This window comes from Amphibalanus amphitrite, unplaced genomic scaffold (genome assembly GCF_019059575.1).
Source record: "Amphibalanus amphitrite isolate SeventyFive unplaced genomic scaffold, NRLGWU_Aamphi_draft 000795F_arrow, whole genome shotgun sequence".
NCBI lineage: Eukaryota > Metazoa > Arthropoda > Thecostraca > Balanomorpha > Balanidae > Amphibalanus > Amphibalanus amphitrite.
In genome coordinates, this window is record NW_024882289.1 from 106,984 (window position 1) to 220,883 (window position 113,900).

A 113,900-nucleotide genomic window follows, 5' to 3' on the forward strand; every position below is an offset into this window, starting at 1 on the left:
CGAACACTATGTATAAACGTTCTATAGCCTTTTGTATAAACGGATCAGCTACAGCTGCCGTCAAACTCGTAATTGATGCGAGTGCATCTCGTTCACCTACGTTGCAATAACGTAGCATCTCGCTATTCGGTGTCACTTGTTTGAGGTCATTTGCTTTGTCAAACATCTGGTGCGTAAATCATTCACGACGGATACGCTTACTTGAGCCGTGGTGGAATGTTGGTCCTCAAACCTGCCACCAGCCGTGCACAGCTCGCCCTACTACCACCGAGCCAACACTCCAACTCGCACCGCACGAGCAGAGTACATTTCGATTACCATAATGCTGCATGACGCAACAACCTCAGGTTCTTTCGCCGCAACTTCCCTTGCGTCGGATAAACCCGATAAATCGTTCGCAGTGTAGTTGACTAATGACTAAAGCATCAGAGCAGTGGTCTTCGAGCCCTCCCATCGGCCGTGCACATCTCGGAACCCCTCCCATCGGTCGTGCAGATCTGAGCCGCCTGCCGCCGGCGCCTCCAGAGCCGAGCGGGCCCCCATGCGCATGCCCCGGACGCGAGTGACGACACCGTGACGTCACCCGCCCGGGCTGTGCGTAGCGTGTAGCACTATTGGGAATAGTGCTACACGCCACCCCGTGTAGCAGCCCGGCCACCCCGTTTCTGGCTAAATTATTCACAATAAAATGCTCAACTGTTTGTCCTTTCAGCGTGGCAGCTAAGGTAACGCCAGTAAAAAAGTTAAGGCTAACAAAAATTGCATATTGTTAAAGTTATAGAGCAGAAATGATATTTCAAGGGTTTTTAGCTAAAAAGTGAGATATGTTGCACTGTTAATGTTATACCATACAGTACTAATATTTATACGAATGTTATGTAAGGACCGTTTAAGTGTTTGTAGTGAGGGGTGACGAGGCAGGCTGGCTTAACCCTAGAACGCCTAGGGGGGGGTTGTATCAACCCCCCCCCCCTGAGGTTTTTTCGAAGTGCACGCTAAACGGCTTGTCGTAGCGGGCTGAAATTTTCAATACCCTCTGGGGCAACCTTTGCGCATCTTTTGCCGAAAAAAATTGATCGGGTCATGTCAGGTCACGGAGTTATGACGTCATAAGAGGTACAGCCTCCGGCCGGATTTTCACAAACTGAGTGCCAACGCCCGAGGTTTCCTGCCGGTGGTACGGACATCGGTTGATGGATCGTGATGAAACTTCCCATGCATGTTGGGGCAAGTATTGGCTATCATATGGTATAAGAAATTTGACCGGGTCAGGTCAGGTCACGGAGCTATGACGTCACAAGAGGAACAGCGTCCGGTACTATTTTTGAAAAGCGCCCGAACCACTATTTTGCTAATTCTTGTCACCTCAATGGGAATATGCAGCAATATTAGCTTCTATAGGGAGCAAATGGACCTCCCAAATCCAAAAATACAATCAGATTTCAAAAATTTAAATTTTGATTTTTGGAATTTCTGCCGCCGACTGTGACCTTGCCGACTTCCGGCGCTCCCAACGCGCCATTTTTAGAGCTAGGGAAACGAAATACATACCAAACGATAGAGAATTGATTAAGGAACACGATAGTGAAGGTTTCAAGTCGATATCTCCCACCGTTTTGCCGCAATCGCCGTTGAAAGTTGAAAAAAGTCTATTTTTCCGAAAATTTGACCTTTGACCGGTCAAAAGTAGGTCAAATGTTGACCTAGGACCAAAAAACATACCACCAATCGCGAGATCTCGTTGAGAGCAATCCGTTGGTATTTTCCGCTAAGCTCTACGACCTTTCGTTTCGAAACGCCAGGGGGGGGTCGTAACAACCCCCCCCCCCCCCTGGTCGTTCGTGTTATGAGAAATGGCCTGGTCGTGCGAGGGTTAAGTATGACATTTTTTTCGAACATCGCAGTTCTAAAATAAAAATTAGCACATTGGGGTAACCCCGGGCGAGTGGCCAAGCTTACCCCCAACCGAGAGCAATGCCACTAAACCACTGTTTTCCATGAGATAATAGGTACTGAGCAGGTTTGGTTTACACCTAGATCAAAGATAAATTTCGAAAATAAACATGTTATCATAGACAAAGCCAGTCATGTCACTTAAGGTCAACTAGGGTCAAACTACGTTTTTGCAGATAACGCGACAGACAATGAAGTTAGAGCTTCAAAAATGGTGTCGTTGTGTTCTTCTTCATCAGCCGAGTCGAATGATATGCAATATGATGCATAAAGGCAAAAAGAAAAATAAATTTTAAGGAATTTTGAAATACACATTTTTTGTCAATTTTGCATCACGATTTTCATCGACCTGTACTGTATATGTGGTAGACGCTAGCTAAAATACCAGTAGTGACATAAACTCTAAGATGTCCAGAGCTAATCAGTACCTTAGTATTTCACTTTCCGTTAATATTTTGAAGACACATAATGGTTTCATCAACTCGTTGTAAAGCGCTGGGTAGGTGGCCGGCGTTACCCCTATGCCGGGCTTACCCCAGAAAAATCAACACTTTTTTAAAACTCGATTTTCTCAACCTTATACTTATTAGAGAGATAAAATATATGAAAAATTGACCTCTCCTCGACATTTAAAATTATTTGAATAGCCAAATCTGCCAAATATTGCTGTATTGATATTTCGACCAACAGGTCTTCTTCAGAATAAGACAGTGATACACAAGTGTACGAGAATACAATAATTGATGCAGCAGACTTATTCCCGCGGTTTTCAAATTCAAAAATTAGCGCGGTTTATCTCGCGCTCATAAAACAGTGGTACAACCAGTGGTACAAGAAGTTGTTAACAAGGCTGTACCACTGTTTTATGAGCGCGAGATAAACCGCGCTAATTTTTGAATTTGAAAACCGCGGGAATAAGTCTGCTGCATCAATTATTGTATTCTCGTACACTTGTGTACACTGTCTTATTCTGAAGAAGACCTGTTGGTCGAAATATCAATAGGTACAGTAATATTTGGCTATTCAAATAATTTCAAATGTCGAGGAGAGGTCAATTTTTCATATATTTTCTCTCTCTAATATTCATAATGTTCCTCGCAAGAGCGCTCCAAAGAAAACCTTATACTTATTCCACGAAACCGAATTTTTGGGAAAACACGGCCAATGAACTTAGCTAGCTAATAGGATATCAACATTTTATACAGCACGTATGGTATGTAATAAAAATGAAAAAGAGCTTACTATGCCGGGCTTCCCCCGGCTTCCCCTAATTGATTCGAGTCGTTACCGGCCACCAAAAGCACACAGTCCCCAAGCTCGATAGCTAAGGGATATCTTATAAAAGTATGATGCTTGTATATCATTAGAAGCGAGCGCAGTCGTACTTTTAGCCAGAAAATAAATGTTCGGGTAATTCTGGGACACCCTGTAGGAACCGATGTGGTTCGCAATAAAATATATGCGTTCGTAATAAATTGCTAAGATAAGGTCAATGTTCAGGTCATTCGAGGGCATCCATTGTCCATTTGGCTCGATTATTCTAAAAAAATATTTGATTTCAACGTTTTAACTTTACCTTGCACGAACAGAGGAGCAGAAGCGCATACAAATAAGTGATGGCTCCCTTATAGCCATAACGGGAGTACGATTCTTAGATAAACGGAAATAAGTCGTTAAATTTGAACTCCGACGAACAGTAAAGCATCCATGAGAGGCTGGAATCGTTTACGAATGACTGCCTAAAAAAAGGTGTAGCGGGTCCAAAACTACGGTTTCATTCTTTACATGCTTATTACTGTCTGGTGGGGCAATGTGAGGGGGTTGTAAACTAATGCAAATGCATGGGTTGGATGGTCTATTTTTTACTTATTTAGTGTTAAAAAGTTCATCAGGTTTCAGGATTTGTGGGCACAAACTATAGGTACACGCTATAAACAAGGTCATGTAAAGCGACTTGAGTATGTCAACAGTGACACATGTAGGTACGGCCAGCACTTTGCGGTCCAGCACCGGGATCCCGGCCGCAGCCGGGAGGGCGGGGTGCAGGAGCGCCAGACCGTCTGGGAGGTGGCGCGCACCCCTCCTATTCACAGCGCAGGCCCGGCTCGCCTAACGGTCACCGCTGCCACTATACCGTTCACATACTCCCCCTGTCATGAGACAGCAGGGATGGGAAGCTGATTGATGAGGATACCCTTGAGGTGGGTCCGAGATTTGCTCCGCTGCCCGGTACGCTCTTACAATGGGCACATCCGATGGTCGGCTCAGTGGCGGGGCCCGTCCCTTGCGCTGCCCCGGCCCACCGGGGGACCTCCTGTGGCGACACTCAGTCATCCATGAATTGAGCAACTGGTGCAGCCCAAGATGAAAGCTACTAAAAATCAGCTATAAACCTATTTTAACCACATCGCACCGAATGTCACAAAATGTGTTCCAGATAACCGTTCTAAATATGGGTATTATCTTGTCATCTACACACTTCTTTGGGATAAACTAACTACCTGTGTTTACTTGTTGATAGGGTGGGTGTCAAGGTCACATGAAGCTGCAGAGACGATGGATTTTAAGGTGACTCCGACTCAGGCTCAGACTCCGACTACGGCAAAAATTATCCGGCTTCAAAAATCGCCTCCAACTCCGACTCCGGACATTGCCCAGCAAGTCCATATAATGAAATAAAATTTATTGTCGGATATCTTTTTATCTTGCCTGAAGTGAACTTTTGCGCGTTCCAAGGCCAATGTTGCAAATAAGTGTCTACTTTTTAAATAGCATGCATAAATAAAAACAGGTTTTGACGCAGCAGCCTTCTTCAGTTTTTTTTTTCAATGAAAACGCTGGTCCAAAACGGGGGTATGTCCTTAGCTTCAACAATATCAGATTTTGAAAGGTCAACAAGCAAAATATCATGAAGCAATTAGGTGTCGGGCATGACTTTGAGCAATGCAGTGTTAACTTCGGAGTCGGTAAGATTTTAGCGACTCCAACTCCGACTCAGGGCAAAACTTCCGACTCCGACCGACTCCGACTCCGACTCCGACTCCGCAGCCCTGGGACTCAGGTCAAAGTTATTTTCCTTAGATGACCTCGTTTGGCGTTTCAAAACGTCTCAGTGTAGTTTTTATGAGCTGATTACAAATTAAGCACAGATATAAACATTCCGGAACTATAAGTGCATAAACATTCCGGAACATCGCTGTCAGTTATGTTACAAAACTGACAGCGATGGTTTATAGTTTATACCTAATGGATAGCCGTCGGGACGCCGGTTGACCTGACCTGACCTCGTTTGATCTACTCAAATGGATGAACACATCATCTTTGATCGTAATAATTCTTAAGTTCGAAATCAGGACTCCAGAAACATAAAGCATCACTTTTAGAAGTTCTACAAGATCTCGATTTTCCCGATATTTGGTCATTGACCTGACCTTCGGCTTCCAGGTCACACTAATGACCTATGTACAGGGTGAGGCAGAAAGATTTACCTGTTTGTTTTCAGTCCATGACTGGAAAATGTATGAACGGATTTTATTAAAATTTTGCATGCGGCCTCCAAACTGACTTGTGCATTAACATTGATATCGTTTTTGCATTTTGTCATAATTTTTGATGAGCTATGGCGAAGAATATAATTAACCCTCGCCCTGGCAGGGCGCCCGAGCTTTTTTTGCGATGCAAACCGAACTATTAGTCGGATCGTGCTTAAATTTTAAATGGCCTCTGGGGCATTCTTCGCGCAACTTTTGGTAAAAAAAAGAATCGGGTCATATCAGGCCACCGAGCTGCGACGTCATAATAGTTACAACCTCCGACCGTTTTTGACAAAATCGCACATGCCGTAACTGGGCTTGGTCTCATCGACAAGAACGAAACTATCCCGTGTAATTTATGCTAGAATTTGGCTATCAACTGACCGGTGTGCAACGAGCAGATATGTATTGATACTCGGCAATGGTTATTTTTGTTGTTTTGATTTTTTAATATAGGTATGTTTAGAGCTGTTGTGGCTATTTGTTTAGGCACCAAACAACATCAGTGATAGCGAGGTTATCGTTTTATTGCGTGCAAAGATATGTAGATTGTAGACTGTTCTAATTACCGCACGGTCGGGGGTAACACACCGTGACTTGGTGGAGAATTGAGGTTATACTTTTCCAGGTATGCTCAGCTCAGTTTAGTTTAGTTCATTCAATCAATCATCCATAGGCACACACCCAATGATGGATGAAGTCATAATATAAAACAAAGCTTGTCCAAAAATAAGGCTTGCATGGTGAAAGGAAGTAATATTTGCGCTACTGAAACAGTTTTTCTTTCTCCATGGTTGAACTGGAATTTTGTGTGACAGAGTAAGCGTAAAAATATGTTACAAGTACCACACCTTACACTTCTCTTGATGCATCTAAAATGACCGTCGTGATGCGTGCCAGTGAAAAGTCAAGTCTGTTTAAGTCCTTCCAAGGACAATGAAAATGGATACCATCGGCTTCCACACGCCACGCCCGCTTTCCCTGTAGCTCAATCAGGGGACGAATCGCTGGTTGGTTCTTTTGACCCCTCCTCTTCCAGGGGCGTCGCCGACGGGGGGGGGGGTCGCGGGGGTCGTGACCCCCCCCCCCCCCACTCGCGAGAACCGGGGTGTCGACCCCCCACTTTTGGCGATGCTGAGTGTTCTTTTTTAAGCTATCATGTCAGTGAAGTTGGCGTAAGCAACCTCAATAAATACAACGTCAGATTCAGAATCGCTTCAACAGCTCCGTAGCCCTATTGCTTATAGGTCAATAAGCGGTGGGCGTGGAACATCAGCATAACAATATTTTCACCCTCGCCAGGCGAGGGCCTTTTCCATAACACGGACGGCACACTAAATGTACAGGGTAGGTGGGTCCATAGGAGATCTCGCCCCTGTAAAAGTTTGGTGACTCTAGGTCAATATTTAGGGGGGTTTTGGGGGGTATGAGTGCAAAAATTTTGCTTAAACATGTCAAAAGTTTTTCGGTTATAACTTTTTACCTAGCAAAGATAGTGCAAAAATAAAAGCACCAGTGAACTCAGGACGTCCGTGGGCATCGAATGATATACTTTGTTACCCATTTAACCCTCGCCCGCACATGCCATTTTCCCATCCTAGAACGCACATGGGGGGGGGGGGGTGGTTGCCACCCCCCCGCGCCATTTCGTTCCTGTTGGAGATAGAGCTTAGCAGTAAAGGCCAAAAAGATTCTTTGGGGAGAGACGAATCCAATGATACCCAGTTTTACCTTCTCAGGTCAGTCATTGACCTTCCAGGTCAGGTCAAACTAAAAAATGTTGCTGTTTTGGGTCACCGTTGGATATCAAGCGTGCTGCGTATCAAATACCGATGACGATGCTGTTTTCTGGTGCCAAGCCAGCTAGAACCTCTTTGTCACACTACCCGACCAGAATTTTGCTGCTGAGGTCATTTCAGGTCAAGTTAGGTCAAGGTCAATTATATGTGTTTGTATGTCTGTGTGTGTCGGTGTGTATACTGATGTGTGCACCGCTTGTTTTTGGGTCCATATTGCATGAAATCATGATCTGAGAAGCTTTTACCAAAAAAGCAGTCAAAAAACTTCAAAAAAAGTAAATTCAGCTTGCCTAAAACGCAATTATCTTAGATGACCTAGGTTGACCTTGACCCTGACCTTGAACCCTGTACATCGTCGAACAACATGTTCAATGATAGGTGGGAGGTAAGACTGGCAAAAAAGGCCGAAATCAGGGTGTCAAAAGCTCATAAGGCCCATGGCAAACGCAAGATGTTGAGAATTGGCCATTTGGGTCATGACATGACCTGAAAAACAAGGTCATATCTCCGAAACCAAAAACCACAGAAACTTGAAATTTTCAGTGGACATCAAGAAAGGATAGAGAAGCAGCTATACGAAAAATCAGCCTTCTAGCTCTAAAAATGTTGAGTGCAGAGCAGAAAGACTACCTGGGGGGGGGGGGTGGCAACCACCCCCCCATGTGCGGGCGAGGGTTAAGTGAACTCTGGAATTCAGTTGCCGCTAAGCTAGTCCAATTTTTCCCTGACCTTGTACCGGCTTTTGTGACCTGGTGACCTGACCTGAAAAGACTGGGACTTCAAATTTTCAGGATAGGTGCGAAAAGGTTGCCCCAGAAGGTATGCCAAATTTGGCGGCGCTACCCGCCGCCGTTTTTACGTTATTTGCGAAAAACCTTAGGGGGGTGCATCAACCCCCCTCGCCGGGCGAGGGGGGTTGATGCCACTATAGCCACTATTCTAGTCCCTTTTTATCCCTCAAACGAATGAGCGCGCCAAAACTGACCCAAGCGTTCGTCTGATTGTCAAAATAATGGTTGCAGTCGATTTGTCGGATGACATATCAGTAACTACGAGGTACCTAACTAGCCTCAGCAGCCCTGACTAACCCTCGGACCTGCCTGAGGTAGCCGGGAAATGGGGTCAGATTGTGGACCCCTCTCGGGCTTTCGCAATAAGACGCGCAAAAAGGAGCCTATTGCAACGAAACTTCCTGTGACCTCGAGTTAATCAATTTTACACCTACTCTAAAAATTTATTGGCCATGATTCGAATATAGATGATACCTTGGTTCACTTTTTTGAGTTTTATTTGCTTCCACTTACAAGTGAAGTTTTTGGAACTGATTTCGAGTTTAGCGCCCGTTTGAACTTAAAGGAAATAGTTCACTTTTTAACATGGGTTTTGAACTGGAATAGCAGTTCCGTAGCTTGGGCTGAGACGAGCATAAATCAGGAGCTTTTACAGCCCAACGATCACCCTAGGCAAAGATATTCTATTTCTCGTCCCGAAAAAGGTGTCTTGCGTTGAGGATGTGTGCCTTGCATATATTTCCATCCAGTATGAAAAGAGCATGGGTCCCGAAAATTCTTCAGAAACTAGAGAAATTATCTACGAGAACTCTAGAGAAATTCTCGTACTGATCAATTAGGACATTCAGGGGAACATTATCAGATCGAGCAGATCGCCCAAATGCCGGTGGCTGCGATAATTTCTCTGTTTCTGAAGAATTTTCGGGACCCATGCTCTTTTCATACCTACTGGATCGCGTGTGCCTTACAGAAACTGAAAAGTTCTTCCTATATCAAAATATAGAAAATAATATTTTGTTATAAAAAGGTTTTATTTTCTTTGCTGATTATTTTGAACATAAAAAATCATAAATCCGTTGCAAAAAAAAATAATTTCGTGAAAGTGAACTATTTCCTTAGAAGTAGTTTTGATAAATGGTGGTTACTGGTTATGTAGTAACATGTTACGAAGCTATCGTTGGTGGTTGTCACCCACTCTATGTAGATGGCCGGCAGGAAGCCTGCTGGTCGACCTGACCTGACCCGACCCGATCTACCCCAAATGCATGGAGTCATCATCTTTGTCCAAAACTAACATCGAACTCGTACCCGGAACCCCGATAACAGCTACGGCTCACAAAGTTCTAGCAGGCCAGCTTTTTTCTACTTTTGGGAGTTGACCTAAGATGACCCGGCCAAGACCTTGAAATTGGGCATCATCGGCTTTCTCTCATCACGGGCAGCAACCTCGCTTTTCCGCGAAGCTCTACCTCGATCAGGGGCCGAAAGTATACCTTCAGCGTTGCGTTGGTAAACATTTTACCTTAGCGACCCGTAAAACACGAATAAGAGCTATAGTGACACAGAAAGCGTACTCGATAGCTTTTTTAAAGCTCTTTCGCCAACTTCGCCTCAGATAGGTATGACTTCGGGTCTATGGCTTGTGTACCACATAGGCCAAACAGTTAAAGGAAATAGTTCACTTTTTAACATGGGTTTTGAACTGGAATAGCAGTTCCGTAGCTTGGGCTGAGACGAGCATAAATCAGGAGCTTTTACAGCCCAACGATCACCCTAGGCAAAGATATTCTATTTCTCGTCCCGAAAAAGGTGTCTTGCGTTGAGGATGTGTGCCTTGCATATATTTCCATCCAGTATGAAAAGAGCATGGGTCCCGAAAATTATTCAGAAACTAGAGAAATTATCTACGAGAACTCTAGAGAAATTCTCGTACTGATCAATTAGGACATTCAGGGGAACATTATCAGATCGAGCAGATCGCCCAAATGCCGGTGGCTGCGATAATTTCTCTGTTTCTGAATAATTTTCGGGACCCATGCTCTTTTCATACTGGATCGCGTGTGCCTTACAGAAACTGAAAAGTTCTTCCTATATCAAAATATAGAAAATAATCTTTTGTTATAAAAAGGTTTTATTTTCTTTGCTGATTATTTTGAACATAAAAAATCATAAATCCGTTGCAAAAAAATAATTTCGTGAAAGTGAACTATTTCCTTTAAACGGACGGATTTTGCCGAAACATTGGTTCTGTAACAACCTATATGATTCAGTGAATGTGTATGATATTCATGCTATCACCATTGTGTTTGTTTCGTCGAAGCACGTCGCATGGCTTACAATTTGAACTTAAGAACTTAACTAGAAAACTTGACATCAGGTAAAGGTTAATCAATGGTCATGTCCTGACCGGAAAAGAACCCGCTGCAAAAATGTGCGATCGATCTGTGTTGCTGAGCTGAACACACTTGACACTCCAGCACTGAACACTGAACACACACTGAACACACTCCAGGTGCTGTCATTGCTCTACAGCGTCTCCATCAAAAGTTGTTGTCGAAAATGTGTTAGAGACCTTTGATGACCTAACTAATAGTAATGAATGACCATTCGAGTCACCACTGGTCATTAACTGCACCTTGTCTCTAAAATGAGCAGAGGTGCCATGGCTACAAAAGTATCTTATAGCGTTTTTAGCATATTCGTTCAAAGCAGAGGGCATCTCGTGCATTTTCCCATATCTTATCATGATTGATTGGTGAGGTCACATATTTGACCTGACTTCACTTTTCAGATGTAAAATCCCAGATTCATTAACTGTTGGCACTTATAATCCCATTCATTACAACAAATTTCAGACTTATAGGAGATAATCTTTTTTTATAAATTTAGCTCGAATGTTTGAATGGACGGATTGACAGAGCCGGAGCCCACGCTAAGCAGAGCTTGTTGCGTAGACCCCGATCCCTACCGTCCGATCGCGCAATTCCGGGTCACATCGGGAGAATTTAGATGCCAAAGTTTAACGTGCCCTTCAAAGCGGGACACGGCCTGCCCCACTCAACTGACTTCAACTGGCTGCGGCTGCTCCCACCAACCGCAGACCATCCCCGTCAGGAGTCTCAAATATCGAGCGCCGGGGCGTCTCGAACCCGCGCTCTCACTACCGGGAGTCCAATGCTCTACCAACTGAGCTACGGGACAGGCAAATCTATAGGAATGACAAGATTGCAGCTTTTAGAGGCATTAAAACTGAACTGAACATGACATTGTGACCTGACCTCAGGTGGCCTGTGCTTGATTTTTATGCACGATGCAAAAGTGATGTATGTTATGTAGTATGTACAATAAGATACACCGCTGCTTTCGTGGCGCTGCGCGCCGAGATTTTTCTCAACACATGAAAAAACCGGGAGTGTGGCTAATAACACCTCTACCCATCAAGACGAAGACCGGAAACCCGACCCCACCCCACTCAAAAATCTGTGGCGACGCCCCTGCCTCCTCCCCCTCCTGCCCCGTAGCCGCTGCGAACACTAATTCGTGCAAGGGGGCATTTTCACTTCTTCGGACGCCGCAGCACGCTACTTCCCGCCGCGCGGGGGGCCGAGGGACGCTACCTCCCGCCACACCGGATGACCATCGGGCCTGGGCGCCGCCGCGGCGGGCGATGGACGGCGCTACCTCAATTCGATCTCGAGAAAATCAATCACGAGCACACTGCCAAGTAGTGTACCAAGGTGGTCCAAATTTGTATCCGCCCCTCCTATTGGTCAACGTCACGGCCGCCACAGGGATGCATTACGTCATTCCCATCTGCCAACGACCAATCACAGTATGGTACTTGCGTCTTCATGGTCCCTTCAAATCCTGGGGCCGAACGTAACCTGGGCCCTTGTGTAACCTTGGTCCCGGTGTAACCTGGGTACAATTGTACTCTGGTACTTATGAATGTCACCCACCGTAACCACAACAGCCCAAAAATAACGAATGAGTGTTTCGTGTTTTATTTACGTTTATTAGGCAAGCTGGCATGAGAGCACTGACCAATTAGCGCCGAGAGTACTTTTAGCACAACTAGATAAAAGGCATTAGAGCTAGATCCGACTGCAGTTACCCTTTTATTTTAATAAAGATTAATGTTTTTCCTGTTACTACCTCAATACATAACCGACAAAATGGTACAAAAAGACAAAGGAATGACGTAAGTCAATTTATTTGTGTCTGCACACACATTCGAAAAATGAACACATAGGAAAGTTTTTCATTTCGAATCATCTGCGCAGTTTATGCAACCTATAATAGCTCCATATGTCTTCCATATTTTATCATAGTAAAGTTTTTACTTGACAAAATAGGGGATCCCTCTGCGATATAAGCAATACATGTGTTGGATTCTATGATTGAATGTCAAGCCATCTTGCATTGATGATTATGAGCATATTTTTAATTGACCGAATCCTCAATGTAATCTGAATAAAATGACAAATAGCAAAAATTCGGGTATATTCGATCACAGATCTTTGTCAACCTTTGTCAATGGTTGACAAAGATCTGTGATCGAATATACCCGAATTTTTGCTATTTGTCATTTTATTCAGATTACATTGAGGATTCGGTCAATTAAAAATATGCTCATAATCATCAATATGATTTTCCTCACTACGCTAAACTCCCATCTTGCATTGCATCAATCCATGGAATTAGCCAAAGCTATGCTTTACCGTTTGCGATGGTTCTGTCATTTCCTTAGGTTCATTTAAAAAAATGAAAAGTCTGCCACTGCTGCCGCCGCCCCCGCCGGCGTCTGATCTAAGCACACAAGTGATATCAGTTCACACTCGAATTTGGCCTTGGGAGTAAAGCAATGCAAATGAACTCAATGCAACATAAATTAAATAGGCGCAATCAAAATGCTTAAGTGCTGCAACGAGCGTAGAAGGTACCAAACCTTTATTTCTATCTACCAATCTTGGTACCTTTTTCCCCTTTTTCACACAAGCAAATAAAAACTTCAAAATCAAAATAAAACCAATTTGAGCTGCCAAATTCCCACGTGTTTGAAACAACGGCATTTGTAGTGGCTTGCCTATAAAATTGTTAACGGTCATAGATACGAATTGTTTTCGAACTGTAGATACAAATAAGAATAGTTATGCAATGGGATCTGCAACGCATATGATCAGAATCTGCAAGAATTTGTACCATTTTCGGTAAGTAGGTACGCAGTTTCGTCGTCATGGCGTATTGCAGAGTGATGCTACGCTACGGCTTTTCGTGCTAAGCATAGACGCACAGTGTATATCAATAGACGCTTAGACGCATAGACGCTTCAGGAAGGTGAGCCAGATGCCAAGGTACACAAGTTGTTTATATGCCGTGCATTGCATACAGTAGGTGTGTCAATCATGATGAAGGATGTAAACAATATTTTTGTGCGAACTGGAACCAATCAAGAAGCAGCCAAACTGAAACTATAAAGTCGCATATTGATGCGATAAGCGGTGTGAATTTGGTGTGAATGTGCGTTTGCGCCAGGTGGTACGGAGGTCAAATAATCAATCAATCAATCAATCAATCGTTAGCGCATCCCTGACATTTTTTACACTTTACACTTTACAGGGCTTGCACAATGCACAGGCACGTTTTGCGTTTAGCAAACAACGAAAAGGACCATCGTCCAGCGGATACGTGGACTGCTCCGCGCTGCTTGGCGCTTGGAGGATTTGGACCCGTGGTACCAGCTTTCCGACGGTATGTGAGCCAAGAGGAAAGCCACCAACTATCAACCAGAGCTACCATTCTCGGGTTTAGCGTACTTCGGTCCCCCCCCCCCCCGTGAGGTCCACAGCAGTCAGAACTAGCCGGATGATGTATACCCCCCCCCCCCCCGTGAGGTCCACAGTAGCCCGAAGCCGGGTGATGTATCGGATTGGTCAGAATAGACATCTGTTACAAAGTAAAGCATGGCAGTGGTAGCTTTCGGCAAGTGTTAATTCACTTTGCACTAGTGCGGGACTGGCGCATCTGCTTCGGACAATGAAGCTTCTAGCCGTGATTCGTTACACTCACCAGTCGGCAGTCACCCTGTAAAATTTCGTCCCGATCGTCTCTTTTTACAGCGCCATTTCTGACTTTCTTCTCAGTCCTTCATGTCATCTTTGCCGACCTCACAGACCTTATTGTGTGATCCGCTCAGATGCACTCCCATGAGTCTCGGTCGTCACTGACATCGATTTGATACATTCCTTCCTTTCGGTGCCGATCTGTCCGACTGTTTCTTAGACTATTTGCTCTCTAACCCTACTGCTCTCTCATGCCCTCCGGCCGAGATTCGAACACCCTCCAATGACCGTTTCACTAACCGTCTAGTCAGTCCCTCGTATTTACAATTTCTCGTCGAAAATTCCACGACCCACTGAAACCCTTGCTATCGGCCCCTCCGACCGGTTCCCTCGGGTCTCTCCATCGTCCTCAATCCCCCAACGGACAGCGCCCTTTGACAGCGGTCCTTTCATCCCCTCCCGACCGCCCCGCGCCGGCCCCTCATCCCCTTCCGGCCGGCCTCCATGAGGCTGACGTCATCCCCCCCATTCACGTGCGTACCAAAACACACACACACGGGGCCGGCCGGCGGCCGACCGGCCGGAAAATGTGTGCCGGCGAGGCCCCTGTCCGTCGGCTGAGACACGTGGTGGCGGCCGGCCGGCTGTGGCGTCATAGGCCGCGTCAGCCGCGTCCCCGGCCGGCGGAATGTCGTGCGCGCCGCGCCGCTCGGCGCCGGCGCCAGTCTAGCGAGAGCTGCCGACGGGTGAGGGCCGCCGCCGGCCGACGTCCAGTGTGGAGCGCCGCGCCGCCGCCGACCGGCCAGACGCGCTGCGGTGTGTGCGGCCGCCGCTCGGAGCAGTGACTGAAGTGGATAGTTCCTGTGAGACGGCGTCCAGTGACAGAACCGGACCGACTACACCGCGGAGACCCGCACCGGAGGAGCCGCGTCGTCCGGCGCCGAGAGCGTCCCGAGTGTGTGTGTGTGTGCAGTGCCGCCCGGTGTGGGCGATGACGCCCTGAGATGGGCGATGACGTGCTAGAGGCGGCGGCCGGGGCGCGGCTGGCGCCGTGCGCGCCGCCCAGCCCCGGCGGGGAGGGCCGCTGCGGCGGCTGGTGTCGACTGGGCCAGGCGTCGCCCAGCTGCAGTCACACGGTGTCGGAGGCGGCGACCGCGGTCGGCCGCGGAGCCAGAGCCGCCCAGGTGCCCGGCGATGGCCGGCCGACCTCCTCCGTGACGCTCGGACGGGCGCCGCGCGCCCTCCGGCTGCCGCTCTGGGGCCTCCTGGTGTTGATGTGCGTAGGTGTGTGTGGTGCCGCGGCGGGCGGGGACCTCTTTGACTCTGGCCAAATGGAGCTCGAGCGGCATCCACACGTGGGAATTCGACACCGACGCAGCGTGAACAACATGACAGGTGAGTCCGCCTGGGGTGACACCGCTGTCATGGGGCTGACACCACTGCCAGTGCGCTGACGCCGCCGCCAGTGCTCGCGGCGAGCCTCAGCCTGTGGCGGCGGCGGAGGCCGGCGGCCGGGGGTCGATACCGGCTCCTGCGTAGGCCTGTTCTCAAGGTCGGCCGTGTTGTGGTGTGCGTCGGCACGGAAGGCGGCCGGACCTGTGCGGCCGTGAGACCACCGTTTCATGTTGTGGGACGCTTTGTGTTTTTCGACATTATGTGGCGGACTTCCTGCTCAAGTACCTAAGGCGTAGGTTCTTAATTGTTATTCCTTTTCGGCTGCAAGGGACGCGACAGTGATTGCTGTTTTGGCAGGGTCTGTGTTTACATATGTGCCTTTTTCGTTCATCTTGTTTATTTGAAGTTCTACCTCAATATTTTCTCAAATGCTGGCCTCCATCGAAGACGATCATACTTTGGATCAGTTGAAGTAGCCCCTTCCATTTGTGCGCTTTGACATGACAGGGAAATAACCTTCCTGTGATATTTGATTGAGCCGCCTCTTCACAGAGAATGTGACGAAGATGACTAGGGTTTGAGGCTCAGATCTTTTCGATACAGTCCACATGAATGACCAATGGTCGTCTTTACTGGCATCCTTGTTGCTGTCAGCCCGATCGACGATCACAACCAGGCGCAAAATCAGCCCTGCTGTCGGCTTTCGTTCTGGCGGGCTGAATAGCTAAGATATTTCATCCCGGCTCCACTTTCCTAAATATAAAGACCTTGTCCGCCATGTTAGGTCGAATCAGCGCCGAGTGCCGACATAGGTGCAATGCTACTGGTTTGATTCGTGTGCCTACCACGCAGTGAGACGAGGGCTGTACCCATCTTCCTCGACCATTTTTAGTCCCTTTCAGCTGGAATCTATAACCATATATGGGTGACTTGATGCAGGTTTTTTCTAGACGTTTTTGGAGACGTTTTTCTTTGACCGCCTGTCTGTCTTACTGTCTGTGACTCTGTAACCTATGTCTTTCTGTCTGCCAGCATTACCATTCTGACATAAATGTATATGTACAGGGTGTTTCACTAAAAATGTCAAAAAGTAAATGCTTATTAAAGATATATAAAATACGCAAAGCACGTGGTTGCGCACGTGGCTTTGTTGCAAATTTTTGGACATTTATGCTTTGGCCACTTAAGATATATTTTACACTCATACGGAGCGAGGGCAGGAGGCCAAAGTTACTAGTCGTTTTTTTCCTTATACAGAACAAGAACAGGTTATTTACACCGCAACAGGAGCGGTGGATTACACTTACATTTGGTGCTATCAGAAACATTGAAACCGTACGCCGACTTTTCAGGAAACGTTTCACTCTCTCACCTCGCTACGACCCAGATTATAAAAGTTTCAAAGGGCTTCTTGAGAGGTTTAAAAGGGTTCCTTTGATGCCGGTTCCAGTCCAAAAAAGGCGGGTCGCCCCACCTATCGGCGGAAATCGTTGAAAAGGTCAGGGTCTTTTTTAGGGCCTTTTAAGATAACAAGAAGCTTATTTCAACATCAGAAATAGCCAAGACCCCAATTTATCAGAAACAACCACTGTAACGGCTGTAGCCACCAAGAACTGGCTGGACCAGAAGTTCCGTTCCCGGGCCGAATAATCAGCTGCCTCACCGCCCGCCCCTTGCCAGCGCAAGGCCCCGATCTGTCACCGCTAGCCTTCTGGTTTTGGTCAGTAGCTCTCGCAGAGCTGAGGAAGACTTAAGTCGCATCACTTTTGGAGCTGAAGAGCACAATGCAAGGCTTTGCCGACAGTCTGGACGCTGAAGATGAAAACGGGCTGTGAGGCACCTCCGGACAAGTGCCGAAACGGTGCATCAAAAGAAGCGGTGGATATGTGGAATAGGTTTGAATGACGGTGATATCATTTTTATATATTCAAATGTCCAACAATCGCGGATGGAATGATGTGCAAATGTCCATAGAAAACATAGTTATTATGGGCATTAGGGCCTTTTACTTTTTGACACTTTTAGTGAAACACCCTGTAGTAAATATTACCCGAGGGGCAGCTATGTCACTGTCTATCAACGCGTGGACATCAGTACATTAGGCCCTAAGCACCGGCATCAGTCCATGTCAGTGGCTTTCGCAACTGAGCATGTCACATGCTGTGGTAGCTGATGGCTCGAAGATGAACCAACCCTTCTAGCTACATCCTTATGGTATCATGTCATTTGCCCTATTTCCAGCCTTGAAATCATTTAAATCGTTTCAGTTAATGTAGGATCAGACAGCTTATGTTACTAACCATGTTCCCGAATCCTGTGAGCTGTGATCAGATATTTTGTCAGCTGCAGTCGAACTGATGTCCTCTGCATAGTGCTCACTGCACATCAGCTTATTGATCGTAAACGAACCCGAGTGCTTTCAGTGAAACGCTCTGCTTACGCAACATACCATGACGCTGTGCATTTTAGCCGATACGCGCTGGATGGCTCGACAAAGCGTCCCTGCCTGGCTCAGTGCACTGTCAGCGTCTCGGCTTCCCATGCTCTCTCAGTCTGCTAAAAGGAGAGCTCGGAAAACTCTTCATGACCACCGAGTGTGGAGACCGACAGCCAAGTCTCTTTCGGTCTCCTAAAAGGAGAGCTCAGGAGACTGTCCTGATTACTAAGCGTGAAAGGAGGGTTGGTCCTGCCTCTCAGTCTCCTAAGGAGAGCTCAGGAGGCTGCCTTGACGACCAACGAGCTTGGTAGGATAGCTTGCCATGTCTCTTAGCATCCAAAGATGCGCTCGGTTCATCTCTCAGCCTCGTAAATAGAGCTCAGGAGACTAGGCGGTCACCAAGCGTGTCAAGTTCGGGACCTGCTGAGTAGTGGTTGTGCGGGCCGATTCCTGGACTGTGGGCAGGGCCGCAGGCAGCCAGCCACTTCCGACCGCGGGACCGAGACCGGGGCCGACGTCTTTGCAGTCGCTCCCCTGTTGCTGCCGCCCTTGGGCCAGCGGAGAGCGACAGACAGCTCACAGGCTGCCGAGGCGGCGAGGCAGCTCTCGGATCAGCCGAGGAATATGACCCAGGTCGGTCGTCACGGTAGACCGGTGCAGGCTGGAATCGCTGTCCGATTGGGGAGAGAAGTGGCGTCGGCTCCGCCCTCTCCTTGTCCCTGAGCTCGGTTGACTTCGGCTGGGCTTTGAGCTTCACTGATACTCGCTGAAGCTTCTTGTGTCGTCGCTCAACTTTATTTCAGTCAGCGACGGCTTGTCGATGGGGCATTGAAGCGGAAACGAATTTAGTCCGCGCTCAGCGTAGTCTGCAGACGCTGCACAAAAAGTGACGTAAAGGGTTATTGAGTGGGCCGCATGCAGCCTTAGTTTTTCGTAGAGTTTGATCCCTTTTTTCTGTAAATTTGGGCGAATTTGGGGTGATTATTTTCTATTGGCTCAGCTATGGATGTCGCTTGCGGACCCTGATGTTTGTGCATTCCTGGCGCTCTGATCAGAGCCGAACGCGACATCTCCACGGTCTGTCAGTGACTCTCCACTCACCGTTGACATACGATGAGCGCCGTGAGCGCTCACCATGCGTGCGCTCACCATTGATGTGCGCCGTGTGCCGATGACTCGGGGTCGCTCCTCTGTGTATGGGGTCCAGTCTGGACCCGAGTGACGCGGGTGGGCCGACCGACCCTGGAGCCGGCCGGCGGGACGCACGGGCGGCGGCGCGGCCGGCACAGCTCCCCGTCTGGAGGAGAGTTGGAGGTCGCTACCCTCCCCTCCCCACCGGGCTGGGCGTCCCGGCCCTTCCCGGGGTGGCCGCCGCGCCGGCCGGACTGGGGCACGCCGGGCCCGCCTGCAGTAGGTCGCCGCTGATACCGTCCCAGGAGTGAGCGAGGTGAATGGGTCAGCTGCCCCACCGCCTCGCCAGCTCACGGGTAGTTCCTCCGCTGAAGGAGGCCTCGGATAAGCTATCTGGCCGTGCACGAGTCAGTCGACAGGCAAACGACTGCACCAATAAGATAAGGCTACATAAGGTTATCTTTAGGCTGGTGGCAGTGGACAAAAGTCCGTTATGATTTTGAATGGCTAGCAAGCGGCAGCGCTAGTGTCCATTCTCGTTAGCTTTTTGAGTGGGAATTTTATAAGGCTGCCAGGATATGAGATTAGCCTACATGCTTACCGGCTTCAGGCATGGTATCATGCTGTGAGCCTGCTGGATCTGTGGCACTCTGCCATGGAAGCTGACCTGAGTTTGAATACCTACAGCGTGTATAACAATGTTAGAAGCTGAGGCTTCCGCGCTGTGCGTTCACCAAACACGGGTTTGTATGGCTGCTTCTTCGGTATCTATTCTTCCCCTTATTTACCGTTGCGCTTTATTCGAGTAACGCTGACTCATTCGCCAAAGGCAAAAATGATTCCCACACATATTCCGGCACTTGTTTTGTTACCAGTATCGTGCCATTTTCTGGAATCGGTTCGTGCACGTTTATCATTTTTGTGGAAATTGCATGTTGCTAGTGAAAATATGTACCGCACTATCGCAGCAACAGTAAGTTTTGTTGGTTATTTCTGTGATGAAAGAACACGGCAGTGTGTACTGCTATTGATTTGTAACATTTGAAATAATTAATGTTACAAAAGTGTGCGAGGGAAACGGGGGTTTCATGCTCCCCTTGGATTGTTTATCCTCCACAGCCGGTTATAGGACCGGCCTTCACACCAATGTACTGCGTCTCCTCTCTCTCTCTCTCTCTCTCTCTCTCTCTCTCTCTCTCTCTCTCTCTCTCTCTCTCTCTCTCTCTCTCTCTCTCTCGCTCTCTCTCTCTCTCTCTCTCGCTCTCTCTCTCTCTCCCCCCTCTCTCTCTCTCCCTCTCTCTCTCTCTCTCTCTCTCTCTCTCTCTCTCTCTCTCTCTCTCTCTCCCTCTCTCGTCCGATGCGCACTATTTCCTTTCACCGCTGCGCACTTGCTGAGGTGAGGGACGGACAGATCCTCTCCAAACAGGTTACGCTGCCCTCCGGGAAAGACCCCTGGCATTCCTGCTGACGTCATCAGTTCCATGGGGGCCACTCTGACGTCACCACCGACCTAGCGAGCGGCCTGTGCAGAGAGGCCCAGCGGTCTCATGCCATGGTTGGCTACCGCGCGGCGCGCTTGTCGAACTTCGCTGAGACGGTGCGGAGGTGCTCTGATGTAGGAAGCAGGGCCCTCCAAGGACCGATGTGACTCTGGACCCACCCCGTCTAGTTGTGGTGGCGTTTGTCCACCGCCAGCGCCGCATCTTTGGGGTAATACGCTGCGCCGGCGCCGGCCACCTCTGGGAATTCGGGTACGCTATGCTAAGCAGTGTGTCGGTACGCCCTGTTGTGTGATGCATCTCCGGTGACGTCAGCAGCGTTCGGCGCGCCGGGTTCATGGAGTCAGCGGTGACCACGTGCTCCCAAACGGTCCGGCCCGGCCCGGCTGGCCCAGTTCCCGGCGCCGCGCGCGCGCCGCGGACGGCGGCGTGGTCCCGGCCTTCCAGCCCGGCCCGTCTCGATAGCGGCACGACCGTACGGCACGCTGCAGCTGCCGCGGCGCATTCAGGAGCTGCCGGACAGCCGGCGGCGCGGCTCCCTCGGCCGAAGGGGCGGCGGAGTCGGGCCGAGCGCCAGCTGTGCGTCTCGTCCGCGGCGTGCGTGCCGCGTGCGTGGCGGGCGCGGGCGCGGGGGCGGGGCGCGCGCGGCCGCGTTGCGTCAGCCCGGGCGCGGTGCGTGTTGTGTTGTCCGGACGTGTGAGGAGTGACGCCGCAGGGGTCGACGGACGGCCGACGCCGCCAGTAATCCCCGGCGCGGCCGGTCCGAGCCAGTTCGGACCGCGCGCGCCTCCGACGGGACACCACTGGACGACGGAGTCGGGAGAGTCAAGGCCGCGGCTGACCTCGGGTGAGCTCCGTCCGCCGCTCCGCACTGCGTCCCGGCGCGCCGTCTGCCGGTGGCGGCGCGGACCGATCGGGCGCCGCTCCTCCGACATCCTGTTGCGGCGTTCCCATTCCGGCGCGCCGGCCGGCCACGCCGCATTCCGGCGCCAGTCGCCGCCGCCGCGGAGGAAAGCGGTCCGGCCCGTCCGTCCCGTCCGGCCCGGCCCGCCGGCCGGCGGCGGTCAAACCCAGCCGGCATACTGACCGACCGACCGACCACGCGGTGCGCGCTATAGCGGTCATGACAGGGCAGGCTGCATGACCGGTAGTAAGACCTAAAATACTGTGAGAAGGGAGCCTGATCCACGGGAGAAGTCTTACCAATGTACGATATATGAGGGCAGACTGACCGCCAGGTCCGCCAGGAGAGACCCGAGACCTCCCGTGGCGCGGCGCGGTCAGCGGAGTGTCGTGACGTCCCCACCGTCGCGTCGCTCCGTTCTGAATGTGGTGGGCGGTCGGCCGGCGCTGCTGCTGATCGCGGGGGTGGCGGCCATCATTTGTAACGTGTCACTCGTCGGCCGGGACGGCCAAAAGGCACGCGGTGGCGGATCAGCCGATTGTAGAGCCAGAGGTGACAGCTGCGGTCCAGGCACTGGCAGACAGACATACAGACAGGACCGCCACCGGCCGTGGAAACGAGTCAGGCCTGCTGTCGACAGTTTGCTTTATGAAGCCGTGAAGTTATATGCAATGAAGTGTTGATGCATGTCTGTTTCACACAGATTGTGCATATCCGCTGAGCTCACCACAAATGAGCTGTTGACTAGTCAGGCAGAAGTGTCGTTTGTCATCCAGTTGGCAGCGCTGATGGCGCGGTGCTCGGCGCCGCTATTGGCCGTTTCCGGTGCACGGCTCTATCCTGCGGCTCGCTGACGTGCCCCGGCGGCGGCGTGGGCGGCCGGCGGCACGTCACCGCCGCCGCCCCGACAGCTGCCGGCGCGCTGACGTCACGGCCCGTGTGGCCGCCGCTCTGCTCGGCGCCGGCACGCTCCGCCGTGTGTCACGGCGGCCCACTACCCGCCGCGCGCCGGTCCGATGCGGTCTGGCGGCCCTGCCGGCGCCCCGGCTCCCTCCTGGCGCCGGGGCGGCCCGCACGGCCCCGCAGTGCAGCCTGCAGCGAGCGCTCGACTCGGCTGGCCGGCGGCCCGTCCGCCCTGTCACTCCGGACCCGGGCCAAATCACTCGGCTCGGCCCCAGCGGCGACACGAGTCGGCGCTCGGCCCGTCGTGGAACCCGGTCGGAGAGGCGCCGTCAGCTCTCTACTGAGAATGAATCGATTTCTCTCTACGGTGCTTCCCCTCGTTCTGCACGGCTTGAGAGGGAAGCCTGTGGACCGATAGTTCTGTATGTAGTCCGATGGTATCACTCGAGGTGGTGCCTGTTACCGATATCATCCCTGGTGTGAACGGGACTATTGGATATGCCCATCTTTGGTTGATGATAAGTCGGGTCGGCTCTGCTCCGACTCAACCGTATGTGTATAGTTGTATGCCCGATCCAGTCATGGTCTGTGCACCTCAACATGGACCTCACAGAGACCGACTGGTCACTAGACCCAGCCTCTGTCGTATACACTTGTTCAAGTTCATGTGTATAGTTTGACGGATCCACATGGTCTGGCGATGGTCCTTCCCGTTTTCTAGCTTTAGTTGGGTTCATTGTCTGTGTAGTGATCTCCACGCCCATTTTCAACGTCCGTCCCACCGTCTCCATTCTGGTCCGTCTCCCTTCCGTCTATTTGTCCCTTATCCCGCCTTATGGTTTAACTTCCACCCCGTCTACCCCATTACTTTTTCCGTGTCAAGCGTTCGTTTGCCATCCTCCCCTTCCCTCCCGCCGCCGCCGCGTGGCCTCAGTCGTGTTCTGGAGCGGCCGGCCAGCTGAAGGTGTCGGCTGAGTCACCGTCCGGCCCCTCCCTCGGCGCCCTGCACCCGACGCCCATTGGTGGTTGGCGATCAACATTGAAATCCCGCCACCGGCGCCAGTGCAGATCGCTCCTGTCCAGGCGCCGTCTGTGGTACGGCTCACATTGGCCTCTCACGGAGGCTGGAACTAGCGTCACAGCACACATCAGTCCCGGGGGCCTGGTCAGGGGGCGAGGGACTGCACGGCTACCTCAGGGAGTCCTCCCCAGGTAGTGTTGTACGGCCGGGTATTGCCGCGCTGTGAATGGCGCTCGGGGTCAGGCCGCCTGCTGGCGATAGCTCCCGGGGCGGCGGTGAGTGTTTTTGTCGGCCCGGTGCGGCACCATTGTTTTGCAGCGGACAGACACAACAGTTGGGCGAACGGGTCGGCGCCGGCCCCCGCTGCGCGCCGGGCCGTGTTCGGTCGGTGCCGCCTGCACCGGGCGCGGTGCGGTGCGTCAGTCGGGTCCACAGGAGCGGGCCGGGTCGGGTGCCAGCGGCGGCGCGCCACTGGAATTCTCCGGAGATGACGCGCGGCCAGGTGGGGCCCGCCCGGCGCGCGGCGCGCGGCGCGCGGCTGACCTTTGGGCGGCGGCCGAGGCCGGCGCGGCGCCCAATTGACGTCATAGTGCGCCGCGGATTGGCCGGCTGTGCGCTGCGCTTTTGTCGCTTTAACTAACCGTCACGCGCCGCAGTCTAAAAAAAATATTCTGTCCTCAGTTGTCCTTCATACCTCAGTGGTATGAAGCATCGTGTCTTATTCACTAATTCACAGACGGCAGCTTCCCATCCACATTTAACTACAGCCTGTGACAACATCCTACCATACCTCACACGCACATCCAGCGTCCTGACTTGGACGCAAGGTGAACTGTTGTGTCCTCCAGAGTCCCGAACAAAATCTGCGCAGTCCAGCTAAGAATGAAGCTGGCGATCCAGGTAGCCAACCTTGACCAATTTACTTTTGTTGAGACCACAAACTCAATAAAACATAATTGGGCAAACTGTAATTTGCCTCCGCAGCCTCTCCAAGAACTGTGGCGACTCTCCACTGCACGTCGCCCGTCCCGCGGCGCTGCTCGCTCCCTGTCCGGCGGGGCGGGTCGGCCGCTCCGGCATGGCGTTCTGCGGTCCACCGTAACGGCACTGGAAGTCCAGCGGCGGGGACACACCCACCGGCCTGCCGGTATACCGGTTCTGACCGGGGCGCGGCACTGCAGGCCGGGCACCGCGCCGCCGCCGGCGTCCCCACGTGGGCCGGCGTCGGCAGGGGCGGCCGGAGCGGCGCCTTCCTCTCCGACCAGCGCGGCGGCCTCTCGACCGACTCGGCCAACTGACATTCCTCGACTCCGTTATGCATGCGCCGGCGGTGCGACCTTCTGGCTGCGTTCGCACTCTGAAAGGAGGGCGGGCTGATTCCGGGAATGGTCGGCGGCCCGTGGCGCGCGGCGCCGAGGCGCTGAGCCTGAGCGTTGTTCGTGGAAGGGCGTCACGTGCCGCTGGCAGGAAGCGGTGCCGCTCCTCGCCGCTCGGCCGTGGTACGGCCCGGGGTGTGCTGAGGTGACGCGATCGGCTGCGATCGGCTCAGCTGCCCCCGGTGGTGCCGCTCCCCGGCAGCTGCAGTGCTGGCGGTTCTCGGCAGGCTGGGTTCACTCGACGCTGACCGTGGACAGTTATCAGGCTGTCAGTGGTGATGGCCGTCTCTTGGAAGAGAAACGTTAGAGTCAAGGTCACCACAGGTGGTGTGATCCCAGTGTCAGCGTCGGGCACGGGTCACATCGCTCAAATGTCTGTCCACCAGCCGGTTCTGGTGGCTAAAGTTGATGATTGTTTTATTATTTTTTTTGTTATTGAGTATTGGTATAGTATACGGTGCGGCCTATGCCGGAATTCTGATAATGATCGGAGACAGAATGCTCGATTTTAGTTTAGATGATTTGCACTAAGGTAAGCTTAGCTCTGCTCACCAAGTGTAAATATATTTGCTTGGAGCAACTTGAACGTTGCCGTGTTTCTCCTACCGAGTTTGAAAATGTTTACTCATTGAACCAGGAAGCTCACCACGATAATCAGCATGATAGTCCAGATCACAATTCTGCTGAATGGTTCAGCCGAGTTGATGCCACCGGAAATCGGCAGTCCCTGGGGTGATACCAAGTTAGCGAGCCGCCAACCTTTGGCCACCTGGGCTGGTCCGGTGGATGGAGAGGTGGCGTGCAGTGACGGTGCCGCGCCGGGTCGCGTTCTGTACACGGCCGTCCTGCCGTGCGCCGGCCAGACGCTGATCTCAGCCGGTGACGCGCGCCGTCTGGGCCGGTGACGCGCGCCGTCTGGGCCGCTGACGCCGCTCTGCCGTCATCGGGCCGAGCCGCGGCGGCCGGCAGCTATCGTCCGCAGCGAGCCACGCCCGGCGGCCGACCGCCGCCGACCCGGGCTGCCCCGTCAGCACTCCGGCTGTGGCGCTGACCCGATCCGCTGCCCCGGGGATGTTTCTGGAGGCACCGCTGGACCCTCTGTGACGGCGCCCGTCCGCCGGGTTCGGTGACACGCTGCCGTCACCACAGATCGGCGGCGATCGCGGCCCGCCGGCGGGCCGGGCGGTGTTTCATCAGCCGGCCTGGAGGGGCGGCAGCCGCGGGGCTCCGCAGGGTGCAAACGGTAACATGAGCGCGCCGGCTCACTATGGTTGGAAACGGCCTCACGGATGGCCGGGGGTCAACGCGAAAAAATGTTTTGCCCATAACTTGTTAATGCGTAGACCGACTGCGATGAAACTTTGCATAGGTATACCAGTGTCCTTCGTGCATCATACAGTAACTCAGAAATGACGAGGTCACGTCACGTCACGCATGTGTGACGTCATCATTGCAAGCATGTTATAAGTCGCCTATGTCTTTCCTTATGTTATCGATATCGCGAGGCATTTTGAACATGTTTTGAATACTGCTTTTACTGAATGGATATTGTTGTTATGCTTTCTGGCGAGAAATATCAACGTAGTGACGCACAGTGTCTTACTATTGGTCATAAAGGGTCAAAAATTTGGAGAAAGAGTATTCATGATTTTTTTTTTTAGATTGGGCAAAAAAGTAAGAAATAAAATGACGATCAAATGACAAAACATGCGTCAGATTAACCCGGCAGTTGCTGGGGTATTTCCCCATCCGCCGTTTGCCGGGGGGGGGGGGGGCGTTCAACGCCCCCAGCCGATAACTCGCGAACAAATAGGCGCAGCGAAACGCACGAGGCGCGGCAAACGAAAGAAGAACACGACGAGACGATTCACATGAATACTTTAAAGTTGAATTTCGAGGTCACAGGTCGGGTCAAGATCAGGTCAAATACTTGAAATCGGGCTTTCAGTAGCATGGACTTTAGAACCTCGCAATCGGTGCCTCGCGTTTCGCGTTTCGATTATATCGTCATCAGTTGGTCCTAAATAAATTCAGTCAACAGTTGGTCCTAAACAATCTGTCACAACTGTCACAACTGTCAAAACCCTTCATATAAGTGCTAAAAGAGTGTCAGATCAATGTAGGGGTCAGTCAAACATAGGCCACTGGCCAGGGTCAAAGTCAGGTCAATCAGGTAAGCACATAACCCCGAAAATTAAAACTGGTACCTATTCGCAGCCCATGCATGACACATGTTTTATGGGTACTTTTGGGCGTAGAACACGATGGTGACATTCATTTTATCATACGAGTACGTGGCTGGTTGAAAAAAGATCAATTTCAGAAATGCATGCATCATGGTCGTGAAGTAGTCACGAGAAATTGCCAACATTCAGTTCAAGATTTTGGAAAATGTAGAACGATGATCAAAAGCCATAGATAGCCATTTGATTTGCCATGGTATTGGCAGTGTAATGGCGTTTACAGCATGTCTGTATGTCTGCTCTGTCGGTGGATATCCATATCCATACTCCAGGATATCCATACACGTTTGCACGATATCCATACTCCAGGTGCAGGGGCGAGCAGTTACTTCTTACGAGGGGAGCGGAGTCGAAGTCAGAGTCGGAGTCAGAGTCGGAGTCGGAGTCAGAGTCGCCCAGAGTCGTGGCAACGAGCCAGGAGTCGGAGTCGGAGTCGGGGTCGGTCAGGAGCCCGCAGTGGAAGTCGGAGTCGGTCCGAATCGGAACAGCTCCATCACGACTCCGAAACACTGGCAGGGGTCCGGAGTCGGAGACAGAGTCGGCCGGAGTCATGGCAACGAGTCAGGAGTCGGAGTCGTAGTCGGAGTCGGATTTGGCGCCACCACGACTCCGCAACCCTGCTTCTTACCATCATTTATTAGGATAAGCGATTGCAAGACTGACGAGCCGACCTGGTGCTAACGAAGCGACGGGTAGGTACGCCTCGGGAGATGAAGCTTCACCGACGATTTTGCGCACAAGTGCGCAGTCTGCTTTTACGTTCCCCTTACGCAGAATTGAACAGAGATTTATTCTGCCAAAAAGCTCAATGGAGGTCGATGGAGAACTTTTTGTATGTCCAATGAAACATAAACGTAATTTTGCAAATATTGCTGTGGTGACACTGCAAACAGAATGCAATGCCGTTCCTGATTTTGAACACGCATGGGAAAAAGAGTCACTCCACTCGATAGCAAACATAACAAGGATTATTTTGATATATAATAATCCAGTTTTACAACGTCATGGAGGTACTCAACATGCTATCACCAGCGCGGTTGTTTAAACCTTTGACGGCGCACCAAAAAAGCCACTATCAGAAACTCCCGATTCCACGTACGATAATGGAGACTAAATGCGCAACTAAATAATTTTTTCTGCCCAATTCAAAACATTTCATCAATTTCCAACAGAATGACACCCCAAATATACATATATTCCGAAATTGCCCACGGCCATCCGTGAGGCCGTTTCCAACCATAGTGCGGCTGTGGGAACGGGCCGCCGCCGCCTGCCTCACCTCACACCCGATGACGTGTCGTCTGTCTGCAGCGGAGGCCGGTCGGGGCGGCTGGTCCACGTAACGCCGCGCACTGCCCCAGGGTATATCGGCTGTCCCACCGGCGGACAAACTGCCGCCCCAGGGTATATCGGCTGTCCCACCGGCGCGGCGGGCGAACTGCCGGACGGCTTCCGACAGCGGCGATACCCCGTGTGTGACATGTCACGTGTGACCCCACCGCCTCGCAGGGTTACCGCGTGCGTCTGTGACCATACATGGGTCGTCCAGTATGGAAGGCGAGCCCTTCCGTTTGACGTGGGCTGACGTCAGGTAGCCAAAACTTGGCACAAAATAAACTAACCGTGCTCCGAGTATCATTGATTATTTCATTCCCGATCCCCATTTATCGCTGTTCCGTCCGGTGGTGATTCGTCTTTATCGTTATTTGCACTCGTACTCGGGGTGGCGGCGCGACGGTCGTGTCGGCTGACCCCCGACCTTTCGTCGCCGTCGGCGCTCTGTTCCGCTTCAATCGGCTGAGAGTGGCCGTGCCCGTGCCGACCGGCGTGTCGGAGAGGGCGGGCCGGCGTGCAGGCGGGCCCGGTGCCAGCTGCCGCTGCCGCTGCCGCAGCCGACCCTCCGTATTTATGGTGAGCAGACGCGCGCCGCTGCGCCGGAGAGCTCGTGTCAAACGCGCCGGCCGCTGCGCCATGCACGGCTTCTGACGAACCAACCGCAGTGCCGAGGACGAGCTATTCGTCTTCTGGCTAGGAGGTGACGGTAGGCGGAAATGTCGACAGCGCTCAGCTGTGATGTTTCGCGAAGCCTGCTGATTAGCTTCGGAATACGTTAGTTCTGGCTAAGTACGAGCCAAATGAGCCGTTCTCAGCGGGAGGTGGGCGCCGAACACGTGTCGCGGTACTGCGTGACGTGAGGCGCCTCTCGCCGGTGGGTATCGGGCTATCGTCGGCCCCGCCGCCGCGCATCGGGCCCTCCGTGGGGCCACCGTGCCAACGAGCCCTGTTTGTTTTCACAAGTGGCGTCGCCGGCGTCTCGCGGCTCGGACAGGGCCGCTCGTGTTGGGTGCGGCCAGCGGTCAGGTGTGAGGTCTGGCCGCCTCCTCGCTGGCACACCGACCGGACCTCGACGCGGTCGGCGCGGCAGAACAGACCCCTGGTCGGTGGACGGCGCTATGCCTGAACGGGTGATGTTGATCGACAATTGTCACCTCTCTGGGAGACAACTCTTCCACGAGACTGACGTATCCGAGCCTTACCGCTGTCGTACCCGTATGGCCACTGAGCGCACTGGTGCGCCGGCCGCGCCGAGCCGCCTTGGTCATATGTATGGCCGTCCGTCAGCAGTCACGCTGCCGGCGGATGTCTGCTTTGAATGCACCGCCGGTCACACGACGCAGCCTCCGACGCGTGCTGATCATTCCATTAGGATGATGCATATTGCATAAATTATGCAGCAGGCCGCGCGGAGAGTGACACTTGGCTCGGCCCCGTCCCAGCCTGCCAGTGCTCGACCTATACTGGGTCGTGCGAGCCGCTGGCCGGCCGACTTCATCGCCCACATTGAGGGGAGGGGTGAGCTTCACGTCAAACACCGTGTCGCGCTGCGCTGCGGTCGGCTCTCGCGCGGCGCGGCGGTGACCGCTGCACTGGCAGCTGCGCCGGCCGTGTCCGTCCCGACCGCCGAGGTTCTGGGAAGTGTCGCCGCCGCTGCCGTCCGCTCGCCGCGCCTCTGAGGCCGCACAGCGCTGCTGCAGGGGCGGCGGGTCTGTCAGCCGCTGCCCTGGTGTTCGGCGTGTCTGCTGTTCACTCTCCAAGTCCAGCCTTCAATCTGTCCGTCAGCCAGCGGGAGTGGTGCGGCACGCAGGGCAGCTGGTTCAGTCCCCAGCGGCACCGTGTTCCTGGGAGAAGGCCGCCGGTTCGCCGAGAGTCGGCACTCGGCAGCTCCACTGACCATGGGCGCCGAGCTCAGCGCAAACTTGTCCGCCCTAATGGCTCTGTTCGGTGAAGCATCGTTCGCGCGTGGGCGCAAACATAGTTACTAATCACCCAATTGTCGTAGCAGTTAGACGGTCCGTTTTGCGCTGCAGCTAGATCATTGATCGTTACAAATGCCTCATCCATTATGCATTTGTTCGTTTATTGCGGCAGGGCGAGGTGGCGTGGCTAACTGTCGGGGCATTAGTCGGGCCGCCACTGCGGGCGGAGCGGTGCGGTGGCTGCCTGCAGACGGATGGAGCTCGCGCCTGAACCGGCCGGCGGCGGCGGCTGTCACAGGGAGGGGCCCGACGGGGGTGGCATGGGGTGCGCACCACCCCACCCCGGCGGCTGCTGCCAGTCGCCGCACCTGGCCGACTTCCCTGATGGCTCACCACCTCACGTGACCCCAAACTATTCTCGTCACGGGCCGCCTCCGCGCTCGGGCCCAACTGTTTTGGCCACCTCCAGTGACTGTAACTCACACCTCATACAGAGGCGTCGTTTACCCGCGGCATTTGCCTTTTCCTGTGGCTTTCCGTCTGGAGCAGTTCCCGTCCGTCCCGCTCGCCCGGTGCCCTCAGCGACTCCAGTTTGCAATGCGGGCCCGGCCATTGATTCGGGCGGCCGGGCGGCGAGCGCCTTACATGGGCCGCTCCGGACCGGTCTGACAGCAGCGCGGCGGCCCTCCTGGCCGGCCGACCACGCAGCGCGCCGCTGCATCACCTGCTGCGCAGTTGCGGTCCGCTCTCAAGGCCCGCCGCGCCGCGCCGCCTGAGAAGGGCCGCGCCGCGCCGGCCGGCCGGCCGGGCCGCCATCCGGCGCAGGCCGCGTGCGCCGCCGGCCGGCCATGAGGGGCCCGTCAGGGGCGGCCGGCCGCTGAACCGGCGCACGGGCGCGCCCAGGCGGCGACTTGGGCGGGCGCCGCCGCCCGGCCCACCGACGAACCGGGGCGCCGCCGCTAGCGGCGTGACTCGCCGCGTCGCGCGTACGCGGCGGCCGGGCGTCATGAGGCGGCGGTCCGGACGCGCCGCGGCGTCGGACCGGTGCGGCGCGGCCTCGCCGGGCGGCGTGGCCGGCGCGCTGGGGCCCCTCCGGGTGGCCGCGGCCGCCGGTGACTCAGGCGCGGCGGCTCACGCGGCGGTGGCGGACCGAGTGCCTCCGGCTGCCGGCCGGGGTCAATACCAGCGGGTGGCGCCGGTGTGGCCGGCTGACCGCCCGCACTGCCGCCGCAGCGCAGATCCCCGCAGCCAGCCAGTCATGAGTGGACGGCACAGTCGGAACCGAGCGAGCCGAGCGCGGCCCGGCACTCGGCAGTCACCGGTTTAGCCAGGCCGGTCGGCGCTACCAACGCCGAGGGAAAGTTGAATGTCTGTCAGAAGACGACGGAGTCAGTGGCATTTTTGTGTACCGCCTGGGCTAACGCCAGCTGTAAATCAATAAAACAAAGATCCAACGGCCTCATGAGAAGCCCTTTCCCAACCTTTTCTCCACCTTTCCAAAGTGATCCAAGCGTCCACTCGATGCACCAGCTTGCTCATGTATTTTGACTACTTTACATAAAACTGCTAATAGGTACGCCAAGTATGTCCGCTGGGGTACCGTTCCGTTAGCCCTCCGAGGCCGTCGTTTGCGGGACACGGAAGGTCGGGCTCCAGCGGCGCACGAGGTGTGGAACGTCGTATAGCTGCAGCGCCTGGGCGACCTTGTGAGAATGTAATCGACCTACGGGCGAGCGAGCGCGGCCGGCCGGCCGTCCTGCCGACGGGGCGGGGCCGGAGCACCTCCTCCCCTCCCGGATGTCCGCCGCGGCTCTCGGTGTAAGAGGAGGCCAGCCGACGGCGGCACGGCGTCCCTGGTACTCTCTCCGGACAGCGTCGACCGACCCGGACACGCGCTGGTCCGCCGTACCCGGGCCGCGACCGCCGCGGGTCGGGCCGTGCGTCCGGGCTCCGCGTGTCAGATCTCCGCGGCCTGAAGGTGGTGGCGGTCTACAGGGTGGAAAGTAATTACGCGAACATGTATTTTCTTACAATTTCGCCCGTCAGTGGAGATTTTGTATGAGCGCGGGCTGTCATGGAACATGATTGGTCGTGTTTGTTGTCGCCTCATCTACCAAAAGTGACCTTACTTTGAAAAATGACTTGGAAGGTCTACAACACGTCTCGACTTCGAATGGTGCAGACGCCATACGCTGCACAAGACCACAATGTGCAAAGATCGCAATTTGGTGTTGCCAGGGAAAGCGTTTGTGATTATTTTGGCTGGATTGGTGCGGAAGGGACTCGGAACGGTCTCGGCACCAGCATTACTCAATTACACGCTTGGTTGAAGCATAATAAAACTTAAGAGGACTTAAAAAGCAAAGCCGTTGGCGGCAGTAAAACCTCGGCGAATTCAGGCGCCGAATGGGTGGTCACCATTTCCGCGAGCAAACGACAACAGTCGATCCGAAAACAGGCGAAATGGTTTACTATGGCCGGGTACCCGATCTAAGATATCACGATTCATACATAAATGATTAAATCCGTGAAAATTCGAAAATCAAGCCGTACAAACAATCGAGATGGCCAAAATTCATGAATTAACAGCAGGATTTTCCATTTAAGTTTTCTAAAGACCGACAAACCTGAACAGAGGAGGACAGGCAGCTGGCTTTGTGGTTGGGTGAGACATCTTCGAAGCTATTTCATCCGTCAAACCTGCAGAACAACGCGTTGGGGGCTGCTGATGCGTCCGACGTCCCGCCCGTCCCAACCTTCAAACATCCGGCAAAGGAACACACATCAGCGTGTTATGAGCGCCCGGATGGTGTCAGAATTGCATGTAGTGACCAAAAAGGCAACAAAAAATAAAGTATACAACTAGTGGAACATCCTTCCAGACGAGTCTCTTTATCTAATCCACCAATGCACCAAAAGGGGCAAAATGATTGAGCGCACTTTTGTGCCCGACGCAAAGAAACTCTTCTTCATGATTGATAAAGTCCTTCCTCTCACGGCCAAAAAGACGCAAGACTGGTGCTTTGAGAACCTGTTCTTCTTCTGGGCATATAATGGTCAATCTGGGAATAGCCCAGACCTCAATTTGATCAAATATATCCAGGCGACTCTTCAGGAGAGCGTCTAAGAGCTGCTAGTAGCCACCAACATCGATTGCCTCACCAGACAGCTCCAGGAGGCGTGGACTAAGCTTTGGCCAACAGTGCTTGACATGCTCATGTCAATTATGCCTGAACGCCTTTGTCAGTGTATCGCACATAAATAGGAATATATGAAATGATGAAATTTTCATGTCACCCGCCGCTTTTTCCATTGCTATAAGACGAAAAAGTATGTTCGCGTAATTACTTTCCACCCTGTATAGGTACTTGGTCTGCATGTCAAATTGACTAATTTTCGTGTGAAATAGCTCCCGACCAATATCATACAGTTCACATATCGATTAGCATGCAGCCTGAAACACATTTCGCACAAGTTGCTCTCGCAACCAGCTAAATATCGTATCAATGCTGTAAAAAAGCGCTGCTGAAGAGCAGCGCTATTTCTGATGCGTTATTTTTCACGAACAACGCAAAGTCTTACGTCACCAGAGGCGTCTTTGTCTCTTTATGATACGGAAACGCGTCCTTTTGGGTGGGGGTAGCGTCAATCTGGCTTCGTTCTTTTAACGGGTTCCGTCTTTCGTCTTCGTCCTTTTATGATAACCAAATTCCGTCTAATCTCAGAAATGACGGAGCGTCCCTCCGTTCTTTTCTTTATAAGAATGGCCACTGTCCGTGGGTCTGTTGTCGGTTGTAGAACCCCTTCGTAGGTATGTGTTTCGTAGGTCCTATGCGTTTGGGTGCCGTACCCCGGTCTGCACTATCCATGCTCGCAGGTCATACTCGGGCGCGTCCGGTGTCCGCGGGTGTCCCCGGCGTGTCCGCGGGTGTCCGCGGCGTGTCCGTGTGTCCGTTGTCCGCGGGCCGCAGACGGCAGGTGTTGGTCTGTCTGCCCCCAGCTGCCGGGTCGGACGGCGCCGCGACGCAGCTGGTCCGGCCCAAGGACGGCGGACGTGGGGCGCAGAGGAGGCCCTCCCCCTCCCTCCCTCCGTCTGTCGACTGTCCACGCCTCGGTCGGCCTCCGAGCCGAACGCGATGGGACGATGTCAGTCATCGGTAAAACTCAAACTAGCCTCCTTGCACCACACATTGCGCAGGGAATTGTCGTTCATAGCTCTGCGTAGACCTGGGCAGCTGGCGCGCTCCTACCCGAGCGCCGGTCGCGCGTCGGCCACTCCCCGCGCGGTACGGCTTCTCGGGGTGTCGTCTCACGTCGATCACGACCCGGCTCAGTGGCTTCTGCCGGCGCCGGCCGCCGATGGGACTTCGTGCCGCCGTCTGGGCGGGTGACGCCTGCGACGCGGTCAGAGGGGGCCAGCGTCGTCTGCGACGCGACGCACGAGACCCGCCGCCGTCTGCGACGCGGCGCCCGGGCGGCGGCGGCGAACCTCGGAGTAAAGCCTGGTCAAACTCTTGCAGGAGGTAGGATTGGAGGTGTTTTTATTGGAGGATTGGCCATAGTCTGGGCCTCACACTCAAAGCAGGGTGGGGTGACAAATGCCATTGAAATTTCACAGGTTGACGCCTTATGATTACGCGCATTTTGACATTTTGTTGTTAAGTAAAGCTATAGGCGCATTTAGTTATTTTTAAATATGATTTGACCTTAGGAATGATGCTTGATTGACGTGCTGATTGGTGACCAGATTTGTTTGAGTTGACCCAGGCCCGGATATCTCCAGAATTAGTTCTGCTGACGATACACATTCACTGTTTCTCGGAGCTGCGGGGCTGGAAGGTCGATGTTATCAGTTGTGTTTGGTTCTGATGAAGTCGGCCCCGTGTTCTATTACTTGTACCGCAGCTCATATGTATACGATGGGTGCAAATGTATAAACTTGTTACAAGTGCTGAGCGTTGCACCACTTGGACGGATCACCATGGTTTGTTCGATTGCGACTCACTATAGCAGATCGGAACACATCAACATCGAGTCATGTGCGACATGGAGCGGAGCGCACTCCTGGCCGAATCTGAACTAAACGGCTGACAGCCGGCGGGTTTGTTCAGCGAGCCGCCCGGCCTCTGAAAGCTTCGGCTTACTTTGAGCCCTATGGATTTTGGTGTTGTGAGACATTTGTGCTGCGTCTTCCTTCAGTTGTGATCGTGGCTAAGGGATCACATGCACCTATTTACTCAACTTGTATGTGGACTTAAGTACTTCTGCTGGATGGCTTTTTCCAACTTGTCGATCATTATTCAGTCTATTTATATCCAGCTGTCGGAACCATTGTCCTTCGCCGCCGCAATCCCGTTAGTTCCGCGGCTGCCGGCACCCTCAGCCGACCTCCATGAATTGTCAGTTGGACTGCGGTCGGCCCGTCAGTCAGCTGACCTTGACCGGCCGACCTATCTGCTCCATCGGGGCGATCCTGACCTAAGGACGGGATGGTCTCTAGCGGTGACTGACGGCCGGTATCTCCAAAAGGGCGGTGCTCTGCGCGAGGACGTCGACCGGCACGCTTCACTGGGGCTGATGGCTCGGCGGCGGCGGCGGCGGCGCGCACGAGGCGGACGCGTGACGCAGCCCGGGGCCCGGCCGACCGGCCTCCCGCCGCCGATCGGCCCTCAGATGGATGAGCCGGCCACCGCGCCGGCCGGACCCGTTCGGCGAATACGGGCGATGAACGGTCTGTGCCAGACCAAAGTGTGGACTGGATAGGAAGGAGGTAGCGGGCAGAAGGCGAGACTTGGCAGTGGTGGGCCGAAAACAAAGTGCCGGTGTAAGATGTACGGCAGTTGTCGTCGAGATCTTCGCCAGGGGCAGGCAGAGGCCGAACCGATGAAAATCGAGCTGGGACATGGGTGGTATAAAACAGGTTTTCTCTGACCTGACGTTTCCGACTTCAAGAACGGACCACCGGGTGCGACGGTGGTTCTCGTCGATTGTAGACGGACGGACGGTGAAGTGTTTATGTCCGCCCCTTGTCCGTGTGTGGCAATGTTTGGTGGTCGCATCCTGCGTTGTGTCACAACAGTCGTATCTGTGTTTGATGTGCGTTCGGCATCTGTTACGGGTCAGACGCGGGGCCTCCTGTCGACGGGGCCGGTTTGTTTTACTTGTCTTCTGTGATTCGTTTACATCGGACGGATGTCTGGAGCTCGGAGGGCCGGTGCGCCGGTCTGTACCGGACACGGGGAAGTATGCCGGGCGGGACCAGGGGTGCCCCACTCGAGCCTTCGTCAGCGCCGTCGGCGCCGTCGATCAATGCCTGTAGGGGTTCCCCGCCACCCAACAATGCCAGCGTGCCGCTGACGAGGCCGGACGCTGCCGGGATGCCGGGAGACGGAGCGGATGACAGACGGGCGGTCGATCCCGCAGGACGCGTTCCCAGTGAACCCTCTCACCCGGCCCGAGCTCCGTCCGCGGCGCCGCGCCGCCCCACGCGGCATTTCGCGGCGATTCCACTCCGACCCGGCCGGCTGGCGGCGGCACCGGTGCGGCGCTCTCAGCCGGTGTGCCGCTGGGAAATCCCGAGTTCGCCGGTCAGATGCGGCCGAGCCGGACCGAGGACGCGACTGGCACGGACCGCGTGGGGCGGCTCCGAGTGGGCGCACTCGGCTGACCCCGCCGCGCTGCCGAGGCCACGACGCACCGGCCGCCCAGGCTATGGGGTGAGTGTCTCACCGCCAGCGTGGGAGCTCCATCGCTGCAGAGGCGCCGCACTGCGCTTCCCTTCATTTGGCTCCCGTTCTGACTTTGCGGCAAACGGCAACGCTGCAATTTTACGGAGGTGGTCGCACCGCTGAGTGTATTACACGCGGGTCGTTTCGATTTTGTATTGGAGCGCCGCCTGAACACGGCACTGCGTCCGGGGTCGGCGGACTGACATTTCCCCGGCGGATGTATGTGCGCCAGGGGCTGGTCCGACATGATCCAGGACGCGTCCCTCGCAGCCGAGACGCGCGTCTCGGGCGGCTGCGCCACGCTGGCTGGCGGCCTCGTCGGGCGCGACGGCGACGGCGGCCGTTCCGTAACTGCGTAGTGGCGCCGCCGGCGAGAGGGCGACGGCGGCCGGGCGGGCCGTCGCTATCGATCGGCCGGCCGGCATTATCGTGTACTACGCAGGACAGCTGGTCGCGCCGGGTCCTGGGGGACGCCCGTCCCGGTGTCAGCCGACCCGCTGCACCGCCGCGCACAGTCCCGGACCAGGAATAGACCGCGTCCCGTAACACCCCGAGATAGTTTCTGCACGTATAGCCGGGCCGGGTCGGCCGGTGCCGGTCGATATACTCTGCCAGAGAGCGGTCGTCGCCCATGGCCGGCCCGTACGGCCGAGAGCTGCGTAGTTGGACCGCGGCCATTGCGACAGAGCAGATGCCTGGGGAACGGGCAGGTGCGGTGCGCAGGAGAGAGCCGCTGCTGTACCCTGAACGTGACGTCGGGAGCACCGCGCCGGGCGCGGGGAAGTCCCCGAACGTGTCACGGTATAGAGGGGGAGGAATAGCCGTTTTCACGACGGGCTATCCGGCGACTGCACCTGATTGAACCTGATTTGACCAAATCTGCACCTAATTTCTTTTACAGCAAGTATCTTTATTTTATGAATTTATTTCAGTGTTTTAATCGATAACAATATGATAATATGACAAAGCAGGCATATAAGCAAATAGTGCAACCCTAGCTGATAGCTACTAAGAGACACACTGGACCTGATTTGACCAAATCTGCACCTGTCTGCACCAGATGTGCACCAAATGTGTACCAGATGGCCGTCGTGAAAACGGCTAATATCGCCTGGGTCGTGTAGTGAGATTCATGATCACGCGGAACCTCCGTTGTCTTTCGTAGTTATGTGAGAGAAGGAGAAACACCACTTTTTTTAGCCAGATGGGAGAATCTTAATACAAATCATCATGTGAGGAAAGAAGCCTTGGCGTAACTCCACCAAGGCGCAGCAAGCAAAATATTCAAGAGTTAATATATAGTATTTGTTTAGGAAGGTCCCGCTCGTCCCCTGCCGCCACCAAGTTGGCTCCCCCTCCCGCCTCCAGAAACCTTCGACGGGTACAGGTCAACCTCCCACATTACCGGCACGAGTTCGAACTCTACCTAGATCGTCACAGACGATTGGGTAGACGCTGAGGGATGCCCGATGTGGCTCATACTAACTGGGGAGGTACTGGGTGAACAGTGGACCGGGCGAGGCGTTCACCGTTTTGAGAACGCGATGCTTTCGACCTCAGGTGCAATATCTTTTCCCCTTCGTATTTTCGGCAGGATCGGCAAGAACAGTGGCATAGTCGATGAGGTCCCGATCTCGATACCGAGCTTTCCTATATAAGCCGTTTATACGGCTTGTTATACGACTTATTATGCTTATTATACTTATTATACGGCTTTTATACGGGGAGGGAATGACTCCTCATATCAACGGTTACTTTTTTAGTAATGCACCTTTGGGCGTTTAAAGAACAAAGTCTGTCTATAGGGGCATTCGTTGACGACAACAGTCATCTCTTGGCGAACAGTGTCTGTATAATAACAATGTTTGTTTTGTTCTGGCCGTGGTGTCCCTGTTTGCAGTTTATAAGACTTACATTATGGCACCGCTGCCCTCAAGATAAGGAGCCAGCTGACCAATGATATAGGTACAAGATGCATTGAATGCCTCGTTCTTTGCCACATGACACCCCTAGTGGTCCCGGGTCGAATTAAGAATATGGGTGAGGTTATTCACTGGTCAGCCGGGCCCTTGCCTTGAGATCAATTGTCCCTTCCAATCGGACGTTCCCGACGCGACGGTTGATATTGTTCGTCACAGACCCTCTGAGCCGTGAGCGTGCTCTCCGTGCCTCACTATACCGCTATTGCTGTTGCACCCACACTCAGGGAGGGAACTGGGACCCATTGTGACGGTATGAGCTTCTTTAACTTTTACTCTTTGGGATGCATCAGGTTTGATGTATTACCCGATCGTATGGTGAATGCATGCGTACGCAAAGGCTCAAAGCTAATGCACTACATATGTAGTTGGAAAACTTGAAAACTCGCTGATGGCGGATAGTATCGAAGCGTGTCTACTCAAGGGAGATGCAAGGAATATGGAACTCTGCAGTGCTCGGAAACCTGAGGGCTTCGCCGTTATTTACTGCGTACCAATTTCAAGATTTTGTAGGGCCTTAGGTCGAACCGTCTCACCAAATTTTCGACTGTCCTTGGGCATTTCTGGCCGATCGCCATGGTCGGTATTAACAGGTTGATGAAGAACGACAAACTTCGTTCAGAAAACATTAGCTGAGCGGGATTTAAAGGTTATATGCACGGTGAGACACTCCATTTCAGGCAACGTTCATGTTCAAGCCTTGCCTTGTTGACATAAGTATTCCTGATGCCTTGAGTGCCTCTTCCATTATTATCGAAAATTGTTCGAAAGCATGGGTAGGCCTAGAGTAGGCCTAGAGTAGAGTAGAGTAGGGTAGGCCTAGAACCGCAGCCTAGAAGCAGCAGTGACCTGTGACCGCGGCCGGCCGGGCGCTGCGGCCTTACGGCCGCTCCTGTTGTATAGGTCAGTGGGTGAGGCCGGGTACGGCGCGATACGACGTCCCAGTTTAACTGATCGATCAGCGGCTGCGTCGTCACCGGCGCGCCGGATCGACGGCCGACGAGGCGACGCGACGCCGCCGGCCTCTGCCGACCGCGTCCTGCTTCTTTGTGGCGCCCGTGGACTGCTTTTTCCGGGTCGGTGTGGGGAGCCTTGTTCGGCGAGCGCCCGGCCGGCCGGCCGGCCTGTTGTTTGTGGCTAAGCTGCCTGCATTTTGCCACTTCTGGGAAGCACAAACCGGCGGGGCATTCCGTAGTGGCCGGTGAAACCTAATCCGTCAGCGACACGGTCGGCCTCCAGCTGTACCGTTGGCTGCGCCGCGCCGGACCCGGGCTGCAGTGCCGGGCGGCCGCCCCGCGCCGCGCCACTCCAGAGCGGACGAGCGGCGCTTCCGCCGACCGGGGCGTGCGCCCGATAGCGGCGTGCCCGGGGCGTGGCCGGCGCCGTACCCGGTGCCCCGGGCGCGCACCTATCGAGGCGCGGCGCGGCCGATAGCGGCCACCGCGGCCACTCGTCTCTCAGTCCTGCAGACGGACGGTGGCGCCGGCCGCCCCTGAGGGCGCGCCACTCCCAGTCGACTGTCCGATGACGAGCTGTCGGGGCCTGAGTCGGCCTGCGTTGGTCGGTTCGATGTTTCTGACGCAGCCGTCGGCCGGCTGGTGGGCCTCCGCCACGCGCTGCAGCAGCGCTGGCGACACGGGTTCGCGGTGTCCGATCGACCCGGGTGACGGAGCGCCGCCGCCTCCACGGCGTGCCCGGTGACCCCGCGTCGAGGAGCCGTGTCGCACGCCCCTCCCGCTCCCCTCCCACTCACCCCTCCGGGACCCCAATGACGCGACACGCCTGAGAAGGCCGACCGATAAGGTTTACACCAAATATTTACCGTCCGCCCGGCGGGGCGGAGTCTTCTCTGAAGTGTGCTTCTGGTGACTCGCTGACACGTCAGCGTCAGCGGCGCTCGGCCGCCGGCCCCGGCCGGTCGGTGTGACCATACCCGACCCGCCGGCGGGCTGCAGGGAAACCGTGTCCGTAGCCGGCGATACTGCAGCGGAATGGCGGCCACTTCTGCAGAGGGACCGTGACATCGCCGGACTAAGGGAATCTTTCTGCGGAGAAATAAATTAGGTCGTTTCTGGAGCCTGGGGGGCCGTATGTGGGCGTATGTATTGACGCGGATTCAGAAAAAAAAACTGTTGGAAACGCTACGAAACCATCTGTAGGTACTTCCCCCCCCAAAAAAAAACAATTTTCAAAAACTTGTCGATTTTGCATCGTTTTACGTTGTTCAATTCAAAATAAACGTTTGTGCTATAATTTATATGCGAGGAAAACAGCCAAACTTTGTGAATTTGGGGTAGGAATGTCTCAAATAATGGCTCTGATGTGGGCATGACTCTGACCGCAGTCAGAGTCAGGCCCACGTATCATCGGGTGGCCTTTGGTGAGGTCATGCTGTCCCGTCCGGGGAGTCCGTATTGGTCAAGCCAGCTGGCCGGTCACTGGTCAGTGAGACTATCCTTCCTCAGCCGGCCTCCTGTGCTGGCCCCGCCCGGTCCGGAGAGGCAGCGGCTGGCCGGCCGTCGCGGCGCCGGCCACCGCCCACGCGGCGGACCGTCACGGCGCGGGCGGCGGGACGGACGGACGGGACGGGACGCACTCGGCCGGCCGCGCCGCAGGAATGCCGCCGCCGCCGCGCCGGTCGGGGTTGATGACCGGAGCCGCGCGCCGCGTGTTGAGCATCCGCCGGTGAATGGACCGGTGGCGGCGCGCGCGGCGGCCGGCCCGGTGGCGGAACTGGTGATGGCGTCTGCGGTGGTGTCGCGCGTCTGGGGCGCTCATGCCACACCCGGCCCGGCCGCCGCCTAAAACACGGGCGGCGATTTTTTGCCGGACGTAGTACATGGTGGTTTATTGAAGTAGCGCCGTGAGCGTAAACACGCCACCGCCCGGGGAGGCCCGGTTTATGTTGGGCGGCGGTGGCTAACGGTGACGCCGCCCCCGCCCCCGCCCTGCCCGGACGTCCTGCGGCTGTGCCCGTGCCCTGCTGGCTAGAACTTCTGCGAACGGGGTCCCCGGGGGCCGGCAGTGGGAGCCGCTCTGCGCGTGGGGCCGCTCGGGCCGTCGGCGGCGCTCGGCTGTAAGGTGGGCCGACTCGGGGCGCTCCGACTGGCTGCCGGCCGGCTCACTTCCGCCCGGCGAGCGTCACTGCGGCCCACTCGGCTGCTCCGAATCACGGTGGCGGCCTCCGCAGTCCGCACTCGGCCGCTCCCTATGGATTTCCGACACCGCGCCGGCGGACGCTCGATAAAGTGCGCCGCCGCCGCCGCCGCCGCCGGCAGTGGTACACGTGCGTGCGCGCGTACGCAGCCGGCCGGCGGCGGCGCCCACGCGGGCGGCGCTGTGACGTCAGCGCGCGCCGAGTCGATGACCGGCGGGTGGTGCTGGCGGCGCTACTGCGCAGTGGCCGCCGCCGCCGCCGCCGCCTCCGTCATGGGACGGCCCTCCATGGGACACGCGGCGGCGGCGGACGCAGCGGGCGCCGATCGATCGCCGCCGCCGCATGATGCAACTGAGAGCGGCAGCGGGCAGCGGCCGGCGTAACGAGCCGCCGGCAGCGGGAGCGGCAGCGGCCGCACCGCGTGGCCGGCCAAGGTCGAGCAGCGGCCGACCGCGTGGGACGCCCGTCTGCACCGGCTCAGGAAATGCCGGCAGGTCGAGCGCCACGCCGCGCCGGTCGGCGGCGGCGGGCCGAGCGTCCCGTGCACCCGTCCACACGGGGCAAATGCCGTCGCCCCGGCATTCAGAGAACGACGGGTCATCGTCCTCAAACCCCCAACGGTCCGGGCATACACCGCCGTATCACCCAGCCATTCAGCCTCTTGGACAGATCCCACCGTTTACCATTTTGAATGGCACAGTCTCAGCCCGGGCACGTTTATTCTTTCGGCAGTCGTCACTACCCCACAGTTTGGGTGATACTGAAGGCGACTCTGGTCAAAGGAGTATTTCGTACATGCTCGTATGTGCGTCGTGAATACCTAATGAAAAAAATGTTTCGACAAGCGCGGGCATATGCTTCCAAACACAGCTAGGGATGTACGTACAAATGGCGTGGAGGGGAGCACGATGCCGGCCTCGCGCCTAGACTGCAGTGCGATCGAACAGCGCACGTCTGGAACTGCGGACTTAATATTTGAGTTTTGCTTGCTTCCGAGTATTGGCTTGAAATGACCTTTCAAAATAGGGTACAAAAGGCAGCTTCCTGTCGACTTGATGTCAGCTAAATTTAGCAACGAAAATGCGCCTCTTTGACATTATATTTATAGCTAAGTGGAATTTTGTCACATGGTGGACGTGAACTTCAATGATTGAGGACGTGCACCTTTGATGATTTCATTTGGCCTCGACTCGGTGACATTTGACATGCCTGTATAGTGTATATTGTCTTCTTGTTTTTTGTGCAAAAATCGATCTGATTGGTATCGCAAACAGGGGCCCCAAAACATCGAGTGCAACTTCGGACTCGGTCGGCCCAGCCGATGTGAAATTGGTCAGTTGATCGTCAGGCGGTCCCAGCCCGATGTCGCGTAGAGTAGAATGCCGTAGATCCATCTGTTCGTTCTTCCGTTCCACTGACGTCCGGTCGGCCGGCCTGGTGCAAACGGTTCGTTTCCCGCTAGTTGACCACCCGCCCGCACGTGGGCTGACGCACGCGGCATCCGGAGTCTCCTCTGACAGTCGGAGCCGTGGGTCTTCAGGTTTCAGAAGACGACCCCGGCCGGACTCGGTCGATTGGGCGTCAGGACTGTCTCGGCCGCTGCCACCCCAGACGTGACGCAGTAGGTAGGTACCGGTGACGCAGACCAGACAAAGTTATCTTGGGCCAGACGTGCCTTCGAATCGTCTGCGTCCCCTCTTCACCGCTGTCGGTGGGTTCGCCTGACGTCAGCTGGGTGTCGGTGAATGTGACACTCCTGCATCCACGTTGAGTCAATAAAGATGCTGTCAATGACGTTCGATTGCATGCCATAATTGTTTCGTTCTCATACGTCTTTCTCAGGCGGTGGCCAGTGGTCTCAGTTCGCAGATGCGGACTAGCCCGCTCTTCTCGACGTTCTATTCTTGTATACGGAGGCACCGAGTTTCGCTCTGCAGAGGCCCGCCGCTGGGCAGCCGGCAGGCTCGTTTCACGTGCTGCGGCGCGTCCGTTTCGAGTCTGCCGTCGCCCGTTTGCATACCGTAGCGCGCCCGATCCGGCGTCCGCGTATTCAGCGGCCTCATTGGGGCCGCCTGTGCCTGCCGGGAACAGACGCCAGCCTAAAAATGACGCCGGCCACGGCCTTGGTGGCGAATATAGCCGGCGCTCATTTTAATCTCCGAGGTTTACCGAGAACGTCTTGGGCGCTGGTGTCATCACCGTCTGCATTGATGATTTGTTGTGCGGTGGCGTTGTCTCATTATTGTACCGTTCCGCCGTCCTCCGCGCCGGCTGTCAGTTTGTGTGACGCCGAGGTCCGTCAGCGGTTTAACCATGTGTAGCGGAGCGGACCGCGACGGGTCCCCTATGAGCCGCACGTGTCGTATACGTTTTACGTCTCATGTGGCTAAGAATAGCCTCCGGGAGTGGCCGCTCAGAATAGACTGCCAGTGAGACCGGCCGTGCATTGAGAGCCGAGTGCCGATGGGCGGCGTCTGTCCGCCGGGGCGCTGACCCAGTCCGGAAGTCGCTGAGGTGTGGACCGTATGGACCACGGAGAGACCGTCTGTGACCGGTGAGAGGTCATCACCCGAGTCCCGGTCAGGTGAAGAGCTCTGCAGCGTCCCTGGCTCCCTCCCCGGAGGATGGTCGGCTGGTTCTCGCTGCATGTGACCGCGGCACCATGGCTGAAAGCACACCTCGGAGTCCGCCGGCGATCGCTGCAGGCGCTGAGAACACCTTGGCTTCTCGCAGCCTGCATTTGACGTTTGAATGGCGCGCCAGTATCAGGATAACACCAAATCCGGACCGGCTGCTGACTGACAATTTACCTATATGCTATGTGCGTACTATTTATTACCGAAGCCTGCTAAGTACTTACATCTCCCTATGTATGTGTAATTTATATGCTTAGGTGCACCTCTACTTACCACACCCAGGGAGGGTGTGTTTAGAATGAATATTCATCTTTCCTCTATTGTAATCGAAATGATCATGCCAGCTGAACGATCGCAATTTATCTCCGCCGTGCTAGCGGAAAACATCCATTAAACGTTGATGGTGTGCATTACATACAGCAGTTGACATTACCAGTACCTACGTATAGCTACGTTGTGTGTATATCAAGGCCTAACTGTTTGCCTTGGTTTGTGTCCATTTAAGGAAAACCCACTTAGCGTTTTTCCTGCAACAATGAGTGTATTTAAAGGTCTGTGTGAACGACGGGGAAAATCGATGTGAGAAAAGCAGGATGTTTTTAGTCGGCGGGGCTGGGACGGCGGCACCGGTGGTCTGAGGCTGGAGTGTCGGTCGGCTCTGGGTGCCGCCGCTGCCTGCCCGCCCGGCGGCTGATCGCGTCGCGTCTGCATTATACAGGAGCGCGGCCCCAATGACGACGGCCGCCCTAAGGTGTGGCCGCGGCTGGTGATGTCGGTCCGGTCGGCCGGGGACCGTCAGCGGACCTCCGGCGGTCTCTGTGATCCGCCCACTGCCGGCTGATGATCCCGTCACTGCGTAGTAGGCAGCGCCCAGTCCTTATTTTCATCACTTCATTCCAAGGCCATCTATAGACCTTCATGTCTATAAGCCTTCATGCCGTGTGCGTAACGGGTGCCTTCCGCAACCCATGCGCCTATCGTGTACCATTTTCAGACTGCTTACCTAATGTGAACTGTATACCCAGCTGCTCGTGTATATCGAACGTCAGTCAGCCCTCTGACGCCGCTCTCACCGCTCCGCCCACAGTGTGTCCGTCAATCGACATTCGCAAGAGCTTCGACAACGTGGAGGAATTGGAGGACTGCGACGTCATCGAGGGTCACCTGAAGATGGTGCTGATCGGCGACGCGGCCGTGCCGGTGCGGTTTCCGCGCCTCAAGCAGGTCACTCACTACGTTATCTTCTACAGGTGAGGCTCGCCTTTGGTGTGGAGCTGCCGCGGAGGGGTGGGGTGCAGGTCCAGCCGCGGCCGGCCGCTCCGGCTCGCCCGCCGCGCCGGGACGGACCGGTCCGCAGAGCTCCGCGGCCGCCGCCCGGCACGGTCAGGGTCGTTTGTTAGCATTTCGGGCGGCCGTCTCGTGCCGATACGTCTGGGCACACTACGGTGCAGGCTATAGTCAGAGTCAGAGTCGACTGGGCCGGGCTGAGTCAGCGCCGGGCGGGCGCGAGTCATGCGGGCGGGCCGGGCCGCCCGGCGCTGACGTCACAGAGTTTGCACGGTACGCTGTGGCCTGTGCAGGGAGGCGCGGCGGCGGCTGCGATTGTTTTCTCCCGGTGACGTCACTGAGGTCATTGCTCCGGTCTGATTGAGTCGAGTGGTGCGGCGGCGGCGCCGGGCGCCGCTCCCGCTGTGATGGCCATATGAGGCCACTGAGATGTCGACCGCTGACGTGTGAGGTTTGCTGGATGAGGCGAGCTGTATGTACACGAGACGGTGCTGCTGAAGGGCGACGCCCCATTAGCTCCCACTCATCGTAATGTGAAGGGTGTCGTCTGTCAGCTGAGTAAAGCCCGTCAACTGATGTGCAAGGAAGACGTTTGGTGCGCTGTCTGACGAGCAAGGTGTGAGGGCTAACGGTGCCAACTGCCGGTGTTGGAGCTGTATGTGGGTGAAGTCAAGGTCGTGCCTAGGGTAACACCATGTTACATGGGGTGGCGGCTGTAGCAGCGCCTAATGCGAGGGCTCGCGATCTTACACGCCCGCTGGTAGTTTTCGGCAAACGACATTGCTCACTGGACTGCCGGCTGAGCCCCCAGTCTCTACCGTCCGCCGGCGCGGCTATCGTCAGCTGTCAGCCGACTCGGCAGGGCGACTCGATGACTCCGCGGGCTGACTCGGTGACTCCGCGGGCTGACTCGGTGACTCCGCGGGCTGACTCGGTGACTCAGAGCTGCGGTCGGTTGGCCGGCGGTAGGGCTCGCGGCACTGGTCGTGTTACTGTTGGCGCTTCATCTCGGGACGTCGCGCCGGTCCTTCAGCGGCGCTGGCCAGAGGCGGATCCAGCTCAGAGTTTTTTTTTGGGGGGGGGGGGGCAAACCATAACAATTTATCGATTCTTTCCATGCATCGTCCATAGGCGTAATGTTAAAATTATGCCGTTGGGGGGGGGGGGGGCAAATGCCCATTTTGCCCCCCCCCCCCCTGGATCCGCCACTGGCGCTGGCGGCGGCTCAGCGCCCTAAAACATCCCTCTCGGCGACTCTGATTGCTCTGTGAGACAGAGGACAACCTGAGTCTACCAGCTTATCGCAATGCCGGTGAATAAACAACATCCGAGAATGTGCAATTATCATCAAACGCACAAACCTTCAGAGATGCAGCATATTGAGCAATGAACCGACCAAGCGTCTTGATCGCGGTGACGGCTTAGCGTCTTTGATGTCGGCCAGTTGTCGGCGCTGTCAGATTCTTATTGCGCAGTTATCCAGCGACCGGAAGGGCGTGTTTCCTGTCATGTATTTTTGTCGTCTTTGGAGAGCCATATGTAATCGCTATAACGTTTATGTTTGTGCGAGTGCCACGTTCGGCAGTTGTGTGGACACGCGGCGGAAGAGAACCGAAATGAAGTTGGTAGGTTGTTATTTTTAGCTTTTAGGTTGTTGGATGCCGTTCTGGAACACGGGGCATTTGTAGAGGATGCTCTAATCAACATAAATTTGACGTGACCTAAAAGTGCTATGTGAGATCCAGGCAGATCGGATAAAATTTTGTATAATGCACATTTCCATTAGCTCGGTAGAGTTTCCTATTGCTTCGTGACTGGAATAGCATCACTGCCGTGACGCAGTGATAGAAAAGGCAGGATTTCTTCCACACCGCCGTGTCACACCTCGAACCGTGTGCCGTGTGGGCTGTGAGACAGACGGCCTCTGGCAGTCGCAGTCGTCTCAGTCACTGCTCCGGTCATACTGTGACGCCGTGCCACTAAGCGGAGCCGTATCGGACGGCGCCGCGGTGTGCGATGTGCACCCGGTACTGGCAGACGGTGCGCTGCGCCGACACCGGCCCGGCGGCGGCGGCCGCGGCTCGGTGTGCGGGCCGCCGCCGGCGCGGGGCCCGGCGTGGGATGCCGCCGCCGCCGCCACCGCCGCCGCCGCTGCGTAGGTCGGCCGGGCCGGTGTCGATCTGCCCCCCCCCCCCCCTCCCTCTCCCCAGCTCCGGCTGGGGAGTGGCGGCACGACGCAGTAGTAGCGAGCCATGAGCTGGCAGCGGGAACACCCGCGGCCGCCGGCGGATCGGCTGAGAGCGCTGGGTACCCGGACCAAAACGGACCCGCCCGCTCCCGGCAGTGGGGCCGATCGACGCGTGGGCAAGGCGAAACATGCCCCCTGGTGAGCAGGCCGCTCCGTCTTCGAATAGAGGGGCTGGATAAAAATAACACCATACTGCGCGTTACACCGGGTGGCTTCTTTGGGTGGGATGACTTGCTGACTGGCCATAACTTGGGGCTGATGATCGTAGTTGACTTGGTATGGTGGTGAAGTTTATGCTGATGTAGCTGCTACCACAAACATTGTGTCGGCGATTCCCCGACACGCCCTCGGCCCGGCCGTACTTTGTTATTGTTTTGTTCCGGGGCTTGGAGGACAAGGGCACACCGCAATGTGTTTGAATGCATCACCAAATGGATGTGTATTGTATCGCGAGGCCCATCTCGAACGAAGGCCTCAATCGAGCATGGCCACGACGCGATGCGTTAAAAATAGTCCCGGGGCGGCGGCGGGGCGCGGCGCCCCACGCCAGCGCTCGCCGGCCGGATGGCCGGCTGACGCGGAAGCGCCCCGTGACGCACGTAGGCGGCGCTGGCGGCGCGGCCGGACTAGTACACCCTGTCGCCGCCAGGGGCGCCACCGGCCGCCGCTGCTCGCCTCAAGATGGCGGCGTGTGGTCGCGTGGGGCGCCGACGGCCCGGTAGCGTCCCCATGGCTACGGCTCCCGGCGGGGGCGAGCTCTGCGGCCCCCGAGTGCAGCCCCTGACCGGTGACCTGGCCACCCCCGCGGGCCCCCGGCGGCCCCTCCGTCCGGAGCCAAGGCCGGCCGGGAGCGGATCAGGGGCCCCGCCGGGTGGACGGCTGCACACCGCCGCCAGGTTTCTGGGGCTCCCGGAGGTCGTGTCGGCCGGCACCGGCGCCGACCTGCTCAGCTCGGCGTTGTTTACAGAGGGATGCCGCTGGCGGCGTAGTGACGTCACATTTCCAGTGCGGGAGCGGAGGGGACGGGACTGGGACGCGGTACGGAGAGGGCGGCTGACGCAGCTTGTCGTGCGTCGCCCCTATATCGGGTCGGGTCTGATTTGTGCGCGGCCTCCGACACGTCACCAGTCCGCTTAGTCATGTTGACTAAGCGGGCGACTCGTTATTGACTAATCTGGCGGCGCACCGGCTGACCGGAGCCCGACGTGAGCGCTGGGCACGTCACGGCCGCGCCTGGCAGTCCGTGCCCACAGTCACACCACACCTTCACAGGCCGGGCCGCTTTGTTTCGCCCGTGAACCAGACACGCTTGCCATGTGCGCAATACCTACCGCCCGCTCGTGTTCCGATGTGCGTGTGAACGCGTCATTGTGCGTCACCACCGCCTTTCTGTGGTGTCTGTTATGTAACCCCCTGCCGCGCCGGTGAGCCTGTCTGCGACACGACACTGCCCTCGACATTACCCCCCCCCCCCGACGGACCCGTTGACGGGGGGGGGGGGCAGCCGCAGTTGGACGTCAGCGTGAGCCCGACACACCGCTACCGACCGACAGACGGACAGACCGGGATCGTGTTCTATCCCAATCCGACCATCTATCGGTGCGCCTCGGCTTATCATTACCTGATTTGTTTTTCATTTGTATGCTTGCTTGAGTCAGACGTTTCAGAATGTCTACAGGGCCGCTAGCTGCGTGAAGTTTATCCGTCGTTATAACCTGCTTCATCCTAATTAAGTTTCAGGCGTTTCTTTCGGTCTATGACCGCCATTCTGTCTGTTCAACGCAGTAAATACATGCACTACTCCAGCTCCACCATATCCCCATGACAGTCTCTCCGATCGTACAGCACAGTTCCACACCCTGGCTCAGTTCGGTTAGCGCGAGTTGACCACCCCTCTGACCATCCGACCATGGCCGCCCCTGATCTAACCGCTGACCCTCTCTCACCGCCCCTGTGACCGCTCTGACCCCTCTAACCGCCCCATTTCTGACCTCGCGCCGTATCTCCGCTCACCAGGGTGCAGAGCGTGCAGTCGTTTTCGGAGATGTTCCCCAACCTGGCCGTCATCCGCGGCCACCAGCTCTTCAGCGACTACGCCCTAGTGGTGTATGAGAACCAGCAGCTACGCGACCTCGGTCTCATCGGCCTGACGCGCATCATGCGCGGCACGGTGCGCATCGAGAAGAACCCCTACCTCTGCTACCTGGACACCATCGACTGGGAGCGGCTCACCGGCCGAAAGGGCATGGTCATACAGGTGAGTGGCAGAAAACGTGGGAGTCGTATCACGCTGATTTGGAACTGGAATGTTGAAGGGTGGTTTACGTTAGCCATGCAATTTGAAATTGATTTTTCCTAGGTCGTAATTGCCGCCGTGGAGCGCAGCCACTTGTCAAGCAGCCCTGATAATAAGATATTTACCAAGCTTGGAGTGTTATCACGAATCATTCTCAACGGAATCCCGGTAAACACTCGACGGCGAGATACTGAGGAGTAGCGGCCGGATGCGCCGCCGCCGGACGGGGCGGACTCTGCGCCTCCCGCCTCCTCTCGATAGCGGCGGTATCGGATCTGACGTCACACATCCCGACGTAGTGGCGTCCACCTGACAGAGTGACGTCACCGATTCCGACACACGGCGCCGGGTGGGGGAGCGGGAATGGCACACCTGACCTGCACACAGTTCAATGTCACTCGACAATTCCTGGTAGTGTTGTTCGCTCCCGATACTGGGGAGTGATTAGTGAACTTGTGACCGATGTTACGTCACTATCCCTCAGTACCTCTCAGTTCGTTCGCACTTGGTTAGGCGAGCGTTAGCGTGAACAGCAGGGTGGCGTCTGGAAATTGCGCGATCTGTCTGGGTGCGGAACTGCGGAGATGGGCTGCCCGGCTGCACGAAGGCTGCCTTCGCACTTAGATCCAGTGACAAACGTTCTGACCTCCCCAGAGCATCTCGTCAGCGTGACATTGCGGGCTCGCCCGATCCACCGGCGAACGGTGCTCTGAAGCTGGGATGGCATTTCGACCCTAAATTGAATGTCAGTTATTTTTTCGGTCACGGTCACTGGTCAGAAGTGTCAGAACAGTTGCAGTTATTGCTAATGACGTGAAATTGTAGCATGTAATGCGCGGCGTATATTTTGGGCCACAGCTCGGCTACCTAGCAGGACGTGTGGCAGGTACTGATGACTGGACCACCATGCGAAACTGTCGACTGCCGAATGAATTTCCCATGCATATACAGAGTAGAACTATCCCGTACAATAGGTCAACCACGACTAGACTGTCCCATGCAGACTACAGAAGCTGGACCACGAATGACGAAAATGTTGTTTTTATATGTAACGAGACTGCAAGTTTATACCGCATTGGGACTATAGATATTTCATCCATCGAAAAGCTAAACTCGAATTATCGCCATTTACTAAAAGATAGCCGCATTGCTATGCAGCGGAAGGTGCGCGGTCTCCGTCGGGAGAAGCTGCGACCTGCGCGGCGTTACACCGACATGGGTGATGGATGGGTTGTTTTTCCGCCCGCTATCGTGTAGTTATGATAATAGTGAATCGTGCCAGTGTGTGTGGGACTAGGGAGGGGATGAGGGGACGGGAACGGGTGAAGATGAGGGCGGGGTGAGGATGGTGGGATGGAGTTTTAGTTGGTTTTTGGAGCCGAAAATTTATTGAAGTCTGTTAGTTTTAGCATGTCGAAGTATGCTTTGAGATCTTCGTGCTTTGAAATACGTTCAGTACAAAATATGGCCACATGATAGAGCTAAGAGGCTCACAGGGCTTGCAAAATTGTACTTTTTTCATTTGTTGTGTCATGTTTGTTAACTAGTATTTGAAGTCCTAGTTAGAACCGGCCGGGGCTGCGTTATCCCGTCTATGCGGGATTCTTCTCATCTCAGTGAGATGTCTCAGCTATGGCCGGTGCCGTCATTGCTCCGTGCTGGGCTGTCGACTAACGGCCCCCTCCCTCTCTGTGACGCGACAGGATAACGCCGACGCTCAGGAGTGCACCAGTCTCGGCCGCGTGTGCATGAACTCGTGTGCCAACTCGACGGGTGTGGGGCGGACCTGCTGGAACCAGCAGCACTGCCAGACGCTGCAGTTCAAAAGTGAGTACACAGTACACTCAGCACTGCCAGGCGCTGCAGTTCAAAAGTGAGTACACAGTACACTCAGCACTGCCAGGCGCTGCAGTTCAAAAGTGAGTACACAGTACACTCAGCACTGCCAGACGCTGCAGTTCAAAAGTGAGTACCCGCTCAGCTCTGTCAGCTGATACTGCAGTTTAAAAGTGAATACCTACCACAGCACTGCCAGACACGGCAGTTCAGCACGTCCTGCCAGACACTGCAGTTTAAAAATGAGTAGATGTTCACTGTTAAGCACATGCCCGTACCAGCGGCCCTGTGAGATGATGCATACAGTCTTACTCTTAAGGTCAGAAACCTGCCAAAACCAGCAGCAGCTACTTTTTCAGACAAAGCCGTTGAAAACTGCGTGAATACGGCTTACGGGTACCGATGCTTTCTATAGCATAGCAACCGTGTAAATTATACGATATGCATCGATATTCGATATTCATCGATATACAAAATGCATGGGTGGTGATAGCATGGCCTTTGAGCTTTTCTAGGCTTTGTCGAAATATGAGAACCTTTCACGCACCAAGACCAGCGTGTGAACAGGGTCTTGAGACCCTGGTCAGGCTTTGTTTGACATTTCCTCCATGTGAACTTCAGAGATGTTGACTCCTGCTTCGGGAGTTAGGTATACTGCGTTGATGGCGATGACGATTATCAGAACTATTACGAATTGTGTGCTATTTATATTGTATGTGTGTTGTGTTTTATACGTATTAAGTGTCACTGTTAGTCGGTAGCATCTGGGGCAGCAGCTACACATGCCCCCTATATTCCTTCAGCAGTCCAAAGGATCATCCAGAGATACTTCAGTTTCTGCAGTTACCCGCTGACCTGTCTGTGGGGCGTGGTGTCTCAATCCCGTGTCTCTGTGTTCTGGCTGTGGCAATCCCGTGTCCTCAGTCTGCCCCACGCTCCGTTCTGTCTGACCCTTCTGACTATTCTCCCGCTGTGCCCCTGTCTGACCCGTGCCTCTCTCTGTCCCTCAGACTGTCACCCGTTCTGCGAGGGCGGCTGCACCCACACTGGCGTGCGCCCTTCCCCGCGTGACTGTGTCACCTGCAAGGATGTCGTACTCAACGGCGAATGCATGGAGAACTGCCCCAAGGACACATTCCTGGTACGTGACGCAGCCGCGGCCGCCGCCGCGCCGGTCCAAGACGGCCGGGGGAGCCTGGGGGAGGGGGATATTGCCGCAGGTCGCGCGACTGTGTACTATTAGTGAGCGGGGCCACCGAGTTCACCGGGTCAGCTGAGCGGGTTAAGTGCGACACATTTCGCTGAACGTGGTATAAACAGGGTGCGTCGTCGCCGGCCGCCGGCAGTGTTATGTAAACACTGCGGGGCGGGGCGGGACGGGGGTGTCCCTGGCAGGCGGCAGCACCGGGCGGCCGCCGCGCCCATCAGCCTGGACGGAGCATAGTCTGACACCATACCCACGCTGCCGACAGTATGAGGGCTGGCGCTGCATCAGCATGGAGGAGTGCATCAAGATGACGGACGGCACGAAACGGTTCAAAGCGCACATGGGCCAGTGTGTGCTCGACTGTCCGGCCGGCTTCACTGCCAAACTCGACAAGGACGACCGAGAAGTGGGCGTTTGCGAACAGTGCAAAGGTGAGCGTCCGGGGTCGCCGAGCTCACAGAGGTCGCGGTGTTCCCAGTGCGACCAGGCTGCCTTGTCCCCGTCGAAAGGTCGTGGCTAAGGCCTGCGGCCGGTGATAAGGCTAGGTTACAGCTTTGCGGGTGGGTTTACTTGCATCCACCTTCTCTGCTGTTTCAGACTATGTTCATGGATGTTTTTGTTGGTGCTCTGTGTTGATCCTATCGCATTGCTTCGTGCTAATATGACCAGTGGTACTGACTGACATCTGATGACCGTTGTGTTCGCTCCTCAGGTCTCTGTCAGAAGTGGTGCCAGGGTGACACGATGCTCAACTCGATCCGCGATGTGGAACAGATGAAGGGCTGTACGCACATCAACGGCTCACTGCGCATCCAGGTGTCTGGAGGTGAGTGGTAGGGGACGGAGTTGGGACCGCCGCCCAATCAGCCTCCACCTGGCTGAACCAGCTGGTCAGGGAACAGAGAACTACATCCGTCACCCGCTTATTCCCCTCTGTTTGGAGTCCGGGACCCCGTATCAGCGCTCTGTGTCCGGTGCTGACCACCCCGCCGCGTCCCTCTGAGCGCCGAGCACGCTGTGACCCCCGCGTCCTGCGCCGCAGAAAACATCGTCAAGGAGCTGGAGGAGAACCTCAAGGACATCACCGTCATCTCGGGCTACCTGAGGGTCAGCTATTCGGAGCCGCTCGTCTCTATGAACTTCTTGCGAAACCTGCAGGTCATTGGCGGACGCACTCTCGAGTCCAGGTCAGTGTTGACGCCCGGGGGATCCCGTCAGCTCCTAGTGTGTGAAAATGGGAGGGAAGGGAAGAAACTGTACATATGTAGAGTCTCGATTCCAGTTGGTTTGTTGGGTTCGAGAAGTGCGTCATCCTGGGATCCTTATTTCGGAAGGATAGGCATGGATGATGTGATAATTTCCTCTGCAGATTTATCACATCCCGGTAAACAACTTCCGGTAATTTTGACTCTCGTAACCTTAACCAGCTGACTCTTCTCCTCCGTCGGCAGGCAATACTCGCTGTACTTTCTTCAGAACGTGAACCTGCAGTCGCTGTGGCCCAACACGACCAATCTGACGGTGAAGCGCGGCCGGGCGTTCTTCCACTTCAACCACCAGCTGTGCCTGGACAAGATCCATTCGCTGCTGGCGCAGCTCAACATATCCACCGAGGACAATGTGGATGTCGGCCCGATGACCAACGGAGACCAGATCGCCTGTGAGTGTGCTGCCGACCTGCACGCAGCACGGAGGCGCGCTATTTGGGTCAAAATCATGGTGTCTTTACAGTTTTTCGGTGTAGCTGTTTTTATTAGTTCGTGAACAAATAATTTTCGTCGGATAGGCTTGGATACGACGTGCGTGCGTGTCGTCTTTGCTGTTTAGAGTTTGTTGTTTCCTGTGCTGACCGGTTACCACCTCTGCTGTATTATTGCAGGCCAGCGGCTGAACATCAGCGCCTCTGTGAAGAAGACCTACTCAACGTCTGTTCTGCTGGAGTGGGACAACTTCCGTCGCAACGTGACCGATTTCCGCTCGCTGCTCGGCTATAACGTCTACTTCCGCGAGGCGCCGCACCGCAACCTGTCCATGTTCACCGGCCGAGACGCGTGCGGCAGCGACCCGTGAGTGCTCGCACACCCATCGGAGGCGAAGGGGCCCAGGGTTACAGTGCTGTGATACTGTGATATATGTTTACAATGCAATGCGTTTAGGAACCAGGGCTCGCCGCTACTTTATATCATTCAGTGGAACTGAATAAAACTCTAAAACATTTGCGCTCAGTTGCTTATCTCTGTGTTTTGATGTTGACGCGTTTCATTAATGTTTTATTTGTGCTTTCCTTTGTTACTTTGAGAACTCGTAGGCTATGAGTATGCAACACGTTATAGGCCGCCCAGTAAGTCTGTGTTCTTCTGTTTGTGTCGCGCCGTTGTCCGTGTGTCAGGGCTCTGACCTGGCGTTCTCTCTCGTCGCTCCCTCAGCTGGAAGGTGATCGACTTTCCGAACACGGAGATGGGTCCGACGCCAACCAAGGACAAGAACGGCACGCTGGTGCAGGGCGAGCACGCCCCCGTCCAGGAGATGCTGACCAAGCTACTGCCGTTCACGCAGTACGCCTTCTACGTGGAGACCATGATGGCGCTGACGTCGCCCAACACCACCACTGGCCGCTCAGACATCGTCTACTTCACCACCACAGAGAGCAGTGCGTATCATAGGGGGAGGCGGGTGGGGAGAGGGGTGGGGTGTGTCGGAGGGGGGGGGGGCTTGTGCCTGGAGGGGAGAGGCATGCATCGTGGATTCAAATGGCATGCTGACGTCTATATAATTATGTACCCGTCCCTGTCATTGAACGTTGTCGCGCCGTCCATCCGAGCTCCCTGTAACTGGTGCCTTTTCCGGCGACCTGCAGGGCCGAGCGTGCCGCGTAACCTGGTACTGGAGCAGGTGAAGGTGGTAACGCTGGGTAGCGGCGGCGGCGGGCCGCGGCTCGAGTCGCTGCTGGTCAGCTGGGACCCGCCGCAGCTGCCCAACGGTATCATCACAGAGTACGAGGTGGTCGCCAGCCACAACGACGCCAAGGAGACCATGCTGCCCGACAACAACTTCTGCAGCAGCGGTGAGTGCACCTACCGACACGGGACAGCAGTGATACACAGGGCAGGGTTGTTCCCGAAGCGCGTCAGCTCTGACACACAGGACTAGGGAGGGGTGCTTCCGACTCACGTCAGCTCTGACACACAGGGTTAGGGACGAGCTCTCCTCAACTCACGTCAGCTCTGACACACAGGGTTAGGGACGAGCTCTCCTCAACTCACGTCAGCTCTGGCACACATGGCTAGGGTGGGTGCCGCCTGACTCACGTCAGCTGCTCTGGCACACAGGGGTGTTCCTGACTCACGTCAGCTCTGGCACACAGGGCTAGGGACGAACTCTCCTCAACTCACGTCAGCTCTGACACACAGGGTTAGGGACGAGCTCTCCTCAACTCACGTCAGCTCTGGCAGACAGGGCTAGGGACGAGCTCTCCTCATCTCACGTCAGCTCTGACACACAGGACTAGGGAGGGGTGTTTCCGACTCATGTCACTTGTCAGCCTCGGTAGACAGGGCTGGACCGAGCTGATGCGCTCCTCGATACACAGTGCCACTCGACTTAGTCAGTCCCCGAGCCGACACACACGGCTTGGTGAGCTCAAGACGCAGGGCTAGGAAACTGACGGGAAGCTTTATAGCATAGTGAAAACTGGGAAGTAGGAGTTACTTTGAATATTTGAGAACTTTTTCATAAGTCGACTATTAATACATCATTGCTAGGGCGTCTTTTCATGTTAGGGAGTGCAAGAAAAGGTATCGATTTTTTCAGATAGGTAATTTGGTCTTTGCACTGTGGTGCGCCTTCAATGCCTCTAACGTCGCCATGTAGTCCCAATAAATGTACAATAGCCGTTTTCACGACGGGCTATCCGGCGAATGGACCTGATTTGACCAAATCTGCACCTAGTTTCTTTTACAGCAAATATCATCATTTTATGGATTTATTTCAGTGTTTTAATCGATGATGCTCTCTGATAATATGACAAAGCACTAAGCAGGCATATAAGCAATTAGTGCAACCCTAGCTGATAGCTGCTAAGAGACACACTGAACCTGATTTGACCAAATCTGCACCTAATCTGCACCAGATGTGCACCAAATGTGTACCAGATGGCCGTCGTGAAAACGGCTAATACCTGCCCATTCTCTGACCCATATAGGACGTATCTCTCTCATCACCTCTCCGTGTGTGGCCGCGGTGTAACCCTCTGCCGCCGTCACAGGTCTGTCGTCTGAGCCGCGGCCCGTGGTCACCACCCCCAAACCGACCACCACGACCACACCCAAGCCTCAGTGCTGCGCGTGCCCGGCCGAGGGCGCCCCTCCGGAGACAGGCGGGCCGACCATCGACCAGCGGAAAACCACCGACCAGATCTACTTCGAGAACCTGCTGCAAAACTCCATCTTCGTGCGGAGGTCGTCCAAACGCAAGGCGGGCACCAGCACTGTGTGAGTAGCGCTGGGGCATTGGAGTGTCAGGATACTTGATGCCTCGACTGATCGCTGAATGGAACGTTTTGAGGCGAGACATGATATTATATATAACTTATATTGAGAAGCTTGAAAAACTACAAAAGCGTGTAGTAAGAATGATTGATGGACAAGACAGATTTGCCCACACTGCACCCATTTTTAAGAAGCTGAAGATCCTTCGTCTGAGAGACATGGGCAAGCTACAAATGATGCTATTGATGCATAAAAAGTTGAATGGTACTTTGCCCACGCCTCTTGACGAACTTTTTACTGTTTTTGAACCGCTCCGAACCACCCGTTCACTTCATCACTTCCAGGAAACATTTACACACAAATTATACTGTACGCACACAGTACGTTGGGCTGGACCCAGGCTTTGGAACCAAGTTATGGGGCCAAAGTTCCCAAACCTACGAGACGTTCCAACCTCCAAGAGACTTATCAAAGGTCTCTTAAAACAATTTTTCTTTGATTCTTACTGAACTGACACAATTGACCACGCATTTTATATTACAATAACTTTATACATTTTCATGCTGTCACAGTTCACCCCCGCACTGTTTTTGTCTGTATATTTGTATACAATGTGATAAAATGAAGGAGACCCATAATGCCACTGCGTGTTTACAATAACATAGGTATTATGCATATATACCTAAACCAGAGCGAGAGGTGGTCTACTTCGATGAATCGTTATCTCACTATGTCATCATTGTATTTTGACCTCTTTAATGTATTTGTGCTTTCCATTTTTTTTTCTTTAGTTACGCTACCGTGTATTTTCCTTATATCTTTTTCGTGGAGTCACTCATGTATGTGTTGTGTTCGCATTCTCGAATTCATGTTTGTAACAACATGATATATTTCGACCGCTTATAAACTACGTAACAATACGTAACACTTCAAATAACGCCCTGACGTTTGCCCGCTGATTTGAGTTCGCTGAGCAACAAGCTTGCTTAGCTCGGCGGCTCTTTTCAGTGGGCATTTGACTCTGCCGAACCCAGACCAGATACTGTCCCCCCCCCGCAAAAATGTGTGAATGCGCTGCACGATTAACCTAACTAACCGATGGAATGACTGATCCTTTGGCTTATTCTTAAATGGGAAGGTGTAGTGGTCAGTCAAGCTACATTTAGCCTTGACTTCTTTGCTTCTCTTTTAAGCCATATACCATACTAACAAGGGCCTTACCGCGCTTATTCCAGCTTTGATTTTGTTTTCTTCATTCTCCTAGCAGGGAGTGTCGCGACTTGATGTATTATGTTTCGGGGTGGTGTTAACGTAAGGTTCTATGTGTCGCGCGGGTCAGTGGGTGGACACTCCTGGTCGTCTATTCATGGGCGGCGGCTTAAAAAAAAAAAAAAAAATATCCGTTGATGAATTTGAATATGCTCTCACAGTCTTCTACTTGGTCCAGGTTGAGCGGATCCTTTGCGATGGGAGTAGACGTTTGATGCTGATTTCTTGGAAACTGACTTGGTCTTCATTCTTACGACAAGCAGATGCTTCACTTATAATTTATTCATGTTTTTGTCATATACTTCACAAAAGCTATACACATGTAAGAAAATAATAGCTAGACCTTTTCCCATCGCAGCCAGTCGGTGTTCGTGCCGACTTTCCGGGCGTCATTTCACTGGGTGTACCCTCGACCCGTTCCGTTTCAGCCCGACGGGTCGCCGCCGGCGGAGCATTGACGGCGAGCCACTGGCCAACAACATCACCATCGGCAACACCAGCGTGCACCAGGACGGAGAGGGGCGCACCAACGCCACCAACGTCACCGGGCCCTGCGTCGACCGACAGGGAGGTGCGTGTAGCTGACAAGGGATGGTGGGCGTACCTGACAGGATAGTGAGCGTACTGACAGTGGGCGTTGGTTGTACTGACAGTGGGCGGTGGGCGTTGGGTGTACTGACAGTGGGCGTTGGGTGTACTGACAGTGGGCGGTGGGCGTACTGACAGTGGGCGGTGGGCGTACTGACAGTGGGCGGTGGGCGTTGGGGGTACTGACAGTTGGCGGTGGGCGTTGGGTGTACTGACGGTGGGCGGTGGGTGTACTGACAGTGGGCGGTGGGTGTGCTGACAGTGGGCGGTGGGCGTACTGACAGTGGGCGGTGGGCGTTGGGTATACCGACATTGGGCGGTGGGCGTACTGACAGTGGGCGTTGGGTGTACTGACGGTGGGCGGTGGCCGGTGGGCGTACTGACAGTGGGCGTTGGGTGTACTGACGGTGGGCGGTGGACGTACTGACACACCGAGTACTGGGCGTGCGGACGGCGCGAGGTGTGGTTAGCGGGTGCTGGGCACTGATGGTGGGATGCACTCAGGACAGAGCGGAGCGCACGATTGTTGGCTGTGGCATTCCGTCTGGCGTGTTGTGTGTGACTCTCGGCCGTCCGCGGCACCCCGGTCTCACCTCCCCTCCTCACTGTGTCGTGTCGCCGCCAGCCTGGTGTAAAAAGTACCAGATCCGTCTGCCAGCCAACGAGACCAAGAACAGCACCGTTCTGCACGAGCTGCGCCACTTTGCCGAGTACACAGTGAAGGTGCGCGCGTGCCAGAACCCCAACAGCAGCGGAGAGCGACTCTGCAGCCACTACACGATCGCCAGCAAGAAGACCAGGAGCAATCGTGAGTGCTGGGAACGGGGAGCGATGCGCTAGGGTGACAGGACGTGTAGATGCGCTAAACACTAAACGCTTCAGTTGGGTAATTGATTTAGTGATTACTCATTGAGTCGGTGCATTTCGTTGCTTCTTTATTTCGCTCACTCATGCCATTCTCCCCCATGATCTCACCTTTTACCTACCGTCCGCCCGCTCGGTTGATCTTTCTTTCCGCCTTCCCTCCGTCGGTCCCACGTCTTTTCTGTCTGTCGTTCCTACGCTCTCCCTCTCCGCCTTCTGATTCTCCGCCGTCCCCCGTCCATCCGCCTACCCGACTGACGCCCCTCGTCGCCCCTGCAGCGGCCGCCGACGCGCTGCAGCGACCGCCGACCATCTCTAACCACACTGTGGGCGGTCACGTGACCCTCAACTGGATGGACCCGCCCGACCCGAACGGCGGATCGGTGCTCAGCTACGTCATCTACACACAGCGCATGGACGACGAGCGCGTCAAGGTGGGGATGACAGGGGTAGAGACAGTGGGTGGGACACGTCTGTGTTGTTAGAAAGACGTAGCCACATTGTTTTAACTCTTCTTGGTCTGGAAATTCCTCTTTGTTACATACATATTTGATGTCCTTGTTTTGTCGTTCATTTCTTCTTGATGGCGTACACTATGTATTATGTAATATAACTTGTAATTTGTAATAGAACTATAGCTTGTATAATTTGTTAGATAATTTGTGCACGCTTATGCAATTTTGCATCGGGCTGTTGGTTCATCATTTGCGCGGCCAGCACCTCAATTGGCATGGGCATGTCGGTCGTACTACCCCCATCTGAGAGTGTCCACTGGGCAGTGTTTTATGTATGCTGCTTACCAGTCTCCTCTCGACTGACACTCTTCCCTTCCCCTTTCACGTGCCGCAGGACCCCACCATGATTCGCAAGTGTGACCTGATCAAGTGCAAGAGCCCGCCGTGTGAGCGTAAACACGAGGTGCAGCTGTCGCCGGGTAACAACAGTCTGCGCGTGCAGGCGGTGACGGCCGCCGGCCACGGCCCGTTCTCCGAGCCCGTCTTCTGGGTGGTGGAGGTGAGCGGACCGGAGCGGCCGCCGCGCGGGGTGCTCTTTATTCGGGGCCGGCTTCGCGTTTTGCTAACGTCTTGTGAGCGATCTTTTCGTGGACCTCTCTTATCACTTGTGGGGCTGGGTAGTGATTTACTGATAAGCTGCTTCAAATAACATCGCCCCAAAACGTTGTGTGACGTACACTATTTGATCCGATTTGTGGTAGCCGCACCTGGCACGCCGCGGCTGACCCATAGCTACAAATGCCGATCGCTCTTTTGTTGACGGGAAGGCGTCTGACACTGTTGCAGCTCTGTGATCAATGCTCTGTTGCCGGGCACGTGCTAGTGCCCTGTCGAATCTGACCTGACCTGACCCAACCTCCTCAGGCTCCACACGGCGCCCTCTCGGCCAACACGATCGTCGGCATTGTGCTGGGCCTGCTGTGTGTCCTGATCCTCTGCTCGGTAGCCGTCATAGTCGTCTACAAGCGGGTCGCCAAGCAGTCGATCGACAACATCTACACCTCGTGGAACCCCTACTACGGTGGGTGTGCCGATCTAGTTTCCATTGCTCGGAAATCAGAGACGCATTTTTTCTCAAGACTGATGGCTCAACATCGGGATGCAATGGTAGCACTGGCAGTCCTTCATGTTACTGCACAGATTTGTAACAAATCGAGGCCATTTTAAAATTAAGTAGCCACCATCTCTCTCCTGTCATTCTGCAACATTTTCTGCTTAACGTTATAGGCTGCCGCATCAGCTCCATTCGGTACTTGTGGCTACTGAGACGTTACGCTTCTCTGCCGGTCTGACCTGACCTCTGCCCCGCCCGCTGTCCCCAGGCGGCCAGATCTCGTACCAGCCGGACGACTGGGAGGTGGACATCGAGAAGGTCCACTTCGACCACGTCATCGGCAAGGGCTCGTTCGGCAGCGTGTACGAGGGCACGGCGCTGCTGAGGATGTCGCGCGACGGGCCTGACGACACCGAGCACATGTGTCGCGTCGCCATCAAGACGCTGCTGGAGGACGCCAGCATGTACGACCGTCAGGCGTTCCTGTCGGAGGCCAGCCTTATGAAGTGAGTCCGAGGAACTGGACCGGGTGGGATGGGGCGATAGCGCTGGGTTTAAATGGTTTTGAAGCATAATTTGAAGTCGACTGTTTGGTGTGTCACAAATCTGCCCACATTGTAATGGCCTACGTCTGTGGCAGCCCGCAATATCGATTAATCGCCGCCGCCGGCTCGTGTGTAGCTGCGTAGTTCACGGTGTTTTTATTGTAGTTTGTGTTCGGGGACTGCCTGGCAATCGATCGATCCCGGACTGCTCGCCGAGCTGGGTGGTGTTGTTTGACTTTCCACTGAACTGTGTCTACTCGCCGAATATATCGTGTGTGGGATCCGCGGATGGTATAAACTGGTCTGAGTTGGCGATGTGAGATGCCGGTGTCTGCTCGTCCAGAACGTGAGCGCTCCGTCTCCAAGCCCAGCCGCGAGTGGCCCATCCCCACCCGTCCGCTGACGGCGCCCCCTCCGTGCCGCGCAGGGGTTTCAACTGCTACCACGTGGTGCGTCTGATGGGCATCGTGTCCAACATGAACACCAAGTCGTCGGACAGCATCCCGCGGCCTCCGTTCGTCATCATGGAGCTGATGTCGCGCGGCGACCTCAAGTCGTACCTGCGCAGCATGCGGCCGGAGGATGACGGCGTCTCCGTACCCGAACACTGCCCAGTGCTGCCGGTAAGGCTTTATCACTGTCCCGTGCTGCCGGTAAGGGTATATCACTGTCCCGTGCTGCCGGTAAGGCTTCATCACTGTCCCGTGCTGCTGGTAAGGGTATATCATTGCCTCGTACTGCCAGTGAGAATTTACCACTGTCCCGTCCCGCTGAATGACCGACCGATCTTCACCCCAGTCGCCTGACACCATTATACTCTCTGCCGACGTCTCTACCTGGCAGCCAGCAGTTTGACCGTCACTATTCTTTCTGATCTTTCAATCGGCACGACTCCTCTACTTCAGACGTCAGCCAATCTCCCCCGTTCACATCTCGGCTACTCCCGGATCTATTCAGTTTTCATCGCTCTTGTAAGTCACACCACCTACTCAAAAGTGACCCGAACTGCCCTGACCCAGCCGTGACCTGACCACTCCCCTGTGTTCCACAGCACATCTACCAGATGGCGATTCAGATTGCCGATGGTATGGCGTACCTGACCCAGATGAACTCCGTGCACCGCGACCTGGCGGCGCGAAACTGCATGGTCACGGAGGACATGACCATCAAAATCGGCGACTTTGGCATGACCAGGCACCTCTACGAGAAGAACTACTACAAAAAGGGTACGTGCAGCGTGAACCTGTGTAGTATCGGTGGTGAATTTCGGTATAGCTGGCGTCTCTTCACTCGTGGTAAATGTCGAGGTTCATGTTCGGTTAATCGCCTTTTGACTCGTGCCTTGACGTCAAAAAGTAGTTTGTACCTGTCATGGTAATACATCCGGGTAGCGGCATGTGCATTGTGCAGCTCGCTTCGCTTCACCCAGGGTGGTGTTGGTCTGCCTTTGGCTGTAAAACTGCCTGACCGTCGTCGATCGGTCGGGTACATGAATCTGAGTCTAACTGTGGCTGTCCGTGTCCCCAGGCGGCAAGGGCCTGCTGCCGGTGCGATGGATGGGCCCCGAGTCGCTGCGAGACGGCCGGTTCACCTCGCAGAGCGACGTCTGGAGTTTCGGCGTGGTGCTCTGGGAGATGTGCACGTACGCCGCCCAGCCGTACCAGGGACTCACCAACGAGGAGGTCATCCACCACGTGCTCACGCGCAACCGGATGGCGCGGCCGGCCAACTGTCCGGAGCGGCTCTACGAGCTCATGTACCGGTGCTGGGAGTACCGGCCCGACGACCGGCCCACCTTCATCAAGCTGGTCCAGGAGCTGCTGAACTACGACATTGGCGACGAGTTCGCCAAGCACAGCTTCTACCACACGCAGTGGCCGCAGATGGTGGCCGAGGCGGAGGCGCGCGAGGAGGCCGAGCCCACGGTGCTGACGCCGCTCACCCACGGCCTGTCAGACGCGCCCGTCGGCCTGGGCCGCCGGCCGCGCATCGCCGAGGCCGAGGACCTCAGTGACGAGGAGTGTGAGATGGAGGTGCGCGCGCGGCCGGCGGCGCGCCAGCCGCGCCCGCTGGCCGACCCCGAGGCGGCCAACTACGCCGAGTTTGAGGAGATGCGCCGCAACGGCGGCCACGGCTCGCTCTCGTCGGCCGAGAACAGCAAGGCGCACAGCCTGCAGTTCTCCTCGAGCGACGGCAGCAAGGGCAGCAAGGCCAGCAACGGCAGTGCGCGGAACGGTTACATTGCCGGCGGCGGCCTGAGTCACGTGCAGAGGACTGCCGAGTGCTAGTGGACGGCGCGCGCGTGTGTGTGACGAGTTCGTTGTTTTGAGTACAAACCTCACTGAAGCTCCAATAGCTTATTGAATAGTGCTTGTTTTTTTTTTTACAGCTACCTCGTACGTTTTGTCCAGGGACCATTCGTGAGAGCTATAAGAAAAGATCTATGTAGCCGAATTTGTCTGAGTTTTCGACATATCCTGAACTGGAGCGGCGCATGTCGGGCCCCGAGCCGGTGTCCGGTGCGCCGGCGCCCCAGTCCGCTGCGACCAGTGCTCTCCTAATTTGCTCATCATAGGAATGCCGAACTAGTCACCGAGTCCTCACGACGGCGGCCGCGTGTCGGGCCGGGCGCCGCGTGGTGTGGCGCGCGGCACACACCCACACACGAGACACACCGACCCGTTCAGTTCCTGTGACTGTGCCAAACGAGCCTGGCGACCGACCGCGCGCGCCGCCGCCGCCCCGCTCCGCCCGTCTGTCTGTCCGTCTCTGGCCCCTCTCTCGGTTGTGAATCGGCCTGCTCTCCGTTCGGTCCCGGCGCTGCTCCGTTGCGTGTGTTGCCGCCCGTGTCGTGCTTTTGTATTCGTTTAGCTGTGGGCTGCCAGTCAGGCGGGCCGAAGTCTGTCGCCGTGCTGCGCCGTGCCGCGCCGCGCGGCATAGAGACCACGTTGTGATGTACATTTGCTGGCGTCATTTGCGGCGCGCCTGTGTGCGCCACTGAGTGTCGCGCCGTCGCCGAACGCTGCCGCGCCACCTTCCGTACTCATCTTCAGTGTTCAGTGTGGAGAGGCCCGGCGCGGGTCTGTGTAGTGTCCATCCATGGCGCGCGCCGCCGCCGCCGCCGCCGCCGACCGTCACCGTCACAGTAGATGTGCTAAACTGAACTCGCGAGTGAGGGCGCGCGTGGTCGGCCGGCCGGCGCGCCGCGCCCCGGCGGCCGGCCGGCGCGGCGGCGCGACGGTTCCCAGTGCGTGGCCGTGGTCGGCTGCCTCATCCTGTGTCGACATCCGGCAGCTAACGACACGAGAGCGCAGTCCATATTTAACTTGTATTTGGTAAGCAAACGGGTAAATATATACGGCACTCGTCCGTCTAACGGAGTGGGCGAGTTTGATGGGCGGCTGACCGGCCCCGCTCGGGCTAATGTCCAGTGCCCTGTGCCACGGATCTCTGGCCGGCCGGGGTTTGGTGATGGCTCGGTGATCACGACACGAGCGGCGGCGACTGCGACGGTCCGCGCCGGGAGCCGAGCGGCGGCAGGCTGGTGGATCCCTGTAATGATTTTCCCTGACCCAGCGACGCCATGAGGGTAGTTGTTATGCATGTAGTTTGGTAACATTACGAACGATTTCTTCAGAGACGGCCTAAATATTCAATTAATTAAAAGCAACATGCAGTGCTCTCAGCAACCGCCGGACCTATGCCAGACGGTCAAGATGCGACACTAAGTTTATTTTCGCAGTCAGGTGTCTCCTTTACAACCTACTTTGCGCCGGTGTAAGCCTTTGTATCCTACGATAACCAGATCCTACGTGGCACCTGAACACCTTTTGAACAGGGCCTGTGGTTTAGAATTGAGACGATGCTCGGCACCCGAATTTTATCCGGCATGACTTTGGGCTATTGATGTTCGACAGTAATTACGTGACCAGCAGACGGCAGTTATGTACAGGCCATGTACAGGCAATACGAGTTCGGTCCATATTCTGTATTGGGTGACATACACGACGATCGGACACAACGGCTATGGGATATGACGAGGAAACCACCCATATCCGAGCAACACTGCCAAACGTACCCCGGCTCCGCCCATGACTAGGTGGCAATGCCGCCAACACAAATATATGATCCAAATGACAGAACAAAATAAGAGTCATCCATGTAAGCACTTCTTTATGGGACGTGATCAGCTGAGCTAATAAAAACACAAACAAATATTCAGACTATTTTCACAAAATAACGGTACAACACTACACAGGTAGGTAGTCATATTGAAGCAGTAACAAACACATATAAGCCGTATAATCGATCGGCAAATGAATCAGCTTGCAAAGGCAAATCTCATTATTGAAGACTAAAACAGATGGCTCGTCTTGACGAAATCGTAACAAAATTAATCTCAGTCATTATTGCATAAAAAATACAAACAAGAACACCTATACATGACAATTGACATACGATGATGCATGATCGAGACGAACTCTTGAAATGACAGCCTTGTGAGCTCGCCCTGAGCTTCGGGCGAGCAGCTCTCGCCAGCTGGGCAGCTGCTCTGTTCCCTCGGGCCCAGCTGTTCCACCAGCCGCTCGGCTTTCCCATGGATGCAGCTGCCGCTCCCCTGGTCCGTCCTGTTCCCCTCGGCTCACAGCGCCCTTCCAGCGGCCACAGCGGCTCTCTCCGGTCGGACCGGCAGTCCGCCTCTCGGCGGCCTCCGCCCGCGCTCGGCGGCGCCCTCCGCCCGCGCGCGGCGGCGCCCATCACCGTTTGCCGTTACGGTAGCGTTTGCGCGCCTGCGCCTTGGTGAACTTGTGGTGCCGGGCGGCCGGCTGTTCGGCGGCCGCGTCCTCCCCGTCGGCGCCGGCGGCGGCCGGGTCGCCTCCGTTGGTGGCCGGGTCGCCGCCGAGCAGGTCCAGCGGCGGCTGCAACAGCGAGCGTCTCTGGCCGGCCAGGTACAGCCGGTACCCCTTGCAGAGACCGTACCCGGCGCCGGCCACCAGCAGTACCAGCATTATCTGCGCCACCGGGTGCTGCAGCACGGAAAGGCAGAACCGGGTCAGAGCCTACCAGTTACACCACACACATGACAGAACATGCAGATAAATATCGGGCACACAAATACAGAGAACAACCTGGCACACGCGACACACAGCTAACGTCTACCACTTCGCGCCAAGTAACGAACATCCACGTGGCCAGAAATTTGACGGAGTATGAGCCGAAGGTGGACATCTCACGCCTGGGTGATATCTCACAACGTGTGTGTTGTGTGTCTTTCCGCGTGGGTGCCATCTTACAAGGTAAGCGCTGGTGACATATTCTCACAACGTGAGCGCGGGTACCTCACGGCGTGAGCGTGACATCTCACCGTGACCGTGAACGTGGGTGACATCTCACCGTGAGCGTATGTGCGACCTCACCGTGAGTGTTGGTGAGGCAGTGAGCAGCAGGTCGGCGAGCACCAGCAGCACTCCCAGCACGATACCGGCGCCGGCGCCCAGGTACGGCAGCTGCCGGTCACCTGAGGACACCGCCGCCGTCACTGGTCAGAAAACAAGCCGAGCTGCCACGACAGCGTGAAGGGATTCGTGACGAGCGATGTGGATGAGAACATGAATAATATATGAGTACAGTCATCAGCGTGATGTGAAAACAGTGCCGAGCAACTGAGAGAAGGTTGGTTTTCCATTGCATGATTGCGCACGTGTCGCCAATGGAGGTCTGTCCGAGCAGCGACACATTTCGGACGCGCCGCGGCGGTACATACCGGCGCGCTGGGCCCTTGCCGACGTGGTGGCCGTCTGTATGGCCGTCAGCAGGGCCGGGTCGTGCGGCTGCAGGGCCAGCGCCTGCGTGAACGAGATGCACGCGTCCGAGAAGAAGCCAGCGGCCATCTCCACCTGGCCCTGCCGGTAGTAGCCCTGCAACCGGAGCGCAGCACGTGCTCAGGGGCTGGGAGGGTGGGAGTCTCACTGATAGAAAACTGACAAAACAGGCGCATGCAGTCAATTCAGACAAAAAAAAACTTATATGAATGGGTAGTAGATGGGTAACACTCAAACTATCAAGCACCCATCACACACCAAACATTTAAGCAGCACAGCTATTAGCCTATTTTTACAGAGCAAGGCAGTCTTGAGCTGTGATATTTTGTTTGCCAGGGACACCTACCTTTGGCCACTTTGGCTCCAGCTGGATTGCCCTCCTGGCATCCTCCAGGGCCAGATAGTGCTGGTCCAGCTTCAACAGCACATGACTCCTGTTGCTGTACAAAAGGTGGTTTCTGGGCTCACGCTTGATGGCATGAGAGTAGTGGAGCAATGCCTCATGAAATTTGCCCTCCTTCAGGCATGCATTGCCCCTCTCCTTTAGCTCCAGGGCCTGGGAAGGCAGACAGCTCATGAGTCATGATTCATCAGCATACTGACACTATGCACTCACTCCCATTGGTCAAGCAAGTCATCATATATATGATTACCCACACAGACAGCCATTTCAGCACATCTAATCAATTAGTTATCAAAAGCAGCTGACAACTGCAACTGACAATTTTTGTCAACATGTCTGATGTCACATAGTTTGTGATGTTAAGCACTTTGTATCATTGGTAGAATCAATCAGTTTTTCGTGCTCAATGCTCATCACATCACATTGACAGAAAATCCACACCTCTCACCAAGCCTGTCAGGTCACAAGCAGGACAGTTTGCTTACCTCTGCCATGCTTCAGTGAAAGTCAGTGAAGGAATCAACAAATTAATATATGATGATCTTTCAATATGAAGCAAATATTCTTTTATAAATCATTCATTCATACAGCCATGATTCCTGAAAACACAAAGGAATTGGGATACTCATGAATGTTAAGACTCAAACAGAAAATAAGTAGGTACAATTTTTTCTCTGACTTTCTTAACCATACCACGATCTGCAGTCTACCAAGCTGACTCAACAGACAATGGCATGGTACAAAAATAGACAATATTCAGTAGATCCACCCAGGACTAGAAAAAAGACACTGTGAAGTCAGAAGTGTGAGAGAACTGCATCATATATGGACAGTATATGAGTATGACACATTAAGCCCACGGTATTCGTAGAGCAGATGTCACATGAAGGTTTTCAGACCAAGGAGAGATGCTATATATGCCTGGAGTCTGGAGATCCTTCTTTCAAACAAAACCAGCTTAATCAAGCCTGACCTAACCTAACCTACAACCTATATGCTACAACCTAAAAACTAAAAATAACCTCCCTGTAAACCCCAAAAATAACAACCTGTTTTTGCCAGTCCCATAGCTCAAGCTCAGTTGGTAGAGCATTGGACTCCATGTGGTGAGAGCAAACGTTCCCAGTTATAACAGTATGGGTTTGAAGTGCGATGGGCGCTTGACATTTAGGGGCCTCCTGACAAGTATGGTTGCAGTTGGTGGCAGGCTGTAGCCAGGTGAAGTCGGTGAGGGCCGAGGGGGATGGCCTAGGTGCTAGGATATCAATATAACCTAGGTAATAAGTGAAGCAAGCATTACCTGAGCATTATTAGGGCCATTTAGATGCTAGGTTTGGTAAAACAGTGCTTGATTTGCGCTTTTTGCTATTTCAGTTGGTGACATACCAGGGAAATAAGCTAAAATTAGAGCACTCTATTTATTGCTCCTGCCCCATGTTGAAGAGATACCCCTAAAAGCGTGATCTTTTATCGGCCCTTACGCAGCAAGGCAGTAATTCTCAGACCGGTGGATGGTATCAATAGAAAGAGAATGCGTCAAGGATTAACATGAATTAATTAAAATAACATTAAAATGTTAATTAAGCGTGGAAATTAGTCCCAAACATAAGCTAATTATTGCTCCTACCTCGGCGACGGCGCTCCCCGCAGTCGGCGGAGAAGCTAAAATAAAAGCCACCATCCTCCTCCGTAAGTCAATTTTAGAGCGGCTGAGTGGGCCGATGCGGGGCCACCAAACTGAGGTGAGACGTGGCTAGTAATTGCAAACCGCCATAGAAATCAATATCTTAAGACGTACAATATGGGATGATTACTCTGAAGCTGGAGTGAAAGCATGAGTAGATTGCAAGAAACGAAATGCATAGATTGGTTGAATTATGTACAATAGGCACAGCTCAGATGAAGCCATTTCTATGATGTTGACATATGACATAACCCTTCCTCTCCTCACCTATGACCTAAGTGCATTGGCAGTTACCGGCATAGTTTTTGAGCACGAGTGCAATTCGCCATCGGACCGCAATACATGTTGCTAGGCTGCTGCAATTACAACGAACATACGAATACTGCCTTCACTTGTAGACGTTTGTTTTTTAGGCGGTCTTTGACGTGCAAGGGGGCATACCTGTCGACAACTTGAGTTTCTCCGAATTTCAAAAACTCCCAGAATTTCAATTCCTTATGCACTGTTGTAGGTACAGCTATGTTCACAAGTTTTCGTTTCCTCCTGTTCTAAAAAGGATGATATTCGTCGATTTCGTGCGTCGCTGATAGGAGGGTGCGTTTAATAATTAGGCCCAACGCTTTCTGCATCCGCGAGTACCTTCAAAAGGGAAACACAGTTTCCATTTATTACACTATGGGACATGTGACAAAATGACCACTGGAACACGCATGAAACGGAGCTCATATTCCTAAAAATGTCTACAATCACTTCTTTTCTGACACTATTAGCAAATACCATCTCAAGTTAGGTGGTTGACAGACAGTCAATGGAGATCTGGGGAGACTGAGTGATGCCAATTCACCACTTAACTGATAATGAGGGCCGAGGGAAGAGAAACATGCAACATGCACAACTGACAACTTGACAAGTGACAAAACACTACCACTATTGCGCAGTGCACAACCAAATTACAGCAGCCAGCCCAAAAAAATGCTTTTGGTGGCTAATTGCAAAACAAGTCACTAATAAATGTCTTAGTTGCAGCCGAACACTGCACAATAATCACACTGTTCACACATTGAGTGAGATGCCACAGGTGGTTTGAATCACACTTTGGTTCAACTGCAAATCTGAAGTGTTGTCATGAGGTTCATGCCTCCATGATCACAGCACTTTGGTTGTGGTTGACATAACACTTGTAGTCTGCAGAGTTCCACATGAACTGCAGACACCTCATCTGGTGGTCTTCATGTTGCTCAACTTCTTCAGGAGGCAAATGTCGACCACCCAGCGGAAGCATGGTCCTGCAGAAAAGAAAGGTAATGCATAAGGTACAAACATTATCTGCTGAAACAGCTCCTTCTGTTGGCTGTTATTAAACTTTTAACATAGGTAACATAACAACATGTATTCTATGTATATTACATTTGTTGAAGTAAAATACTGCCTGCTATTTCAAAACCAGAAAATGAAATTATATTGTGGCATAATTCACCTGCTCAGCTATCAGTATCAAATAAAAATTAATTTAATATTTGGCATATTCTATATAACACATTCATAGAATATTCTACTTCACGTCACAAGGACTCACAATCTTTCTGTTGGGTGTTTGATTGACGCATTAACTAAGTTTGTCTTAGGTTTTATTATTGCAAAAAAATTCATATTGCATTATTGTATCAAAATACTGCCAGCAATAACAAAACAAGAACATGAAATGCCAATGAGCAAGCCGCCTTTCCTTAAAATGGATTACTTTGAAAGGAATTTTAGTTTCTTTTAAGGAAAAGGAGAAATGATTATCAGGTAATTATCAGAAAACCACTCAACCAGCAAGTGGCTGGGTGGTTTCACAGCAAACATCAAGCCAAAACATATGCTTACATCTATCTAACAATTGAGCCATTTGACTACTACAAGGATATGTGAGCAAAATAAGAATCCAATTATCCAATGTTGACTTCCTTGCAAAGTTTATGCCTTATTTTATGAAAATGTGTCACTAGAATATGATACTTATCATCGAATATTATTTAATTTACGATTTATTTCGATCGGAATGCACATGGAGTCCCGCGCCATTTTCGTCGACGATGAATATGATCGTGTTTCATGAAGAGATAAGGGGTTTCAATGGTCTTTCAAAGCAATAATTTGATGCAAAAATTTGTAGGAAATAATATGAAGCTGGTTCAAATGGCCATCAACCATTTAAAACACCGAAAATACTCACAACTCCGTCCCGACGACCACGCAGCACCGCGCACGCCACACTACTGGCACAATGCCAAAACTGTTGTCACAGCGGAAATGTTTTTTTTTCTCGATTGCAATTGTGGAATTATTTATTAAACAGAAGATGATCTTTCCGAAAAACCGACTGATTTCATACACAGATGCATAGAAAATAAAAAAATCCCGGTAAGTTTATTTGTATTGTTTTGTCGATTTTGACATGCTCCTAGTTTGCAGCCATATTTCGATATGTTCTACAGGGAGTTCAGAATTATTTCAGGACCAATCTTTTCCTCATTCATTTTCCCGTCGATCATGAAATTTTTAGAGCGGAACAATTGGTTTCCAGGCGGTCCGAGCGGTTTTCGTGAGAAGGGTGCAAAAATCGGCGTCATTTTTAGAGCCTCGACAGGACCCTATGGGAGACGGTGAAGTAGCGGGAGCAATAAATAGAGTGCTCTAATTTTAGCTTATTTCCCTGGTGTGTCACCGACTGATTTAAAACTGCGTGGGTTGTCAACCAAGACGCAGTAGTGACATTTGCGCCACATAGTATGATAGTAATTATTACTTTACAGGGTATTACCGGAATAAATCACATGCATGCTACTACAATATTCTCGAATATAATAGCAGAACGACATATAAAATATATCCAAGGTCTATAAACAGGATTTTCACCGATAAATGAAGCCAAACCGCACCATCCCACACATTCGCCAAACAATTTGGCAGCTCTCAGTGATGTTTCACCACAGAGTTTTCCTTTACATAGGCATAAAGGAAAACTTTTTAAGATGAAGGTTTCTCTTCACGCCTCTTAGCTGACCCTCAGCTGAGACCATGAACTAAAGGAAAAAGGTTATACCCCGCGTTCGATGTCTCTCGGACGACGAAGATTCTACGTCCGGCCAATCCCGTTCAAGGCCAGGAGGGGCTCGGCTGCGGTTATGAAACGTGATTGGCCTGGCGACGTAGAATCTTTGTCGTACGAGAGACATCGAACGCGGGATAATGTTTACACGAGCTGTTTTCATTGTTCTAGCACGTCTACCAAAAAGTTACTGTCGAAAAACTGATGGCTTCAAAATTTTATCCCCATTTCAGACAGTTGACGATTGACTCACAGATGCAGATGGAGGGAGGGCAGGCGGCAGCCACCGGAACGAGGGATGAAGTAATCTTACCCCGCGTTCGATGTCTCTCGGACGACGAGGATTCTACGCCGTCCGGCCAATCACGTTCCATAACCGCAGCCGAGCCCCCGCTAATCTTGAACGGGATTGGCCGGGCGACGTAGCGACGTAGTATCTTCGTAGTCCGAGAGACATCGAACACGGGGTTAGTCGCAACTCTTGCTAATCAATTCGCTGAACCTGTATACCATGGACTAATAAAACCAGATTCTGACCGACTCCGACGTTTATTATCAAACTAAATCATGATTGGTCGGTTGAAGCGAGCGGTATTGTCGAACCTTTCATACACATGACGCGGAGACCGGTGGTGTAAAAACTCCAAAAGGACGCGCGCACGGTGGCCGGCGAGGCTTTAATGTGACATGACCGATGCAGCGCACGACTACCAAGCGAACAGCGGGGGCTGTATGCGCTGGCTTAGCAGAAAGAGAGCCGTGGAATGCAGCGGTCGGCACTATGAGATGAAAACGAGTCTCAGGTTATGCTGATGCACACGCAAAAACGTATGTTATGTATGTCCGCTATCGAGAACAAGTCAGCAGGTGAAAGTTTACCTTCCATACAGCTCACTTTGCAAAGCAGTTCCATCCAAACCAAAACCTCTCGAAAAGTCCGCTTTCTCAGTACAAACATACCGGTGACCGGTAAACGAAATAAAACTGGAACACGACGTCCACCCGCCGTTCCGAGTAGAGATGATCGCGCTCACCACCTTCCGCACGTACACACCGAATAAACAGAAAGTGGGCAGCAGAGCGTCCGTCAGTGAAGTATGAACTCCCGTCTCCCGGGGATGGCGCGGACGGGACCAGGTCCCACAGCTCTCAGTCAGCGCGCTCAGGAGACCGGCTGCGGCTGCGGCTCCTGCTGCTGCTCCTGCTGTGGCTCCTGTACCGGCTCCGTGCTCTGTTCCGTCTCCTCCTCGACAGCCACCGGCTGGCCGCCGCCGCTCTGCTGGTTAGCGCACGTCAGCATGTGCTTGGGCCACTGCGCCTCCTGCGGGCCACAGACAGCGCCAGTGGTCAGTTAAAAAACGTGATATCCCGTCCGAGAGTCAGCCCGACCCGACTGGAAGGGTCGTCATGGCGCCCTCCTGAATGAAGGAGTGCGACCAGCATGACGACTGGTACTGCATCGCTGCGCTCTGACCCGCACGCCGAGAGGAAGCGAACATGCCCCTACATATATCTTGACTGAACAGTGAACTTCCCGGCCCTGATGGGAACGCGACCCTGGCTGCAGCGAATCACATGTCCCATTCTGGAGTGAGGAGGTGCGGAATGGCAGCATTACGGATGTCCTGGAGGTCGCCTACGGGAACTCCAGAGCCGAGGGGCGTTATAAGCAGATGAATCACAACATGATTGTCAATGGGCAGTACTGGGCCAGGGTCAACGATTCCGGCACCGTCTATCAGTTCACGTGGCTGATTGTGTCAAAGGACAAAATCGATCCACCCTAAAAGGACGAATTCGGTCCAAACTGACTGATGATAACCCTCATAAGGGTTTCTCCGAAACTATCAATCCATGTTTACACCATTTGACAAGCATACACCGATGCACTATTCACCACGGTGACTATCTATTCACATAGTGATCTGGAATGGTGTCGGTGTGGAGTGGACGTTACTCCGGTCACTACACTATAGACCAAATTGGTGCAAAATATCACAGAATTCAGCACGCTCGTACCAACCTCCCTTCAGGCTGCTAACCGACACCCGCCTCCGTGGCGCAATTGGTTAGCGCGTTCGGCTGTTAACCGAAAGGTTGGTGGTTCGAGCCCACCCGGGGGCGCTCCACTTTTCTTCCCCAGGAGCAGGACCCTAGACAAAACAAATGTGCGAACGAACCCTCTTCAGATTCGCTTTTGTTGCTCTCGACTTGATGCCACTCCATTACCTGATCTACCTTATTGAATAATGAATAGCTAATAATCGATAAAAAAGCTACACAAATACCAGGATGGTTGCCCGTCGGACTGTACCTGACAGGGGAAGTCGCAGTAGGAGGTGTTCCAGCAGCAGTAGAAGATGGCCTCCTTGCCGCACGTGGCGCACCACTGCTTCTTCTTGGTCTCTGCCACCTTCAGCTCGGTGAGGCGGCTCCACTCTGCGCGCTCCGAGGCGAACGCCGTCGTCAGCTTGTTGACCGTCTTCTTCTGTTCGATCTCCATGCTGTTGCGCAGCTCGGCCAGCATCGTATCTGACGGGGAGGGGAGGACGCGTCAGACGTGTCAGCTGTCACTGGGAGGAGAGGCGGGGTTTCAGCTGTCACTGGGACGTGTCGGATGTCACTGAGAGGCAAGGTGTCAGCTGTCACTAGGAGGCAAGGTGTCAGCTGTCACGGGGAGCTGGGGAGGTGCCAACTGTCAACTGCAGCAGCAGCGGCAGCAGCGTCCCACAGGCACTGTCAAATTCGCACAGGCAGCCCAAAGACCGTGTCAGAGATAGTATTATGTCTGGTAAGTGCCGGTAACCCACATACGAGTACAGCGGTAAGTTACTGAGTATCATGGACAAGACAGAGTTGAGGATCTGGACGTCCAGACTACCGGCCAAATGTCATAGGCATCCGTGAGTCATGTGAAGCGGTCCCAAAACATTCAGCTCCATGTTTGATAGCGGCTGCCGCCAGTCTGATTGACCAGTGACCCTTGAGAGCTCCACCTGGTGTGGACTGACCAGTGACCTTTATCTGTTCGGAGAGCTCCATCTCACTGACCTGTGACCTTTATCTGTTCGGAGAGCTCCATCTGACTGACCTGTGACCTTTATCTGTTCGGAGAGCTCCATCTGACTGACCTGTGACCTTTTTCTGTTCGGAGAGCTCCATCTGGTGCCGCCACTGGAGTCGCTCCAGCTGGAGGCGCAGACTGGCCAGGGCGGCCGGAGCGGCGCCCGACTGCGCCAGGTCCGTCAGAGACTGGTCCAGGCACGAGCGGATCATCTCCGAGAGCTGTACGGCAGACAGCGGTGAAGGGCGGTCATATGGCGCACATAGACGACACGGCTGACCAGACCAACAGCTGATGACCTCCGAGAGCAGCTGGCCCGGCTCAGACAGTGGTAAAGGGCGGTCACACGGCGCACAGAGACCATACGGCTACCCAGACGACGAGAGGCACACATCGGTCACACCCGTGGTCACACCCCCTGGCCCCTGACAGTCCAAAAACGGCTGCCTAATATAATATTCCTTCACCCAGCATATTTTGCCCAATGGCGTATTCAGTATTCACATCTATCGAAAAATAAATAACATACTTCTGAAATAATCATTAACAATACAATGCATAAACTCCCCCCCCCCCAATCAATAACCAATGCTGCCGTTGCCGACCGCATCCCACCAGCGCCCATCAGCAGCCCCGTGTCCAGCCCCACTCACGTCGTTAGCCTGAGTGCGCAGCTGCTCTCCGACGGCTCCCGTGTGGGTGGGCGGCGCCGGCGCCTGGGCAGCAGTGGCGCCCTCGGCCGGCCCGGCGGCCGACGGGCCGTTCGACACGGCGCCGCCGCTGTTGGGCACGATCATCATCGGACCGATGCGGGACGGCGTGTACACGATGAATCCGGCCTCCTGCGACAGGCTGGTAGCGACAGAGCGTGCCGGCGTCTGGATGGTCACCGAGCGTCCCTGCGACTGGGTCCGCCCCTGCGACTGGGAGACGGCCGAGCGGCCCTGAGGAGTGGCCGGGCTACCGCGCTGCTGCCGCTGCTGCGGCGACTGCTGCGCCAGCTGCTGCTGCCGCACAGCCGCCGCCGGCGACATGGCCTGGCCGGACGGAGAAAGCGGTCATGACAGCGCCGGGAGCAACGCACAGGACACAGAAGCAAAACTGAACGTCGTACTCGATACTAGGAAAGGCCTAACCGAAGCTAGCTAGGTGTAATTTTGGTTATATTTGGGGCTGTAAGGACGCCCTGAATGTATCAATTATCAACGCTATCAAATCAGCTGGATATAAAACAACGCTCTATAGAGATGGATGCTTACCAGGAACCTCCTCCCCCACCGCCACACCCTCGTCTCTTTATCAGCAAGTGATGAGTAAACTGAGCTTTATGGCGCTTTAGAGCTTAAAAAATTGGGCTTTATGATTGGATATTAGCCCGCCTATTCTATGCATCGGTGCCGATCCGTGTTGCCCCACTCACCACGTCTACTCCGTTGGTGCGGACCGGCACCGGGCTGGCCCGGGCCCGAGACTGCGGGGCACGCAGGATGGCCGGCCGAGTCAGGCCGCCGGGCGGGGGGCCGGTCGGGTTGACCTTGACCAATCGCTGGCCGGTGCCCACCGCCGGAGACGCCACTGCCTTCACTGGAGTGGCGGCGGCGGCGGCAGGGGCCGCCTTCTGAGCGGCCTTGGCGCCGGCCGATGGCTGGGTGTCAGCCTTGGCCGCCGGCTTTGAGCCAGCCGCCGGGGTGGCTGGCGTGGCTGGCTGGGCGGCCGCCTTGGCGGGCGCAGGAGCCGGGCTGGCAGCCGCCGCCTTGGCAGCCGGAGTGGCCGGGGTGGCGCCCTTGGCAGGAGCAGCCGCCTTAGCAGAGGTACCGGCGGCTGCCTTGGCAGGAGTCGCCGCGGCCGGCTTGGCGGCCGGAGAGGCAGCCGCCGCCGGGGCGGCGGCCGGCGTCTTGCCCTGCGACTTGCGGGCCGGTTTGGCGGCCTTGGGCGCGGGCGCGGCCTCGTCCATGGGCTCGTCCTCCTCGACCTCCTCCATCATCTCCTCCATGTTCTCCTCCATCCCCTCCTCCTCCCCCTGTTCCATCTCCTCATCGCCCTCGGCCTGCAGCTCGGGCGGCCCGCCGGGCGCGCCCGGCCCGGCCCGCTCCCCGCCGGCCTTCCCCGCCGCGGCGGCGCCCGCCGGCGGCCCCGAGCGGCGGGCCTTCTTCTGCTGGCGCAGCTTCTCCAGCTTGTCCAGCTGCAGATCGCTGCCGCCCCGCTTCCGCTTCGCCACCTCTGCTGGAGGACGGAGTGGTTTGTTCGTCAGACAGCCGCAAAAGGAAGCGAAACCAGTCGTAATGACCAGTGCCCCAAGGCCAGAAACGCCGATAGAACGTCTGTCAGATCACTCTGTCGGGATACTGAAACAGTTTCTGGTGACCAAGCATTCAGACCATTGTTTAAAACGAAAATATTACATAGAGTAACGTGAGCTAAGTATTTGGAATTTTATCATATGATCGTTGAGCTCTTGCCTATTATGATTTGGAAGCATGTGTAAGCTTACTCTTCAAACGACTATCGCGGTCCGAGGGGACTCAAACCAAATGGTTTGGCAGGTAGTGCCGTTTAGCCACTCCCACCCTCGCGATCAAGGGACAAAGTGAATGACCGGCACTCGGCAGTCGACTCCACCATCTCAACCCAGCCCTGCCCTACTGGTACCCAGCCCGTTCCCGCCGTTACCGGCACCACCCAGCGCGCGCCCTCACCCTGGTCGGGCCGCACGATGTTGCACTCGTAGTTGGGCAGCATCTGCTTGATGTGCTCGGTGATTTTGCGCGGGTCGTAGACGGTGCGCGGCTTGGCGTGCACGAACTTTCCGAATTTCTCCTCGAGGTTGTGGATGTGCTCCTCCAGCTCCTGCGGGCGGGGCCGACCGAGCGCCGTTATGGACGGTAGGGACGGATGGATAACCGACAGTACGACGGATAGTGAGTAATATGTGGCCAGTGATCGACTAGTGACGGATTCCATTTTGAGCAGTATGAGGGGAGCGGTCGGAGGATCGGCAGCGGAGAATACAACAGATAAAACGGCCACGTATCACTGACCATGGACGTTTTCCACATCAAAGCAAAAATAATCGCAGTTCACACGATGTATAAATGTTGCCTACTAACGTTAAGACACCTATATCATATGTGACGTATATTGTTTTCAGCGCATGCAGAGATGTACCAAACCTAAACACAAGATATATTCTGCCCAAACCATAGCGATACGGAGACGAATCGACTGGCTAGTGGCTCCTCAGTTCGGCCCTGTTAGGAATCACTGACCTCGATGCAGGCGTCCAGGCTCTTGCTGCGGTTCTTGGGCGGCGACGGAGGGTCCTTGGAGAACAAGTAGCACTCCTTGATGGGAACCCAGGCCCTGCAGTGTGCAGACAGACGTCAGTCACTACACCAGGCATCAGCGACAGACCGAAACTGCTGGCATACCTACCACACGGCCTAGTTTACAAAGATACTGAGCCGTCAAATTGAGCCATCAGCTACCGTAAAGGCTGAAACAGACTCTTTCCGCGTTCAGGAAATCGTATGCGAGAGCCTATTCAAATACATTGTAATTCTTCTCGCATCAATCGCTTGCGGGAGGTGCGTGCGATTGATGCGAGCGTGCTTCCATGTATTTGAATAGGCTCTCGCATGCGATTTCCTGACTGCGGAAAGAGTCTGTTTCAGGCTTTAGTCACATCTTGGGACACACCAATTAGGCTGAACATCGCACAACACCACGTCATTTATGTATTTCAATTTTCAGCTGAATTACACTTCTCACACATTTCACGCATTTATTTGAGCCTCCCACTAATCTTCCCAGCTGCTTCTTTCTCATGAGTCTCATGTATTATGTGGGTCAATGTAGTCAGAGAGCAGGTAACAGGAGCCGACTCCCTGGCCGGCGTTCATCCCTCCTTCTCACCTATCGTGCCGGCCGAAGAAGCGGCAGTCGACGTTCCCGTCGCGCGATTTGACCGCCTTGGCCGGCCAGTAAGGGAATCCCTTCAGGCGCGCCCAGATCAGCATGTGCGGGTGGGGCTGCCAAATCGAATGGGAGAGCATGTCAACGACTCTGTCGACGAATGTTCCGACAGGAATGTTCAGATAAGCATTCCTCAGGCACAAAGTGCACATTGAATGGTCAATGGATACAATAAAGCTGCTGTATCCACCGACACATAGCTTCTCATTTTGTGTAGTAAATAGCCGTGTCAGTGGCAGGACTCCGCGAAAATAACCCGGTGAAAATTGGTGAAAGCTGACATCTAAGATGCGTTAGGCGTTAATGCCCGTTAAAGGCAGGACACAGCATGACATTATCCGACCACCGGATGGTTAATGGTCATACAGATTAAATGGTCCACACGACACTGCGCGAGCCCTCGTCATAACGGCGATCAACTCACGCAGGCGAGCGTGAACCAGTCCTCGCTGAGGTAGGCGTTGCTGTAGCAGTCGGGGCACGTCTCGATCTCCTCCATCTCCCACTTGCACATGCGCAGCAGCGACTTGGCCAGCGCCGTCAGCTTACTCGTCTCTGAAAACGGAATTAATAACGTAAACCTCGACGTAGTCTTAGGACCACGTTATTGAAAAAGTATTCAGGCTCACGGACAGGCACACCTACACCGTCTACTAGTTCGTAAGCTCACGATCAGATATATGTTTGACATGCTCGTAGTAACTACATATACGACTACCTGTTCAAAACTAAAAACTACGGGCAGTCACCCAACAACACTCAAGCATTTCCCTTGAGATACAACAGCCCCTCCCACGATACTTTCACAGACGTCTCCCCCCTCCCCCTTCAGACCCTCCACTCTCCTCCTCCCCTCTCAAACCCACCGTCGAGCGGTGCCTTACGTCCGTTGAAGAGGATGCAGTTGTGCAAAATCCACTTGCAGTCGGCAATGAATGCCTCGGTGGAGCCGTACTGGCCGCGCTGGATGTTCTCCTCCATCGTGTTCAGGTCCATCGGACAGGCCACGAACTCGCTGTAGTTGGGGAACTTCTCCTCGTCCACCGGAGTGATGAACGGCTCCGCCTGTGGTCGGGAGGAGACGCAGCCCGTTAGGGAGGGGAGGTTATGAGCTGAGGCTATCTTAACGACTGCCACGTAGAACTCATCGAGACGTAATGGAACACTTGTCCATCCATCCAGATAAGTTACTCTGAGAATGATGTGTGTCATTGCGCATAATTGCAAAATGTATGTCAATCAAATATCGACCGGTCAACCCTAAAATCATGAGGTAGGTGAAATGTCACGTGCATCACGGAATAATGTGATGAACATATCACCAACCACCGACCTCCCACCGACCTGCTCAGTAGTTCCTTCCCTCCCCGACCCGGCCACATCCCCGATCCCCGTCAGTCACCAACTCACGCCGGGCAGTCCCTTCAGCCGTCCGATGGCGTGTTTCAGCAGCAGCGTGAACTGCTCGTGGGTGAGCATCTTCATGGCCGGACTGAGGTTGTCCACCGTCTCTGCCTGCACCACGCGCCGGCACTCGACGCACACCCAGTCGCCGGGCGGGTCGGCCGACAGCTGCGCGCACTTGAGGTGGAACACGCGCGGACACGTCTCGCAGCAGACCACCTTACCCTCGCGGTGGCACACCCAGCAGCAGTTGTCGTTCAGCGATGCGCCGCTCTGCGGAACCGGAGGAGCCGGGGAGTTAGCGAATGTCACATACGAGCAGCTATGAGTAGTGTGTATGAGGTCGTGCATTGCATTAGTTGCAGACAATTTAAATATCTGTGATTGACAAGCTCACGATATTCCTCCAACCAGAGTTCAATGATCTTGCCTTTCTCTACAGCTAAGAAAGAATGATAAACGGAAAATACGACTTTTTAATGAATGCAAGTATATAAGTAACAGGTGACTGGTTTACCTAAAATGATAGGGTGACGTTAATAATTCGCACTTCCTCGCCCGCCAATGGCATTCGCGAACAAAAGTACGCATCGCAAAATCACGTAGGACAAAAGTACGTGCGCAAATATTCGTAAGCTTAAAAGCGTAGGCGATAAAGTTCGCAAAAACAAAAGTATGCATCGCTAAAAACAAACTAACCTGGCCTGACCCAATCTATCCAAACCTAGCTAACATAACCAAACCCAACCCAGCCCAGCCTAGCTCAGCCTTACCACTAATTTAACCCATCCTTTTATTCCAGCATACTTTGTCTTTGTAACTAACCCACATGATCAATACCCACTTTTTGTCCAACGTACTCTTTGCTGACGTAAATTTTCCATTCGTACTTTTGCCATGCGTACTTTTGTCCGCAACCCTAACAGCCGTGTGTAAGCAGTCAGCGCCCTCTTTTCCAGCCCTTCTCCCCCCCCCCCCCCCCCGACTAGCCACTGACCGCCAGCGGGCCAGACGCCTCCTCCTCCGACTTGCGTCTTTTCTTGGCTTCGTCGCCGCTGCCGCCACTTCCTCGCTTCTCGCCGGCGGCCGGCGCGCCGCCCACGCTGCGCTTGTAGTCCTTGATGAAGTTCTTCTGCTTGGCGGCAAAGGCCGGGTTCCGGGAGCGGGTGGCGCGCGGCTTCTCGCCCCCAGCGCCAGAGGCGGCGGCATCAGTCGTGGCGGCGGCATCAGTCGTGGCGGCTGCCTCTGCCGGTGTGTCCTCTGCCGTCGTTTCCCCGGTCAGAGTGGCGGTGGCCGGCTCTGCCTCTGCTTCCACCTCAGGTGTGGCTTCTTGTTCAGCAGCTGCTGCGGCAGGTTCGGGTACCTCCTCAGCAGGAGCCTTCTTGCTGTTGGCCGCCTCAGTCTCTGCTGGCGGTTCAGGTGGAGGAGCAGCCTGCTCAGGTGCAGGCTCGCTGACAGGCTCAGCAGCTGGCTCAGTAGCTGGCTCATCTACAGCAGGAGCAGAGGCATCTGCGGCAAGGGCAGCCTCCTCGGCAGTGGTGGTGGCAACAGCGTCTGGTGCAGCTTCAGCATCCTTAGCTTGAATCACATTGCTGGCCTCAGATTCTGAAGTTTCTGTTGAGCCCTTTGCAGCATCACTCTGGTCTTTCTCTGGGTTTGCTGACATCTTGGCAGGTCACCAAATGCTGAAAATAAAAACTAAGTTAAATGTCTTCAAAACAATTATACCTGCCTGCCGAGTCTTGAACACGATAACAGGCGGACCGAGGAAAAGGCTGTTACGGTTAGGCGTCCCGGCCTCAACTGTGGCTTAAGTTGACTAAGTCACCAAATGTATACAATAATGATCAGATCAATGCCTATTGCCTAGCCTATCACTATTTATGACAGTTAATTATCTATTCAAATAGGTTCCGACGGGCAACACCGAAAAATGACATGTTTACCAAGAAACGTTCTACAACGAATCTTAAAACGTAATTCGGTTACTAACCATACAATGCGATTCACAATTTATCCAGCAAGTAAAACAATCATTTTCGAACGTTTTTAACTCACCGTGAGGGCACAACAACAAACTCAACTTGGTAAACAAACACACGACGCCGGTGTTATCACCGAATCTGACGCAGTCGCAACCGAATAGACGTAACTGGCGCAGAGAGCACTAGCGACAAATCGTACTAAAGCTTCACAAACTAGCTCACCAGATGTCTCTGTATATCAGAATCGGCGATTTCGCGCTGTTGTTGCGCTGTGGTGAAAGATTGGTAATTGGTGAAAGATTGGTGAATGGTGAACGCCTTGGGCCTGCCTTGGGCAAGGCATTGGGGGTGATCGTGATCTATATACTCTGGCCTTGGGTCCCTTGGGTGACCGTGAAAATTTCCAACCGGGGTGTGTAAAAGGTGTACGGGAAGTGGCGTCCATTGCTTATGCTGCCAAGATATTTTGATTTGTATCAGTATCGTGTGTAAAACTGGGAGGTGAATGGATTGCGATAAGGTCTGTTTGGACAGTTTGACTCAAGTTTGACTCAGAATTTGCTCCGAATCTCATAATTTCAGACCATTACCCAGTAAACATGCCGACGTCGGCCCGACGTCGGCCGACGTCGGCCCGACGTCGGCCGACGTCGGGGTGACGTCGGCAACTCGGCATCGGCATGCCGACGTCGGCCCGACGTCGGTCCAACGTCGGCACGACGTCGGCTGGATGTCGGATATGCCCGCATGTTCCGACGTCCAGCCGAGGTCCAGCCGACGTCGGGCCGACGTCGGACCGAGATCAATTGCTGAGGTCCAGCCGACGTCGGGCCGACGTCGGGGCGACGTCGGACCGACATCGGCCGCTGTTTTGACCGTTAAAATAATATAAAATACATGTTTCATGTTTCATAAAGAGCTTCTGTATTCAAAATATCCTCAGGAAACTCAAATCTTCCTCCACGCCGCAACCCCCTGATCCGGACTGGACGGGAAACTTTATCCCATTTGGGATTGCCCGTAAGCCGAGCTCGCCCGTAGCCGGGTGCGGTGAGTGCTTGGGGGCTGCTCGGCCTATCCTTTGGTCAGGCTCAGCCCCGGCAACTCACCAGGGCCGGGCCCAGTTCATATAGAAAGTATAAATAACTTTGCCAAAGTGCCACTTATCAAAGGGACACTTTGGGAAACGCTGGTGCAGGTGTGTAAGAGTGGCTATATGAATCCATTGTGGGGTCGCCCTTTCCAATAAGTGTCCGTAACAGCAATGGGACCAGGGACTCTATATGAACTGGACCCAGGGTGCTCGCCAAGAAGACCAATGTCTCCATCCTATGATCCTTACGGCTCTGAAATGGTCTTGTCGGACCGAAAGGACATAACCCAACAAAACAAACCATATTCGTTAGTTGGCTGCGTGGTGTAGTGGTTAGCGCACTAACCTTGCGTTCGAGTGACACGGGGTTCGAATCGCATCGCCGGCTGATGCTTTTGGCGTGTAAACATGCCGACGTCGGCGACTGGGGGCTCGAATCCCGCCGCCGGTTGATATTTTTGGCGCGTTGTCCCAATAAACATGCCGACGTCGGCCCCGTCGGTCCAACGACAAACGATCTCGTCAACCTCGGCAAACGATCTCGGCCCGACGTCGGCTCGACGTCGGCTGGACTTCGGCTGGACGTCGGAACATGCGGGCATATCCGACGTCCAGCCGATGTCGGGCCGAGGTTGAACCGACGTTGGGCCGACGTCCGGCCGAGCCTAGGCCCGACGTCGGGCCGACGTCGTCATGCTTACTGGGTATTGAGTTCAGTGTCTCAGGCTCAGCATCCGCCCATTGAAGATCTTCAAAACATACCTACTGCCTTGCTATAAAACGGACGAAATATCAATATCAAAGGTCGGGTATTTCTTGACTCGTCTCGTTCCGATAGGCGTTATCACAAGTGTATTCGCGGCCATTGGGGCGACGTAAGAAAAGAAGAAAACAACTGGCCCCAAGAACTTTAAATTATCAGTTAGCATGCACATTTTCCTTGATATGTAGAGAATTTACCATTAATTGTTAGAGAAAATTGCATTTAAAATCTTCCATTTATACTTTTTTCATCGTTTGCACAGTATGTTCTTTTACTTAGCTAGAAACACTAATTAGAAATAGTTCCCGCATCATCAAGAACAATAGGGAAGGCTTGAAGTGAATACAATAATCTAAACGGTTTTGTAATCCATGTGAAGACACTTCTAAAATTGCCTGTAGAAATATTAAAGGCAAAAGTTCAACTTTTTCACAAGACGGATGGCTATAAACCTATTCAACGTGTGACAACTCAGCCGGTATTTCGTCGCCTACAGCCAAGCTTTCCCTAGTGACCGATAGAGGCGCTGCTATCGATGTCCGCCCGTGCCGTCTAACGCGGTGCTTAGTTTTTCAATTTGCCTCTTAGGCGTTCATAAAACTAGATGAAAAAAGTAAAAGTTAACTGCCGTACTTCCGATTAAATGCTGGTAGGTACCTTATTTGAATTTTGGCAAAACGGCCGTGATGAAATACATTTATGATTTATTACCCTTCTTTGGGCGAAGACTAAGAGGCTTGCAATAACATTGGTAACTGATAGGTATAACTCGAAACCAATCCACCTTTTTTCGGGACTCGAAAACACCGTCAAAACTGTGGTCAAAACTGTCGAGATTTGTCTGCAGACTGCAGCACGTTGTCACTCGCATTATTGCATTTCACAGGCCAACTTGCAGGGGCGGCGGACTCGGGGGGGGGGGGCAGGGGGGGGCAGCTGCCCCCCCCCCCTGGCAAAATCGTGGGGGGCAAAAGTATCTTTTTGCCCCCCCCCCCCATAATTTGCGACAAAGCTTAGACAAGAAACCATATACCTGATTATTCTGTTCGATCATCTGAAGATGTAACCAGATGCCCATATACTTTCAAACGTTGTCTTTCTTAATTAGCAAGCGTTCGCGTTCAATTGAAGTTTTCCTCTCTTCAACTTAGTTTTGGAGGCATTATAAGCGTCAACATGACGCACCGGCAACCCAGGCCTTCAGCAGTGGCGCAGCCAGGGGGGGTGAAAGGGGTGAGATCTCACCCCCCTCTCTTATCCTAGGGGCCCACCGTCGATTCGAGCTGTAACGTTATGCAGCCTGACAATTTTTTTTATCATAATGTTAAGGTCCGTCATAGGACTGAAAAACAGTTTTCAGGCCTGATAGCCCCCCCCCCCCCTTAGGATTTATAGTCCCATTTTATGATTTAAAAGGGTACATCCAAGGCCCGATTGAACTAATTCAAGGCCTAGGAGGGCCGTTCCATGGTATGAGAGGGCCATTTCAGGCCTGAGAGGGCCCATTTCAGGTCTGTGAGGGCCCAGTTCAGGCCTGAAGGGGCCCATTTGAAGCTTGAGAGGGCCCATTTCAGGCCCTAGAGGACCTGTTTGAGGCCTGAGAGGGGCCCATATCAGGCCTGAGAGGGCCCATTTCAGGCCTGTGAGGGCCCATTTCAGGCCTGTGAGGGCCCATTTCAGGCCCTAGAGGGCATGCTTGAGACCTGATAGGGCCCATTTCAGGCCTGAGAGGGGCCCATTTCAGGCCTGAGGGGGCCCATTTCAAGCTTGAGAGGGCCCATTGCATGCCCTAGAGGGCCTGTTTGAGGCCAGAGAGGGCCTGTTTGAGGGCTGAGAGGGGCCCATTTCAGGCATAAGAGGCACCATTTCAGACCTGAGAGGGCCCAGTTACGGTATGAGGAGGCCCTTTTTCGACATGATAGGGACCATTTCCGGGCTGAGGGGCCCATTTCAGGTCTGAAAGGGCCCATTTCAGGTCTGAGAGGGCTAATGTCAGGCCTGAGAGGGTCCATTTCAGGCCCTAGAGAACCTATTTGAGGCCTGAGAGGGGCCCATTTCAGGTCTGAGAGGGCTAATGTCAGGCCTGAGAGGGCCCATTTCAGGCCCTAGAGGACCTATTTGAGGCCTGAGAGGGTCCACTTCAGGCCTGAGAGGGGCCCATTTCAGGTCTGAGAGGGCCCAGTTCAGGCCTGAGAAGACTCATCTAAGGAATGAAAGGATCATCCTATGTGTGGGAGGGTCCGTACTCCGTGCCTGGTCTGGGTCTGAGAGGGCCTATCCCAATCCTGATTGAGCCGATATCATGTTTGATATAGGTCAACTCACCACATGTACCTAATGGCCCAGTTCATGTCTGATGGGCCCATCTCAAGACTCAGAGATTTTATGCTTCAGTAAGCCTACCCCAAGCGTGAGGGGGCCCATAGAGGTTTTTGAGGCTCATGGAGGTCCCGCAGTACGATATGTCAGCCTCTGAGAAAGCCATGCAGGGCCCTTAATGCCAAGCCGACATCTGAAAATTCCGCCCGGCCCCACCCCGACGTCTAGGGGTTTGACGCCTAGGTATTCATCAGGACCCCGCACCGGTCCATGATGGCTCCAAACTGACACCTGAGGCTCCTGCACCGGCTTATGAGGGGCCCACCGACCTCTGATAGCCACCACGCAGGTCTCAAAAGACCATGTCGATTGTCGATATCTAAACACCCAAGTCTTGGAAGGCCTGTGCTCTATGCGGATTCTTGAGGGCTTTACGTGGGCTTGTAAATATCCCAAACTGGCCCTAGCCCAGCTCGACCGCGCCCCGCAGAGCAGGGCCCCAGGCTTTCCAGTTTTACGCCCCTGAGGGGTGTTTGAATATTCCCTTCTAACCTGACTCCAGGGTCACGTAGCGACAAGTGCGGCGGTAGGCGGCTTTCCTCGTCGGCTTTCTTTCGTCGTCTTTCGAGCGTCGAAAATCATGGAGAAATTACTTCAGTCATGTTGCAGTTCAGACCAAAGCCCACGTCATCATGTTCATCGAAGGAAAAGTTTCGCCTATTTCGACACTCGAGGACATATAAAGATATAGCGCGCTGAAAGTGGGTTCGATAGCTCTCTAACGCGCGCAATCAGCCATGGGAGGGGGGGGGGCGTATCGGCCAAACCCGACCATAATTTAAGAAGGCCAGAAAGACGAGAAAAGCAACGGATAGTTGTAGGATGCTTCTGAATCGTAGAGGTCATATTTCGATTAGGTCATCGCTGAGGTCATTGAAGATGAAATTATGATAAAATTATGATACACACAAAGACAAGATTACGACGAAAAAAAAATCTTGTTTTTATATATTTCACAAATAACCGTATAACTCGTGAACCAAAGAGCTAGAGCTTCGCGGAACAACTCATTCGATAGGCCTTTCAAAACGCTTTCGCTTTTAAGATTTGACCTCAATGCCACATGTCAATGGTTTGCCAACAGAGCAGAGGGCAAAACCATCTAAATAGTCGCATTTTACCAAAAACAGTTTTGCTAAGAATGTTTGCAAGAACTTTGGTGAGAAAAACTATTAGACATTTGCTTTGTCATCATTCTCTCGTTAACATGCATCGAATGAGCTACCATTAAATTTAGGGGAGAGTGGTGCAGGAGGCCCCCCCTTAAGCTCAGTTACTATTTTTAGACAACTGATAATATTTAAGCGCTAACGTGTGCATGCGCTGTGAGCATGCATCATTTTCCCATACATATTTGCATTCAAAATGAATCTAGGGGGTACACAAACCGTAAACTTTAACATTTTGGAAAAAGTTGCAAAAGGGCCTCTTACACTATGGGTATGGTAAGACGCCCCCCCCCCCCCTCGGGCGTTTTAAAAGTCAAGTCGACTTGTAAAAGACGCTTTGCGAACACAGCTGCAAGGCCTTTTATTTCGAAAAGCTAAGCAAATACGGTGTTATCGAAACCAATAACACTTCCAAAGCGCTCGAACAATGCGAAAACTAGCACAACCAAACGCTGATGACCAACGAAAATTGTACCTATAACCTCTAAGAAAAGAAACAGAAAAAAGAAACAAAAACAAACTCCTTGAAAAAAGAATGCCACGCCTGCCGCAGGTGCAGGCGTTTTAGCATCGGGGGCGTTTTTTTATCGGGGGGCGTTTTATCATCCTCGAAGGGAGGGCCTCTTAAAAAAATACAGTGTTTTAACGTCCACAATATTAATGGTTTATGAGACATTTGCAGCGCACCAGAACATGGTCTATTCTGAAGCTAACATGTGACAATTTCGATGAGAAAAGATTGCATTTGATAGCCATTGTTTTTTTCAGATATATAAGGGTGATAAAGATGCATATATCTAGCAAGTAAAGGGGCAAAAACAGAAACAGGCTTACCAAAAGTCGCTGCGACGCACCTGATACCTCAGGTTTCGTGAGTAGTTGTTTCAAGAGGGCTTCTGCTTTACAAGAACATTAAAAAATAAATAACATTATTGGTTTGGTAAAAAAAGCGATAGGGCCTCTTACCGACCCTGGGCGTCTTACACGGATCTCCCCTACATAAAAAGTTCAACTTCAAAATGTGACCGCAGATCAAGGTCATGCCTTGAGAAGTTCATGATGGTCATCAACCGATCCGTATGGATGATTAAAGGAAAAGGGCCACCTTCGTGAAATATGAAGATATCGTTGTTTTTCATTTTGACATTATTATTTTTCATTTTCTTTTTAAAACTGGTGCCAGAAGTGCACAATTCGCGAAAAAGTATTTAAAACTATTTAACATATTGGTACTATGTTTATACTCTCTACGGCACCTACTGTATGATGGCATAGCGATGACGTCACACTCAAGCCAATCAGCGTTCAGAAGACAGACTCGTCGGATTGTGTCAGATAAGCTGATTGGTTAAAGCTGAGCTGGTTGGAGCTGATTGGTAAAAAACCAAAGCCTCGCCGCGGGTGGCTGTATTGTCGGATAAGAACGCATTCCTGGGATAAGGACGCTTTCCTGGCGTATTTTCTTTTAAAATTGCCGATAACTACGAATGGAGGCCGAAATCGGCCGTAAGGAAGTAAACAGATAGGTTTTTGGACACGGGCTACAAGATGGCTATCTCAGTTTCAATCCCCATGTTAAAGGTGGCCCTTTTCCTTTAACACCTTCAAGACAATGTCATAACTCTACCTCGTTTCCTATATCAAAAGTAATAGTCGAAAAACTGATGTTGAGCTATTTAAGCTTTTTGACCTAGCCCGACCATTTGAGTGGCGCTGGCAATCAATTGCACGCTGTCCATCAAATATGGACAGAATGGTCGTGTTTCTGTAAATATGTTGTTGTTTTTTACGTGCGTCTTCAGATCAAGAGATATTTGTCCTTTTCCCCGATTTGGCTGGTAATGATGAGGACAATGATCTGACCTTTCGTTGTTGGTAAGGGGCCCCCATTTGGTTGAGGGGGGCCCACTTCGCTGGGGGGCCCATCGCGAACGTCTCTCACCCCCATCGCCAGAGTTCTGGCTGCGCCACTGGCCTTCAGTGACCGCTTACAGGGGCGACAGATACAGGCAGAGGAGGCATCGTCCCCTAAGAAACTTTTGGAGGAGGGGCAAACGTTACAACGTATATTCTTGCCCCTCCATAATTTGTGCCCTAATCATGAAGAAAATTTCATAACCTGATATTGCAGCTATGCGCTCCTACAGTTTGTCCAACGGTGCCTTTTGAATATGTGTAAATGCCAACCATTTCCGCTTAATATCATTTTTTTTTTGTCTTTTTAGATTCGATTTAGAGATATTTTAAGTGTGCAAGAGACGCAACTCATACCTTCAGTGGTCGTTTGCCGCTATTTTGTACCTACATAAATGCCAAATCGCAAGCGATCGGAGACGGAAGGGCTAGCCATTCGTTTGCGGGTAGTTAGGACTGATGCGCTCATAATAAGCCACTCGCCTGATTTTTTTTTCAAGCGCAACAGTTTCCAGCGCATAAAATGGTAAACGCCGAGGTCGTACCTAGGTACACATTGACCACATTGACCAATGCACGGTCGACGGTATGATATGACACCCAAAAGCCAGTCATCAGAGATCTGCTTTGGGCATTCGGAGGCTTGTGTGGGGCCAGTGTTAAAACTGGATGTTCGCAGTTCAGTATCCGCTTTATTTCAGTTTTTACTATTAAAAAAGCAAAAATTAATGATGGAAACTTTTGAGGGTTAGGGCACTGATCATTAGTGCCCCCCCCCCCTCTGTCTAAAGGCTGGCTATAGAATAAAGAGCATCAACCACGAACAGTAGCGGCGAAACATCTTCAATTAAGGGAGGGGGGGGGGGCACTGCCGACTTTTGGTCCCATTCTTTCCATGCAACGCCCATAGGGCTAACGTTAAAATGCCAAAATCAAAGGGGGGCACGGTGCCCCGGTGCCCTCCCCGTTCCGCCGCCTATGAACACGAAAGCAAAATCTAAGGCATTTTGGAAAAATGAGTATGCCCCGCAGCGTCCGATAACTACCACTTTCCATTGGGTCAAGCCAACCAAGTGTATAACTATGAATATTTTTTTATTCATATATTATTTTCATAATATTATATATTCATATATTCATAATATTATTTTAGTATGTATATACTTGGCTTGGCCAAGTGTATACACTTGGCCAAACCAAGTGTATAATGGCACTTAACGATAGCACTAACCTTGTCTCACTTTTCGTTGAAGTCTGTTCCGAATGGTTTCGGCCACAGACTGGCTGCACTGAGGTCGTTTGGTATGTGCAACTGTAATTAAAGCCACCTGAGGCGCCCTGACACCAGGCTGAAGCTGGGTTGGAAATGCTTCGTCTTTGCAGATATCACTGGCCACTGATTCTCGAGTGCCTGAACCGGTAGATGTCGTGGCAAAATTTGGTGTGATAATTTGGACCTCACCGCAGTCAGCACACCCTAAGGCCCTAATAAAGAAACGCCCCACCCAGAGCTTCTGGATTCGCGTTCCAGTCCAACGTTCCTTCACCTCAGCCCGCCGCCGCGCTCCCTCACCCTCCGTTCCCAGCTTGACGAGCGTTTGGGCCTTAGTTAAGCCATGCTGTAGGCTTACTGTATAAACCCATCGAGACAGCCCGTCTCGGTGAGTTTAGTTGGCGAACTACTGCCTTGGGGTGGGTTTCTGGCGGATCGCTGTCCCAATAGGTTTAGATGCGACCGACTGTCTCTGAATGTTTGAGCGGTCTCCTCCCGCTGTGAGCTAGTTTCAGTTGATATCTGTCTCAGAAATACTTTTTAATGGAAGGTTAAGCGGAAATCGAACGTAAAATGAACAGAAGAAATGGTAACCAGTTACCTCATTGCAAAGAATAGCGCTCGCCTACTTCAAAAGGTTTGGCACCGTTCTTCAACATCTGATATGCGATCGGGTTATGGCACAATTTTTCCCATTGGAGCTTTTTCTAATACAGCAATACGAAAAGCGTTACATCGTCCACTGACAGATCCAGGGAGCGGGCATTTAAAGCAAATATTTACTCCTCCTCCCCCTGGCCCCTGCATCGCCCGAAATAGGCAAAACGTAGGTACCTCATGTTTCCTAATAATAACACTTTTATCAGGATTTTTTTTTGCTTTTTACTGTTCAGCAGTAGGTCCGTAAGGAATCAAAATCCGATGAATTTTTGGACTTTGGACACTTTTTTGGGGGGTATGTCCCCTACAGCGTCAAAAACGCCTTTCTGGATCCGCCTATGACATCATCTCGATCTCGATCTTGCCCCCCCACGCCAAAATCGAATCCGCCGCCACTGCCAACTTGCGATAGTCAAAGCGACCTTTGGGCAAAATCCAGCGCGAGTATTAAACCTCAATAGGATTTTTTTAGGTGAATAATTGAAAGTGCTCAGGTAAGAAATACCTACTAACTAATCATCAATCTTGCCCTGTCTCATTTCAGAGCTGGCACGCTGGTGTTGCGCTGGGGCCAGAGCCGTGAATCATGAATGCGCCGATGCAACTCATAATGGCAATTGAAATTGCATGGACAATTGTATCGCCGAACGGATCATCCTGCCAAATTAGGTACGTTCTCTGATCGCGGACCGTACCTCACCCGCGTTTGGCGTAGCTAGGGAACACCCTGGACTTCACGGCTATCCAACTAAATGGGCCATGAGGAGACTTGGATTTGGACACTCAAGATCGGACATTCAACAGCAGACTGGATCTGACGCGAGTCGCGATGTCGGCTGAGTCATGGGTGCCATGGAGGTAAGAAGCTGAAAGCTCTGGTAAGAAGGGTCTCGATCATCGGTGTGTTCAGGTCAAGAAACGCTAGGGGCTGGCAGTCTTTGTGATAAACGTCCTTTTGAAACGTTTATCGCCCCCAAAGTCAGGCATCTAATGTGATTCAGGTTAGCTACACCTAAGACTAAGAGCACCATAGGCTGTTGACCTCACTTTATTCTGTAGCAAATATTCCTTTCTGCATTCCCGACTAATCTCTCGCGGCTCTGCCATGTGTGAGGCACAAAAATGCTTATGACCAACTGGCGCTTGTCCGCTAAGCGACTTGACAGTAGAACTGTGAGTCGAAAAAACAATAACGTAGGTGCGCCTTTAAAGTGCAACTTCGGTTCTTATAGATATGCGCCCAAGTTTATTGTTTACGCGCGAATGAATGACACGTTAGGTAAAGCACATCGTGCTGTCCTGTACGCTGATTACTTTTCTGTGGGTCGTTTAACCATGCTTTCGAAAGTGAACTTCTGGGGTTGCCGAGCCGCTGCTGCTTCCCGCGCCATGTCGTGCCCTGCCCTGGCGTGTTTTTCTCGCGCCTCCGCCCTCTCCCCGTCCTCACCTCTCTCCGGGCGAGAGGTGCGGCGTTTTTGCACCGCCTCTGCCTCCGCCGCCGGCGCCGGCCGTACGATTAGGATCGTTATCACCTGAGAAGAATGCGCCCTCTCTGGGCCGTCGCGGCGCGGCACTCGAACGCTGCAACACCGACCGGAGGGGCAATTAGCTCCGCCGTCCGTACAGCGCCCCGGGGCGCCGCTAGATGGCAGCACGCGATAGCCGACCGGAGAGGCTCGCTCGGCCCGGCCCGGTCCGGCGCGGTGCGTTCCGGCGCCTCTTGATGGCCGTTAGCGCCGGTACTGGAGAGCGGCGATCGGAGAGGCGCGGAGCGGCGGACTGTTGGCGCCGCGTCCGGCCGCAGGGATCAAAGGCACGTCTCGAGTGATGACCCCACAGGTGTGACCGGGGAGTGGGACTGTGTCTGCCTCCCTCCGAGCTGGGGCTGGGCGGCGACCGCTATATACAGCCAGCTCGAGTGACGGGCGAGGTGTCCCCGCCATCAGGCTGCATGAATCGGTGGTTTGCGATCACGATTGTGGCACTCTCCAAATCCCTTCCCAGATAGGGCTCGGCTGTAATACAGGTACGAGTACAGCTTGGTGGCACTAATCTCTCCCGAGGCTCTGTGCTGTCCAATGTCCATTACTCAAAAGTTGACATTATTGTTGCTCGCACCAGCACGCTGAGACCTTGCGAGGTCGCGTTAAATGGCCGGGACTTGTGACCATGCCTCTTAGCATTGTTACCCGATACCCATAACCCATTTCAGCGATTCTCCGAAACGTCATTCTCCCGGTAGATATTGTCCGAAGAATTTGATGCCCTTCTCGGCTGATCGCCACCACATGTTATCGTCAATATGAAATCCACTTAGTGGTGTGGCTCGACAGTAGATAACGCCTGGGCTGTGCAGTGTGCATCTCGTCGATTTGCTTTCGTTGACCATTGCTGCCGGAGGCCACAGCCGGTAATGAATTGAGGACCTGTTTGTGACTGGGCTATTGCTGACGATCCATCAGCTCAGCAACGGGCGGGTAAAATGAACCCGAGAGACGTATGCATGCCGCCGGACTGTTAATGAGCTGAGGGCTAATACACAGTGCGCTCAGCTCCGGGCGCGCTCCGCTGTTGCATGTCCGATTTGCATCGTTCGGTATGAAATACGGCGGCGGCATGGTGTCATAAACAAAGAATGCCCACTCCAATAATACTGCACTAAAGTCATGACAGATGCACGCCTTGTTGGTGAAAAGGAACAGCTGGTAATTGCATTGTCGAAATTAATGGTAATTTGGTTAGTAACTTGCAAGTCAGTCGCGTTTCCAGGACCGTTTGCTTCAGTCGCTGTGCCGTCAGCCTGTGAACGAGGTATGAATGATTATCTCGGAATTAATTATACACCGTCTGGTAAAAACATTCATTACATTAATGCATGTCGTGCTAGTGCCCGCGCCGTATTCTACGCCTTGGCCGGCTAACCAGCGGTCAGTCGAGCGTGGTTGGGGCCGGGCGTGGGAGCCTCTCGAGCAGGTTCCTGGCCGGCAGTCGAGCGCCAAGCGCCCGGCATTTAATTGAATCTGGATTCAAAATCGTCGCCTAATGTCTCCAAGTTGTCGTCTCTCAGTCTGGTTCAGTGCTATGGACGCACGATTTTACTAGCATAAATGGACTTGCTGGCTAGTGAGTGGCGCCCCTCGGGCAGTCGTATAGTCCAGTCGAAGCCTCGCACTGTCCGCTCGACGCTCGCGGACAGTCTCACAATCCGCCTCACCGTCCGTCGTTCCGCGCCGCGGGCTCTGTCTATTTGCTCGGCGGCCTGTGCCGGCAGACGGCATTGTTCTAGCGACGGCTGTGTGCGGTAGCCGGTGTCTGTGTGTACGCCTGTGAATGGCGCACCGTGTACTTACACCGGGCGGCCAGCTCTGTAAACACGACCCGTGCGGGGCCGTGACAATGGCTCACCCACCGGGAGCCCCCGTGTAACGACCCGCAGGCGGGCCGCTATACGGCGCCCGCGGGTCCTTTGAGGTATAGTGAGTTTAGCCGGGCGCTACACTTGTTCTTTCCGGGGTCTTTCCTCACTGATGTTTCCAACAGCATTGCGGTTGACCCTTTGGGACCAGCCGAGGACGGTTGGGTATAGCTACCTAAATGAAGCGACCGTCATGGTTCCGTCCCTGTCGGATTTGCTGACGCGTCACCCTCCCTCCATGGCCTCCCGGCCACTGCGCCGTCACGATTTCATTTGCGGCTTAGAGCACGATCCAGTTACCACTTGAAACACGGTTTCAGCCACATCCTACTCAGCAGTTTCGGTCGCCGCTCTCCGTTCATCTAGTCAAGTCACGAGCAATTTGTGCCAGTCGAGTCGTGCGCTGGACCTGACCGTGTCTCCTGTTCCGTCAACCCGAGCCCGGAGCCGTGGGATTTAGCGTTTTACCAAAATTTGGGATGTGGCGTTTATTTTCAGCTTCGGGACGATCCCAGCGTAAACGAGATCATATCATGGCTTGGATAGGTTGCCGCTTGCGCTTTTTGGTCAGAGAACCCGGTTAGTTACGGCATGGTAAGTGTACATATTTTGATCAGCTGTACCATTCCCAGGAATTTCCCAGGATTACCTATACCGATATGCGCTTTGGCACCGTCTATACGGTCTGAGGCTTTTTACTCTTTATATCATAACGCATTGGCTCATGGGTTGATTTGATTCTCCTTTCCTCATGTCCTCTTTCTCCCACTCTGGCTCTCTCCACCATTCCGCCCATTCCGCCGACACCTCCGCTGCACCCATCCAAATCCCTCGGCGGCTCATCATGTAAGCGTCGTGCAATTTCCGCTGAAGCGGCCGGCCGCCGGCGCCCGGGGCATGTGCCGTGCATGTCTGGCTCACCTATCGTTAATATCGCTGGCCAGGCCCGCTTTACCGCCGCTTTCTGGCCGGTAACGAGTAACGAGCGGCTGGCGGCGGCGGGCCCCTCGCGCTGCGCGCCGCCTCGCCGCCAGACCCTCCGCCGGATAATCGCTTCTCGGGTGCATTGTTAGCCCCTTGATTCATGATTTAGCGGCCGGCACTCATTATCTCGTTGACTTTACGGCACGGAGACGGTCTCTTTGTTTTTGGCGGCGCTCGGGCGGCGCTGGGGGTATAATTTGCGCCGGTGGCTGGCGGTGGTTGGCCGCTGGTCCGTCCGTCCCTTCGTCCGCTGTCCGTCGGCCGGCCGGTGCGCAGCGCCGCGAGCTGAACCGCCGACTCATCTAATGACACGGTGCCGATGCACGGGTGGCGTCCACTGGGGCCGTGCAGAGGGCCGCGCCGCGCCGGCCGCCCACGGAGCCGCCGGCCGGGGACGGTGCGTGCGCCGCCGGCCGAGCCATTACGGCAGAGCGAGCGCCGCCGGCCGGTGGGACCGGAGATCTACGCAGCGACCACCGCGGTGCATTCACCCACCCCGCCCTGCGTTAAACATTGACGCTGATCGTGCAATGCAAACGACCGGGCCTTCAATTAACGGATGTACACATGCACTATGCAGGATATGAATTATGGCTTTGTCCCGGCTTTTACATGATGGATCAGCTTTGAAATGGTAATAGCATCGACTGAAGTCGGCGTGCATCAAAGGCAGCTATTCCGTTTGATTTGTAGGAGGTTCGGCTGACCTCTGTAGGCGCTCGCCGAGTCCGGGACCGTTTGGGTCGTGTCTCCCCGGTTTCCCGTTTCGCCCTAATGATCCGGGCGGTCGCGGTGAGCAGTGCCTACCTGTTGTTAGTGGTGGGGCGGCCGTCCCCCGCCGTCGGCCGGCGGGCGGGGGCGGGGGCGGTCGGAGTGCGGCGGAGGCCGCCTATTGGTCCTCGGGTCACCGGCCGGGCGGCGGATCAAAGGCAAGCCGCCGCGTGTCGGCCGGCCATCCATCAGCCGGCTTGTTGGAGCGGCCCGCCCCGTGCGCCGGCCGGCGGGGCCCCGTCCGCGGACCGTGGAGCGGACAGGACAGGGTGGCCGACGGGAGCCGCACGGAGCCCCTGAAATACACCCGGACGGAGGGACAGGGAGGGAAGGACGACCGGACGCGGTGACCCTGACAGCTGCCTGCCCCAGTGGACAGTGACGGCTGGAGGGCAGGACGGGCGGCCGACGACTGACGACTGATGACTGGGGACTGACAGCTGAAGGATGCCGACTGAAGTACGATGGCTGACGGCTGAAGTATGATGGCTGAAATCCGACGGGTGATTGTTGACTACTGACCGATGGCATACGAGTAGGCATTGGGTCGCGTCTCCACGGTTTCCGGTTTTGCCCTAATGATCCGGGCGGTCGGCTGATAAACGGTTAGGAAGTTTTAGTTTCTGTCTGTATTTACTCTGCTTGCCTTTCATGATTTGAGTTTCGAACAATGAAATCAAGTTGAAAGCTCAAGCGGGCAGGCTTCTCTCAGTCGTGCGCACTATTTCTTTCATTTAGCATTCGGATTGTTTAGCTAAACGTTACGCCAGCCCCGCGAGCTCTTTGGCGTCCAGCTGCCTGCTTTGAATTCCATGGTCAGCTGAGGTTCCGTCAATCACTGGCGCCTGGAACGTCGCTATGTTTATGCACGTATGCATTCTTAGGCGGGTGTATGCTGATTTGGGCGTTTGAATGGATGTGCCGAAAATCAGCAACGCTGTGTTATTGATGATGTTCTCTGGGGTGATGATTTAACCATTCATTCATCTCTTTAGCATAGCGCTTCGTAGAATCATCGATTGCACTTGAAATTACCACATGCCTGACTTCTAAGAAAACAGCAGCTGCTGTTGCAGAAATCGAACCATGGCGATGCCGGTGTTTTGTCTGGCCGGCAGTTACCCAAGGCGCATGACGGCAGGTGTTGCGTCGTGTTAGTGTGCTCGATAAGTGACAGCAGGCGGCTTCTGTGCAGTGCGTGCCGAGCGGCTGCTGACCAGCTGCAGGTCGCCCCACGGACCAGGTACAGCCTGCGGCCGCGCTGTCCGCTGCAAACTCCAGCGCCCACCCCGCCACTTAGCAGTGTCCTCGTGCACAGTCGGGCCGCCCACAGGACGCATCGCGCAGTGTGCCGACCTCGAGACATCTGCGCCGCTCGCAGCGCATTGCCGATGTTAGAGTGAGTTTGCGAAATCTGTGGATCCGCGGATTTCCTAGGGAATCCACGAAACACTGCCCCGTCCTGCCGACCACCGTCCATGTCGCCTGTTACCTTCTGTCATCCACCGCCCACGGTTATCTCCTCCTCACTGCAAATTACACCGTTCACCGCCATCCACCACTCTTTGTCCATCGCCCTCCTTTCGCCGCCCTCCCTCTATCGCCCTTCGTCCACTATCCTCCATCCACAATCCTCCGTCCACAATCCACCGCCCGCCGTCCACCGTCAACCGCCGTCCGTCCACGCCCCACGGCCGCTCCCGCTCCGCGCTGGCTGCACGGAACGATTTGTATTCGTCGAATATAATGAGCGCCGTTTTGATCCGCTGCATCGGTTCAGGCATTGCATGCACACGTTTTTACGGCGGACCTCCTAAGCCCGCCGCCGCGCCGGTGCGCGGCCCGGCCCGTCCGGCTCGGCTCAGGGTGGTGTAATGCGGTGCCTGGCAGTAATATACATAGTGTGGTATGGTGGGTGATACGCGGCTATATACCGCTGCAGTGAGCGGTATGGTGTGACGACTTAAAGTGCTCTGGGTGTGACATCATTACAGCGTGGCTACAAAGCATGCATGTGCACTCGGTGGGCGCTGGTGTAGAGTATGAGCCCACTTTATATGTATACAGGCTGTTTCGGAACTATAAATAGCTCGTAATACACGTGGCAAGTGCGATAGGGTTCGGTGCATCGTGGTGCGCAGTATGACTCGGTACGGCTTTGGTACACCGGGTGACAGCTCGCAACGATTTTGGTGCGACGTGTGCGTCGCACAAGCCTGCCGCGGAAAGCCGCAGTGCCCTATGCGCTACAAAACAGCTCGATACGGCTCTAAACGGATATGTGTAGCTGGGTACGCCACGATACACCGCGATGCATTGCAGCTAGACCGGCTCCCGGCTCGGCCGGGGAAGCCGAGCTCCGCGGCCGGCTGACGGACAGCGGCGGCTCTTTGGATGACGTCCGCCGGCTTACCGTTTTTACAAGGCGAGCAAAGCGCATGCCGGGGGCTTGTTCGGACAGAAAAAGGGCCGCGGCCGCACGGGACGGAGAAAAACACGCCGTCAGCCGGTCGGCCGCACAGGACCGGCCGAGATGGAGCCGATAGCTGCAGCTTCTGGGAAGCGGCCGCCGCCGCCGCTCCCCGGCACGGGCTGGGCGGCGCCGCCGAGCCGGCCTCCGAGCTCGCGGAATGATGAACTCAGCGGCTGTCATTGTACAGGGTAGGTCGGTTCTTGGTGCACCGCTTTAGAGATCAAAGTTTACTAAAGTTTAGAGAACCGACACCGAACTGGACATGCAGTTGGAAGTTCTTTCGAGACTGGATTTTGACCAATATATTCCGATGGATGGATGGATGGATGGATCAGGATGTTGCGTGTAGTGAACATCGCTCCTCGTGGTTTGCCAAAGACCAAAGAACTTTCCTGAGCCATGAGTGTAGTAAGCCGGTTCCTATTTAGGTACCCCAACAGCTCCGTGAACGTGTTTGATACCTACAAGTTACAACACCATCTCTACCGCTCTGTCCCTTGGAGACTCATACTCATACTCATACTCATATATTTCGGTTACATCCAAGAAATTGGGTTTTCAGTAAACCACGTCATACATTCAGTAGTTCAAAACTCATACCTGTACATACAGGACAGATTCTATAGAGGTTAAAACACACCACACATGATAAACTAACTGACCACATTGACCTAGCGCAGCCGGATTAAACATGCCGTTTCTTAACCTTTTTACGGAACGCCGCCAGACCGGTGCAGCCTCGAACAGGCGCAGGCAACTCATTCCATGAACGAGTTGCGCGACAGATGAATGAGCGCCGGGCAAGCTCAGTTCGCACGCGCGGGACATGAAGCTGACCGTCACTGGTTGCCCTAGTGCTACGGCTCGACACCGCAGTACGGTGGACGATGCGGCTGCGGTTCGAGACTGTAGCCTCGAACCGTCACCGACGTCACTCGCCCTTCCGAGAATCCCCAGAAAGAGACGGCTCGGCGAACGGTGTCCCGCCGTGCCAGCCCTCCCAACTAGAGCCGAACTAACTCCCGACAGACGCCGGGGCGGAGCGACCTGCGGGGCTGGTCGGCGGTGCTCAGTGGAACTGGTCGACAGAATGGCGACCACACGGGATGAGCTGGAACGCTGCACCTGGCCGCCCACCGCACGCAGACCGCAGCGCGTCTCACACATCACCTCCAGTATCACCGCCGCCGTCCCGTCCCGCCCTCCGATCTCTGGTGAATCTCGCCTCCCGTTCGTGGTTGAACACCACGCCGCTGCGAGACGGTCCTCCATTGCGACTGCACACACCGGGTATTTCCTGCTGAACGCTCAGAGGTGTCCCTCGGCGACCGACGCGACGTCGCGCCCCTGTGTGGCGGCAATGGAGTTCCGCGGTCCGCGCTGAGATGTGCTGGAGATGTGCTGGAGACTGAGACTCACTGATGTTGATTGAGTCGTTTGAAACTCACATGGGTGCGGCGAAAGTGGTAAAAGTTGACGATTTTATTAGTTTGGCATAGGTGAACTTGAGGGAGGTTGTACTGTTGTGCATGTTTTGCGTCCTTCTACATTGCGTCCTTCTACATTGCGTCCTTCTGCATTGCGTCCTGTAGGTGATTATTTTCGTGATTCATCTTTACGTATTGCATTTGCATGACTGCGGGCTGAAATTGTTGCCTTAGGGCGACAGAGGTCATGTTTAAGGCCGGCGTGGGCTGAGCAAAATGAGCTAAACAAACTGTGACAAGTGCGACAGTGTATCAAGCCAAGCCCATGGTGAAGATTTAGGTACCAGCATTATTTCACCCCAAAGTCACCGCATGTTGAGTGTTTTGTATGCAACTGACGTCATATCAGTGGCCCATCAGGGCAGAGCGGAGCGGTGACTCACAGCTGAGAGGTGTCCGACTCCGTGACAGATGCGCTCGTTCCGGGCAGTCTGACACCCGTCACTGCCTCAGACCGGGACCAGAACACCTCAAGTCCCGCCTGTCTGACCACCCACCCCACCCTGCCCCTCCCCCGCAGGGTGACACTGTAAACACACCGGTCACACGCACATCCACACGCACACATCATCTCTGACGTCAGCTGGCGACCTGCCGACGGCGGCGGATCAGTGCCGCGGTGTGCAGGCCGGGTCGGATCGGGGGTAGGGGGGGGGGTCGGATCGGAAACGGCTCAGCGTCCGAGAGGGCGCCGCTAGGGGCTTACGCCACAGGGGCTCAGGAAAAGCCGGGCATCAAAGCGGCTGCGGTGGCAGGCGAGCTTCAGCCGGATAGCGGAGCTGGAATAACCGAGAACGGAGGTCACCGCCGCACGTGAGGCTCTCAGCTGTCCGGGACGCGGCGCGGTGTTCCACTCTGCAGTTCTGCACCAAATTCGTCACCCTTCCCTGACCCTGCTGACACTTCAGCTTCACTTCATCAACACCCGACGATGAACTTTGGAGGTCCTCCCCCCTCCGGCTGTAAAGCTGCCGGAGGGACCCGACGGTCTAAAAACCCGACGGTCCTACAGCAGCAGTTTGCGAAAGGTCTGCGGCCCGCCGACCCGCCGACCCGCCGAGCCGCCGAGCCGCCGAGCCGCTGAGCCGCTTAGACGGCCGCTGGGCGGGAGCGGCGTCGACGGTAATTATCTGGCCGGCCATCTTGTCGGCCCGGTCGGTTGCTTGTTAGCGATTCGTTATCAGCTGCATCTGAGGCGGCCGGCCGGCACCCTGTAACCGGACCCCTGGCCGGGCCAATTGGACCTCTGAGTGACTGCCGCGCCGGCTGAGCTGCGTGCGGTGCGGATGGTGGGCAGACGATCGGCTTTTGTGAGTCACCAAACGGGCTGAGCCGTGATCTTCTTTGTTGAAATGCTGCGGCACGAAATGCACAAAATTCGTGCAATCGCTAAGTGGGACTAATTTGGGCGAGTTTCCTGAAGCGCTGCCCTTCGTGTCCTGCAGAACTGCGATCCAGGTCGTTAGCGAACGCTATCGTTTATCAGACCGTGAAGTATGTAAATATTTTCACGAGATGGCCCGGAGTCTCGCTGTCGCTGTCCATCAATCACTGCGTGGCTCCACCGCGCCGCTCAGCTGCTCGTTAGTGATAGTTGTGCGGAGCGCGGTCGCCCGCCTTGGTCCGTCTGCCGGCCCGTCGCGGCGGCGGCGCGGTCACCGCTCGTCGCCCGGCGCTGACGTCACCCAGGGAGCGCGGCGGACCGGGCCGGCGGCCTCGGAGCGCCGACTGCCTCCAGCGGTGCGTGAAGCGGCTCAGCTCCGGCATGCCGCCCGTTGGAGAGGGAGGGACCCGGGACCACGGAGAGGCACTCAAACCAGGCGGGCGGCTGCGTCGCCCTCGACGGGTCTATTTCGGGCGTGCCGCGGCCGTTCGCTGCCGCTGGCGCTTTGATGCGGCAGAGCGCGACTAATGCGATGGTGGGTGATAGCGGCGGCCGACGGCGCGCCCCCAGATAGGATCAGGGCCGCCGCCGGACCGTCGCGCCCGGTCAGCGGCCGTCACGCGAGGAGCGCGGCGCCGCCCGCCGCAGCCGGCGCGGCGGCTGTCACCGCCGCTTTACCGGAGATGTTTCCACGCCGTGAGCAGCTGGCATCGCTCGGCCGGGGCGCTGGCCGGCAGCGGCGCCACAAACAGCAGAGCCAGGCGCCCCGCCGCGTGCCGCTCTGTGCCGCTCTGCTCACCGCAGCGCACACCGGTTCGGGCTGCGGCGGCGGCTGGTCAGACTGGCTTCAAGGGAGTTGTGTCGCGTCATCCGAGGGTAGTTCTCGCCATTGGCACCTCATGAAGCGGGCGATGACTAATGCATCTCGCTCATTGAATGAATATGGAACATCAGGGAGGCGGATCATTGGAAAACTGACCACTGGACCGGCGCGGCGGCGCGGCCAAAATCAGCGCGGGTGCTGTGAGGTGCCGCTGCGGCCGGCTGCTCGGGCGCCGGGGGATCAGTCGGTGGGCCGGCGCACCTCTGTCAGACGCGGCCGGCTGCCGCGGCGCCGATGGCCCCACGCCGCTTTGATGGTGCGCCAACACAACCACGCCGGGATTCCGCCGGCCGGCCCGGTTTCACGTCTTCGACCGCTGACCCGCTTCTGATGTGCGGATCAGACGCGCTGCTCGACTTCCAGACCAGGTGTGGGGCGCTGACGCCCAGATCAGTCCGTCTGCTCCCAGAGGCCTATCACTCTAATCAGATCCTCCCCGGGTCTCAGCGGCCCGGTCTTATCCCAGATTAGATCCTGCACTTAGCTCACTGTGCCGCCGCTTATTTAGCTCACTAGTCCTACCATCATGTTTAAAATCCTCTCTGTATTTACCGCCCAGATCGACCCTCTCTGAATCCTCTCAGATCTACCGGGATAGCCGCTGTTAGACCTGCAGTCTGGTCTAAAAGCTCAGGCGAGATCTGGGCTCGGCCGGCGGTGCACGGTCCGTGCAGTTACGTGTGAGTGGGTGCGGCGGCTGAGCCGGTGGGCGGGCGGCGATGTGCGCGATGCACGCCACGCACTGCGCGGGCGGCCGGACGCCGAGCGGGCCATCCCGAGCTGAGGATGGGCCCGGTGCACGCGGGCGGGCGGGTCGCCAGTACGGCACCGATGGCTGGGACGCACGCCACGCACGGGCCGAGCCGCTCCGATGATGGCCACTCAGAAAAACGGGGTCGCCGCCCTCGGTGAGCCGGGTGGAATTTTGACGGCGGCATGCGTGCCGACTGGCTGATAGGATTGGCCGCCGGCTCCTCCGTTCTCCGACTGCTGAGCGGGGCCGGGCCGCCGATCACAGAAGATAGACAGCGTCAGTCCGTCAATCCGTCTGTCCATCGTATAACCAAGCCTCCATGGCCCCAGCCCGGTGTCATTACTCGCACAGAGAGCAGCTCATGGGGCCGGGGGTAGCGCGCCGGCCGATGACGGAGCGGCGCTGCCGGTCTGAGGTACGCCCGACAGGCGACTGAGTGACTGTCGGACCAGCTGAGCGATCACCGGACCGTCCCCCGGCCGCTGCGCTCACCGGTCCGACGCACGCGACCGCGCGCTGAGGATGACCGACGGGAGGGGGCTGGGCAGCCATACCGAGCTGTCCGCTCGGCTGACGTCCCTCGCCGACAATGGAGCGAGTCGCGACGGTATACTGAGCCGACGGCTGACGGGCCGACAACGAACAATGAGCCGTCAATCGGCGGCTGTTCGGCTCTCGGACAGCCCGTCAGACCGCCGGGTCTGACCGGACCGGGTGGGATGGGGTACCGATCGCTGGTGAGCGCCGACAGGGGCGGGTTGGGTTCGAGAGATGTCAGCTCGTGTGCCTGCAAGTGCACTGGGCAGAGAGATGTTTCGTCATCTCCCCCGGGACGGCTTGAGGGAGCTGAGGCCGGAAGGATTGACCCCTCTCCCGGTGAGATTGACCTCGCTCCCGGTCGGATTGACTTCGCTCCCGGTGAGGTTGACCTCACTCCCGGTCGGATTCACCTCGCTTCCGGTTGGATTGACCTTGTTCCCTGATGTATTGACCTCACTCCCGGTGAGATTGGCCTCTCTCCCGGTCGGACTGGCCGCTCTTCCCGTCGGAGATTGAGTGCCGTTGAGCTACCCAGCTAAAACTGAGAGCCATGCAGCGGCTGCTCCCCACGCCTGCCGCCCCGGCCCGCTCCGGACGTTTACGTGGAGCTGTCCGCCCCGCGCCGTCCGCCGGCTCCAACAAGGATCAGCGCGCCGTCTGGCGCTGGGCGTGTCGGGTATTTGGATTTCAGTCGGAAATTTCTGCGGCTATCGGCTGCAGTTGCATGTCCGTGCAACGCTCCTCCACCCGGGGATCGGCTATCGCTGCTGCACTCCCGGAACATTGCATCAGACTGAGAATCAGTGGCAGACAGCGAGATATCCTAATGGGCTTATGTGTACAAAGTTAGAGGAGGTCGTGCTCGCGTTTGCTGAGTCCCAGCTGCTAGTCATAGGGTGAATAGGTCAAAAGCGCCCCCAGTAAGCGCGAAATCTTCTGACACTCAACCCAACCCAGATTACTCAAACCTTTGGGCACCATCATGTAGCTCATTCTTTTTACTACGCTTTGAGACCAAGAAAAGACACTTGCGTGTGGTATTTAACCCCCAAAAAAGGTTTCCGCATACCCTTACAAAAGGGCGTTTTGCCCCACACCCTGGGTAATACGCCCACACCCATGTGCAAAGCGCCCCCACCCCATCCATCAACAGAGAAAATGATGAACATGGCACAACTTGACGTCATTCTGGCGTCATTTGTGGTCAACCTATCATAGCCTTTGGAATAAAATGTTGTTGCAATGTGTAAAATGGATGCCCGGAGGAGTCCTGAAAGTTTGGTGACGATATCTGCAGTCGTTTAGGATGTATCAGCAAAAAAGGACAGGGAGAGGCCTTTTCGGCCCCGACCTACAGGGCGCTACCCTGCACTCTCACCACCGTGCAAAAAGCCCCCCTTTCAGAAAACTGGGGGCGTCTTGCCCCATGCATCGAGTAGGCGTCTTTCCCCATCCACTCCATTTCCGGTCAACAAAATATTGACAAAAAACGCGCCACTAACGCCACAGCATAATAAATTCAACAGAATGACAATAAAACGCAGTTTTGAGTGATGTGCACAATAGCAAGTTTTGTGAAATAAAGAGGGCATCAAAAGCTTAGGAATCTTTTGTAAAAACAACAAAAACAACACCCAAAACCAACATCAGCAGTCTACCCACGCTGCTCCCCAAGACGCAGAACCGGAAATAGAGAACTACGTAAACAAGCAGCTGACTGTTCTGAAAGACAGGATAAAACACCTATCCGCCGATAAGATCTACGATTTTTTTAGGGGAGGCGTTTAACCCAGGGGTGCGTTTTCCCCACAGTTACCCTACGTTTCCAGCGAGGCCTCACGTCCAGTTTTTCGGCTTATTCACGGGCTGAAATGCGTAACTGGTTTGGTGGAATTGAATAAGAATTTGATTTCGAACGAACCGGGCTTGACTTCCATACATACACCGGTCCTCCATCCTCCAAGGTGTCACTCGTCTTCATTCGTCCGTAAGGCGGCTGAACAGGAACACCTCTGGCGTCGCCTCCATGTATCAGAGAATGGCCCGTCATCCCGAGGCAGTGGTCCGAGTCGACCGGCCGACGCCTATCGCCGTCCCGCGGACAATGGCAGCGAAATCGACCCATAGACCTGCCCCGCCGACCCTCGGCTCCCCATGAGCGCGGACAACAGGCGGACTCGTCCACCACTCGGTCCGGGGGAGCGCCACAGTCGCCGCGCCGCCGACAAGGCCGCGCTGAATCGGCCGGCCATTCGGGGCGATGATTCCGCCACTTTACAAGCCTGGCTAAGAGCCGGGGCCATTGTGCGCGCGGCGGACGCATTTCGGCGGGCGGCGCGGCGCGGCCCACCCGCCGAGCGGCTGATGGCGGCGAGCCCTTCACCCGGCGACCCGGCCGGCGCGCCGCTCTGAAAGGTGCCGCGCCGCCCGCGGCCGGGCCGTCAGCCGTAATGGACCCGCTCGGACCGGCGGCGCCGCGGGACGGGACGGCGCGGGAGGGCGGCGGCCTTCACAGGGCGGCCGGGGAGCCGCGGCGCGACCTCAGATCAGCCGCAGGACACATGTGCGCCGCCCGCGTACGGCAGCTGTGTGCGCGGGGTGTCAGCCACAGCGGCGCCGCAGCCGGCACCCAGTTGTCGCCGCTCGACGGTGCTTCCGGCGGCGGCGACACGGCGCCGGCGACCGACAGCGGGCCTCTGTGCAGGCCGTGAAGGCACCCTCTGTTCGGTCAGCTCGTTACCGGGGTCGTTAGTCAACATCTTGTACGGAGCTGGGGCGTCGTCACACGGCGCCCCAGCGCCCCGAGATAGGCGCATAATCTCAACAGGTCGGCAAACAGTCTAAAAGGCACTTTACCGCTGTGTATTGCCGCCTGTTTTATTGACCGTACCGGGACGGAGACATGAATGGAGCACTGACCGGCAGCTGCTTCATCGTGATTCGTGGGACCGTTTTAGCGGCACTGCGATATGAAACGATTGCGAAGCGAAACATTGATATGCCTCAACCGTCTCAGCGTTGAATGCAAGCCTGATTATACCACGTTTGCGAGTGTCATTTGGAGCTTGGAAGGCTGTTATTCACATGCGGCCAGCTCTAGAAGCTGTGTCACGGGGCGTGTATAACGTGCATGACCAACACTTATCTATATTACTATTTGAGGAGGGTGCGTCTGTCCGTTACCGAGGTCCCGACTTGGTGGTGCTTTGCGTGGACTACAGGCCAGACCGTTGCACCTAGCCCGCTGAAATTTGCACAACTTATAGATCAAGGATGCGCGACGTGCCTTTGAGGGGTCTCAGCTCGATCGGATTGATAGGGAGCGCGTGGCGCGTGCTCAAAAAGTGCAAATTCGCGTCATAGACTTTACATGTATAAATCGGCGTGCGAAATCGGGCGAAAATGGCTAATTTTGGCCGACACGGGTCCAGTTCCCGTGCAATATCTTGGTGACCAGGGGTCCGACCGGCACGGGGAAAACAGCATCGTGTACAGAATTGAACGGGCTATTGAATGGTGTGCAATGCAGAGGATAGCACGCGCCACGTGCACCGGAGAGGGCACTTTTATTTGAAAAATTGCGGTTTTTGAGGGATTTTGGAATTAATTTTATTTTTAGGTGGCCGTTAAATGGAGCGAGTTGAATCAACGCCTATTTGCAAGAGAAAGGTACCGCGTCTCATATAAAAATTGTGAATAGCTAATTGATCGACGCCAAGGTGGTACAAATCGCTAGAGAAAATGGTGTTTGTCGATGATGTGCCACTTTATTAATTACACGGGTTTTGCTGCATAACCTGATACGGTTGGCAATTGAAAATGGCACCGTTGGAAAGAGCATTCAATTCTGTCCAAGATTCACTCTTCATGTTTGCATGATGAGCAACAGTATTCTTAAAAATGTAAATGTTCCAAACTATTACATTGTCATTTTTAGCGAAATTCAGCGATGGCCCTCAAAAGACTTCACGCTTAAGTAGAACGCATGATAATACGACACGGGCACCTCGATGCGATGTATCTTTTTGTTTTATTACAAAATGCTTGGCCGTCAAAAAGCAATCGAACGAAATGGATACCAACCAAACCGACACAGACCAACCCAATACCCACGGGTCAAAAATAACCCTTCTTCGCGTTGCGGAGCACGCGGGTAACCCTAGTCTATATTACTATTTGAGGAGGGTGCGTCTGTCCGTTACCGAGGTCCCGACTTGGTGGTGCTTTGCGTGGACTACAGGCCAGACCGTTGCACCTAGCGCCCTGAAATTTGCACAACTTATAGATCAAGGATGCGCGACGTGCCTTTGAGGAGTCTGGGCTCGATCAGATTGGTAGGGGGCGCGTGGCGTGTGCTCAAAAAGTGCAAATTCGCGTCATAGACTTTACATGTATAAATCGGCTTGCAAAATCGGGCGAAAATGGCTAAATTTGTCCGACACGGGTCCGATCCCCGTGCAATATCTCGGTAACTGTGGGCCCGATCGGTACGGGGAAAACAGCATCGTGTAGAGAATCGAACGGGCTATTGAATGGTGTGCGGTGCAGGGGATGGCACGCGCCACGTGCACCCGTGAGGAGACTTTTATTGGAAAAATTGCTGTTTTTGACGGGTTTTAGAATTTATTTTATTTTTAGGTGACCGTTAAATGGAGCGAGTCGAAACAACGCCTATTTGCAAGAGAAATGTACCGCCTCTCATATACAAATTGTGAAAAGCTGATTGGTCCAAATCAAGGTGGTACAAATCACGGGAGAAAATGGCGTTTGTCAATTTTGTGCCACTTTGTTCCTCAAAATGGTTTTGCTCCATGATCTGATACAGCTGGCAAATAAAAATGTCACCGTTGGAAAGAGCATTCAATTCTGTCCAAGATTCAGTCTTCATTTTTGCATGATGAGCAACAGTATCCTTAAAAATGTAAATATTCCAAACCATTGCATCGTCATTTTTAGCGAAATTCATCGATGGCCCTCAAAAGACTTCACGCCAGTTTTCGAATCATTCTAAAGTAGAACGCATGATAATACGACACGGGCACCTCGATACGATGTATCTTTTTTGTTTTATTACAAAATGCTTGGCCGTCAAAAAGCAATCGAACGAAATGGATGCCAACCAAATCGACACAGACCAACCCAATATCCCCGGGTCAAAAACAACCCTTCTTCGCGTTGCGGAGCACGCGGGTAACCCTAGTCTAAAGCTATTTATCACACAGGTTTGTTAAACCGTCCCGGGACGGCGCAATTTCAGTCGTGAATTTCGCTGGAACGTGTTACATAATAAGTAGGGGTACAACATAATACCACGCAGCCTGTGTGAGGTCGAGACTGAGCGTAGCATTTTTAAAGCCGTTTAAGATTAATTACGCCCGATGCGACAGCCCATAACACGCAGTAAGCCACACGTCGAGATGGCCGCTACCCACCACTATAACCGGCCGTGCGGCTTTGCACCTTTAATACTGTCCCGCGTTATACCACCCCAACTCCCATGCTGCCGCCCCAAGGTGCGATAAAGCACGGCGCGGTGGGCCGCCTAGCCGCTACATCAGACACACCGACCCGCCACCCTCCAATATGCCATCTCCCTCCTCCCTCCGCGCCCTGGGCTGGGTGCGCAGTGCGCGCGCGCGCCGGCCGACGCGGCGCCACTCAGCGCGCGCGAGAGATAGCCGCTTATCCGGCAATTACACTGGGCATCTTATCCGGCCGCTCGTATAATTTATTGCTCGGTCAACAGCGTCGGCTGCCGGTCAGCGGCGGCGCCTTTGCGCTTATCGGCGCCCCGAGCACGGCTCGCGGTATCGGACCGGAGCCGCGCGCGTGTTGGAGTGGTGCGCGCTGGTGGGACGGTCGGCGGTACTGGGAAGGAGGACGGAATGGGCGGGGCGTCGGCGCCGCGCTAAAACTAGGTAGATCCGCGACAGGGGCAACCGGGAGGGGGCGAGTGATCAGCGATGGCAAGCAGCAAGGAACTGATATCGCACTGTAGTTCTGTGCATCTGTATTACTGGCTTTCATCGCTCTTTTTTTTTGGTGTGTGGCGGTAGATGCCAATCGGCTATATCAGCATTCAGTGCCATGCTCTTTTCATAACTGTGTTTGTGATTCGCCCTTTGCTGATTTGGTGTGTTGATCGCGGCGCAGCTCGCGCCGCTGTGTTTGCGATTAGCCGCTAGTCGGCGGTGTCTGTGACGGCTCTCGCTGTGCTGTGTTTGTGACACCGCTCGCCGGCTGTTTGTGGCTCACCGCCCGCCCCCGTGAGCCCGGCGGTTCGCGGCTCGTCTCCCCTGTTTGTGGCTCCCCTCCCTCCCGCGGAGGGACGGCCGGTGTGAGTGACAGGTGCCGGCTGCGCGCCGCGCTCCGACCACCGATCCGCCGCCGGCAGCCCTGTTTGACGGCGCCGACCGCTCCGCGCCCTTTGAAGTCGAGCGCCCATTTGGCAGGGACAGCCGCCGCCGGGAGCGAAACGCACCGACGGGCGAAGCTACGGCGGGGAACTGGCGAAACGGACGAGACAGGGGGATATGCTCAGGTAGCCTGCTGAGTTACATTGGTGAAATGAAGACGCAACTGGAAGATAGTTTGGTTTGTGTCGACTGGCTGAGCGTATCGTACTATTGCGACTAAAGTGTCGGTTTCGCTGCTCTGAGTCTGGTGGCCACTAGTTCGGGGCGGTCCAGGCCCGAGGCGATGCCGATGTCAGCGGTGGGATGAGTCGGTCGGAAATGGAGTGAGCTCGATCGCACCTTAGCCGTACGTGTGTTTTGGTGATATCATCACACATCTGGTGGCAGACGAAACTGAAAAATAACTAGCGATAAACTCAATTGATCGGTGATAGACCAGACTCACTCTAGAATAAAACGACTAAAGGAGCCAGAAACGATCGGTGACAAACTATAAAAAACAGATCAGGTGTGGGAAATAAATAACAACGGAGGTCAGGGAAAGACGACGAAATAGTACCGTTCTGGATGGAGCCGAGAGCCGTGAACACCTTGACCTGCTCGGACAGCTCTGGGTGACCTCATCGCAATCGTCCGGACCTCGCCCGCCGGTGCGTCAGCCGCTGATGTCAGTGACGATAGCTACATCAGTGACGTCGGGCTCGGGGCGGTAACCATATGACGTGAGTGTTGGGTGACGAGTTTGTCGACTGACGCCTTGGGTAGTGTGTGCGGTTCGTGTGACAAAGCCGATGTTTGAGATGAACGGCACCCTGAGCTGGGTCAGAGGATGGAGTTAGCTGTGACTGATGATGTCAATGTGGCACGTGTGTGACGTAATGTGACCTGATGACCCAGGATGACGTAACGTAACGCTCTGACGCCGACCCGCTCTACTCTTTTGTCACCTCGGACGGCTCATATCATCCCGTCCTGACACTATCCGGACCCGATAACCGCCCCCCCCCTCCGCGCCCCCTCCTGCCCACACCTGTCCCACACAAAGCGGCCGTTCTTGTCTTCCCATGAATGTATGCAGCGACTGATAAACGTCTGCATATTCGCGGCTTGTTAA

The 113,900-nt window shown here is 54.5% G+C and overlaps 3 protein-coding genes and 1 non-coding gene across 10 annotated transcripts; 2 read left to right on the top strand and 2 right to left on the bottom strand.

The window, feature by feature from the left end:
- Positions 1–14,862: 14,862 nt before the first annotated feature.
- LOC122366297 (insulin receptor-like) lies at positions 14,863–65,446 on the top strand. Of its 2 annotated transcripts, XM_043338393.1 has the most exons (22): positions 14,863–15,533; positions 45,892–46,054; positions 50,356–50,596; positions 52,339–52,462; positions 53,482–53,612; positions 53,944–54,109; positions 54,391–54,504; positions 54,721–54,865; positions 55,130–55,338; positions 55,558–55,744; positions 56,105–56,328; positions 56,536–56,742; positions 57,943–58,168; positions 59,863–60,005; positions 60,648–60,830; positions 61,166–61,320; positions 61,736–61,900; positions 62,266–62,422; positions 62,724–62,961; positions 63,428–63,623; positions 64,052–64,226; positions 64,528–65,446. In XM_043338393.1, the coding sequence occupies exons 1-22, from the start codon at positions 15,143–15,145 to the stop codon at positions 65,286–65,288; spliced, it is 4,701 nt and encodes a 1,566-aa protein (XP_043194328.1). In that variant the 5' UTR covers positions 14,863–15,142; the 3' UTR covers positions 65,289–65,446. The 2 variants fall into 2 exon arrangements, with proteins under 2 accessions (XP_043194328.1, XP_043194329.1); XM_043338394.1 differs by lacking the exons at positions 14,863–15,533; positions 45,892–46,054; positions 50,356–50,596; positions 52,339–52,462 and adding an exon at positions 52,579–52,600.
- A 1,527-nt stretch (positions 65,447–66,973) lies between these two features.
- LOC122366298 (hsp70-Hsp90 organizing protein-like) lies at positions 66,974–73,872 on the bottom strand. Of its 5 annotated transcripts, none has more exons than XM_043338397.1 (6): positions 73,834–73,872; positions 69,711–69,824; positions 69,169–69,378; positions 68,765–68,918; positions 68,418–68,518; positions 66,974–68,027 (listed from the first exon to the last, which is right to left on the bottom strand). In XM_043338397.1, exons 2-6 carry the CDS (start codon positions 69,717–69,719, stop codon positions 67,758–67,760), a joined length of 744 nt encoding a protein of 247 aa, XP_043194332.1. In that variant the 5' UTR covers positions 69,720–69,824; positions 73,834–73,872; the 3' UTR covers positions 66,974–67,757. The 5 variants fall into 5 exon arrangements, with proteins under 5 accessions (XP_043194332.1, XP_043194334.1, XP_043194331.1 ...); XM_043338399.1 differs by having other exon boundaries at positions 73,811–73,869; XM_043338396.1 differs by lacking the exon at positions 73,834–73,872 and adding an exon at positions 70,853–70,921.
- A 661-nt stretch (positions 73,873–74,533) lies between these two features.
- LOC122366299 (protein kinase C-binding protein 1-like) lies at positions 74,534–84,581 on the bottom strand. 2 transcript variants are annotated; one of them, XM_043338401.1, is made up of 13 exons: positions 84,502–84,581; positions 83,441–84,128; positions 82,450–82,716; positions 81,924–82,104; positions 81,464–81,594; positions 80,980–81,095; positions 80,334–80,427; positions 79,764–79,914; positions 78,488–79,290; positions 77,721–78,104; positions 77,135–77,288; positions 76,318–76,535; positions 74,534–75,324 (listed from the first exon to the last, which is right to left on the bottom strand). In XM_043338401.1, the coding sequence occupies exons 2-13, from the start codon at positions 84,107–84,109 to the stop codon at positions 75,166–75,168; spliced, it is 3,327 nt and encodes a 1,108-aa protein (XP_043194336.1). In that variant the 5' UTR covers positions 84,110–84,128; positions 84,502–84,581; the 3' UTR covers positions 74,534–75,165. The 2 variants fall into 2 exon arrangements, with proteins under 2 accessions (XP_043194336.1, XP_043194337.1); XM_043338402.1 differs by having other exon boundaries at positions 74,540–75,324; positions 78,488–79,287.
- Trnan-guu lies at positions 76,054–76,127 on the top strand. Its single transcript has one exon. It is a non-coding gene; the product is annotated as a tRNA-Asn (tRNA).
- Positions 84,582–113,900: the final 29,319 nt, after the last annotated feature.

What these genes read in the sequence shown, in the direction of transcription:
- LOC122366299 (XM_043338401.1), bottom strand. Translation starts at nt 84,109, where the DNA reads ATGTCAGCAAACCCAGAGAAAGACCAGAGTGATGCTGCAAAGGGCTCA. An exon ending in TTCTTCGGCCGGCACGATAG is followed by an intron (nt 80,428 to 80,979) that starts GTGAGAAGGAGG and finishes TGCACACTGCAG; the next exon opens with GGCCTGGGTTCCCATCAAGG. An exon ending in TGCGCACTCAGGCTAACGAC is followed by an intron (nt 77,289 to 77,720) that starts GTGAGTGGGGCT and finishes TCTGCCGTACAG; the next exon opens with CTCTCGGAGATGATCCGCTC.
- LOC122366297 (XM_043338393.1), top strand. Translation starts at nt 15,143, where the DNA reads ATGGGCGATGACGTGCTAGAGGCGGCGGCCGGGGCGCGGCTGGCGCCG. An exon ending in GCCCCAAGGACACATTCCTG is followed by an intron (nt 53,613 to 53,943) that starts GTACGTGACGCA and finishes CGCTGCCGACAG; the next exon opens with TATGAGGGCTGGCGCTGCAT. An exon ending in CCGTCTTCTGGGTGGTGGAG is followed by an intron (nt 61,901 to 62,265) that starts GTGAGCGGACCG and finishes CAACCTCCTCAG; the next exon opens with GCTCCACACGGCGCCCTCTC.
- LOC122366298 (XM_043338397.1), bottom strand. An exon ending in TGGAGCCAAAGTGGCCAAAG is followed by an intron (nt 68,919 to 69,168) that starts GTAGGTGTCCCT and finishes CTCCGGTTGCAG; the next exon opens with GGCTACTACCGGCAGGGCCA. An exon ending in CTGCCTCACCAACACTCACG is followed by an intron (nt 68,028 to 68,417) that starts GTGAGGTCGCAC and finishes TCCGTGCTGCAG; the next exon opens with CACCCGGTGGCGCAGATAAT.